Source organism: Passer domesticus, chromosome 4 (assembly GCF_036417665.1).
Source record: "Passer domesticus isolate bPasDom1 chromosome 4, bPasDom1.hap1, whole genome shotgun sequence".
NCBI lineage: Eukaryota > Metazoa > Chordata > Aves > Passeriformes > Passeridae > Passer > Passer domesticus.
The window spans coordinates 41,871,393-41,988,603 of NC_087477.1; the positions used below are offsets into that span (position 1 = coordinate 41,871,393).

Here is a 117,211-nt window from a genome sequence, read left to right on the forward strand (position 1 = left end):
TCTTTCTTCAAATGCAAGTGTGTGTGAAACACTCTTAATTGAGAAGTGTTCAATACTTCTTTCTGGTTTGTTCTTCTGAAGGAAGAACATGAAGAACCTCCAACATTATTTATGGCTAGTAAGCATGGTCCAGTCCATTAGGAAGTGAAAGAATGGTGATGTTATGGTCACATAACAGGATGAACGTGGCTGAGTCAGAAGCTGGGGTATTTTGCATACAACAATCAAATAAAAATTGACTGCAAATACTTCAGGTCTACAAAAGTAAAGTTGCAATTATTTTCAGTATTTAAGAGTACTGGAATAACAACTGAATTAAATATATTTCAAGGTGTTGAAAATGTAGGTTCTGATGACAGCCACAAAAATTTTTCAAGGACTAGAGAAAATGGCATATGGCATGACAGTAGAAAAGGTTAAAGAGATTAAAATAGATGCAGTTACAATGAGCAATCATATCAGGTTCTCCTTAGCCTAAAGAAGAAAAAGATATTATACAATCCAATAGTTGGTGGATGAAATTTGGCCAATTCACATATGAAATTATTCCAAATTCCCTTTTTTAAACTGACCAAGCTCTGTTTCAATCAGGCTTGTTTCTGTTGCTGACTCTATTGGAAAATATTAAGCAGTCCAGAAAAATCTATCTGTCTCTACCAATGACCTTGTTCCAAATTTATTTTTCCCTGCCAATATACTCTGCAATAAATGTATCATGTTGCAGTTCTAGAATTAACTCTTACTTGGCACTGTGTCAAATGTCTTTCTGAAACTCAAAATACATGAATTCCATTGAATTTATGCATTTAGCTATCTTCTCAAAGAGTGCGGTGTTTGGGCACATGACCTACCCTGAAATTCATGCACAATACTGTTGCATCTGTGTGTCCTGATTTTTCCCCAAAGCCGATTCCATTGCAGTGGAGGTAACTGCTGGGGAGCTGGGTGAATCCTTTTATTTTCCTCTTGTTTGCTGGGGGGAGTCCATCCCGACTTCCAGCGGCATACTTTTATCCTTTTCTTGGTTGAAAGCTACACCATTTTGTGCCTTACCATACCATGCTGTTGGGCAAGCCAGCTCTGCACCCACATACTCTATTTCAGCCTTAGGACAAGAGCTATTATTTCCCCTCTATTTGAGTACATTGTCCTCACCTTAGGGGTTGTCTCTTTTCCTTCCCTGTTATTACCTTTGTCCTGTCATTAATCCCATGGTCGTCATTATCAGTAGCTTCACTGCACATTAAGGTTAAAAATGCCTTCACTTTAGCTAGAAGAGATTATTTTTAACCTTTACCTTGATTTTCAGGGTTCCTACTTATTTTCTTTCTCTTTATGAGCAAAAAGACTTTGGCAGTTTGCAGTAATATTCTCAAGTCCATTCACTAACTTTCTGCAATCCTTACACTTTGTCCCCTTTTAAACATAAGCACTTCTTACTGGACAGTCCATACCCCGTGGGGCTTTTTTTCCCTGAATAATCTTTGCTATCCAGACAGTTCCAGCTAATGTTCACATCTTTGGCTTGATACAATTCTAAACCTCTCGAGTCTCCAGACTGCTGTGTCCCAATGCCTTCACCTCTATATTTATGAAAGTTTGTTCTTTGAAGTCAGTAATCCTAGAATTTAGATTATACAACACAGTGGGGAATGTGATCAAAGCCTTTGTGGGTAGTGTAGCTATGTCAGTGTGATGTTCCACTTGAGCTAGTGAACTTTGAGTCTGTTAGCTGGAGCAAAGAATGTGGCAGAACAGCTTCAGATATTCAAATCAGCCCATTCAGAAGTAATTTGGTTCTCTTGCTAGGTAGGTAATGTTGTGTAGACATAATTCCTAGGTACAGACCTATTTCTTCCTTTCTTTGAAATAGGTTTTTTATTTTTTTATTTTAACCAAAGTAACTTTTGGTTACAGACACAAGCTGGTTTTCTCCAGTAAAGTTTCCTATACCATGCGATTTTTAAATGAAAATAAAAATTAATACAGATCAACTTTTGCCAATAACTTTGTGAATAATTGTTAGCTCTATATAATTAGCCATATATATATATTATTAAGCACCCCAGCAGTACAGTTACAGAAAGTCCTGTGTGTACATATATACCTGTGCCTAAGCCAACCTTAGAGGCTACAGCAGACTCTGTAACCAACCGAAACCTGCTCTACCTGGACACTGCGAATTTTTTTTAACTGGAATAATTAGAACTGGAACTCATCTCACCTCCTCACCTGATTTTTCTTTTCTACATAACTCAACCAGGCTTGAGAAATCATATGTGTCCTCCCTGACCTTCTCCATCCACATGGTCTTCCCTATTCTTTCCCTCTTCTTGGCTGACCAGCAGAACTCCTCTGAAGGTCATTGTCATGCTTTAGGAATGGTGTTCTCCAATTTAGTGCTCCCACACTGCTGCTCGCTCCCCCTCTCCACCTGACTCACTCCTATGTTGGGATGGAAAGGAGAATTGGAGGAACTAAAGGCAAAAAACACAGATTGAGACAAGAACAATTTACTGGAAAGAGAAATAAGACAAGAAAATGAACAGTAACAATAGTAACAATAGAGGGTATAAGAAAAGAAACTACTCACATGGAAAATACAAAAAACTGACAATCGAAAATAATGGATTGCTCTCCTCGAAGAGAGTTCCCTTTCCCTGCCCCCAGCAATAACATCAGGTGGTATAGAATAGGCCATGGCCCCTCCTGGCTACTGCCAAAGTTAACCTTGTCCTGGCTGGAACCTGGACAGTCATCTAGACTGCAAGGTCCTGACACCCCAGCTTTTCATCACTATCCTTGACAGACTCCAGCAGATAGGTTTTTTGTCAGGAGACTGCAGATGAGCAAAGAAGCTTTTTTGTTTCTCAGAGATTATTTCTGTGTCAGGTTTTTAACATGTAATTCTCTCCCTGGCAGGCAGCACAACATCATTTTCTGAAATAGCTGATCTGCCGAGTACTCAGTTTTTTCTAACAGGAAGTCCTCACTAACAGAGATCTACGCTATGTCTGTTACATATCTTTGCTCTTCCATTCAGCTCCAGTTTATCCCATCTTATCTTCTCTATTATAAACCTTCATCTCTCCATTACTGAGACTCACATCTCTGCTTAGGAGAGTCACCCAGCAAACAAATATATAAACATTTCAAAAGAATGCAATCAGCAGTCACTTGAAAGATTTTGCTCAGATCCATAATTAATTTCTCTCTTAAGGAAAATACCCCAAAATCTGTCTTTTTATTATTTATTTTAGGTAAGTTTTTTGTAAACTAAGAAGCTTGGTGAGTGATGGGTTTGATGGTGTTGTTTCAGTTGCCATTATTGCCATAAGGCATCACAAATTCTGCCATGGGATACAGTATCAGGCACTTTTGTTTATACCTGTGAGAATCATCATTGCTACAAAACAAAACAACTGTACAGAGGACTAGCAGGCCTGCACTCCCCAAAGTATTACCTTGCAGTATTGACACAAGATCTTCCTAAGGAGTCAAGGTCTCAAGCATGCGGGTGAACTGGATGGGCCTTTTACTCACTGTCATATTTTAAAATTTGGTTATCAAGATGTCCTCCTGCTTCATCATTTCATCTTTGCACTAGTAATCAAATCTCCTTGTTGCTTTTTATCTTTGTGCTGTAACCTTCCCTATTTAACTCTTCAAATCTCAGAAGACCTCATTAAAACCCCCACAAAAACTATTGGTAAGAGAAGGCTTGTGTTACTAAACCTGCATTTATCTCTAATTATAATGATAGAACACACTACAATCTTTTAACAGGAAATATTCACAACTTGGCTCCACACCTTAAGTGCTTAGGGATCAGAATGCCCAATTTTCAGTTATTAAAACTAAGTTAAAAGATGTATGTAAGGGATAAAAATGGTGAACAGTGAAACATTTTAGCTACATATGGAAAAAATCTGAAGGAAAAGTGGGGAGTTCAAACATATCAGCGATCAAGCCTAGAGTTTATGACATTCAGCAACAAAATTAAATACAGTTTACTGGAATTCTATTGCCAGAGAAAAGAGCAGGCTTCTGAAATTTACCAATCTCTACCCAGTGAATATATGATCAGCCAATGGCACAAGATGCTCCATTAGTGTGACAGAAGACAGATTTTAAACTCCAAAAGCTACATGACTGTGGATTTCAGCCTAAAACTGAAAAAACACATGCATCTGTCAAAAAACACAATCAAAAACCAACACCACAAAATCCCCCAAAACCCAAATAAATCCCCAAACCCCAATAACCACTCAACAATTCCCAAATCCTTCCTGTTTACCTTAACAGTTACTAGGATAATTTTAAAGACTAATTCAACTCTGCACTTGATCTCAGGTAGACCAGTAGAGAAGAAAAGTAGAGAAATCCTTTTCTGAAGGTGCAATTATTTTGTGCATTCAGTAAAAGTAGTAGCAAATCAGGCAGCCAACTGTAGTTTACATAAAAGAATAAGGAAACAGTAAATGACCTTTCCCTTACAGACCTTCCCAGATTTCTCTAAAAGACGCTCCAAAATAAGCATATAAAGCAAGGTTTGCATCAATCACCTGGAAGCACAGAGGAATCTCCACTTCAAATCCCAGCCCCCTGACCCATGGCTGGTTCTGCTATTTTCTAGGCTCTTGATTTGTTCTCTCTTAAAACTCCCTCCTGCTGGTTTACCGCCCTGCACTCTGGGGAGCCAGCTCTCCACTGCCACTGACTCTTGCAGGAGCATCAGCAAGACATATGTTGCCCATTTCTTCTAAGTGCATTTTTTATTCAAGTCCCACTTAAATCAGTGGAAGAAGTCTTGGGATGTTGGATCAGAACCCAGTATTAAAAAAAAAAAAACAACAAACCTTTGAAATTAAATAGAACCTACAGTTTGTTAAAAGGGAGATGCTGGAAAGTAGTCTGCAGCCAGCAAGATGGGGCTTGAGACAGAACTTTCAGAGGTCAATGCAAACAAGTTTAACTTGCTACTCTCTTCTTTTGGTTATGGCACCAGTAACAACATTTTGGAAACTCTATTGAGTTTCCCATTTGAAAGTTTCCCAAAAAATGGTGGAGGTGGATACAGCCAGGTATTCCCCCAGGCTGAGCTAGTGAGTAGGCATCATCTAGCCACAGCCACTCTGAAATGCCACTTCTATGCAACAGCTACTGGCAGCTGAACAGATCTCACAATCAACAGCTTAACTTAGATTTTCTAAGTTTTCTGAGAGCTTTTCATAGGCAATGAACATGCAGTTTTAGGGAAGGTGACCAGCATTATGTAAATACTAACTTTCAAAAAAAGTGTAAAATATAAGACTATTTTCAAGAGGATAAGGCTTCACTGATGTGACTGACAGTTTTCAGTGTGGTTTGTAGGGCAGAAATACCTTGTTTTAAACACGATAGTCAAGAAATCTCAGTTTTCTAATTGTAATGAGATTTTCATTTGGAGTTTTGAAAACCATGATAGATTCCTTCAGTCCTTTACTATGACATCTGCATTTTCAGGCATATGGTTTGGCTCCTAATGCTTCACCCAGCACAGGACTTATTAGGGTCAGTTAAACATTTATATAGCAACAAGGCAGCAATTGTGATTTTTCTGACTATCATGAGCTAAAGGATTTGGTAGTTAATTACTGAAGTAACTCATACACGTCAAGAAACAGAATAATTTTGTAATTCTAGCCTACCCTGTTGCCTCTCGGTATTCCTTACAGATGCTTTTCTATTACTTTTTACACATTACAGAAGAAAAGCATCTGATATTTTATGAGGAATAGCCCTAGCAGCAATGTAAAGTGCAAGTCTTAACCAGAAAGCTTTAGATCTTCATTTTTTCCCTTCTATAAGGCCCCTTTTCTTTTGCTTAGGCATCCACATTTTTTCCAGTGTTTTTTAAATGTTGTATGTATTTATGAAGGAATTTTCAAAGCCACCAAGAGGATTTTGATGTCAGACTGCAGCTTTTTGAATGAGTTCTGAACTTACATATCCATGCACAGACTGAATATACATTAGGCTTTCCATACGTGCTAGCAAACAGCTAACAGAACTAGCAACTATGAGGCACCCAAAACTATACTCAATTTGATTCTGCAACACTTTATTTATTGCAACCAGATCATCTACAGGCAACTGAGCCACATATTGCCATGGTGAGTCGGTTCTGTTGTGACAGACATTAAGAGCAAGAAGCTGAAAAGCGATTTCACTTGCCAAGCAAGTCAAATCCTAAATATAAACCTCCCACCACAGTATATTCAATTACAAAGTCACAACTGCCTCCTATTCCAATTAGTCTTTTTACAGGATTTTAGGGAACACCTCCTTCCATTTGCGGCCAACCAGTGCAATTCCCTTCCTTCAAGGATTCAATTTCTCTGTGTACTTCACCCCCAGAGGGCTGTTTTTCAGATAGTAATGTAGGCATTGCCTTTGAGAGGAGGTCTAATCCCAATGGCCTCACACATGCCTATGGTGGCCAACTGGATTACCAACTGGTCTTTGTGCTGGAAAAATATAAAGCCATATGGGCACAATTGTCAGTCTGGTGTTAGCTCATGTTCCAGTAACTTTTTTTTTTTTCAGGGGGGCATGTTTGCAGTTTATAGATGTCCCAAAGAGAACAGTTAAATAAAGTTTTCAGGAAGCTACATGTCAGTTATAGAAAACAAGTGACATGCAGCACAGAGGATGGATTGCTACCAAATGTAAATGATACTAGGAATTGTCAGTGCAATAGACTTAGCAACAAGGGGTCATTTTTATCACAACTATTTTTATCTAAAACTGTTTTAGGAATAATATTTGTTGTCAGATAGAAGATAAAGTACAAAATAAATATGGACTTTAGTAGGTAACTGGTGTTTTTAGTATCATTTTAGAAAACAGGCATACAATGTTATAATCTGTAAATAATGGGTTCCCCGAAAATATGGAGGTTTTTTCCTTTGCACAGAATTCTGCTTGAATGTCAATATAACAATTACTACCGGTAGATGGAATTTTTATATCCATTTGGTAGTGATTTACACCAGTGTTTTCAAGGCTGCCAACAAGCAAATCCAGAAGGCAGGCAGCCAAAATTCCAGAAGAGACAACTGTCTTTTATTTTATAGCTTATGCTTTTTGAGCTTAATATGATTTTCCACTAACAAGTTCTGTACCTTCTCCAAAGTGCTAAAACTGGTGTGCAGAATTGCAAAGTAACACAGCCTCTTCAAGGCAAGCTAATATTAAAGTCATGGCAAATTATAAAAGTTATACTGTTTACTTAGGGAAAAAAACTAGTAAGGTTAAAAGAACTGTGCATGATTTATTGCAGGCACTTGTTTCAACATTTAAGTTTTTCAGCTTGACTATATATAACACAACAATATTTCAGCTAAGTATTTTTCCCACTGCATAAAAAAATCAATACTTAAGAAACAAGGAAAAGATTGCTGTAACACTTAATAGGAGCACAAAGTATTCATTGGCTATATCATGTGTTTGATAAGTAGGATGCAAATCATATCTAATCTTCTTAGAAAGGCATTAAAAACAAGCTGAATTTGAAGGAGCCAAAAATGCACAAACAGAAACAATTTTCTTGTTTTTTCAAGAACTCTATGAGGTGGGCACCCATTAGCAAGGTGAGGTGCAAATATTGCCCTCAATATGATTAGTGATGCTTTCTAATGCTAATAGCATTAGAACATTTGTAAGAGCCATATTAGCAAAGAAAAAGCTACTCATCCATTAGCCTAGACTCTATACATGAAATGAAGGCCTTGTTATCTGTTTCATAACCATCAATGTGAAGGATGAAACAATTTTGCTGTGCAAAGCATTCATTCTTCCACTGATCCCATGCTGAAAAGGTGACCTCTCTAAGGATGGCATGTGCTCATTGCTCACCAGAGCAATAGCTGCCACTTGTCCATGACTATCTGAAACTAAAATCAAATTAGTAAAGTTGCTGACTTCACAGAAAAGGTAGCTCTGTGTGCCTTCTGGTATTATAACTGCACAGAAGTGAACACCCAAAGAACACCTTCCAGTGTATTAGAAATTACTTTACAACTTCAGACATAAGTTAAAGCCAATCAGGCTGTATACATAACATAATGCCAACATGCAGAGAATGACATTAATTCTGAAATTATGTCCTTACCTGAATCTCGGTGTTTAGATATGAATTGGGAATGAATCCCTTTTTTTGCTTTCTTCTTCCTGGCACAGTTTTTTGTCTGACTACAAAACTTACCATCCCATCTTCTTTCTTAGTAAAATTTGTCTGTCCCAATGAGTTCCTAAGCTAAGTCTCGTTTGTGACTCCATGGCAGTACAAAGAACAAATAAATGCCAGCTTTAGAAGACACATAGCCTCATGGATCCTGTTGCATGTGCAGGATATACTGTGTCAGTGTAGCCTCAGAAATAGGATCTTATTCAAAGACTGGTTATGAGACCACAGGCTGCAATTGTTTACATGCATGCTTGAGGAAAAGCAGCCACTGCACACATGCTACTGATCCCACAACCTCCCACAGCCTAACCACACTGTATGCTTTCCCTCCACCTGTTAAGACCTGTACAATATATATGTCTGCACACATCCACTTGTAGTAGCAGACTCCTAGGTACCAATTAGACACTTCCTTATAGCCCAGTTTTAATACATGTGATGCAAAGGACTTTGAAACATGCATTGAAGAAAAACCAGAGTTATTCTAGATGTATTGTCTGTGTATTTTATTGATCAATATACAAGCAGATACAGCATGTGTATGTGTCTGGATAAACATAGGTACACAAAATGTGTATGATACATACAACAAACAAGGCCAGATTATCTGGTCTTGCAGAGATCTTTGGTCCAGCACAGAACCTAAGACCAGGGTGGAGGCATACACAACCTTCAGAACTGTAACACTCTGTACTTACAGCTGCCTGAGCCCCAGGGCACCCTCTGTAATGCCAACAGGCATCTACTTGAGAGCTAGTAATAGAGAAGATGGTTGCTTTTATCTTCCCACTGATTATTCTGTTTTGATGAAACCACACCAGGTCAAACAAATCTTTGGGACCCAGAGGCTGAGATTTGCAAAACCTGGGTAAAGACTAAAGAAAGAGCTCAGTAGGAGTCCTTGTTTTATCCTTTGCCCACCCCCACACCTGCTGTACTTACACATCCCTCCAGTATCCTCCTCTAACACCACCACCGAATCAGTCAGAACCCACCAGTATGCTAACAAATGTTTTCCACAATAAAAAAATTACTTCCATTTATTTGTTATTAATGTATTTTATAAGAGAAATGGTAAAATTGGCCAAATTGGTTATCAAGCACTTGGCTGTGTGTTTTACATAGGAAAGCACACGTGTGAGCTGAAAGAGAAGTGTATTCCCACAGTGTATTCTGGGAAAAACAAGAGGTATAGTTACCAAATTTCTGACTACATTGTATTTTAACTTTTCAGGCTCATGAAAACAGAAAAAACACTGGTGATGCAGCTCTGACAGGCATATTTTGCTGTTAAAAAGTAACAAAATACATTTTAAGCCATATTTTTTACCATAAAATACTGTCAGTTAATAACCTAGACCTGAATTTCTTCCTCTGTTGCAAGTTCGTAGCTTGGATCAATAAGACATGTTCCTATCATTTTCCCATCAGACACTACTGGAGAAGCAGAAGGTGTCTGTATGGTAAGTAAAGAGAGAGTAGGAGAAAATCTGGGGGTCATAGTTGTTGGAGGGTATCCATGATTATGGATAATAGGAGGATAAGGGTATTTATTAAAAGCTTTCCCTGATATTATATTTGGCATTCTTGGGGGCACTGTCCTTATGCCAGGCTGTGCTACTGAAGTTATCAAGGGAGGAGGGAAAACAAGAGATATCTTCTCCTGAGAGAAGCTGTGAATGTGAATATTTTCATCTTTCAGTTCAGCAATATCATTAAACACTGAGGCAAGAGGTTGAAATCTGGGTTCGCAGCTCAGCACATAATCCCAGTTATAACCACCTCTGAGATCCTCATCTGAGGTGCCAACAGTTGCAAGCAAATCATACCCAGAGTCTTTCCTATCTGGCATCAAGACATAGTCTCTTGTGAGATCTGTCATTATGCCTTCCTCTTTTATTCCAGTTTTCATAAGTGTTTGAGACAAGATTTTGTGTGCATAGGCTGTGTCACAGGTTTCTTCCCTGCTTTCTCCTCTAATGGTCTGCACATTCTCCATGCTTTGCATGGTAGCTGTGACATCTGTTTCTCCAGAATGATAGGAGAACTGATCAGACTCTCTTGGGATCCCTGAATCTGGCATCTGCAAGCCATGCTCGCTCAGTGCTGAGCCAATGCTTTTTCTGCAAGGACACTCATAGATCCGTTTGATTTCCTCGTCCTCTGCAGTCTCTCCTTCAGCAGAACCATGGCCACTGGAGTCTGAATGCCTGCAGGAGACATCATCATCCTTCCCCTCTCCGAGTCCTGCTAGGCTCAGCCATTTTGCGATAGCACCCATGGGAAGCATACTGCTGTCAGTACTTTGGATTTTCTGGCAGTCCTCGTCTTCTTTTACTGAGTTCACATCAGCAGCTGAGGAGGATACTGGGTTTTTTTTCACACAAGCATTCATCCGATCTTTCTGCCTAAGTCTCAGAGTAAGTGTGATAAGACTGATGGCAAGCAGCAAAAACAACATCAGTGAGATGGAAACACTCACTGTCAGGCTGTGTGCTGACACTGTGGGATCACTCTCAGGAGAACTGGAAATATTTACAAAAACAGTGCACGCTGTGAACCTTGACATTATTTTGGGGCTATGAGCTCTTACCAACAATTTCAGAATATCATCATTCCTTTTGATGCCGTTTTTCCTTCTGTGAACACTCTGAGTCAAATAAATATTGCCACTGGTTTGATTCACAGAAAAGAATGGAGAAGGTTTTAGAAGGGAGTAATGAACAACTCCATCCAGTCCACCATCACTGTCTGATGCTGTCACTCTACCAATCAACTGGCCTGCTTCATTCTTGTCAGGGAGATTAAAGAAATAATGTTCTTGTGTAAACACTGGGTCAAATTCATCTCTCCCCTCAATATCTATCTGAACTGCAGTCGTAGCCAGTGAATCGCCTTTGTCTTTTGCTTGGATTATGAGACAGTACCTATTTTGACTTTCATAGTCAAACATTTGCTTTGTATGAATATCTCCTGTTAAAGGATCAATGAAGAACATGTCATGGTCTCTAGCAGCTTCACGATGAGCCAAACATGAAGACTGAATGGAGTAGGTAAGGTGCCCATAGGAGCCTTTATCAAGATCCAATGCACAAACAGCACACACAAAAGAAAACGTAGGCAGATTTTCACTGACAGTGCAGCTCAGACTGGGAAACAAAAAAAGCGGGGCATAATCATTGTCATCTAGGACACTAACAAGAATAACAGCAAAAGCCATATTTTTTACATCAGTTCCTCCATCTGTGGCTTGGATAACCAAAATGAATTTCATGCTATCCTCATAATCCAGCGTTTTTGTCAAATTTACAGATCCTGTTCTACCATCCAAGCAAAAATGCCCTCTGTCATTTCCAGAGATGATAGCATAAGTGATCTCTGCATTAGTGCCTGCATCACAGTCTTTTGCTGAAACTTCAGTGATGTGACTGCCTATGGGGATGCTTTCTTTGACATGAACATGATACTCTGGACTGCTAAATACTGGAGGGTTATCATTAACATCCAGCACAGTTATTAGCACTGTGGCAGTGGAGTTCAAGGAAGGTGTTCCACGATCAGAGGCAAGGAGAACCAACTGGTGAGAAGCAGCTGTTTCCCTGTCAAGGGCACTGCTCAAAACAAGACTGCCGACAAGTTTGTAGGATGTTTCCGACCCCATGACACTTGTTTGTACAGAGAATAAATTCTCAGCATTGCCACCAATAATAGAGTATTCAACAAACGTGTTGTCATGTGTCCAATCGCAGTCAACGGCTGAGAACAGGAGGACACTTTCTCCAACTGAGGCATCCTCACTCACGCTGAGATTGTACAGAACCTTTGTGAAGCGAGGGGCGCAGTTATTGACATCTTCTACATGTACCTCTAAGGAGGTAACAGCACTCAGAGGGGGACTGCCACCATCTGTGGCCTCTATCAGGAGATGAATAATGGAAATATTTTTCAGCTGCATAACTGGTTCTGTGGCAAAGAGTGAACCTGAAAATAAAACAGAATTAACAAAAGCTCACACTTCACAGGCAAGTAAATGTGATTCTAAACAGCCATATTTGAAAATGACCCAGCTGTAATGGCTGTACACAACAAAATAACTCTCTTGCATATGGAAAGTAGTGGGTCAATGTCTGGATGGACATCAGTGACAAGTGACATCCCCCAGGGGTCTATACTGGGACCAGTACTGTTTAATTCCTTCTTCAGTGATATAGACAGTGGGATAGAGTGCACTCTCAGCAAGTTTGCAGATGACACCAAGCTGAGTGCGGCAGCTGACATGCCTGAGGGATGGGATGCCATCCAGGTGGACCTGGACAAGCCTAAGAAGTGGCTCCATGAACCTCATGAAGTTTAACAAAGAGGGGTGCAAGGTCCTGCACATGAATGAGGGCAACTTTTGATATCGACAGAGGGTGGGGAGGAAGGGATAGAGAGCAGCCATGTGGACAAGGACTTGGGGGTATCAGTAGATGAAAATCTGGACATGACCCATCAATGGGCACTTACAGCCCAGAAAGCCAATTGTATCCTGGGTTGCACCAAAAGCAGCGTGGGCAGCAGAGAGGAGGACATTATTCACTCCATCTGCTCTTGTTAGAGCCCAGCTGGGGTGCTGCATCCAGCTCTGGAATTCTCAGCAAAGAAAACACATGAACCTGTTGGAGCAAGTCTAGAGGAGAGCCATAAAAATGACCACAGGACTTGAGCCCCTCTCCTGTGAGAAAAGGCTGAGATAGTTCAGCCCAGAGAAAGCTCCAGGGATATCTTATTTTGGCCCTAAAGAGGGTTTATAAGAATGGGAACAGACATTTTAGTAAGGCCTTTCATGATAGGACAAGGGGTAATAGTTTTCAACAAAAAGAGGGTAAATTCAGATCTGAGGAAAAAAATTTCCAATGAGGGTGATGAAACACTGGAACACATTACCCAGAAAGATGGTAGATGCCCCATTCCCAGAAACATTCAAGGTCAGGTTGGACAGGACACTGAGCAACCTGACCTATTTGAAGATGTCTCTGCTCATTGCAGAGGGTTTGAACTAGAGGACCATTAAATATCATGTACAAACTATTCCATGATGCTAAGAAATCATAGCTAATGCTGTGAAGGCAATACCTCCCCTCAATGATGTAGTATCAAATACACATGCTGCATTTAGACCAGAAAAAATACACATGGTTTGAGGACAAACTGAGAACTCCAGTTTTTGATGCGATAGTTCCCCACTGATAATGGCAGGTTTAGCAAAAACACAATGGACTTTGGCCACCACAAATTTCCAGAACTCAAGTCATCACTGGTAACAGGTGAGAAAGCAATAGGACTTTGATTTATACTTAAAAAGTTGAAGTAAGAAACCATGCAGACTCACCATTCTTGTGATCAATGGAAAATCCCTCACAGGAAGAGAGGATTTTGTAGGAAATCATTCCATTATGTTCAGAATCTCTGTCTATGGCAGAGAGTGTCAGAACAGTGGCATCCATAGAAATGAGCTCTGGCAAGTTCACCTGACATATAAAATAAAAACAGAGCTTAATAAAAGATTTTAGAAATTAAAAAATTTGCTTTTATTTGATCTTATCAGTAAAACCCACACAATTCCCAGCTTTGGAAGAAGTTTTAGCTTTTTCTTCTGGGACAAAAACCAGAAAGAGCTGAGATATTGAAAACTATGCCTTCAATGTGGCCAAAATTCACAATAAGCTTTAAACAGTAGTAAAATCCATCTAGTGCATTATGACAGCAAGTTCAGAAAATAAATGAATCACTTTTTTCAAGAATACAGTTATGGACTGCAACTAAAGGCTTTTCCCCTTTCTTTCAAAATCCCCATCATTTCCATACATGGAATACAGTCTGTAGTCTCTGTCTGGAGTACATGACTGAATGCTAAAAAAGCCAATATGTGAACCCTGAAAACTCCAGCACTAGGGCACTTAATCACCACTGGATTATTCCTAGAATTTAACTTTTCAAACTGCTTCCTTTTTTTTCTTCTAAGAAACCAAGAAAGTCCATTCCCTTTTTAAGAATTTTCATTGTTTCAAGTTTCATACAGACTTTTGTGACCAAAGTTTCCTTCCACTTTATAAAACCAATTTCAAATGAACAGTATGATATAGCAGCTACCTCGTCATAACTTGAAGTGTTAGTTTAAGTAATTTAAACAGAGAGATTATATGTATATAATAACCACATACATATATTAAACTATATATGAGGAGCATAAATATGAAAACACTTGAAGGAACAATAAAAGGGTAAAAATCCAGGATGATGAATAGGGAATTATACATATTGTCAACCAAAAAGAAGCAGTGCATCTTACTTGCCAAGCAACACATCAAAACATGAGGACTGTGGAAAGAGAAGCTCAGTAGTTTACATTAAAATAGTAAATAAAGCTACACTGTTTTGAATCAATAATAATGCTCCCTATAATGTCTGCTCCAATCTACAAAAAAAATTTCTAGCACTGGCACAAGCAAGTACTTGCTTAAACTACTCTCCAAAATCAGACACATATAAGGATTGAGGAAAATAAAGGTCTAAAAATCACTTAGAGTATTAATAATGAATTTTTTCCAGAATGTAGATTTACTACTTTAAGTGGGAAATTTACACAAATTCTGTTCACTCAGGCACCCAATAGTTTCACAAGTGCGTACAGTTTGTCCCAGAGGTATCTAAGTGACAAAACTACTGTGCCTGCACATGCTCAGAGGTAGAAAATTCTTTACTAGGCCAAATGTTTAGACTTCTTTCTTTACTAAAACTGTCTGAGACTTACAAATGGAACATTATTAAAACCAAGTCTTCGGTGGTGTCCCATATTTTTGGCTCTGAGGACATCTACCACACACAAAAAGCATCAAGTCAAACAGCTCAGTTCACAGGATTGCCGAATGGCTGGGGCTGTTGGGTACCTCCAAGGTGCAATCTTTGGTCAGAGTAGGATCACCTAAAATAGGGTGCCCATGACTACATACACCTGAGTTTTAAATACGTCCAGAGATAGAGATTCCCCAACCTCTCTGGAAGACCTGTGCCAATACTTAGTCACTGTTAGTATTTGAAGGGGAAAAAAAAAGGTGTTTCCTGATGTTTAAACAGAACTTCTTGTACATCCATTTATGCCTATTGTCTCCTGTCCTGTCACTGGACAGAACAGAGAAGACTTTGGTTTGTCCATCTTTACTTGCCCAGGCTAGTATTTACACAGATTGGTAAGGCTGAGCCTCCTCTTCCTGAGGCTGAAACGTTTCTTTATGTAGAAGGTGGTCAAGCACAGGAACAGGTTTCCTCAAGAGGTGGTCAATGCCTCAAGCCTGTCTGTGTTTAAGAGGCATTTGGCCAATGCCCTTAACAATATGCTTTAGCTTTTGGTCAGCCCTAAAGTGGTCAGGCACTTGGACTAGATGGTGTTTGTAGATGCCATGAATCCCAAACTATTCTATGATTCAATGATTCTATTTTATGTATGCTTCACTTTCCTTAATCTCCACTTTTCTTTATGGCCCACAGCTGTCCATAGTGACTAAAAGATTTGTTTTCACTGTTGGACAACTTCATTTCTACAACAGTACCAGTTCAAATGCTTGTCCAGGAGTCCAAAAACTGAGCTCTGTACCCTCCTCAGTCTCAAGGGATGTTAGGAAGGTCAAAACTCATATCCTTCACTCCCTCGGTGAGTGCTATTGCCATAAGGCAGCATTACACATTGCAATCTTTATGTGCATCATCTACCACAAGGGCATTTGCTACACCTCTGTGGAGTTGTGTAACTGAAAATGAGGAAATTCATGCCAAAGTAACTGGGCCAGTATAAGGTACTGACTTGTTTAGCATTTTCTCTCAGAAGAAAGAAGTTCTCAACACTGGACCCTACTCCCCAGACTGGACTGGATTGCATCCAGTATTGTATCCTAGTAATGATTGCATGCTTTATGAGCTAGCATTCACACCACTTGCTGTCTGAAGACAGAAACCACAAACATTGAAACTGAATAGTTTCCTCAGCCCTTTTAGCAGAATTCTTAGGAAGGGGCTGGAGGTCCCTAGAAGGGCTCTGCTCTGTTTCTGCTCAGTAATAGTTGGCAGAGACCTTTCTTCTCAGTTTTCACATACATTCAAAGACAAATACGAACAAGCACTCCTACTATTTATCATCCTATATAGAAAGATACCACATGCTGATTATTCATTTGCCGTGTTCCTACCTGATAAAAATCTTGAGTAAACATTGGAGGGTTATCATTGATATCCAAAACAAGGATGGTGAGCTCTGCTTCTGTTTGATGCACAGAATCTGAAACTATGATATGCAGCGTATACACAGCAGTTTCTTCAAAATCTAATGGTTCCACCACTGTGATGACACCAGTGTGTTGATCGATGGCAAATTTCATTTCAGGACTATTATCATAAATAAAACCAAACTGAAGTGCTGGCCTGGAGTCTGCATCACTTGCTGACACTTGCGTCACTATAAAACCAGGCAGGGCATCTGAAACAATAATTTTGAGAATAAATCAGAGTTAAAAGATAATGTTACAATTTCTAAAGATTTTGCGCATTTTGTAATATTGGCCCTTGGATATATGTAACCTTTCTGTATAGCTTTTGATGTATTTAAACTTTGTGTTTTACAATAATCACAATATCCAGAAAAGCTATGGAAAGAGTAGTGTATTTCTTCAAAGGTATGTGCTGTATCCCAGTTTTAATTTGGGTTTTCTTTAGACTTTTCCAGATCCAGTGTAGTCATAACAGTTTCTTCACCAGCAGCAGGAACCTACATGGTTTTCCACAAGCATTTACTGAACAATGCCACAAGAAAAGTCAAATTATTTTGAAAAAGTCAATTATTTAACTGAGGCATTAGAGACCCTGATCTGTGTAGAACAAGCAAATGCAATTCCAGAGCTTTTCCAAATGAGGAGCAGGCCACTAGAGAGAAACAAGGCCTTCAGACAGACCTACATGGCGCAAAAATATGAAGAGATGAAGGTATAATCCTACAAGACTGAGAAACTGGATACAGACAGCTTTTGTCATGGGCCAATTTGATAGTACCAGAGATTGCAAACTGAGCCTATTAGTGATCACTTCACAAAGCCTGGTGCTAACAGAAGCTAAACCATTTCTCATTTGCATGCCTTGGGCATGAAGCCTCAAAAATACTGTGCCATGTCCTAAAGCAAGTGCTCTTAAAAGAATACAAAATACTAATTAAATAACCTGTAGTTTACAGTCACTGTGCATCCATGAATTCTTACTTGTCATTACCAGTGGCATGTAAATGTAGGAAAGACTAAAATATACCAGAAAAGACAAACTTGATATCTTGTGTTAACAGGAGTACTGATGTTTATAAGTTTTTTGCTGTGTATCTTAATGCATTAACATATAAGATGCCTGTATTTGAAAATTACAGGCCCAGGAGTCAAGTTGTGCAGATGTGGAGCTAATGTCACACAACACACAAGATGCATGCTGGGATGAGAACTCAGGAGGTCGAGTCCTTCTCTTAATGATCATCAACTGGATTTAGCTACAGAGTTTGAGTAACAGTTCATTCAAATGTATAGGAAGTATTTCTTTCATCACTATGACGTTCAAAATGTCTCATTTCTAGCAATACTGGTTTAAACACCAAACATTTTTATTGGAGAAGAGCAGAAATCAAAGACATATGAAGAGTACAATACTGAAAATGAGCAGATTAAAGTTGTATTTCTGCAGATTTTTCCCTCCTCCTAAATAGCCTATGGTTTTATTTCAAACTATTCACAATGTATAAAGATTAAAAATAATGACTCTGAGAATAAAAGCAGATCAAAATTTGCTTTGATATTTCATCTTTAATACTATCCATTATGATTTTTACTACAGTTGTTTGGTTACACAAATCACCAAAAGCACTAAATCATTATCTGAGGATTCCTAGGCTTAGGAATTAGGAAGGAAACTTAGCCGTACTTTCACACTTACTTTCTGGGACCTCCACTTCACCTAGTGGTTGGACAACTGGGGCGTTGTCATTAACATCTAACACTTGTATCCTCACAATAGTTGTAGCAGAGAGTCTGGGGTTTCCTTTATCAGCAGCTTGTACAACCAACCTACAATTAAAGGAGGCACTAATTGTCACTTTTGATCAGAAATCACTGAATTATCCAAAACTATTATAAGCAGGGGAAGTTTTAAAACCCCCAAAAAATAGTCATTTCTGCTCCTCACTGCAACTCTTAAATTCCATCTTTCTTTCTGTAAGGTTGACTGTGTACTGTTTTTCATTTTGCAGGAAGAATGTCCAGGAGATTCTACGTGGCAAAAGAATGGTAAAATCATACAAAGAAAGGGAAGTGTTCATCTGTACTCATTGAATCCAGTTTCATACCAAATGTAAGTGGTTAAACAACTCTTTCAAATAAGACACAGTTCTCTCGTTGGTAATTCAGAGCAGGAATAAAAACCTTAGTACTAAATTATCATTTGCAGGAACTAGACTCTCCTCATTGTTTATAAAGGGACAAAAGGGATGTGGAAATTGGAAAATACAAAAACATCCAAAATAGTATTCAGCCAGAATGCCTGCAGACACAGAGTAGCCCTTCCATTACATTATAAATGCAAGTGATAAAGTGAAAACCCCGAATACATGTGCCATTTGACAATAGCAAATTCCCACTGATTTTAGTGGGATCAGAACCTTGCTGACAGATTAGAAGAGTTTTGACTTTAAACTTCCATTTCACATCTGCATAAGGATGGGTTGTAAATTCTGTCAACAACATTTCATTTCCACAAACAATGTAGCAAAGAAAATAGTGAGCAGCAACATGATAAACATGGATAAAAGGTTTACTCTTTGTGGGAATCAGTTTCCAAACAATAAAAAGCAAATGTGAGCTGAGATTATTTGGAAGACTTTAACACTTCCCAGCACGGAAGATCCCAGAAACTAATTCAAAGTTAAATCTAACTCAACAGGTGATCTTAAAAAAAAAAAGGGAAAAAAGTAAACAATAAATGAGGCTAAAGGATATACAGGCTAAAGCTGAGCATCTCAATCAAATGTTTTATGTACTAACAACTGTTTTCATGTTGCTCCACATTTTTTTGCCTCCTCAAAGATCTCTTAAACACTTCATTTCTCCATTTTTCTTCTAAGTAACAGTTAAAAAGTGTCAAATACATATTTTACTTCCTAAATGTTCACTTGACAATATGGATTACCAAGGCTGTAACTCAAGCTGTGGCTTACAGCATTTCCATTCCTTAACCACACCAGCTCTACTCTGGATATCCTTGTGGTTTCTGATCCAACAGAAGATAACTTAAATTGCAGGCTAGTATTCAATCAGTGACCATGAATAATTCCATATAGAAAGTGTATTTTTTCTAGAATGAATATTGGTAAGGTATACATATGGAAATATTTTACTAAAAATAATCACTTTCTAAGGTTTCAAGAAAAAAACCCTCTCATAAAAACACTTTAGCCAAGGCATTAAAATTAAGGTTCTGTCAACACTTTCATTATAAGCCCTGTTGTAAGGGATTTAGAACTCCTGGGGATGAAAATGTTCAATTCAGATATATAAACTCCCTGCAAATTAGAAAAAAACAACAGTAACATTTTGACATCAAACAGGAAATAATTTTGAAAGCTTCTTTTGCTATTCACTTTTCACCTAACAATGTACCGATTAATAACTTGCTTTAGAGAGAAGGAATATGAAGCCACAGATTCCCTGAACAAACTGTCAAAGTCCAGAATTCTAACATAGGTACTGAAATAAATCACTCTCCCATTTAAAGAGCTATTTGAGAATTATTATGCTCCCATGTTCAACATTTCACCAACAGTAAACATCCTTCCTTTGAAGGACTTATTCCAGGTGTTCTTCTAAAGTATTAGTTACAAATAAAATGTATTATTTAAATTTCTGAAAATCAGAATTTATGTTTTTGATTCAGTGAAAGACTGAAAAAACCCCTCCAAATTAAGTGTCACATGTATTAAGTTAAAACAAAGTATTTTGGGGACATTATTATCACATCAGCCTGGTATTACAAAAACCCCACATACTCTGTCAATATTCTTGGATGTGGTTTTCTACAAGTTATTCTCATTCATAAGAATTCTTATTGGATATTTAAAACTTTCACATCCCACAGGACAGTAAAACATGCAAATATTTTAACTGATACCACAATCAGGTGGGGAAAAAAAAAGTAACTTCTACTGGCACATACACAGAAATAATACTTTCTGTGGAGATTGCAGTACTTAAAATGGGTCTATTAATGAATCTCGATAGTAATATTTTCTCTTCAAGGTGCTATTTATTTGTTTTCTAATTCCAACTATGGAATGACCCATAAAGAAAAACTGTCATGTCCACTTGACCATATATATTCAGAGGTTCAGAAAAACTGGGAAAAGATACTTAGTACAAGAGAGGTTATAGATAGAAATGGTTTTACAAGAGTCTTTATCACAATATTTAGTAGAAACTTTGAACTATCTACCAAATAAAAATGGGAACATATCCCTATTTCTTGGACTTGATTTGAGTGTTTTAACTGTGTCTTTATAAAGTAGATTTCCAGAGAAGGAATGGCTGTACAGTTATTTAGAAACTAAAATCCAGGAACTGTCATTGTTGCTATAGTGAATAATTGCACTTATATCAATAAGTGTTGTCATTGATTAGACTAGACTATATTTCTTTCTCTAAATTTGGTAACTACACAAGAATCTATAGGACAAATGGGCAGCTTTAGAGCTGTTCTCAGTGCTGTCTGGCTTGCACCTAGGTTCTGTGGGTAACAGATATCAACAGGAAACGATAAAATATGTAACATTAATATTCTCAAATTAGACTAGACAAAAAGAATACATTTGTATGAGAACCTAAAATACAAACCTGTAAGATGAAGTGTTTTCATAATCTAAGCCTGTATTAGTTGCTAGAATTCCTCGTGCTGAATCAATCAGAAATGTTGCATTTTCATTACCAGATACAATTGAGTATTCAGTTTCTCCATTCAGCCCACTGTCAAGGTCAGTTGCAAATACCTGTTTGTGAGCAAACCTGAGGCTTAATTAAAAACAGTAGAACATGATTTCAGAAGGAAAACCCTTATACTACACTCAGATATTTCTGATTACTTTCCTTTCAACTGCACATATTTAAATAAATCCTCATCTTTGTCCCCAGCTTGAGTATTGTGTAAGGTCACAAAATCTGCTCATGAACTGCAAGGGGCTGCACATGAATGAGTAATTTTAAATTCAGCTACATAAAGTATTAGGGCTGAATGCAATCATTTTACTATTAGGTTGCTGTTAGAATGCTCTCCCTGTTGAGCACATAAAAATGCACTTTCTCAGTGGTACAGGACTGACCTTTAAAGTATTGCTGCTATACTAACAGATAAAGGATAAAATAATTAAACTACTATGTTTTCAGAGCTTTCATGGAATAGTTCATTAATTACCTTTTAAAAATACCAACCAGAAAATGTAAAAAGGGCAGAGGCAATCTGTAAAGATTTGCCAACAAAATAAGGAACATTCAGCAGGAGTGAACAGGTTTCCCAAAGAGTCCTCTTACTCTTTGAAGAGTCATCTTTGTATTTTTTTGTTGCTGAACAAGCATTATAATGAGTCTGGGATCCAAAACATAGCAGAGGCAACCAGTCAAGTTGAATAAAGGAAACATAATAGAATGTATTCTGTCATAAAATTTTGATTACACATCTGGCTTGACTGCCTTTTGATTTTTCTCCATTCCTGGACATATGTTTCTCTAAATAGAATGTCCATCAGTTTCTAATCACTTTGCCCTGGAGGCATCTGTAGCTTTTCATTTATTTATTCTCTAGAGAGGGAATATCTTTAGTACCTAACATGACCCTCACCGTGACCTGACTTGCAATGCAAGAACATGTACTGAGGAAATTATGTGCTCTTCTAGTCCAACTGATGTCTTCTTTTGCTCTAACACAGCCAGCTGGAAACATTTTGGGAGAATAGACCCATTCAGAGGAAGAAGTGTTTGCACATTTAAATTAAGACAAGCTGCTCTTTAGGCATCAGATTTTAAATTGAACACTTGGGTTTGACTCTACTAGTCTGATGAGTAGAAAGTATTCTTTTAATTGCTATAGTCCTTTCAGTAGATGCACTAATACAAGACCCAGCCTATATTGTAACCAGAACCACAGATTTGAATGGTATTTTTCAATTGCTTGAAGATAGAAACAGATCTCTTTTAAAAAGAGAATTTAAATTCCAGGTGCAGAGTTATCCAGAAGATATAGAATTCTCTTTCAGATCAACAGACCTGAATGAATGATCTGATCTGAAATAAGGTCTAGAAAAAAGAATCATGTAATATTTTAGATATCCAAGCAGACTAGTAGCAACACCAAGAACCCTACCTCCAGTTTTTAAGACAGAGTGGTCCAGAACAGAGCTAACAGGATTGTAGTGATGAACAGATCAGCCAAACTTCTTTTGAACTGCAGCACTGTGCTTGGGAAGATACATTTCCACTTACCTGTATGATGTCTGTTTTAGGACTCTGGCCTTCCCATATTGATGCTTTGTAATAGCTTTGCTCAAATTTAGGTGTATTGTCATTCACATCTTGAATCAAAACTGTCACTCCACAGAACACTGAATTGAAGCTATTTTCAGCCACAACTGTGAGATATATTTTACACTTATCTTCATAATCAAGGTATTTTGGCTCTTTTACTGTGATTGTGCCTGGTTTATTACAAGAAAAAAAGAAATCTCAAGATGTGACATACTCATTCAGGAAAAAACATGTACAAATGCAGTTATGAAATTCCGAACATATATGGTCACCTCCACTGAACGCAGGACAGAATTCCAGCAAGCTTGCCATTGTGTCTTTTTTTCACCTACCATCGCTGCAATATGCTAGCTACTGAATAAATCTTGGATAGCTAAGTTTTCACCAACCACCACTACACTGGCAATTTCCAAATACTAAGCCAATTTACTAGCAGAGAAATAGAGACAAAGTGTCTGCATGATGTTTCCTCCTTAGTGCCCGACAGTGAGACAGGCATGTGAGAAGAGACCCTTGTCCCTCATCTGGAAGTGGCTACATCTATTCCTCCATCAAAATCCACATCAGGAAACAGCTGTAGCCATTTCTGTACCTGACTGACACAGAGCAAAGCACTCACTCCTTGTGATGCAGAGAGCCCCCTTCCCCTGAGCTGTTATTCCATCAAAAATAAACAAAGAATGAGACTTATTGAGATGACAAACTGGTCACCCCCACATTAAACATGAAATGTCCTTGGAAATCCATAGACATTGTTTCAGTGTTCTAGGAACATACTCATAATTCTGCATTACATCTAAGCATAAAACATACTTGATTTGTATATTAATTTTCATTAGAATTGAAACTCAGTTTTGCATGAACTTTTCAGTAATCATGTCATGAATCATATCCCAAACTTGGGTTATCATAAGAATGCATCAACTGTGGCTCCCCAAACTAGTGTTTTTTATTTTTTTTTTCTAGGATAAGCAAACATTAACTACTTTTTATGGACCTACGACTTGAATATAAAGATTTCAAAGGTGTTTTATTTTCAGCACAACACTTTAAAATATCACATTCTGTTTACAGAGAAAAGAAAACAGACAGTGGCAGAAGAAATACATTTCCAGATGACAGAGAGCAAACTGAAAGGCTCTAGAGCAGACTGAAACAAATAATCAAGTTTGAGGTACACCACCTAGGAGGAACATGTGAAAGAACCAGAGCTGCTCATTCTTCAGAAGTGCACTTGAAGAAAAAACAGGGTAACAATCTTCAAATATGCAAATAATAGGGGGGTTGCCTTTGTCTCATGTCTACTCTTACTAGATTAAGAAGTAATAAAATATTTCAGCAAACATTCAGATAAATATGAAGAAAAACTTGCCAACTGCCAAAACTTTCAGACTTTTAAGATGGTTTGCAGAATCACTGTCCCAGATGGTTTTGAAGGACAGTACAAATTTCTGTCATATTTTGGCACAATTGATTCCCCTCCTGAATCAGCGGGACAGACTAATTCATGCCTTTGAGTCAACCTCCTACTCTTTCTACAATTCTACAGCATAAAAAAAAAATTTAAATGGTATAAAGTCTTCTCCAAAATGTGGCTAATTAACATCAGTGCTTGAACAGGCAAGTAGAGCAGACCTTTGGCTGTTCAGAACATGAATTACAGATGGGGCATTGATATAGCTCAAAAGAAGCAAGGGGTAGAGAATTACTGGTGTCAAAATTATGCTAATGTAAGCAGTGCTCTTCAAAAGTCTTGAAAGGTTGAACTTCAATTAATTTTTTCTAAGAAACACAAGAGAGGCTTCAGAAGAAAGGAAACAGAAGAAACCACAATGGATCAAATGTCTGAAAAGAAGACTTGTGACATTCACTGCTATAGAAATTCCACTCCTGTTTGGGAAGACAGTGCTTATGAGATCCTTCAAATCATCATGTAACCATTTTTCAGCCTAGCTTGAAAAAAAAAGAAAATACCATTTGAATTTTCTTTTTTTAAGGTGATATTGGAGAAGATTCATTTCCTCAGTAAAAAACCTGTAAGATGTTCTTTAAGGCTAATCTCTCTAGTTTTATTTCAGTGAAATAAGAAGGACTTGAAAATCAAAAGTCTGCACTTCAAGCACCCCTCATCTAAAAAAATTATTCAAGTTGTAGGCCATTTGTTGTCTGGAGACATCAGGATAATCAGAGGTTAAAGTCTTCAGAAACTCAGGGATAAAGCTATTTATTAAGGGTACAAATATTTACACTGTTTCTGAGGAAAACTGCTTACACTGTCTATATGTCATCCCAAAAAGAGAGACTGCAGCTATTCAGAAGGCAAACTTATTGCAGATGTTTAGGAGCTGAGAGGTAACCAGAGTAGCTGTGCTCTCTTACGAGCCTTAGAGGAGAAAATGTAAATGTACATGGGGAACAGCTCACCCTCCTGCACCTGAAATTCCTGACAGAAGAGCAGGTGAAAGCAGAACTGATGCAGAACACAAATACAATCATAAAAAAATAAACAGACTTTAAAACATGCTGATGTTTGCCTGGAACAAAGAGCATTAAAATCAACAAGAGTCTAATACTTCTACTTTAAAAGTGTTTTGAAGGATTTTGTTTATTGAGTTTTTGGGAAACTGTACAATGAGAAACAAGCTGGAATCTCAGCTTGAATCACAAAGCAGTAGTTTATCAACTCTCAGCACCTGGTGATAAGTAGTAAATCAGAACTGAGTGTTTTAAACAGGTATACTGGTGCTCAATTTCTTTTTACATCAAGTTTACAAAAGTATATGGATTTACTAATGACCTGCTCAATGTAACAAATTATTACTAGGGAGTACTCTTAGGATACCTAGCCCTTGTTCTTGTGGTAAGAACTTGCTAATGCTCCAAAATACACACAGACACCTGAAAAAATTATAAAATATACCTGTAACAGGGTGTATGGAGAATATTTCCTGGTCACTGAAGATGCTGTATTTTATGTTTTCTCCTCTAAATTTGTGTTCATAGGCTTCTACTGTTAGAAGTGATGTACCTATAGAAGCAATAAGACATTTTCATCATGTTTACCCTAGAAGGTTTTGTTCTAATTTTATAGCATTGATATTAATAGTAGATACACAACTACATACTAGGTTAGGTGCTCAGTCATTAGTTTAGTAGACAATAAGAATAACTCTCTGTGATTTTTCCTGTAAGACAAAGCATTGTCTATCCCTCCTTCCTCAGTAAATTACACATCTGATAACAACTTTACATGCCTAAATAAAATTATGAGATGTAACCTTTCCTAATTGCAAACTCACAGCGATCATTGGACTTCTCTCCTACCTGAAGTCTTTTTTTTTTTTTTTTTTGGTGCATCATGTCACCCACAAATGACCAGAAAGAGTTTAATTTTTTTTCATCTGTTTATCAGGATTCAATATGGGTTTTTGAACAGTACCTTAAATTAAATATCCTTCAGAATTTTAATAAGTCACCTTTTGACAAAGAGAAAGAAAAGATGAAACTATGGGTGTAGCTGTGTGTCAATTCACATGGACTCCAAATTCTATGAAAAGACCAATAACTTAATATAGAAAGCAGGAGACATGAAATAGAAATCCTGTTTGGAATAAAATAAAAGATAAAATGTGTAACTCAATAAATTATCCAGCTCAGAACCATCAAATTTAACAAAAATATAGTAAGTTCAAAAGGCATTATCACAACCTCCAAATAATTATTCTTTTCAAGTGACTTACGAAATTGTCTAGCATATATGGCCATTGATTTTAATGTTTTTAATTATTTAATTAAATTGTAATTGTTTCCATGCAGCTGTGATGGAATGAGGCAACCTGAGCTCTTTCAAACAGCATTAGAGGCAACTAGTTATTTTATTGTATCACAAAGCACAAAGGTCATAGTCAGTGTCCTGGATATCACAGGAAAAGCCTTTACTATAAAAAATGAGAGGAAACATTGTTATTACAATGATCCAATACCATTTTTCTTTCAGCAGTTACATATTATATTTTAGAAACCAGAATTTTTCAATTAAGGGTTTACTATTTGGTCTCAAAATCTGTCTGCCAAAAGAAAAAGTATGCCAATTTTGACATGTGATTTTCTGTACTTGTCAATATACTTGTAAGATATTTACTAGAAAAGCTCTGGAATCAACATCTATCTGTTCAATATGTATGGAAAGATATAAGAATGCTGACCTAGATTTTTTTAGGAACTAAAATAAGGGGCTGTAGGTTGAATTTTCATTGCCAAGCAAACTTGATTTACTACAGAAAACTGCAAGGACAATCATTCACACCATCCTCAGAGCAGAGTTAGAGATAAAAAACTCCACGGTCTGAAGGATATTGCTCTTTATCTTTTAACACTCTCTGCATCTTTTTGTTTTTTTAAGAAGAAATACTACCAGAAATAAAGGAAGCAGCAGCATTTCTACTTGAATCCTTGTTTTTCAGAGGTTAATAAACACTTTTCTGAGTCCTCTAATCCTAAAGCTCAACATTTTTCATGCAGATAGAATTGTTTACAACTTCTTTTTTAGCAGAGTACAACTCTCTTGTTCTGATACCCTCCACAGAAAACGATTCCTCCAAATAGTGAATTTTTACAGTTCATTGTCAAAAAAATATGACCAAAGTGTGAGGTCAGCTGTGACATAAGCTGGCCCTATACAGATAAAGAGCAATAGAAAGTATCCATCTGCTGGAACTCGCCATTCCAATCACATGCAATTCAGATATTGCCTCAAGCAGCGGTCACATAATGTAGCCCTTAACAGAGAAAAATCAGGGAAAGGGAGCTTTGTCCCTGCAAAACACATCGAGGCTGAGATCAGCACTGAACAGATAGAGCAACGGAGCAGGGAGATCAGGTTCAAAGCAAAAGCAGTCAGATTGGCTTGAAATGCTAGGCAATTGACCTCTGAATTAGTAAAAAATATTGAAACACATGAAGAGTGTTGCAAAATATGTAAATCTAGGATTTTTTTTCTGTTTAATCACATACAGTCTGACAGCATATGGAAGTATCTCAAACTGTTTTATACCTCCCAACATTATGGCTGCAGACTCAAAACCAAAACACAGCAGAGTGAACAGCATTTGCCTACCTGGCCAAATCAGCTCCAAAACACTTGCTGAATTCTTTGTTAGGGCATATATGTTTTATATATATGGGACTTTTTTCATATGTATGTCCTAACACCAGCATCACACAGAGCTGCTATATCACTGTAGCATTTTCTTCTTTCTTCAGTCCTCATTATAGTAGTCACTTTTCACTGTCCTCTGCTATGTAACTTGTGTTCATCCTTGCCGTTATTAATTCAGACCTCTTAATTGCCATAAAATGAAAAGCTGAGCATGGAGATAATAATTCAAGAACCATCTGGACACAATCCTGTGCCATGTGCTCTGTGATGATCTTGCCTGAACAATGAAGTGGGACCCAATGACCCTTTTGGTCCCTAACACTAATCCATCCTCACCCACTCTGTGATTCTTTGACTTAAAGAATGAGAGGATACATATTTGATATCTAACAGAAAAAGAAAATAGAGGAGTCAAGAAGTTTTACTGGTGAATTTGTCTCCAAGTGTTAGGCAAACAACCATTCAACTAAAAGCTGGGTAAATAATAAAGGTTTCTTACCCTCTGAAGAGCACAGTCACTTGATTATTTACTGATTAGTTTCTAAGTGCCTGCTGTAGTACAGTTTATAATATTTAAAGACATTAAATATTCAATATTAAACAAGAAAAAATTATAAAAGTGGGGTTTTCTAAAGGTCATCAAACTTGGAGGTTAAACACTTAAAGAAAATGTGACCACAAGGACCAGTTCCTGAGGCACTTGCTCTTTTGATGGGTTTAGACTAAATTAAAACTAAGGATCCCTGGCTTTGGTTTTTTGTCGTTTATATTATTCACATTTTTTATTCTTTTTAAAATAAACTTAGCATTTTTTCCCTCCATCAGTTAAGGCAGAAATAAAATTATGAAAAGAAGCCACATTTATTAATACCAGTTCTACAAATAATCAGTATGTAATGTAAATCTTCCCTGGACTGAATACACTGGTACCATTCACATTTGTAGGGGTCCCAGGATCACATCTATCCTATAAGCTAACTTCTATGAGAGTTTTAATTACAATCATGCTTTTCTTCCCCACTGAAATGTAAAATATTTGATATTTATTTATGTTTATGAAAAAAGGAAAATAGTATAAACAGAGACAAACAGTACTAGCATTTGGTAAAATCTCTTATATTCTTAGAAGAATTTGATCTTCTTAGCAAATAGAAGTATTATTAAACAAAACCTAACATTTTGTGATCAAACCCGCCTGTTTACCCTGAAGCTTTGCTAAATTTCCTTTAATCAAAACAACTTAAATTGAATCTTAATTATATTTCTATAGATTGAATGGGAGAGCACAATGGCGTTCTGATTCCACAGTTCCTTGGGGCATTTCTGTAGTTTCAGGCTGGCATTTCAGCCTGACCTGGGAACACATCTACACTTGAAAAAATCTAGGATCACAGCAGTTTATCTATTGCCATAAAGCTCTGATCTTTATTTTCTTTCATTAAATGTAACTATTCAAAAATTTGGCTTGTAGTTCCAAACAAGCACAGAGGAAGGAATGGCTGAATAACCACAGCAGTAATTACTGCAACAACCATCTTCACCCTTCAGTCCTCTTCTGTTTGCAATCATCCAAGAATATTGATTGGTTTTCCAAAATTACTAACACATTTCTTATTTACTGAATCATAATCCAATATACAGGCTGTTACTCAAGATCTAGGAATCCACTAGTCTCACCCTTAGGATATAAGGGAATACTGCTTTTGTTTTACTAAGGATAGTTTGAATTATAAAAGAGAAATTACTTGTTCAAGGTGGAATTTCATGAGCTGTTTTAATTGAGAATATAGTGCAAGTCAGATCTTGAAATACATCTGGCCAATTAAATCTTGAGATTTGTGGACAGAAACATGTGAAAGCCATTTCTTTCTGCCCCTCATCAGGACAGAACCAATCCCTGATGCAGGAGAAGATACCACATCCAATTGGCTGGAGGGATAACTATTAATGTTCTTTGAATGATAAAAAGTAGAGCAGTAATTCTCATCAATATCCAGAACAAACCCAAATAAATCTGTAAGCACCTTGTAACTGAAGCTGGTTGGTCTATAGGTGGCATTCCATAGTGCAGTCTCACCTACAGAGAAACTGTAGAAGCATGTCCAAGTGACCATGTACCAATAGCTTCTAACCTTCTCTACCCCATCCTACTCACCTTTCTTCTTCTGCAAAGTCCAAAACTTCAGTAAGGTATTTGTGAAAGCTACTACAGTTTGTGAAAAGAAGAAATGCCAGGTTGCAACTGGTTCCCAACACTCAACTCATCTGAGCTGGTGTGCACTGCCCAGTAAAACAACAAGTAAATTCTGTCCATCCATCAGTAAAGTAATTTTGCTAAATGAATAAACCCACTGATGATTAGACAATGCCTCCTCCATTGCATCTTCTTCATGCTGGTGCATTTGAAAGGGGCAAATTTGTATTGGCTACATCCACATTAACTTTTCCCTGCTGCTGCACAGAAAAAAAAAGGTTTTCCTATATTATTCATTACAATTTCCATTCTAAAAGGAGGAGACATTGGCGACTACAAGAAGAGGGATTTCACACCCACCTGCTGCACTGTTCTCAGGCACACTTGCTTCGTAGAGGCTGTGGCTGAATGAGATCACCTCCTCTTGCTCTTCTGTAAAGATAATGACCACAGCTGTGGCCGTTCGAGGTGTGATGCCTTGATCTGAAGCTGTCACTACCAGCTGGGTACTGAAGTCCTTGGAAGCCAAGGGCTCCCGAAGAATGATGTCACCTGTCTTCATATCAACCTGAAATACAGTTTCTGCCACCAGCAAATTAAAAACAACAGCTCCATTTGATCCCAGATCCACATCCTCTGCTCTCACAGTGGCTACTGTCTCATTCACAGCAGTTTCAGCAGGCACAAAGACCCTGATAGGATTCTGCATAAAAACAGGATCGTTGTCATTGACATCATTAACGTGCACCACAACACTGACAGTGGTGCTCCTTGGAAAATGGGTACTGCAGTCACTTGCCACAGCCCTAAAAGTGTACTGGGACTTGGTCTCCCTGTCCAGTGCCTTTGTAGTAATGATGGATCCTGTGACACTATCGATGGCAAATGCTCCATAGGTATCATCAATAAGGGAGTACATAACTTCACCATTCAAGCCAGCATCTTCGTCAGAAGCAGAGAGCTCCAGGATGGCTGAGCCTTCCTCCAGGTCTTCTGTCACAGAGATTTGATACTGGGTCTTCGCAAACAACGGGCTGTGGTCATTTTCATCCAAGACTGTTAGATAGAGCTGTGCAGTGGAGCTTCTTGAGGGACTGCCTAGGTCATGGCACTCAATTACAAGAGTGAAATTGCTGATGTCTTCTCTGTCTAAGCTACGAGTGACCAGCAGCTTGCCCGATGTATTATTTAGTGTGAAGTATTCTCCAACATTTCCACCTTTCAAACACATAAAAAATGAAATGATCACAACTACTTTTAAAAAAGAACTCCTTGTGAATGCTCTATGCTAATTGCAATAACGAGGTCCAATTGCTCATACAGCGGGTGTGCTCATGTGCCTTTCACATATTTTATTTCTCATACAAATTAAAACCTGTATTTCATTTAAATGAGTGAGTGGCAATGATAGCAAATGCAGAATGTCATAACAATTTACAGACTGGCCTTTTGGCCAGATGCGTGTCTTTTTTTCTCAAACCAGCCCACCTATGCTGCTCCATGAAGTGACCTCTTCCCAACCTTAGTTACAAAATCCACAAATCTATAAAGCATTGCTGACAATTGTAATTGCTTGTTCCTAGTTCTCTTCTGCAAACCTATCTCTTGGAATTCAAGGTCATGATTCGGGAGCACTGGGAATAAAAATGAAGCAGTCAACTGAAAAGTCAGCATTTTTAGTAACAGTGAATGGCTTACATACTTGATAACATGCAGAAAGACCAAAGGTAACTAAATTAAATGTCATAAAGATCACAACATTAAAACCAAGAAAACAAAGGAATTCACAACATTCTTTGTTTCTTCAAAGAAAAATGTGTTGGTTTTTACCACAGTAGCTCTCTGCCTACATTTGAGCTATTGCTGAGAGCCACAAACCAAAGTAAGCACAGCAAACTTGTACTTGTCCAAAGATACTACAGGAGGATTTGAACAGTTGTGGAGCTTACATTGGCATAGTGGACACAGGGAGAGTTTGGCAAGATGGAAGCCAAGTACGACATTACTAATTGCTGGGTGAAAGAAGCTCTCATGAAATAAAATTTAATAAATAGTGTTAAATAAATAAATTTCAATTAATTCTTGGGTATATTTTCAAGGGAATATTTATATTCAGACTTCTACAACTATAACAGAAAGGACAAAAATTATGCCTTCATGATTAATGTCTCGTTCCAGCATTTGGTATTTTTTTTTTGTTTCTCTGTTCTGCACTATTTCAAATCCAGAACGCAGAATGAAAGTATGCCTGGAAAGTGCTTATTATTGCTGACAAAAGGGTGATAGATCTCTTTTCTTTTGCACATAAAAGAAGCATGTGGACAAGATGGGAGCTTAGGAGGCCTGGTAAAGTCAAGACTAGCCTAAAACTTGCATGCTGCTGTTTAAATATTTCCCTGATTTATAATAACAAAATGATGGAATATAACTTACCAGTTATTTTGTATCTAAGAGCTCCATTATTGCCAGCATCCATATCTAGAGCCCGGATAACGTAAACAACAGAAAGCTGTTGGTTCTCTGGAATAAAGATCTCAGAGGGAGGAAGAAGAAATGTGGGAGAGTGATCATTTTCATCCAGCACTGTGCAGATCACTGTCACTGTGCTTGACAGCGACGGAGTTCCACTGTCCTGAACCAAAACTAAGATCAATAAAAAGAAAGAAAATTTCATTTGGTGGTTGTGGTTGCAACAATAGATGTTCTTTAATAATATCAGAGTAGGAGAGTTATTTGTGCTATGCAAAAAGCATATGCTCTTCTGTACTGGAAAAATCTTACCACTTGCATCTAATTCAGAAGGCATGAAAAAAGTAATGCTGATAGTAACACCTCACTCTCACTTCCCACTCTAGAGGCGTTCATAGATATTTCACACTGCTACCTTTAATGCTGAAAACCTCCTGCGTTTCCCTGTCCAGTGATGCAGCTGTTACGAGTTCTCCACTGTCTGAGTTCATCTTGAATTTCTCATAACCAGTTCCTGGTAAGATTTCATAGTGAAGCAAGGAATTCAGCCCTTTAAAACAGAATGGAAATCTTAGTAAAACAGCAATTCTCCTCACATTCAGGTCTACTTATTTGTCACTTTCTTTTCCCTCCAGGCTCTTCTGAATGACAATTCCATACGGTTCCTGATCAGACCTACCAGTTGCAGGGATATTAGCTTTCCCATCTTTCTCTAGGAAATAGGCTAAATCTTTTAAAGGTTTTAGAAACCATTCTTTCAAAGTTGCCTGCCTTAGTTGAACAGGAAATCAGACTCAACATTCTTACCTATTATGGTTGTGAGATAATTCCTTTCATATTTCTTCTAATTTCAACATCCTCCCAAGGAAAGCATAATGCCATCTCCATCACACTTATATTATTACCTTTAATGAGTTTTATCCTATTTTATACGTGAAGGGTTTGACTATTGTGCCCTTATTTTTTTGAAAATTTTCTTACATTCCAGTCAACCATTCTGTGTTTTTCCCACCCAGAATTAATCCTTGAGTAGGGCAGGGAGAGTTGGTACACCTGAAAAATTACAAGATACTTGTCATATGCAAACACTGCCTGCCTGTTCTCATCTGCTGCAGTCAAGCACAAGACAATCTGCACTGGAGTTGATGGAGAAACACCCATGTAAGAGAAGAAACAGAGTCTACAGTTTTTAACACAGTCAATTTCATTTGCCTTTGAATAGATTTGTTAAGTGGTTGACAGTGCTACTGAAATTCGATTAAGAGAATTACTACCATGAATGCATTCACACCTAAACTAAGTCAAGGGAGGGATGTATACAATACACACCAGGAGGAAAATGACTTACAGAAATCCTTTCAGCTTTACAGAAGAAGGAAGAAAAATCACATCAGTGAGGACAGTCAAGGTGAATGTCTTCAAAGTTTTAGGTTATATTTATCTGATCTGCCCATATCAGATAACATTCAACTAAATTTTAAAAGCCATTCACAGTTCTGCCTGCATTCATCTATCCCTTTTCACCAATATGCTACCGATAAAAAAAAAAAGAGATACAAAGCTGCAGGTCTGATAGTATTAGCTTCTTGCCTCCTGCAATTGAGCTGCTTCAATCCAGTTCCTTCTCCAGCAGATTCCACAATGGACACTATTCACAACCAGGGCTGAAAAAACATGAGTGCCATCCAAGTTGATAATTCACACAATGCTGAAGTTAAAACTTTTAATCCTTAAAAAACACAGATATTAACATCTTAATTACATTTATTTACCAAACATTTACTGACTCCTTTCCCATATCCAACTGCTAGGAGTGTAAAGGAGCATTTGGAAATAGCTGCACACCCTGCCCAGGAGTGGAGCATGCTGACTCTACACATGCACACACCACAGCACAGCAGCTAGCACATATGCACTCAATCCAACCTGCTGGTTAATTATTCAGTAGCACTGGTCACACTTTAGGACCTGAAATTACAAACTGAAATAAAATATGTTCCCCCTGCCCCAAATCCAGATTCAAGTCTCATCTTTATAAGACTTTACAATAATGTCTAATGGATGGCAGTAAGCCCTGTCTCATAACTCAAAGTCAATGGTTCCTATTAACCTTTAAAATTTTTTTCCTAAGGCTCCAGACAGAACTATTGAACCACAGAAGTACACAGCTTAAAAGGAGACCTTGCCAAATACTAGTTTGGTTTGCTAGTTTAGTCTTCTGCAAAGACCTACCTCAAGCAAAAACCCTGACCTATCTTAAATATGCTGCTGGTATCTTTGCTTTGCCGTGTGTATTTTTCCAACATGCATATTTTTCCAAAGTTAACGTCTTTTACACTTGCATTTACTGATGTTGAGCTGTCAGATGTCAGCTGGGTAGGGGTGAGGGTACGGAGGGCTCCCTAAAGGCTCCCAAAGTCAGGCAACATAGAGATGCAGTAAGCACAGATGTTGTAATGTCCAGGAGATGGGTAGCTGAACAAAAGTTTTCAAGGATATTCATGTGAAAGAAAACCATTCAAATGTCAGAAGTTTTACTTGTGATTTCCCCCCAAAAAGACCCCCTACTAGTCACAGAGAATGAAGAAGAAAGGAAAAAATAAAACAAAAGGTTGCTAATGACTGGTTCCTCCCAGTGGTCACTCAGTGAATATACAAAGCGAACAAAAAAGTGTGATGGGACAAAGTCCTCCACTGAGAGTATGCAAATATTAATGGGAAGTGAACTGCAATTTAAAGAGTGTGTAAAAAATATATATATGATGGGAAAATAAAAAAAAAAAAAGACACCATGACAGGAGTAATTTTATTCCAAAACTGTGTTCCAAAAACATAAGAAAAGTGAGTAGCATTATATTTATATGACTCCTACACAAATCAAATTTTCTTACATTATGAATATCACTTCGATATTAATTGAAATAATGACACACCCACGTCATGGGCCCAAATCATGCAAATGTAAGAAAAAGACCCAACAGAAGGACTGTGGTTACTGGAAAATGTACTTTAAAAAACCAGCAGGAAGGAACCATCAGCCACAACAGTGCTCCAGCCCAAAGTGTCTGCACAGGCAGGCACACACTGTGCCACCCAGTACACTTGGAATGTCCTTCCTCTTCACCCTGCCAAGCCACCCCAACTCCTTCCCACTAACTGCCCTGGAAAGTTCCTTTCTTCTGTATTTCCCACAAAATGTGAGAAAAAAAAAACCAATAAGGGATGGCAAAGGAGGGAGCAGAATTCAAGCAAATTCTCAGTTGTCTCCTTTATCTTCCAAACCTTTCTTCAAGTATCACTTTTTTTGTGATCCACAAAAGAAATAAAATATTTGTAAGAGTGAGATACAGAGGCAGACTGCAGTACAGCTCAGCTGTTATGGAGATCATAACAGACAGGGATACCTACACATTCCTACTTTCTAAATACTTCACATACTTATGGGGAAATGTCTTTTCTACATAATACCTCTACTGAGCCCACATCAGCCTTTTGTAATCTATATGTGCTCTACATTAAAATTACAAGTCTTACTGAATACATAAGATTATTTTGCTTACAAGTTCAATTATCTGTTTTTAACATAGCACACTCTTACACAATTCTAAAGAAAGTACAGGAAGTGAACCCACAGTAAAAATGAAGTCATTCACAGAGCTGAGACTACCTTTGGGCCAAAGATGGCAGTATTGTAATATTTAACTCTCTTTCCAGATTTTATTATTTATCATGCAGACTTGTATAAGTGCTGCAGCACATGGACTAGCTGTAACATCATATGCTATGCATTTTAGACAGTTCAAAAGAGCAGGCAGTTGAAGAACTGGAGGGAATTTTTTAGCAGACTCTCTCAAGTTTAGTCCTTACATGTGATTCACTGAGGAGATGAACCATCCCCACATCTTATTCATCCATTCTGTGTATTGTCAAAAAGCAATGTATTAACACACTTTAGCATGCAAAGGCCTCTTTAAAACCCGGAGCAGCTTCCACTATCCCTCACAGTTCAACCAGCTTGAAAAACTTGGATGATAGTGCCCCTCTCTGGTCAGAAAAGATAAGTGCACATTTGTCGGCTCTTACAAAACCAGGCTAGTGAACTGCTTTAAAACTATTCAAAATGCTCTGATTAAGATCGAAAAAATGTTCAGATATTAACTTTGAGTTGAATATTGTTTGCTGATTTATAACCAAAAAACGTTGGCTTTCTTCACGTGAAACCTACAATATGCTGTGTCACACAAGAACAGCTTTTACTTTTAATATAACCATCAGAGCTGAAGCCACCCCAAAGTGGGTGTAAGTCAGAATAGCTGCAAGCTCTAATTAAAGATCGAGAGTCTGACCCAAAACGCACATTTGGAAACTCAAAAGACATACATTACCTTGGGAAAAGCACAACATCTGTACACACAAGACATCAAGATTGGCCTACTATGATCCACAAGTAAATTACAAGCAAAGGACATATCTTACCTGCATCTCGGTCCACAGCCTCCACTCGTATGACAAACTCCCCTGGATCTCGGTTCTCATGAACTGCAGCCTCATAAAGTTGCTCCAGGAATCCTGGGGCCTCATCATTCACATCAAGAACAATGATGGTTAGAACTTGTGTGGCAGAGAGAGCTGGGCTGCCGTCATCAAGAGCTATGACTGTCAAACTGTAGCGCTCCTGAACCTCACGGTCTAGAAACTGGGCTGTAGTCAAGAGTCCTAGTTTAAAGAAAAAAGGTTTTTAAAAAGGAACCCAGCTGATCCAGCACACACAGCTTCAATGTAGCATCACCAAGTCACTGCTGCAAGGCGTCTGGACTTTGCAGTCAGTCATTACCTTTGATTCCCTCTACAGTGCTAACTGGCTCAGAAATACTGCCTTTGGCATCCAGGGAAATTTGAATTCATGGAAAATTAAAGTGAATTTCAGAGATTGCTTTTTATTTAACTTTGGGCTTAACTTTTTAGCTATATTTAACTTAAATATTTGTCTTCTTCTGCAAGTAAGTTATGCAGTTAGGAGCTCTACAAATCAGTGTCAGCTGCATCACCTAATGGATTCAAAATCAGAGTAAGAACCAGAAAATATTACAACAATTAAGGTTATACTTGTATTTGTGAGAACATAGTATAATAGTTAGGAAGCAGAGAATTTCAGAGGGCTGAAGAATGAAATTCATCAGCACTTTGAGCTTCCACTGAACACACTCCACCCACAGTGTAATGCAGACTCCCTGATCTCAACTTTGCCTTTCCTCATAGGTACATACCATAACATACATGTGTGCACATGCTTTAAGTATGCATTGTGCCAAAATCAGAATGAAGTATTTCACTGCCTGCTTTTTCTTCCCACCTTCCTCAATACACTATTGGAGGATGCCCCAGTACAGCTACATAACACAGTAACAGTGTTATGCCAAAATTTTTGAGCTGAGTCTCACAGCGCTTGACTACTGTGCTGTGCACTGCCCTGCTTGTGTGGTGCTCTGCCCAAGGCAATCACCCCCGAGGACATTAAGTCACCTGGGCAGAGTGCCACACTAGTGTGGTATTTCACTATTGTATGGTAGGCTCTCCCAAATGTTACTGTGAGAATCATAACACAAGAAACCACAGAGAAGATACAGTACCTGTGATTTTATCCAGTACAAATGCTTTGTTTTCATTGCCTGAAAGAATGTGATATGTAACTTGTCCATTTCTTCCCTCATCAGGATCCTTTGCAATTATATGATGTACAAGGAAGCCCACCTCCACATCCTCCATGACATAGGAAAGAGGCGAAGACATAAAACTGGGACTGTTGTCATTGATATCTAAAATAACAATTTTGACAGCCAGGGAATCCAGACGACGATCAGTCAGATTTATTGCCTGGTCTTCTGCAAACACTGTCAAGATCACAGAACGTGTAATCTCCCTGTCCAGAGGAGAAGCTGTGGTCAAAGTGCCATACAAAGGGTGAATAAGAAATGGATTTTCACCTGTGTTACTTATTTCTAAGGAATACTCTATTTTGCTGTTCAGAAAACCGCCATCTCCATCCTTTGCATTGAATGTGTAAACCAGAGTGCCAATGGGTACATTTTCTTCTATGCCAATCACTACAAAGTCGTCTTGAAAATGTGGAGAATGATCATTCTTATCTTCTACATCAATACTTAGGAAGACAGTGCTATTTTTGGGGGGATTATTATAATCCTTTATAATAACTTGCAAAAGAAAGTGCGAATCTGTTTCATAATCAAGCTCCTTGGAAAGATAAAGGTCTCCTGTTAAGCTGTCTATTTCAAAATGAACATTATCATCTTTAGCAATACTGAAATGCAGTTTCCTGTTAGGTGCTAGATGGTTACTCAATGCCTTCAGAGAATCCAACACTTGTGCAGGTTTAAAATTTTCAGGTACAACAAAGTGCTTGAAGTCCTGAAAGAAGCCAGATCTCCCGCTGGAAAGTGGGATTACCTGCAACCAAAACACAAAGACTGCAGTATTTTCCCACTGTTATTATGAATATTGTAATGTGTAGTGGCCTGACCCTGGCTGAATGCCAGGTACCAGCAAAGCTTCTTTCTCACTCCCCTCTGCCACTGGACAGGGGACAGGAAACAAAATGAAAGTTCATGAGCTAAGATAAGGACCAGGAGAGATCACTCAGCAAATACCATCATGGCCAAAACAGACTAGAAATAGAGATATTAATTGAAGTTATTACAAACAAAATTAGAGCAGGATACTGAGAAGTACAATAAGAGCTTGAAAACACACCTTCCCGCCACCCCTCCCTCCTCCTCCAGGGGTGCAGGGAGAGAGGGAATGGGAGTCACAGTCAGTTCATCACCCAGTGTTTCTCCCATTGCTCAGGGAGAGGAGTCCTTTAGGTCTCTTTAACCTGGGAACAGCATTTGCCTTGCCTGGACTGAAGCTACAAGCTATCCAAAATTAACCATCTTTAGGGTGACTTGAAAATGGCAGCTTCAATAACATTCAGCCTCTGACAGAGGAGTGCACAGGTGGCCTGGACAAAGCAGCCCCACTGCGGCTCGATGAACAGCAGGTGGCTGGCTATGGAATGAGCACATGCTGCATTTCATACTCCCATGAAGAGCAGCCCTGTATAAACCAGCACAAAGAAGATATCCTTATACAAGGTTATAGAGACAGAATTTAGAAAAGAGAGCAACTTAGTGGAGAAAACAAGTAAGTCTACTCTCTTCCCCACCTTCAATCCCACTTGATACTTTTCTCTCTGCCTGCCTGGATATTTTCCTCCTATTTCCCAGTGTTTCCAATGATCTCCTAAAGCACAAGCATCATCTATTTGCAAGATGATCCAGAATGCTGCTGTGCATTCTTAACAAATCAAAATGAATCTGCCCTCTGACTTCCTCCCTCAACAGAAAAACAGCTAAGGAAAATTACCACTAGACAAGGTGCCTAAAATTTTGAACTTCTTCCTTTTTTCAGTTTATTTCCCAACCTTCCTCCAAAGTTGTTTTTTCTTCAAAGAAACTAAGCATTTAACATAATTAAATCTATCTGTACAAGGTAAATAAGTACCTGGATGTAAACAGCAGCATGCCCTTGAAGCGAAGGCATCCCCTGGTCCTTGGCTATCACCATCATTCTGTAGTCAGATCTCTCAGCATGTGACAGAGGCCGGGTTGTTCTTAACTCTCCAGTGACACCATCAATCTGGAAGTAGCCTATATCCTCTTCTGTGGGGTAAAAATGTATATGTGTTATTGCAAATCAGTAACAGATTGCCTCCATAGTACCGAACATTGTAATGAACAGTGAAAAGGAGCAGGACCCACAGGAAAGGAACCTGCTGCACTCATTTGGATCTCTCTGGCTTGTTTGGTTCACCTCCTCTTCCTTCATTGAGTACTTACTTATTATAAACCACTTAATGTCGACTTAGAAAAATATGTGAGAAACTGCATTGAGTACTAAAGCAACAGCCCAGTTTTGTACCAACTTTACTCACACCAATGATGTGTGCATCAGGAGGGTGACAGCCCAGGACTGGTTCTCCTATTTCTAACCCTGGCAGACAGGGCCAGAGAAAGAATTAAGTCTTAGTCTCCAAAGTGGCATGAAGGGTCGAGTATCTCCTGTGACTTTTAGATTACGGGGCCAGCAAAGAGCACTGCTGGCCCCTATGATACACTGTGACTGCAGCCATGCCACCTGCCCTTCCCGTGCTCTGTACCAGCAGCCAGTTGGGGGCAGCTACAATCTTACAGTAAGCTGTTGCAAGTGAATATTGGAAATTATGCTTGTATCTTTCATTGAGGACTGGTGGCACTCTAAAAATAAGTGGCTTTAATTAAAGTTATTATTTGCAGCCACATCATTTATTCAACAGCTGCAAAGAATTATTTAAACACATGTGAATAAATATCTCTTCATGACTTAGAATTAGAGAATCATATAAGTTGAAGAAAAGAACCTTAAGATCATCAAGTGGAACCTTTAACCCCACACTGCCAAATTCCCAAAACCATGTGCCTAAGTACCGTGTCTACATGTATTTTAAATAACTCTGGGGATGATGACTCCACCACCTCCCTGGGCAGCCTGTTCCAATGCTTGACAAACCCTTAAGTAAAGAAATTTTTCCTAATATCCAATCTAAACCTCCCCTGGGAAAAGAGACTGATACATAACTGCCCCATGTTCAAGAAATAGAATACAAATTACTTTCAAATTTTTGTAAAATGGAATAGTATCTATTACTCTGTATACATCACCAGAAACTGAGAAAATCACAATTGTTACGAGTACTTCTCTCTTAGAATACTATCCAAACAGCTTTCTTTTATGTGAATTTTTAATAAGGTGTGCTAGCGGGTTAAATAAAGTCATGCAGCATAAGAACCACTATTACAGTAAGCAACTGTGGTAAAAATAAATTCAGTGCAGATGTAGCACACAAAACACGCATAAACAACTATATTTCCATAGGCACCTAAGTGAGCATGAAGCTGTTTACGTTCTCCAAATCTGCACATTCAAATTAGTTAACAGCACATATAGATGTTCACTTTTGTATCCAATTATATCATCTGCAACTGTAAAATATTTGCACCTGTAACATTTGAAGAAAAAAACATTTAGCAAGCTAATTATAAAACTGGATTTTCACAAACAACAAATAGGAGTTTTTTCAAAATTGTTCTGCTATTTTTTGCGTGAATATATCTTTCTAATTCTCCATCAGTCCCTTCTGAGTTGAGTCTTGCTGTCTGTAACATTAACAAGGAAATTGCCAAAAAAAGGAAACAATATATAAAGACAATTGAATGAGACAGTCTTGCATTTTTCACGGTAGTTTCAAAATATTAATGCTGCCATATTACTGCTTTCATAAATAGCTTTTGGTTTACTTTCCTGCTGTAGGTCCCAAAAATATGTCTACAGCCACAGATCTGCTATTTTGTTCCATAGAATGTTTAATGACACAAAATCCCAGGTAAGCAAAAGTCACAGGAGATATGTGAAACAGAACACAATGTGAATTGCAAGTGTATATTTTCAGTATTTTGCTAAAATCTATACTTACAGTTAAAACAAAATTCAAATATTGCATGAAATAGTTTTGTACATATTTTGATGGCAATAAAAGTAACAAAAAAATCTGAAAATGCTGGAAGGAGATATTGTATAGAAGAAAGCCCCCTTGGGACTTCAATTTTGTAATTGTTTCACATTTTTATTTTTTTTATCTGATACCACATTATAAAAACAGTCAAAACTGAAATGCCCCATGTCTGGTTTTAGTATTATTAGCGATCTCTTTTTAAAATGTATTCCAAGTGTAGCCATTTGATTGAAATTCAGAAACAACTTTTACACTGAGAAAAAAGTTTAACACCTATACAGCATCTAAGTCATTGGTCTAAAAGCTCATGCTCACTGCATTTCCAGAAACATTTCTTTAGCTCTCATCTCCACAAGTCACCTCAATTAGACAACTGCAGCTTATATCATACACCCTAAATATGTCCTTTTCTACCTGAGGAGAAAAGGAAGAAAGAAAGTATAGGAGAAATGGTTAAGAAATAAGGAAACTGGTAAGAGCAGATGAAGCATGGAACAGAAAAAAAATTGGATCTCTCAAAACTAGACTCCAATGGCCACAGTCTATCCTTGAGTTTGCAAAAGTAACCTGCCAATAAATACATATGTTTTTACAATTAAATTTTTAATTTTTCACCTCTGTCTTGTCCAACTGTTGGCCAGACTTTCATTTACATGAGGTTCTCCAAAACTCAGACATTCTTTCAGCTCTGTGCTCTCAAAGATGATCAGAGAAATTGTAGTTTAGGACCAAAAAGAAAAAAAAATGGCGCCCTGAGAAACATCAAGCAATGTCTTACTGTGAACTTTGGCCAGCTGAACATTCAGGCCTTACAGAAACTGGCATTTAGGCGGACTGGCCATGTCCTTCTCCTTTGAAATGATGGAAAAGTCATTTCCTTTAACAGAAAAGAGAAAGGCAAGGCCATGGCTCCCAAAGAACCTGAACATTATGGGAGCTTGTGCAGAAATGTAGCCCTCTACAAGTCTATGAATGCTCCCTGCATGCTGCTTCCAAGTCATTCTGGAGAACAAGGACTTCTTCACAGACACATGGACAGCACGTGCCAATTTGTGCATGTTAGCAGTGTAACTAGGCTTCTCTTGGCACTTGTGTAGTCAAGGGCTGATGTTGCATTCACATAATTGCTCCAAATATAACTGTAAAAGCCTCTGTCAATGCTAGACTTAACACAGAAAGCAGTAGTTCCAGATGCCCTATAAATACACACTAATTTCTGTTATAAATGCTATACTATATCCTATTGACACTCATAAAGAAGAACAGGCAAATCACTTTCTGACTGCCAGCATCACTAAGGAATAAATAGTACACACAGCTGGGATTAACTCCCTCTGAATTGGTGATAACACAGAAGTGGGAGTAGGGTCATGTGACCTAAGTGACCACCCACTTCCATACATACACATTTTTAAAGGATGGTTTGCTTTGATTTTCTAGGAAGAGGAAGGGGCATTTTGAAGGAAACACTTCCCTGTAACTTAAAATTCATCTGGTGTGTAAACCACATAGTTCTTTTACAGATTTGCCCTCATATATTTTGTTGGCATTTGTCATTAACATTCCTGCACAGCTTAATAGATTGCTCCTATCTTGAAATTTTTTAAGACCTCAAAAACATTAAAAATTACCCAGCAACATTTACATGCTTAACAGATGACACTGACACAGCTCTCCATCTTGTGGCAGCCCCATGACTGAAGAATAGAGCACTGGTCTGCATGGAGTTCTCCAATTAACCTGCTGTCTCTCTGTTTAACAAATATGGCTGTAAATCAGATCATGTTTCTTCTTCATATTTAAGTACTGAACAGTGTCCCAGAACAAGAAAATACTATTTCAAATATAAACCAGGCAAAAACTTCACCATGAAACAGAAGACCAGATGTTAAAGGCTGTGAGCCAACTAACAACAAAAATTAGTATCAGAGAAGCTCAGCTGTTTCTGGATTTGTTTATCAGGAAAATATCTAGTTCCAAGGCTGGGAGTGATTTTTTAGTGGGTTTTTTGCATTTGAAATGGGGGAAATGGGGGTGTGTTTGCTGCTGGTTTTATGCTTTTGTTCTTTCCAAAGACAGCTTTTGCAACACCAGTCATATTTTTTTGTGCTAGTCATTTTTATAATTTGAACTCTTACTTACTCCCCTCTGGGGACTCTACAGTGAAGCCAGTAAGAAAGTCCTATGTGCTGTTTGAAGGAAGGGGATATAGTTAGATACATGAACAGGCAGAGACCCCTGAAAAACACTTCCAGTATTGCCTGGCCATCACTCTTCAAACAAAGGGTTGCACACTATTCATTCCCTTTTTTACAAGGAGGAACTTATTTGTGCAAAATAGTCTTACTCAAAATGCAGAAGTCTAAGATACCATCCAATTCCCTCTGGAATAGGCAGCCATTTATATCCAAATTAAGGGAATTATGCTTTCTTGCTCTGCTAAAACGGTAAGATCTGTATGCAAATTGCCATAGATTACAAACCCCAAGCTTAAAAAGTACTGATTACATTAAACTGGTAAAATAGAACAGAAATCAAGCAAAAAAGAAATAGTCCTGTTCCTGGGAACTCTCACTGTTTTGAAGCAATAGTGAAGGAAAGCAGGAGGAACAGACCTGTTTTCCTTCCTGGTTATAGATGGAGCTCTCACTCTTATGAAAGCATAGCAAGCTGTATGCAGCAAATCCAGACATCACATCTATGTCTCCTACGAGTATTAATGCCCCAGTCCCACTCATGTTCTAACTTAGGACTGCTCTGTTATTAATTTCACTTCAAACAAAACTGGATCCTACCACTTATCCCAGAAGTGAACTACTACATGTAGGAATTATGGGGAAAACTAAAGAGAAGTGTTTTTAAGCAGCCACACTATGTCAGGTTAGCACACTGCTAAACAAAGGGTGAAACCTGAACTAAAAACCACAAACCTCATTGTTTGCCCAGATTATCTGCTGATCCCTCTGATCCCTGTCTCAGACTGTCACAAACTGTTATTTTAGCAGGAAAATTTTCAACTGGTCATGGGAAAAGGGGAATAATTTTTTCTTTAAGATGCAAACTGACTGAAATACTAAACTGTACAGTACAAGATCATGGTCCTAGTCTTTTCTGAGAGCTGTTTGAACACTCTCTGGCCAGCCACAGAAGAAACCAAACCACATGAAAGATGGGGCAGAGAGCAAAGGGAGGAAAGGCAGCTGCTTGCACTTCCTTAAATATTTCATAAGACACATGGTGGTGCTGATTCCTATTTACAAAGGCAGCTTTATTTTATCTGACACAAAATAAACATAAAATCTTGTATGATACATGGTTTTTCTAAAATGCTACTTATTTTAATGTAGCATTTATCTTTTTATATTAATTAACCCTTGAAATTCTTACCTGATTCTAGTGAATATAATACAGCACCATTGTTTCCAGAATCAAAGTCTTTTGCAAAGACGGTGGCAACAAGTGTTCCTGATGGCTGCCCTTCCAAAACCTGCAGGTCATAAATGATTTGCAATTATACACAGATACTGCCAGTCTTAAAACAAATCCCTTGCCATAACACAAGAGTTTAGTTGCTGCACTATTTTCCATTTCACTAATATTTAGAGTGTGCAATGAGCATTTCAGGAGATGGTTAAACAACAGAGTTCTAGCAACCCTCTGTCGCAGTCTGCATAGAGCACTAACTCGAACATCTTTACTCTGGCAAGCTCGGAGGTAGGGAACCAAAAGGGAAGCCACTGCACACACGAGCAGAACTGCGCTCGTGTTATCCTTTAGCGCTGCGTGCAGTGCCCCAGTTTGGAAGGGCCTGCAGCGCATGGTGCAGCCGTGGGGCGGCGCTGCGCGGCTCCCCGCCCCACCTGTCGGCGCAGCGCCCCCTGCGGGAAACACGGCGCGTGGTCGTTGCGGTCGCGGATGGTGATGTGCACGGTGGCCGTGGCGCTGCGCCGTGGCTGCCCCGCGTCCGTCGCCAGCACCCGCAGCTCGTGGTGCGCCCGCTCCTCGCGGTCCAGTGCCGCCCAGTTTATGATTTCACCTGATGGCCAAGGAAAAGGGGGGAGAAATGGAGTTAGGCATTTACTGTGTGCTAGCACTCAGTGCGTGCAATTATGCATTTAATTTAATGTGAAATAATGATATGTGCCCTCTGATACCCCTGATCACCGACATGAAAACCTCAGCTTTCCAAACCCCATCCTGCAGAAACGTTCTGTCAATCACAGTTTCGCACATTTAGTGCCCTATGACATGTTTTACTGTACACTGGGTGCCCCAGAGCAAAGGTATAAAACAGCATGAACCAAAGTGCTGACCTTCCAAAGAAATCCATCTGGCCTTCACCACATTCCAGAACAGATAACACATGAGCACAGGGGTTTAACTGCTGACAAGGGGTCTTTATTAATTATGTACATTAATCATAAACCATTATGTCTGCCATACATTCTGGTAAACCCAGCAAATAAATCTGACCAATATTCTCCCTGTCTGCTTAGCCATACCCAATATAGCCAGAGATTTGTGGTTGACCAAAGCTCATCACACAGGTAACCGCATGGTTTTTAAAAACCTTCTTGGTTAACTTCTAGTATTCTGTTTGCCTTTAAAGTTCTATAAGTGTGCTCAAAAGGAACCTGCTTTTATTTTGAGATTCACACAGAGAAATTCTGGGAAGGCCTATTCACTCCCCATGGGGACTGGACATCTGGAAATAGGAATTTTAAACAGCAGATCATTGCTTCCTACATATCATTTTGCTAAACTGGATTATTTACGATGCCTGTATCCCTTGAAGGATTCCCTTCCTTTAAGCTCTCTGTGCTCTGGTCTCTGGTGTTATATTGTGTAGACATAACCCCTATTACTTGAAGCATTTGGGATTCACTGCAGAGTACGTCCTGTGCTGTGAAAAATCTCTCTCAGCCAATTTGACTTCTCTGATGCCATATACAACATTAACTCAGTTTTGATGTCAGTTACAGAAGCATTCACAAGTATTTTAAATCACTTTGTCTAACTTCATAAGTACCTTTATAGTTACTTATGTCTGATCTGTACTTTTCAACTCTACTTGATTACAGGCAAAAAAATTTCTCATGTGAACTACTGAAGCTATAACTTAAAACTTCTTTTAATTTGTTTCAGACAAACTCTGAAACTTATGACCAAGTGACCTGAACAAAGTAATGAAAAAAAAAATTCTAAGGGCTAGTCCATTCTTCACGAAAATATATTGGGCCCATCCCAAAAATAAATTGTGACACTGAGCTAAAATATTCATATATCAACCCAAAAGATTCACAGAAGTTCCTGGAAGCTTTATACTTTGCTTTTATACTCTTAGGGAAGGCTGCTTTCCAAAAGCAATATTAGGCAGATTACAAATCATAAAATGCTACCTGTGTTGGAATTCATCTTGAAATACTTTCCATCAGACAAGAGGAAATAGGAAAGCTGTCCATTTCTTCCTGAGTCTTTGTCAACAGCTGTAATGGTGCCAACCACTCCACTGGGAATCGGATTTTCCTCAATTTCAAAGAAGTAGGTCTCAGGCATAAACATGGGAGAATGATCATTTTCATCCAGGACATTAACTATTATAGATGTACTTGCATTTTGCCTAAAGTTTTCATCCTCAGATGTGCTGACTAATGCTCTAAAACTCAGCATCTGTGCGCATTCATAGTTCAAATGTTTCCGAAGATAAATCCAGCCAGTATCAGAGCTGATTCCAAACACAACAGAATCAGTGCTAGGCTCTAAGGAATATGTCAGATTGGAGGTAACGCTGTGTGGATCAAGTGAGTGGGCTTGAACCTGAAGGATTTGAGCACCTGGAGAGGTAGCTTCACTGACTTCTATTTGATACACCAAGCTTTGGAAAACCAAAGTAGGGCCCATCTTTTGCTCTTCAATAACCACTGTCAGCATCAGCAAAGAAGTCAGAGGAGGGCTTCCACAGTCTTCAGCTGCTATGTGTAGAGTGTATTCCTGCTGCTTTTCTGCAAACACTGTCCTAGTAAGGTTTACTACTCCAAGACTTGGATCAATGCTAAATGCATCTGACTGCTTGCTTGCAATACTGTATTTGATTACCCCATTTAGGCCACTGTCTTTGTCTTCTGCATGAGCAATGTAGACAGCAGTGCCGGGAGGCTGGGTATGTGAGATGGTTACCTTATCAGATTTGGTAAGAAACACTGGGGGGTTGTCATTGATGTCTGTCACAGATATGTTGACTTGAGTGCTGCTGTAGACAGGGGAGTCACCCAGCTGTGACTGAACAGTGAGCACCACAACAGACTGAGCTTCATGGTCAAGTTGTTTCTTGGTGCGGATAATGCCAAACTGGGGGTCGATAGAGAACTTCCCATGTGGATCACCAGAACAAATTCTGTAAGAAACCACTTCTAGCGAATCTAGAAATGGAAACAACAACAAGAAGTATAACAAAAAAAAAAAATAATAGAAGTGATAACAAACATTGGCAAGAACATCTGGGGAGAATGCATGCTGTTAAATTCAATGGAATAACTGTAAGCTACACAGATGTTTGACATTCTTGGGCTTTTTATGCTTCTTTCTTCCCATCCCTGGAGCCTTTCAGTAAAATATGAATTTATACAGTTTGTCCACTTCTCTACTCTTTGATTTTCATCACCCTGGTATTATAAAACTCTATAGAGAAAATCACATAATAGCCTTTTGTTTCTCCCCGATCTAAAATACAGAAAAAACACGCCTATAAATTAGTCTTGTGGGAGTAATTTCACTACACACAGGCATTCACTATAGCAAGGAATGAAACAGGTGGCAGTTCCCTGAAAAAATATGTATTTTAAGAAACTTACTGTTCACAGATGACCATTGCTGTAATATTTATAGATCAGATGCTACCTTAAGAACAAGCTGTTTAAAGATTCAGGCTTACTACCAAGGCCACATAGTGGGTGCTATCTCCACCCTGAGAACAGTTCTTCCCAAAAGAAGGAAATGGAAGGACCTGACTAATCAAGCTTGTATGAAACCTTGCCATCTACCACTTTACATTTACAGATGCATCATCAGGCTGTTATATGGACTCACAGATCCCACTGCTTATTAGGTTCTGTTTTGTCGGGCCAGGGTTTTATGAGCCCTTAAAAGGGAACCTAATACACCAAGGATAGCTTAGCTATTACCTTTGGAGGCAAATAATGAGCAGGATGGCTTCTGCTGCAGTGTTAGAAACAGAAAGGTTTAATAAAAGGAAAAACAATAAACAGAAAATCCGATCCAGGTACAGAGGTCTGATCCTGGTAGAAACACGTTCACAAAAGCCTCGTGGTTCCTTTGTTCTCTCTTTTTCTACCTTATGTCCCAGGTGGGACCTTTTGGCTTCCATCCAATTAGGTGACCCCAAGGTTTTAGTAACGTCTCTGGGGCCCTATAAGGTGTCTTTTCACCTGATCGTTGGGAGAAACTTCTGGGCTTCCTTCCTTTTTTGGGGGACAAAGGCTAGTTTGCCCCTCTCTCATTGGGGGCATCCCCCTACACTCCTTCAACTGCTCTGCATAGGAACCAAATATGTATGGCTCTCAGGACAGGGCTCTTTATGACCAAGGACTGTTGGGAGCTAATGTATTTCCATTTACAAATGATAACAAAACCAGATGGATTAAATATATTTTCAAGAGGTCCCGCAAATATTCATCTGGATTTCTCCACTTAATTTGAGACAATATGGGGTTTTGTTTGGTTGGTTGGTTTTGGTTTCATTTTTTGAGGAGTGGCCAGGAGCACTTCCTGCAGATCCTCTGAAACTTCTGAATACTCTCTGATTTTAAGTATTGCTCTGAGATTTGCCTTGCATGGCTAATGCTTTAACTTGAGCCAGACCATCACACTTACTTAAACTTTCACAACATGCTTCCTATCTCCTCATTTACAATTATAGAAATCCATCAGGAAAAAAATGGAGGCCATTCCCAATCTCTGTGGACCACCAAGGAGAGTACCATGAATCTCCAACTGTTCTAAAGAGCATCCCGATAAACCAGCCATTACACCAGTTGCTGTAAATACCAAAGTTAAATTCTATTTAATGCTTGACAGACTGAACGAATAACACAGAGATTTATGGGAAAAAAATAATCCACAGCTATTTCCAACTAATGGTCACAACAAAAATACAACATAATCTCTGACTGAGAACGTGACTTACTTGAAGGCTCTCTGGCCTTTACAGTGCCAATCATGCTGTCTTCAGGTGCATCTTCTGGAACAGAAAAGCTATACCGGGATCTCTCAAATATGGCAGGGACCAAAACAGTCTGAAGGATGTTTACTGTGACAGCTGCATTGCTGGCAGAGGGAAGGCCACCCCCATCCCGTGCAGAAACAGTCAGGAAGAGTGCAGAACGTGCCAGGCGGCCAAGAGCTGAGGTCAGGTAAATAATTCCTGAAAGTACACAGAAATAAAATAGCACTTAAGAGACATGTAAGATACAATTCAGCAGGCTGTCAAAATAGTTTCAACATGTATTGCTACTCTAAGAGAAGGTCAGACCATGTGGAAAAAAATCAGCACTCCCAATTCAATTTTTGAGAGCCAAGTTCTTTTCGAACTATATGATCTTTACCATTCATCGAGCCACTGAAAGACAGCAAGTTGTGTTTCAAAACACAGTGTCCATGATTCTAATTTAGAAACATTTTAGAAAATCTAATTTTAGATTCATTTAAATATTTGACAATGCTAAATTTTACTGCTAGTACTAGTCTATACCAATTTGGAAATGCATCAGGGTGGAAAACAAGAATTGTTTCAAAAGATTAATCTATCTCTGCAAATGGTAAAGTTAATATTATTTCAAACAGGCTGTAGAGACATTCTGCTTAAGTAACTCATGAAATAAAACATACACACAAAAGGAGTCAAGGCCCCAAAATGTAAATCTTAGGAGCAGGGGGCGCTGTGGAAAGTATCTGGGAAGAAATCACCTGCAGTCTGATCACAAATTTCTGTCAAAATACCCCTTAATAGTGAATTCTAAGGTCCATTGAATTTGCAAGCTGCTAACAATTACATTTTATATAAACTTTATGAAGTAATTACTTGAAAAGAAAATACAATGCTCAGTCCCAAAACATAGCACTTTGGAAGCACATTCCTCAAGATAATCTATTTGTACAGTAAATTTTTCAACATGAAAATGAAGATGAAAGGTGACCAAATGCAGGAAATTTTATCTTAGCAACGAGTGCATTTAACTAAATATACACTAAATGCTAGAATCACAGTGTGTTAAGCAGTAAAATTGCAGTAAACTCAAGTAATTCAACTAACCTTTTACATACCTACAGATATTTTTAAGAAATCGCCTAGTTTTTTATAGAAGCTGGTGAAGACACAGAACCTCTGTCAATTCAGTAAAACCAAACCTTTAAACTTTGGGTTACCTTTATAATTTCCTGGGTGTCAAGACAAGTTTAGTAGGGATGATGTCTGCCATTCAAGTTGGACATTTAATGGTTAGACAGGGTAAAACTAGAGTTAGCTCAACGTGCCTTAGGAGAATCAACGGATGATTCAAATAAGTCTACATCTTCTCAGAATTTCGGGTGAATTTTCTACAATCCATTTTTAAGCAGAATAATAGAAAACACATAAAATTTTTATAAATATTCAAATGTGCATGCAGTAGACTTCCCAAATATACTGTGAAGACACTATAATAAACTGTGTCTTGACATGCTTAAAATGCAGCAAAAGGGTCTTCAGGATCAAGGGAAAACACTTTCCACTAACGAAAAGGGAAGCTTATCCCAGTGTGACAAACCACAGTAAAAGCTCAACACTGATACATACAGATAGATTCAGGGTTCAGTACTGATCCAGCTCCTTTGCTAACAACTGATGCAATTCTAAGAAACAACCTTATTTTGGCTTTTGCAATTTTTTTTTCTTCTGATGGTTGAGTTTTATGATTACTTCAGCAGTTCAATGAAGTAGTTCTTCAAGGACATAAACTTTTGGTATTTCCTGAGGTAATCTGAGCAATTATAGCTTGAAGGAAAAAGGAGTTTAACTATTTTTCTCCAGAGGATAAACATATACACATCAATTTTTAACATAATATCTGTCCAATTAATTTAAACCAATCAAATGGACTGTATGTTACTAATTTTCCAACCGGATATTTTTCTATTGACAAGGATATAAATACGTCCTTGTCATTTAAGACACTTCAAGAGGTATGTGGGAACTGGCAAACCTCTACAGAAAAGCATCAAACTGAAAATCTTACTCTCAGAGCAGTAAGTAAAGACTTCAGAACATCCTTTAGCAAAGGGTGGAGCAAACAGCGCTCCACTCCAGGAGCTCTGAAGACCTGTTGAACAGAAATATTTCAGAACCAAAAGCTCCTTCTCTGCTGACCTAGACACACTGCAGCACACCCCATGCCAGTTCAGTTACAGAAAGCAAAAAGAAAATTAATAAAAGATTTTGTTTTCTTTCTTCGTTCTTTTGCTGTGTCATAGGAAAAACGGGAATAGGCAAGTACATCTCGCCAGCTCAGCTCTCTTTTGCAGGACCAATGACACCATAAGAACAAGCAGAATCCAAGTAAAAAGTATGTGTTTTCCATATGGCTCCCTCCAACCTCAAAAACTGCAGTATGCAGAAATTTAATAACCCATTTTGACTTTTAACTGTGTACATTCTGTTTCTTTCAGCATTTGTAGGACGGGGCATTAGCTTTGCATCTGGTGATACATAATCCATAGAGACATTTGAGATAGCTCAGCCATATGTTGGTGAACATGCCTCATTAGGCTCTATTATGGCACCACATGACGGGAAAGAAGCCGTAGAAGAAAGCAGCATCTGGGATTTCACTTTCTCTATGATTAGGTAAAACAGCAGACTGTGACTAAAATGGACAGTCAGGACCACTTGGGCCAAAAGCAGCTGCCAGCACACCTGAGAGCAGGCTGGCTGGGTGCATTCCCTCTGCTGCAGCTCGGTGCAGGAGGTGCCTGAGTACTACTGCAAAGGCAGAAACACAGAGGAAATTTCAAGGAGCAGGAACTGTCAAAGTCACAGGTTCCGTGTGTGAAACTCAGAGGCACGTCTCACTAAGTCACTGGCTGAAGATGAACCATGGTTTTAATTTCTTCCCCATTTTGTAATTAAGATTGGAGTAGTACAGAATATGTTCTTCCATTATGAAAAACAGTTTATATAAACATTGACAATGAAAAGGGAATAATGAGACAGCTCCTCTGCAATGAATGTTTTGCCAAAGCTGCCAACAGGGGACCATAAAGACCACAAAGTGTGGATCAACTTCAAGAAAAGTGATACATTTCTTATAGCCTGGCTCACCATATAAATGGTCTTATCTGCTGCCTTTAAAGACACTTAATTTCCATTTTTCAAATTAATATTTATATCACTGCAGTGTTTTGAAGATTTTATCCCTGGTTAATTCCTTATTCTGCATGAGAGAGAGCTGGAATAAATTCTGCTTCACAGGTGAACAATCCTATAATTACACACCAGAAGAAGCATTAACACCCAACTTCATCCACCCCTTGGCAATCTCATTTTCCTGACTAGCTCCGCATAAGTGTAACTGATTGCGGATCCCAGTCCTTATAAATCAAAAGTATGACATACAGACTGCCTGCTGACTGGATATGATCTGGATACAGATTTCAGGCAGAACCTGCAATGCTGGAGGCATGTTAGCAACTGCCACTGCAGACTGTACTCTGGGAACAGCTCTGCTCCAAGGCAGGTCAGCACAGCCATGCTGGAATTCACAGATGTTTCGCTGCAGAACAATCTGTGCTCAAGGGCTAGCAGAAATCATTACCATGGTTTGGAGGACTGAATGGATGGGGAGAACTAGTACTATTGAAGGAAAAATCATGACTGACAGCTCTTTCATCTGCTTCATACTTCCTCACTCACTGTACATGGTAACGCAGGAACTTCCAAGAAGTCTTGACCTTCACTTTGTTCCTATTCAACCAGAAAGTGCAAATACACTAATAAAGGACAGGACTCTCTCCCACCCACCATCCTCTAGCAATGGCAAAATTTCTCATGGGCTTTTGTTGTTCATATTTTCGCGGAGGTGCACCCTAGTCCATGAGGGGGTTAACTGCTGTTTCTCAACATTTGAGGGCAGAAGACAGGAATCCACATGTAATGATTGTTTTAAAATACATTTTATTATCTTCATCATCCTGTGTTCAGTCCTAATCTTACAACAGCATCCAGCACTGAAGTAGGTTCACTCACCAAACAAACTTTTTGTATGGGAAAAAAATCATACTTGTAAACCCCATAGGATTTCCACACACATCTCCATCTGAGCATTATAAAAATTTGCTTTGCACAGGGTTCTCCCATAAGCAAAACAAAAATCAGCCCTACATTTATAGGCATTTGTAGGTAAACCAAATGTTTTCCACATTTGGTCAAGTGCTGCAAAGACAAAAATCAGAATGCACTAACTTCAGTAACAAAGTCTGGATTACATAGGTATGCATACTTAAATGGCTTCTAATTTCATTGTTCGTGAATTAAAAAAAAAAAAACCAAACATTTTCAAACATGCCAAGAGGAATCAAATCAACAGTTACCAGTGGTCTTACCTAAGCCCTTGAAACCAAACAACCAAACAAACTTTAAATGATGGCACTATTTCTTCAGTAAATAACCTAGGATGAGCCAGCTGGCATTAGCTGACAGAGCTCAGACAACAAGCAGATGGCCAAAGGGTCCATATGGTTCCTCACCCCAGTTCACCTTCAAAGCTGGCCACTGGACCTGCTGTTCACTACTGTACAGGTCAGAGCTGACCCACAGATCTGCCCAGAGCACCCACCCTAACTCAGTAGCTTCCCAGTGCAGGGGTGCCTGCACAACTTTGCTTTTTATGTGTCAGAAAAAGCTTCAATATGAGCACAGACAGGGTGATCCTCCAGAAGATCAATGCAGTTAGGAGGTGCGCATTTTGGATCAACATTAAAATTAGCATTATTTTAAGAAAAATAGAAATGTCAAGCAGAAACACTTTCATTCTAAGTTTATCCAACTCATTGCCTATACTGTAATCTTGGCACTGCATACAGGTTCCAGCTTTAGCATTTCACCTGTACTTAAAATACCCCTTTTTTAATGAAGCTGAATTCTTGATGGTAACCATAGCAACACTGCCAAATACACTGAACAGCTGGTTTAATAACAGCCAGGGGAAGGAAAGAATTAAATTGTTATTTACAATCTGCCTACTGCAATACACACAGCTTCACTTGCATGAAAAGTCTTTAAAAAGCTTATATTAAATGGCACAAATGCTGGTTTCCATTTCAGCAAAGAAGAGGACTTCTTCAGTTTGAAAATATTCAGTGTTTAAATGGTTTTGTAGTAAATAACTGATCGAACCCATCTAGCTACATTTGTACTTCAACTGATTGAACCCATCTAGCTACATTTGTACTTCACAGGTCTCACACCCCTGCATTGGAGATGCTTTCAACACTGGCCCCTCTGTAGCAAATTCTTGTCCTCAATTCATAGTTTTCTTCTTAGAAAGAGAAACAGCTGTAAAAGGACATAGTGTCCACAACCAATGCTATACAAACAAACTGTGTTTAATCACAAGAATTTGCTTAGCACATGAAAGTTTGGTCAGGGAATCTGCACAAAACAAACCAGCACCTGGATCTATAAAGTAACATAAGCAGTTTTAACACTGCAGCTCCCCCAGCTGCATGGCACTATTTCAAATATTATAGGTTACAGAGAGTTTTAGTGAGCTTAGAAGTATTCATCAACACATAAAATACAAATTTCTAATTACAGCAGTTCCATTAGTCACAAAAAGAATACCCACCTGAGCATCAGCCTCTAATATCAAGCAAAAGAAGGCATAAGTTTAGTACTAGAATGGTTTTGTATCACCTAGGTGGTTTTCTTTTACATAAGAGCTTTTTAAACAAAGTCTTGTAATTTGGGATGCAAAATTTTATGTCCCTAGAGACTACAGTTTGCCAGTTTAGATCAGGTTCCTCCTAACTCTATTTTGTTTTATTACATATTTAAATAATTATTCCCTTAAAAAAACCACAAACAAATAAGCAACAACATGAAAACCTCTTCTGAAAGTTCTACTTTTTCAGTAGAACAGATAACTGAAGAGATATAATTTGCTGTTACAAGATTTCCTTTGTTTCTGCCCTGGTTTATTTCCTTTAATCTGACCTATTAGTAACTCAGAGTGTGTTTGCTGTCTGATTGTGTACAAAGCAAACACTCTCACACAAACACAAGTCCATCCAGAAATCAAAGCTTACACTAGTAAGCAGGCAGGACTTTGGCCTTGTGAACTGCTGTATTTTCAAAAACAAAGAGAGATCTTCCTCCACAATCTGCACAGCTGCAGCTGTGCCACACCTTCTCAACAGGTCACCTTTCCTTGCTTAGCTTATCAAAGTTTTTCAAGCACGTCTATTTAATCAAGGATCTTTTCAATCAAGCTGCCAGCCTCTAGATCCAAAAACAGCTCAGTGCACAACCTGCTAACACAATTCAACTGTCATGTAACCAGGAATGGTATTTCATTGAAGGTACTGTAGAAAAAGATATCAGGACAGATACAGAATGAAGCCTGCTATAAGCTAAAGAAGATATATTTACTGTTCTTATATTAAGAGCATTACAAAACATTCCAGACGCTGCCCTTCATTTGCATGGACTGATTTTCTGCTGCACACACTTCCCTGCTACATTCATTCTAACATTGTACCACAGCTGTCTGCTCCCTTGGTGTGACCTGCCACCTTCTTCTTTTCTTTAGGTTAACTGAGAACACAAAGTAGAGTAAATATATCCTGTACTCTGAGACCCATGCAGTCTCTAGCAAAGAAGAGGGTTGCTTGTCTGAATTTCACTGCATAAATATCACACTACTCACCTCCTCTAAAATGGGAGGTTTGGGCATAACTTTTTCCTTTTCACCATTTTTTTTTAATCAGTCCACTTCATCTGTGCAATGCCATGGAAGTTCACTCTTTGCTTCTTCTGGTGGGTTCTTCTGTTTCTGAGGTCTGACACTGGCTTAACTAGGACAAAGGAGGGTGGGCTAGAGTATTATTTTTGCTAATACTTCGCATTCTTTCCTGCAGAATAATCTCACACACACTCCACTATTTCATGGTTAAGTTTTTGGTGCATAGCTTGTAGGAATATTTCTTTGTAGATAGTTGATTCTATTGGATTTTATACATAAAAGAAAAAAAGAGATACATTAGGAGCTAGCAGTATGGATGTTTTTTCATGCTCTTCTAGAACTTTCTTTCAGGGCCAAAATCTGCAACCTTACACTTACTACAGCAAGTTTTGTGTGCTTCTAGGACAACATACTATTTTCTGCATTATTTATGGTAAATTTCTCATTAGGTGAGATCTCAGTGAAGGCAAATGCCCACAAATAATTCAGCTGAGACCACTAATTTTTCCTTTTTGATTTAACTCAAAGTTCTTCAAAAGTAAAAACTTACTCTGCTAAACCAATGTCTCAGACATATTCCACTGATTTGCAGCATTCCAAAAACACTGTCAATATCATATGACAGATCAGAAAGACAGTAATTGAAGAAACTGCAGTTTAAAAAAAGAAGTGGCCCCAAAATGTTCCAAAATAAAGCACTCCTAATTTTAAATGTTATTTATGTGAAGCTCTTCATATGTTTAGCAAATGTACTACATGCTGTAGGAAAATGCCAAAAGTAGTTTAAAAATAAAGTATTTTTTCCTACAATACTACACGAAAACATCATCAATCATCATAAATATGGGCCTTGTTTTCTTTCGAAAGGGTGCATCCCCATTTTACTTTGATGCCTAGTACAATCTGCTATATATTAAACACTGTATAGTACACGGAGTTAAGCAAAGTTTTGGGTTTTTTTCCCCCCATAAAAAGAAATGTTGGTATTTCAACATTACTTTTCAACCTGCATTGCAACAAAAATAAAGCTATTAGAATTTCCAAAGATGCAGCTGTTAAAAAACAGTTCTATTTTTTTGTTAAAACTAAATTTTTCAGCATCCCTAACTGGAATGAATCTATTCTGAACCAAATCAAAGTTTTTTGTAATTTAGTTTGTCATTAAATTGCATTTACATATGGTTCCATAGTGCAGTAATTAAAGTAGTACAGCACTAAAATACTGCCACAAGAAACATACACCAGTGAGGTACTGTTCTGTACAAACTCTACACAATTCCTCTTTTTGTATCCATTACTAGGCACTGCTAAAGTGACAAAATGCTGGAGTTGATTTTGGCTTTTGGATAAGGTGCTTATATTCTTAAATTTGCATGATTTTAAGGTGTATTCATCCTTTTATTCTTTGCCAACACTAAGCTCCTAGACTGCTCTACGTCTTTTACAGGCCATTTTAGTCACATGATACCTGTTGCTAAAAAGAAATGAGAGTGCATCTTAAAAGGAGCAGGTTTTTAGCAAGTCAAAATTTCCACAAAAGAATGTTCATTTTGCAGGAGCTGTACTTCTGTGCTGAATTTTTCTTTTATGTTATGTTTTTATGCTTTTAAATGTTCAACTACTAACCAGCTCTTGCAACAAGGCTTGGCTGTTCTCCTCAAAATGTGTTTTTTGGTGTAAATAAGTAACAGAAAGTATTATAACAAAAGGGTGATCCAAGTATCTTCAAGTCAATGGAGAGATCTCCAAATACCTCAGTGTACTGCGTTTATGTGGCAAGGGTTTGGCCGTGTGGGGGCTACAGGAGTGGCTTCTGTGGTGCAGACCATGGTGAGGCAGCTGTCCCCCTGCAGCCCTTGGAGGGCCCCAGGGGAGCAGAGACCCACCCTCAGCCCATGGAAGCCCCCTCGCTGGAGCAGATGGATGCTCAAAGAAGGCTGCGACCCCATGGGAAGCTCATACTGGTGCGGTTTTGCTGGCAGGACTTGTGACCCCACAGGAAACCCACACTGAATCAATCTGTTCCTGAAGGACTGGACCCTGCTCAAATGACCTGAGCTGGAACAGAAGAAGAGTATGAGGAAGAAGGAGCAGCAGAGACAACGTGTGATGAACTGCACAGCTCCCATTCCCCATCCTCCTGTGCTGCCAGGGCCAGAGGACATAGAGAAAATTGGGAGTGAAGTTAAGTGCAGGAAAAGGGAGGGGGGGGGGAATGTCTTTTATGATGTAGTTTTTATTTCTCATTACCCTCCTCTGATTTGATTGGCAATAAATTGAAGTCATTTCCTCAAATTGAGTCTCTTTTGCCCATGACAGTAATTGCTGAGAGATTTCTCCCTGCACTTTTCTTGACCCACAAGCCTTTTGTCACAATTTTCTTCCCCTGCACAATTGAGAAGGGGAGTAATAGAATGACTTTGGTGGGCATCCAGCCCAGGTCTATCTGCCACATTCTCAATAAAATACACCAAAGGAAGGTCATAGCCTTTTGTTCTAGGCATCTAATTTAGGTAGGAATCACAGAAACATGAACCTAAATATCTTATAGAATTGAAAGAAACAGAAGCTAAATTAAATGCTTATACTGCTGTGACATGCAATGATACTTTCTCTACGTGGTTTTCATGCTAGGTTTAAATAACAAATACGTTCACATGAAGACAAACCACGGCTGCTGCCTTTTGCTTAGCCTTCATGGAAGTTTTCTCTGCACACAAGGACTAGCTAGGGGATTTAAGACTATGAACAGACCATTTACCTGAAGACTGACACATGAAGTCACACTGGTCCAGAATAATTTTCAAGGACTAAAATTTTGTTGTTTTGAAACAACTTCTCTGAACCAGAGCAATGGTGATGATGATGATAACCATCTTTTTACCAGTCTCTTGAAAAGAGCATCACTAAGATCAATGGAAAAATTAATTACATGCCCTTGAGTGAAGAAAAGTATTAATGCTGTTATTGTAATGGAAGTTTACTAATTCAAGTTGTTAATCCTAAAGTGTTAAAGTCAAGCACTGCATAGGTTTTCTGCCACACTTATGATTGCATCCTGTGACTTACATTTTTAATTACCAGCTCAGCCATAGCTATAAATACACCGTCTTTCAGATAGCTTGTTAGGTAACAATGGGAAAATAAACAAAACTCAGTTTCTTAGCCAGAAGAGCTCTTCAACTTGCCCTGTTCTAATCAGTTCACGAGTACTGTTCATAGATGATGCATGGATCAGATATCCACAAAAGGCAACATAATGAAGCCAAGATGTTGTTTACACCAACACTAGAAACAAACGATAGCAAGAGTCACGAACCAGCAGAGGAGCTGGTTTACAGTTTCCTATCCATACATTTTTCTAGTTACACAGTTCTTAAAGTGGTTTTTCTTGTGGAGAGTGTATCATCAATCAAATGAAAAACACTTCAACTTTTTCAAAAATGGAAACATAATAAATGTTATTTATGAGGACAAGAGCATATCACAAACAATAAATGCAGTGTCTAAAAGCTATAATAGCAAACAAATATAACTAATAAAATCTTGTTTAAAATTGAGAAAGAATTCAGTGGAATGTCTGTCTGGTCAATGAAAGGATGTTCCTTCCCACTCCCACTGACTTTATCTATTTACAACATCCACATGTCCCAGTGCTGAAAACAAAAGATGGAACCCCTTCAAAGAGCCTGGATGTGCCTCAATATCTATGTATCAAAAGCAGTATTGTTATAGTCTATATAGTGAGGAGTTGGCCAGCTGGTAAGACATTTTGAACACAGCTCATAGAAAATCGAAAAGCTTCAACAAACAAGAGCCAGAAGCAAGACATAAGCAGTGAAGATTTGGGGTTTCAATCGTTATTTTACTGTTTTATCTATTTATCTTCCAAAAATTCAAAAGTCAATTTTTAGTGATTATTCTAAATGCAGCAGTCAACAAACATCCTTGAAGAAAATTACAGTCAGAAATTTTCATGCCAAGAAAAAAGGCAAAAAAAGAAAAATTACATACGTCATGGACAACAGCATCATCTTGCATATTATTTAATGTATCATAGTGTAATGTGACACACCATTTGCCACTAGTTATTCTAAATCTCATAATACTGAAAATATCTCTGTCCACATAAAATATTAAAGGCTATAATGAAGTAGTCAAAGAGCTAAAAAAGTAAGTCAAAACTACTAATTCACTCATTTTCATTTCTCCTTTCTAAATTCTCCATCAGTGAGAAAAAAATTATTTAAAAAATAAAACTTATCATGCAGCCAAATCCACAGAGTTCTCCAACACCATCATTGTCCTTCTGTTTAGGTCCTCCAATAATGAGAGGAGCAGATAAAACAGAATATGCCGTACTGTGAATTGGAAAAAATGCAGAACACAACAGAAACAGAGTGCACATCCATAAGATCAGAAAAACAGAGACCAAACTGTAATATCGCCTCATTTGACTTTCTGGTTTGAGCATCCATCTCCTGGAGAATGCCTATTCCTTCACATACTTATCTGTTGCTCTCTGTCCACAAATGCTGTCTAGCTAACTAGATGAAGTCCCTCACATAACCTTCAGAGAGGCACAGCTAAATTAGGCCATATATCAGAGCATATGAAGACAGCTTTAGCACAATGAACACTGGAAAATGTCTCTGTTGTAACAAGAAGTAAGGAGGAAGAGCTCAAAACCTCTGTGACCTTACACTTGTTTCATCTCTCTGAATACTAAACTGATTTTCAAGCTCAAAGATTGCAAAACCTCTGTGTGATATATTGGCAATTTTAATGTTTTGGTTTTTTGGGGTGGGGCGGCGGGAGGGGGTGTGGTTTTTTTTGGGACTTTTTTTGTTTAAAATGTTTCATTTTTTCTTATAATTTAAAATAATTCACCTCACTAGTGACTGAGCATAAGGCCTATTTTCAATAGATGTGGAAGAATATAAATGGAAAAAATGTATTCAGAAAAAAAAAGCCCATAGCATAAATATTAATAAGTTAAAATTAGACACAGTCTGACCTTGTGAATTACTCAGGAGATCTGATTAAGTGCAATCAGATTCCAAGCACTATAATGCTGGGAATAGTGTCTGACCTAAGAGCTTTTCTCATCATGAAATGTCAGCAATAATGACCTCAAGCAACTTCACCCTGAATTTGGTCTGCCTTTGATAAAATACCATGATAGATCCATAAGGTAATAGTAACTTACAAGCTTATAGAGTCTTCATCATTAAGCATGACATTTTTCCTATACAAAGTGCCAAACTGGAAAGAGAGGCCAAAAGGTCACAATCCGAGGAAGAAACCTTTCAAAAGGCTTTCTTTCAGCAGAGGGTTGCTGCAAAGCCAGTGCTGCTAATGTGATCCACAGGGGCTCTCTTCAACAAGCCTGATGGGACAGTTTTAAAACAACCAGTTAAATGCCTGTGGAGATCCAGCTCCCTAATTATTGACTGACCTACGTATTTTTGACATCAGTTATGCCCCTGAGAACCTGACTTGACAGGTAGTTAAAAGACCACAGTTAAATAAATTCTGAAATAGCCAAGACAAGCAGCCTAACTTCCTAAGAAGATTAGTTTCTTCTGTTCATCAGAATGTTTTGGGAACTGTGTAAAAACAGACACCATTTTGAAAGAATAGAACCTTGCAAGATTTTGAATGCCAAAGAGCTAACACATACACACATGTATCACAGTCTAAAATATATAAAATAATCTGTGCCATGACCATCTGTTGATCAGGATACATTCACATGCAAGGGCTGGCCCTCAAGAAAAATGGAAATTTCAGTTTAGTCAATCACTATTGAAAAGCAAGTTAGAAAGCTAAACATTGAGTCAAACAGGGAGGCAAATATGCATTGTAAAACTGAGCAGAATGAGGGCTTAGCACAGTACAGAGAAAAATTAGAACAGAAACAGAAAATAAATGAAAGGAGCAAATGAAGGATGATTTATCGCTCTTCAAGAGTAAGCCCTAAGAATTTCAGAAATGCAGCTATTTTTGTAAAAAAAGTAATGTTTTATTATTTCTTACATTGATCAATAGATTTAGAGCTGAAAATAGTGGATAAATGGCATGCTGCTTGTACCTTCATTGTGCTGGCATGTACTGTTTTCCATTTTTCTGCTTACTCCAGTGAACACAAAGGTTTCACATGAAACCTAAATCCTCCATCTACCTCTAGAATTAAAATTCCATCAGAATCTAAGCTTCACCTGTCTGACATGACTCTAAATAGAAAAAGCATAATCAACGAGAATATGGATCTTGTATAATTATCACCTTTCTGAATCATAGACATGTACAGTACCTGTGGATGTATCTACTGTGAAAAAAGAAGAAAATTCTCCTGGGACCAATTCATATGTGACAATTCCAAACATTCCTGAATCTCTGTCTATGGCAGCAACATTGATGATTTCTGTTCCTGGCTGCGTGTGACTGCTGATACTTGTCACATAGGTGTCTTGCTCAAAAACAGGTTGATTGTCATTAATATCTTCTATCTCGATGCGAACAAAAGCTTGGGCACTTAGACCACCCTGTTGGATAAATAACAAAAAAAAAAAAACAACAAAACAAAAACAAGATTATTTTTTAAATAGGACCGTACACAGCTGGCTTCAGTTCACCATTAGGAAATAGAGCATGCTGCAACAATATTGATCAATGAAAATGTCCATTAAAAGCAAATTACAGTACCTGCAATACCCCAAAACACTGCATAGAAGTAAGCTATGTGCTCAACACAACACCAAGGGCTGATGGAGTCCATAAAGAAGTTTAACTTCTCTACAATGGCGAGGCCTGAACACAAAGTCAATTTTGTTAATGCTAATGAGCACCACACATCAAAAACCTTGCTAGTCTAACTTTACATGCTTCTGCTGACGTCTTCAACACTCCACTTATTCCTTCACAGATAAAAGTCAGGGCTTTATGCTCCAGGAAGACATGCCCCTCACATGACTGTGGTGCTTCAGTAGAGAGAAGTTATTCCTGCTTTATGAGACTTTCAGATGTAAAAGCATGACCATCATAATGGTGAATATGAGTCTTTTTCAACCAGGGACACAAACTAAAAGCAGTGCAGGACAGCCAAAAGCTGACCTGTCAGGCTGCTGCCTACAATGCCTGTGCTCAATTCACTGACAGATGCCCTACAAAAGCCCATTAAAATACCACATGAGACCACATTTAGCCTTGCTCTGGAGTGAAACTGGAGAAGAAAGGAGCAACTACAAGCTGGCTTATCACACCATGCTCCACAAAAATACTGATTTGCTATGACAAAGCACTGAATTTTCTGACAACCTGCAAAAAAGACCGTTCTCTGGGTACTGAAGTGTAGACTCCACAGGCACCTGAGTGAAACTAATGGCAATTTACTTCTCAGAGGACTCCTTCCATGAGTTTGGAGGAGTTTATGTTTCCAAGACTATTTTGTAGCCATAGGAAGTACAAGCATTTTTAAAAGAAAACAGGTCCACTGTGGCAGAGATAACAGTGAATTTGGGAGCACTGATGTGCTAAGAGGCACGAGGCAGCACAGGCATATACAGTCTGCTTGTGCTTTATGTGGTACATTAAAATACAGATGGAGGAAGAATTCTGAGCTCTTCAAAGTCCACTGAGCATGCTGTGCTTGTAGCAGTCACTTTGAGAAACTGCTGACACAGATCTGATGTTCATGCATACAAATAAACTATGCTGAGCTAGTACAAACTTCATTTTGCAGTCACAGTAGCTGTGATACAGAGAAAACCACACCAACCCAAAACCAACTAGGTTGTATAATTCTGCAGTCCAATTGTACACGTCAATAATGCTGACCTTCATTAAACTATCCAAGGATTCAGACTGGATATGACTCCTTTAGACTTACCCTGCCAAATAACAATCTCCCACAAAACTATTTTTGAGTGTTTGCTTAGTGTGTCCATAGGTTACGACTAATTAAAAAAAAAAATACTATCAGCATTTACTTTCACATTTTCATAGTGATTTTTTGCTTTATCCTGTTGTTTGTTTTTTTTTTCTTCTGTGTTGTAAATGTTACCACTGTTGGGTGAAGTGATATAAAGGCTCAAGCAAATGGAAAATTAAGATGATCGTATGCATCATGTGTCTGTGTTTCACCCACAAACAAGATCTATCCCACATCCTCCTGGTGTGCTTCTGAAGAAAATAAGGCATGGCATGCTTCCAGGGTTCATGCTGCTGCACAGGCAGCCAGGACTCTTGCCTGGAGACCAGGACTCTAAAGAACAGTAATCAGCCTACAAATTACTGGGACTGCCATGAATACCCATGCCAATATTAAGAAATGTGGATGGCAGTAAGTCCAACGCCAACATCCCCACTTCAGGGCAAGCCCCTTCCGCAGTACCTTGATTTCCATGATAAGGAAATCCCTGCACAGGAACTAAAAAGGGAACGCATGGGAAGGGGAGGGAATGTGCTCTGCTCACGTTCAGAATATGCTCTGTATGTCCACGGCTTTCAGGTACTTTAGAACAGAAATCAGAAGTATTTTTAAGGAAAGAGGACCAGGAAAGTGGGGTCAAGAATAAAAAGCATGTAAAAAGATGGTTGGAAGAGCATGAAACCAAACTCACAAGAGCTTGTGTTAAGCTGTTTCTTTCAAGCTTCATTATTGCCAAAAAGACATGAAAAATCCCCAAACCCCATTCTTCAGCCAATTTGTATTCATGCTACAGAGTTATATAAAGACTGAAAAGTCTTTTGAAATTGATTAACTCTAAGTATATAGGGAAACCTATTGTCTAAGAAAATTGACCAAATTTTATGATGGAAACAGAACCTTCCTTCCCTGAAGAAGCAGTGTATACCTTCACATGCCAAGTATGACATTTACTTAATAACTTAATGATATTAACTGGTTGTGGCCAATTCTCACTCTGACAACTGAAAAAAAGTATCATTCCAGTTGAGAAGGAACTAAAGCTCCTTCAATTTCTAATGATGTGGATATACTTCATCTACTCAGAAGCAAGCAAAACTTTTATCTTCCAAAACATGAAGGCTGACTTACATATATATATTGCTGACATAAAATTACATTTGGCAAAACATGTTAACAAGCAACAGAGAGCTACAGCTGTTCATTTTAAAATCCCTTATCTCAAATGTTCAAGTATTTTTAACTACTGTTGTACTCTCTGGTACAGCAAAGTCACAATTGCAATGATTTCTCTGTCAGAGTCCTGACGGTTGTGTCCCTCATGGAAGAAAAAAGGAACATAAGCTACCATCAAGTCAAAATAACAACAACTAATGTTTTCATTACTTCAGAAGGATCAAATTTGTGTGAATAGCTAAAGTTATTAGTAGACCTCTTTATCAAGTCTTAAAAAAAAAAAATTATCCTGCCTTTGGCAGGGGAAAGTCTTTGTCATAATAAGTTGAAATTATGCTATTTTGAACAGCTGTATTTCTTTATTTCAGTGCTGTAAAGTGCTTAAAACTCTATCAAGATTTTCATCGCAGCCTCCAAAGTTTTTGTCTGTGAACTATGCTGTCAAATTTTTGTTCCAAATTGAACTGTTAGATACAGAGTCACTGACATAAAGACTTCTTTTTTGTAAACCTAAAGCATATGTCATCTTGAAGTAACGCTGTCAAAGTGGAGAGATGTCTCCAATTATTTCAAAAGCCTTAAGTTCTTCAGAAGCTTTGCCTTTGATTTATATCTAGGTTTCAATTGCTCCAATGTAAAAGAAAAAAAATTAGATAGGCAGGGTGGATTACCAAAAAGCAAGAGACAAAGTGTCTCTATGCGGAAAGGCAGTAAGAGAGTCACTAACACACCTGCTGATGCTGTATTGAACCTTTTGCAGTGATGCTGAGTCAACCATAAAACTGAAGACTGACCATTTCATACAGGAGATACAAGGATACTTTTCATTTTTGCTTAATCAGTGAGAGTGCTCCCACAAGCTCTCACAGGATGTTTATTTAAAAGCAATTTAACAGAAGCTGTTTTCCACCTGCCTCTCCATGGGCTCTTGTGTGTAATTCAAGTTCACTCCTTACATTTTCTACACAATGCATTAAAGGCATGACAGACAATTTCTAAAGACATGTAATGGAGTAGCCAGGAACAGGTGGAGGAAACTGATAGTTTTGCTGTAAGATAAACTGCACACCACCTGGAAAATACTTTAGTTTCCTCCTCATTTCTAATTAGCTGTGTTATTTTCTTTCCTTTTCATCTTTCTACCCTTCTTTGTCACAAATGACCTTTCATCCTTCCTCTCTCTCTTCTGTGCACATTTCTTCCTTGATCACAGCCTCTACTTTGAGCCCCATACCTAACATCTTTAATCCATCAAAATCAGCAGCAGAATGTCAGGAAATAAGATAAATATCCTGCTACAATTCTGCTTTAAAGGTAGAGAGTTGGTCAACACAAGTTCAGGTGCACTAAAAACTTTGAAAAGCTGATATTGAATTTAGATGCTTTAGTATTTAGGTGTCAGTGAGCAAATGTCTACAAAGTGCTGACTTCCAGTAAAAATTCAAGCCTTACCTGCCACAAACAAGGCAATAAAAACTGAGCCTTTCTCCCCATTTTTGAACTTCTGAAAACACGAGGTCCATAAATAGAGATAAATGACAGAGCAATTTAAAAATTAAATACCCTGTAGTTTCAAATAATTACTTATTTTCCTTTAACCTTAAAGTAAGATTGATCAATAGAGCAGTAATTTAACTTAAAAAAATAAGGCATCAAGTTTTATTTCATGCAAACATATTTGCTTTCAGATTTTCAAAATTATTTTCTGTACTTGACTGAATATCTTAGAAACTTTTCAGAATTTCACGGCTATTGTCCAGCTCTGACATACCCTTTATTAATGATTAATCTTGATATTTCAGACATGTGTATGTGTCCTTTACATTTATACAGCTTCAAAACATGTGAATGAGAGGAAAAATGAAATTATGAAGCATAGCAGAATGCCTAATTTTCAGCTGTTATACATTTCAATACAGACTGCTTTACTCTTCAAAGTTTTTTTGGATATATGTATTAAAGTATAAATTTTGAAGGCAGAAATCGCATACAAGTGAAATTCCAAAATGTCAAATAGAACTACCTTTGCTATAGACATTACAGACAGTGTCCTGGAAAAACCCTCTCTTATAGCCTTATATTAACATCATGGAATGGTTTGAGTAGGAAGAGACCTTTCAAAGGTTTTCCAGTCCAAACCCACTGTGATGAGCAGGGTGAAGTTATTAGACATTCAAATCAGAAGACTATGGAAGCAAACATACAAATATATTTATGTATTTTTTTCTGCTCTAAAGAAATCTATAAGGAAGAAAAAGCACACTGCTAAAAGCAATATTAATTAAAGAATATTTCTGTTGCCTCTGAAATGAACACTGAATTGGGACAGCTAAAGAAAAAGCATTGTTTAACTATTACATAAATATCTGAATTCAACAAAACAGATAGTCCCTCAATGGCTACATTCTCAAAATGAAATAATTAATACAACCAACAACTGCAGCTATTTAAGTTAATCTACTCATTAATACAGAAATCATAGTTCACTAAGTTTCTTCAGTGTACAATAAAAAACACCTACAGGCATTTTAATGTAAAATACAACATTTCTAGCAAAACTATATTTTTAAAAAGTTATATTAGATACAATTAGGACATTAACTTAGATGCAATTTTCATATTCAAAGTAAGAAATAAAAACTGTATAGCCTGAAATAATTGAATTTCAATGTTTTTCAGGACAAATTGTATTGCAAAATGTGACACGAATAACATTTCAAAAAGTGTCCTTATATTAATTTTAACGTTTGAAGGCAACCAATAATCTTTTCTTCAGCTTCTTCACAATTCACTATTAAGCTGAAGAAGGTAAAGGCAAGTACGAACTGGGCCTTACAAAGCAAACAACCTCAGACTGCAAATCACAAAATGAATATTTTGTAATGAAAATACAATGAATAGTTTTCTTCCATTATTTTTCTGGAGCTTACCAGCAAAATTTTTTGTTACATGGCATCAGCTGGGCAAGGTGTCTATTCCCAGACATCTTAATATGCTCCCACCACAGCAAATGTCTCCTCACCCTCCTTGCCAGGATCTGCAATGGACTATTTCAGGCAGATACAACTACCCTGTCCTTGTTGTACCAGGAATGCTCATTTCCAAACACCAGATCTTGAAAAGTGAGAAAACTTCCAGACATGCAGCTGCAGGGAGGCTGCATCCAGCCACAGCAGCAGCTATGGCATCAGCCAGCTAGAAAGGACAAGGAACTTACCCAGGAAAGTCACCGTCACCCACAGCAGCCATGCAGTTCTAGCCCATGGTACTGTCCTATTACTGCTGCAGTGGTCTTGAAAGCAGGGAGCAAAGTAACTTGGAGTCCATTGGTTCCAATCGGAGGAGGAAAAAGAGCAAGGACTAACATCCTAGAAACTCTTTTCCAAACCTTTTTAGGAGTCACTGGGTATTTCCCAGGCAATTTTATTAGTTTGTGTAAAAATTCACAGTTCATGAATATAATTTTCTGCTCTTTTTAAGGACAAGACATTTTATTCAAATTCATGCAATTTTAACATAGTTGTCATTTCACTCATAGTTCATTGAATGAAATTACATTCTCATTTAAAAGTATACCAGACATCCAAATTTGCAAGTACATTCACAAATCTGGCAGTGTAGAAAGGTGAAACTTACCCCATCTGTAGCTTTTACTAAGAGATCGTAAGTGGTTGGATCTCCTTCTCTGTCAATGTCTTGAGAAACAAAGATCTGACCAGTGTGTGCGTCAATCTGGAAAGCTTTCGATTTTTCATAAAAATTAAATCCATCATAAAGAGAATACTCAATTTCTCCAAACTGGTCAGCATCTGCATCTGTTGCTTTAACCTGCAGGGAGAAAACAGAGATAAAAATGAAGCCAGTGAAACTATTACTCATTAAAATAAAGTGTCTATGATTTTTGAGCCCACTTGTGTTGTAAAAGTAAATGTGTGCACACAGAATAAATACCAACATGTTCTGCTACCTAAGCTGGCTGCCAGGAGTTCATAAAATCTCAACTACTGACAATGTAAATATCAATCTTCTTGCTTTCCCATGACTGGAAAAGCCATGCTCTTAAGCCATACCTTAAACTATTTTCCCTTTATGTTTTTACCAGTGGAGGTAGCACTTACAAAAGATCAAAAAGCTCTTATGTCACATGTAGATCAGGAAAGTGCAGCAGGACATCCATACCTATATGTCTTGTATAAAAGATTCCCCAGATCTTAATTTAGCTTTAACTTGAGAGAGGTCTTGGTGGCATTCGTACTCTTTGACCCACAAGCGGGTTGATTTAAAATGTATTTGATAAACACAAAAGCTTTTGTACATTGCTCCTTCAATTTTATTCTCCTGAGATCTTGTATAACAAGTGTTTTGTGCTGAGTTTGGCTCTTCTCTGGTACCTTCCACTGTGATAGTTTTCACTGAAATTTAGAAACATTTTGGTAGAAAATATTTTATAAAAATATGTACGCATTAAGAAAGCCAGTAGTTTCAAGTTCTCTAATTTGCCATTACTGGAGATACATAAAGAATTTCTCCCTCACAACTGGATTCCTTTTCTACTTTTTCTTCGAAAATGGTAATTTCCGTGGGTTTTCCGTCAGCCTGTCTGTACAAGCACAATGCCCTGACAGAGGCATTAACAGAGAAGACCTTAACAGAGCTTTGGAAACATTAGTATAACAAAGCCCAAGAGTTACAATTGGTGGGAGCCCACAGAGAAGACCTGAGCCAGTCAGTGCCTGCACCTGACACAGGCAGGTAAGGTGAGATCCAGAGCCATCAACCACAGCCAGGGCAGAGGTGGAGGTCTGCACGTGCCTGCCTGTACAGAAAACCACCTGGCACAATTTAGGTAGAGTTTCAAAAGAAACAGTCTAGGCCAGGGAGTATTCCTAGAAATAAGTTTGGATTAGATCATCCTGTTTGGGTGATATAAATTAATTTAAGTTGCATGAGCACAAGCTGTGCCAGGTCATTTGGCCATGGGACCCAGAACAGCCTTTGGCTGCTCCTCCTACCAGAACCACTGAGGCCATAAAGACCAGTCAGTGCCTGCATCACAAGCTCCCTTCTTTGCCTTCTTGCCTTTGTCTTCATTGCACAGGAATTGTTTTGGCACTGAGATACTTAACTGGGACTGAATTAAAACCAAATGAACAAAACATGTCTTGGGAAGGCTGAAAAGCATGGAAGTGGGGAAAGGGAAACCACATAAAAAGTGCCAATTCAAACCATAAAGTTAAAACTTACTCTAGACAAGTTACATTAATCAGAATTTTTAAATGACAGCCCAAAAGATACACGTGTTATTTCAATTGTTATTTTTCGCTTGTTGTGGTTTGGTTTTTGCTTGTTTTTCAGACTTTTCTACTTCTTCGTGGAAACTCAAGATTTTTTGTATTTCTGAAGTATCACTGTGACTGCACCACATGCTCCATAACATTTTTCCTTTCATAAGAAGGTTTTTCACAATCATACCAGAGTTTCCACAAAAAAAAAGCTCCTTTAGGGAATCCGTATGCTTGCAGAGCCCATCATGCCCTTTTCACACCCTTGCAGTTTGCATCCCACAGCTGCAGCAGTTTGCAACGCGTGGCCACTCCTGACCTGGGTCCAACCACTCGTTCTGGGCAATTTAAAGACAAAACTCACAATCATGCACAGCTAAACAAAGATCTAGTCCTAAAAATGCTTTACAGCTGTATGTAAATCAAGTCTACAACATGCACGTTTCTCCAGCTTCATACTTTGTTATTTCTGTCATAAAAACCAGAACAGAACATTCGTCTAGTGTGCTCTTAGTAATCTACCACCCTAATGTTGTGGAACAATAATTCACTCGGCCCTTATAAGAAAAGTATTTCAATTTATTTATTTTGCCTGAAATCCAACAGGGGTGACAGTACTGAAAGGTTCCATCTGACTGTGCCTACATGCAGTTACATGTGTAAATGCTAACTTTTTGTCTGCAACTGAGCATGAGTGATTAATTGCAGGTGAAATTTGAAGGTATTGTTAGAAGTTTAGCTCATTACGTTCGGTGATTTATTTGCTTTGTTGTAAATTATGCAGTCCTCAGACTGAACAGTACATGTAAAAGCATAATGAGTGATGAATTTAAATAAAAATGCTTCAGTTCAAGGCTATGCAAATTTAAAGGTCTAATTGTGATCAACTTAAATTACTATAATCATCTTTCAGGCAGCAGAACTAAGTGGCATGCAATTTTTGAGAAAAATATAATCTTTCTCCCCGTTCAAGTTTCTCACATCCATTCAATTTCTACCCACTTAGTAGTCCTTTTTTTAATCACTCACCATGGAACCTTTGATCTGAAGAGGGAAGATCTGGAATTAAAAATGAATGAAAAATTTCCTGTCACAGACAGATCTGACACTGAATGGCACTACACTTGAGGTCAGGGAAGCTATTAACTATGATCATTAACTAATCATTGAGGCTGAAAAAATACCCTTAAGATTATCAACCAAATGCAAGCTGATTTAGAAGGAGGAATTCAGTGAAAACATGCTAATAAATTCAAGTTTTCTGACACAATTAAGTGACCACCTTATTGAAGATTTTAGGTATTAAAGCACACAGTAGTCACTGTCTGAAACACATTGGGTTGTGACAGCATGCCGTGAGTACCAATCCTACAGAGTATTGCAGCAGTTAACTGCCCAAAAGCTGTGAGTTACAGCAGCCCAAACAGGAGGAAATGAAGGCAGCAGCAGGAATTTTCACAGTAGACTGATCAAGAGTGTTGTATGCTAGCAACACCACAAAGGTGATAGAGTTGAGTGGATTTATGTGTCTTGAAGAAGTGGGAAGCAAGAGAGTACAAAATACATAACACCTCTGACAAGCCTAATACAAGATTGGAACCTCGGAGAAAAATAAAGGGGCAGAAAAGGAAGGGTTATTCCCCTAAGGTCTTTCTCCTTTCACTAAATAGGTTTTCAATGCAGTAAGTTGAACATCCACGTTTTTAAGGAGTATAAACTTGGGAATAAGTTAGGACAAAGTATTTCTCCAAGAAACATTTTTTTAAAGCTAACAAGAGTCATTGTATGGATAGCTCATGGCTGGACTTCTCCTGTAAGTCATGCTTTCCTGTAGCCTACATCCTTTGTCAACTTGTACAATGTTTAGACTAAAAAATCTGTCAGGGAAAAGAGTTTGTTCTGTCCTGTTGACACTACCAATAAAGTGGTTAGACTTCAGACATCGTTTCAGGAGGAGAAAAGAGGGGGACCTGGAGAAATGTTGTGCAGAAGAAGTAAAAAAATCTGACCCACCTGTGTGATGTTCAGAGACTAGTGCAAGAGGAAAATAAATAGTGTGAAGTGGTAGATACTAAAGGGTGTAAGAAGACAAACAAAATTCAACAGTGTTGGAAGTGCAGAAATAATCTTCTATTTGGATATGGAAAGAGGGGATGATCTCAAAGAATCTGTGATTTTAGGGGTAACTACCCTAATTTCCTCACTCTCATGTGCACTTCAACTGTAGCACATGAAGAGGTTTAAATGGGAAAAAAATATTGCTGGCAGTATACTTAAATAAGAAGGTACAAAACCTTTTTTAGCTCTATGCTGAGAAAGGAGAGACTTCAGAGCTTACACAAAGCAAACATTTGGCAGATCTTCAGCTGCTTCCCATTCACTTCAGTGGAACGATGACAACTCATAGCAATGGGCAATATGTCCCCTTATTTTACAGACACTGAATAGTGTAACCAATAAACTAATAGTAAACAAGATTATAGTAAATTCTAACTAAATTCTACATTGCTTTAAACAAAGTCATTTTAAGAGAAAAAAACCCCAAAAAATATCAGGGGAGTTAAGATTTCCACTCCTTTTTATCCTCAACAAATTAAAATTAAGTCCCTGTGGTTATACATACCTTTATTTTGCCTCCTCAATATTATTTCCTAACGAATGTATTTTGAAAAGCAGAGCAAATATTTTACATTATATGCAAAATGAGGAAAATGTCTTGTGCACACAAAACCACAAGAGAAGACAATCCTATTACTTGCAGATGAAAGATTCAGAACTTACATAAAAATAATTTTTAGGATTTAGAGTATGCAGCCTTAAAGATGACTGATTGGCAGCGCTGAATTTCACGTGTGAGAGGCCAGGTTTAATTTCACATCTTTCAGATAGACCAGAGCATTCAGTCAAGTAAGCCATCACCATTGGTCATCTGTGATAGCAATTAAATGAGACTAAGAAATGTTAAATCAATTCTTCACAGCATAAGAATTTTTCCCATACCACATATTCTTTCAAGTTTACTTCACTTGATTTCAGCTAACCAAGATACAGATTTCATAGCTGGTAAAATCTGCTTGGTGGACTCAATGTCAGAGCATAAGACATTTGGGGCATTTATTTTTTGCACAAGAAGTCTATTTCGTTGTTTTAGTTCTACTCATATAATGAAAAGCAAGTTAATTGCCACCTGCCAATTTTAAAGAAAATCAGAATATAGGGTAAATAAAAGCATACTACACTACTGAGGACAACTGGGGAATCAGGCCCAGCCAGGATAGGCTTAGGAGAGACAGGGTTCTGCTTGACTGACCTGATCTTTTTTCAGGGCAGGTGACCCACCAAGTGAATGAGGGTGAAAAAGCTGTGGATCTGTCTACCTCAACTTCATTAACGCCTTTGATACTGCCTTCCACAGCATTCTCCTGGACAAGCTGGCAGCCCATAACTTGGACAGGTGCACTCTTGACTGGGTTAAACACCTGCTGGATGGTCCAGACAGTGGTGGGAAATGTGCTGGGTGGGACCATTCCTGTTCTAGATCTTTATCAATAATTTGGTCAAGGGGACTGACAGCACCCTCAGTCAGTTTGCAGACAGCACCAAGTAGGCTGGGGAGGGTGGAGAAATCTGATGGAGGGCTGGAAGGCTCTGCAGAGGAATGTAGACAGACTGGATTCAGGGGCCAAGACCAATTGTATGAGGTTCAGTAATGAAAAGTGGCAGGTCCTACACTTGGGTCTCAAATCCCTGTGCAGGGTTAAAGGCTGGAAAGCTGCCTGGCAGAAAAGGACCTCGGGGTGCTGGTCAGCAACAGCTGAACATGAGCCAGCGTGTGCCCAGGTGGCCAAGGAGGCCAGTGGTGTCCTGGCCTGTATCAGGAACAGCATGGCCAGCAGGACCAGGGCAGTGACTCTCCCCTGTACTTGGCACTGGTGAGGCCACAGCTTGAGTGCTCTGTTCAGTTCTGGGCCCCTCACTACAGGAAGGACATGGAGCTGCTGGAGCATGTCCAGAGAAGGGCAAGAGAGCTGGTGAAGAGTCTAGAGAGTAAATTATATGATGAGCAACTGAGGGATCTGGGGGTGTTTAGCCTGAGAAAAGGAGGTTCGGGAGTGACCTTACTGCTCCCTACAACTGCCTGAAAGAAGGCTGTAGCCAGGTAGGGGTTTGCCTCTTCTCCCAGGTAACCAGTGACAGAAAAAGGGACAGAGCCTCAAGCTGCACCAGGTAAGGTTCAGGTTGAAAATCAATTTATTCACTGGAGGGGTGGTGGTTAAGGAAAGAAACAGGCTGCCCAGGGAAGCAGTGGAGTCACCATCCCTGAAATGTCTGAGAAATGACTGCATGTGGCACTTAGTGCTAGGGTTTATTTGATATGGTAGTGTTTGGTCAAAAGTTGAACATGATTTTAGAGGCCTTTTCCACTCCTAGTGATTCTATGACTGTGTACTGTACTCCACAATATTCATCACCCAACTGTAAGACAAGACTAAATAGACAAAATGGTGAAAACTACTCCTAAATTATAAAAAAAAGAAAAAAAAGAAAAAAAAAAGGTTCAGTGACAGAGGTCGGTTGCTGATCAATGGTGTAAGCTTGGTTCTATCCTGCAGTCATCAACAGCACAAAATCCAGCATCCTAACATTTGACATACTGAAGGACAGCAGGACTGTTCCAGGCAACACCTGACAGCAGACCCTCACCAGAGAAGTGTTTTAATTCCTCATGTAGGCAACCCAAGCACCACCGGAATGGTTAACTATTGTGGAAGCACCTGCTCTGCCAGACCTTCATGCCAGGTCCACGACCACAGGGAAGGAGAGGAACAGCCTGAGATGGCAGCATGCTGTCAGCAAAATGTGACTGTAGAAATATCAGCAGTGAAATTACTGGTAGCAGGCATTTTTCAGATCACTTGGGTTTATCTGTACAATAGATTAGTATGCATGCTGCCATAATCACACATCATCAAATGTTTTCAAGCCGGTGCTCTGACTTACAACCCTGGCTAGTGAGAAAATAGCATATCAAATACAAACCAATGATCTCTAACTCACAGCTGCCTGAGGCAGTGCAGACAATAATGCTGACACCAAACTAACAGAGTGCAATAAATACATTACTTGAGAATTTTATCTATCTGCCTCAGCACCCACGATTAACCTGCTCCCTAGTGCAGCAGGTTTAACATATGGAAAAGGGAATAAAGCTGCAGATCCACTTGAAGTCCCAAAAGCATGAACCTTGACTTCAAGAACAGGAACTGTTTGCCTGAGGCCTTAACAGCTGGTCCTTGACAATTGCACTGACAGCAGAAAAAGCCCCATTCTTCATTCTCAAACTGGGCTGCATCTGGAAAGTCACAAATCAAATTAACAACTGAAATTTAAGCTGCTAATTCAACTGGCATTGATGCTCACTTTGTCAACCATCACAGGTACCATATACTCAAAAAATCCCCAACAAGTAAGAAAATCCTTAGTCCTCATCCTTGCTCTGATGCAAAAAATCTTCACTGTGCTAGTCAGGTCAATAGACCTGACTAATGTCAATCTTTCTGTATTCTTTTGATCTGCTATAGGATGGAGACAACCACAGCTGAACAACTGACAATAAGCACTGCACAGACACAACCTTTACTGAAGCTGATGCTGATTCCCCCAGCTGATTTCTGATTCACTCCAGAAATTGCCATCAATTTATGAAGGTGCTAATAAGAAGCAAGTCCCATCAAAATATTTAATCACTTTCAACAGCCTTTCAAGTGAAGAGAGAAAAGTTTAAATGCAAGCAGAGAGAGGCCAGGCATCTTCTCTGCTCAAGGACAGCATGTGAAATGTGATATTCACTGTAACCTCAACTAAACATTACACTTCATAATTATGATGAGAGTTTTGGTTTTTCAAACAACTACTTCTGTTTGGTTCTTTTTTTTTTCCACTTGTGCCTCCATGAGTTGTACAGAAATTCCAATTAACTACACGGTTTTAAAATACAGTAAAACCAACCCCACTTCACATATGAATCTCTCATAAAAGATCGCATTGATTTTTACCTTTTTTATAATACACCAATTTTTACAACATTATCTTCCCTACAACAAACAAATGAAAAGAAACTTAATTTACATGATGAACGATTATGAGATCTTAGTTTTTTGCCTTCTCTGCTCTTCTGTGTGTCTAACTGATGACTGAACAAACCTGCCAATAAAAAATATTGACAGATCTTTGATTTACTGCTTTCAGTTAGTCTACAGAAAGCAAGAAAAATTAAAATCACTGGAGGAGAAAACAGCCTAAGTACATTACAGCATCACTCTTTCATCCTGAACACCAGACACTATTCAGCAAGTGAAGTCCAGATCCAGGAAGAATAAGGCATTTCAGTCTGTATTGTAATCTGCAAATCCTGCTCTGATGCTAGCCAGAGCTTGAATACACTCCAGTTTAATGCAGCTGTTCCTGTCATGCCTTAAGTTGTGCCACCGTGCCTTCTGCAAAACAGCACAAGCAGCTAGATCCTATTGAGGTGAGCCAGGATCCAGAGGTGTGGGAGGCAGGTCCAACCTGGAATGCCTGACCTTATCACTTTTATTACACTGATAGGATCTGGACCACTACAAAATACAATTGTCAATGTCTAAATTCATAAAAAGGAGCTGTACTGCTAAAGGCCTACTTATCACATGATAGAGTTGGGGTTAAAAAAAGTCATTATGGGAATACAGAGCTTGAGTTTCAGCACTGAAACTGTCTGCTAAAAGGACTATCCACTCCATCAGTCTGTTAGGTCTACATTGCTTTCCTTCTTACTGTGCAAATATAATCAAATAGAAAATAATTTAATTTTATCACCTATGTAAACTGAAAGAACAAATGAAAAGAGAATGTATTTCTGAGGAAAGCAAAAGGAATTAACAGCAACTAGCAAATATTTGCATGACTAAAGCCTTATTTAAATCATCCAAAGTCAAACCCCACTTTTCGGTGAAAGCAGCTCCATCCATTTGTTAATTCTGTTCACATACTCTGCTATAATTTTAGATTTTACGACATGCTAAAACCTCGCTATGAACAGTTAAGGGTTTAAGCACAAATCCATTTTTATTCATTAGTAAGCTGTAGAGCCCCAAGACTGAATACCTCTGCCAAGTAACAGCAGAGCACAAAAAATTCCCTATTCTGTGCTAATTGCATAATGCAAGGAGTGACTGGTTTTATAATTGAGAATATCTATCTCACAAACAATTATTCATACTGAATATGCTATTTTAATAATTGTACACTGGAGCATGTTTTAACTTTTAGTGGCAGGATTATTTTAGAGTTATATTTAGTAAGTTGTTTTCGAAAGCAAAACTCAAGGTACTAGCTATTTTGTTTAGGGCAACTTAGTACAAAATGTGAATCTATAGTGTAACTTATTATTAATACCATACATTATAGGCTGAATATATTGTCCTATAATAGAACAATTAATTTTTTTTTGCTTAGATCAATTAACATGATTTCTATACTTACAGTAACAAGTATATACTTATACAGCTGTAATGTGATATATTATTTAACTAAATGATTGAAGTATGTATCCTGAATTTAGCATACGTGTGTGATCTTAGAACACTAATGACAAAATCTTTCGATTGTACTCACATCTGTGATAGACAAATTGCAGAAGGATGCTTCAAAGGAGACAAAGAACTCTCTAAGTAGAAAAGCAACCTAGCACCCAGCTGCATTCCTTTTGGCACAGTTTTGTGCAAATGGATTTTGAGACAGATCAAGAATAGGATCCAATAAAAGCTCATCATAAAACTTTGTTATTAGTGCAACATTTGATTTCAGCCAAGTCAGTTCCTGGTGCAACTGACCTGAGGCAAATGGTAAGAAGGTGGTCGGAAAAGTTCAGTCCAGGTAGAGCCTAAACCCTCTTTAAGCAGTGGCCTGGTCTTAAGAGAGGCTAAATCTGAACACTTACATGTATTTGTGCAAACATTTTCCAAGTCCCAAAACCAGTCTGAGCTGCTAAATCCTGCCTGCAAACCACAGTGCGCCAACCAATATTCCTGACTGGACTGCTACAAAAATTTATGGAGCTTTGTTGCAAACAAGATCACTAAGAGGAGTGGTCCATTTAAAGAAAAAGAAGACAGAATGAAACCCAAGAAGCTTTATTTGTATATAGTCAGATTATTGAAGTCTTTTTTCCCTAGTTCTTTTCCAAGTCACATTAGCAAGTAACAGTGAGCAGCCAAGATGAAAAGCTCAAACGTACTTTGCTGTCAGCCTGAAAGGATTTGTTATTGCATCTTTACAGTAAATTGCCACTTACAGTTGTAAATTTCTGCACTCCTTGGGTAGATATGGTGGTTTAACACCAGGGAAAGGGGTAGCATGGCAGGCCAGCTGGAGGCCTGCTGTCCCTGGAGAAGAAACCTGTCCAAAAATCCCTACCAGAAGGTTAACTCAGAAAATGTACAGTTTTGCTTAAGTCCAAAGATGTCAGAGAGGGTCAACCCAGAGCCCAGTCCCACCCACATCTGTATTACAGCTGTGGGTATTCCATGAAATGTACACAGGTGTTTGCCAGAGCAGCAAGTTGACTGGTCACCACCTTTCCATAAATCAGGAAGGAGTCCTCATTTTTAAAAAAATCAAAAAAATCCTCAGAAAAAGCAAGTTAATCAAAGTTACACAAATTATTTTGCTTTCCTCATGGCATCAGCTGTTTCAGTTTATTTATTTCTTCAAACAGTGGTAGGCTTCCTACTGCCCATACTCTTTCTTTTGCAGATATTTATTTACCTTTCAGACTGCTACCTAAGTCAATGAGTTATATGACAATGGACTTGTTTAATTTACCTAGTCATCCACACACTCTTGAAAAACAGATATTTCTATTTCATCCATGAAAAATCAGGCTTTTAATGACTACAGCAAATGTACTAATGTAAGTTAGATAAACAACAATATCATTATTACCATCATATGTCCCATTTTCTTTTGATCTGCATGGTGAGGTTCAAGAACACTTCAAGACAGGTTTTGCAGAACACATAAGTAAATGAAGGCAAAGGCTTCTATCACTTTGCATGTCTAATGCTCAGAATCTGAATGCTTACTTAAACAGGCTGCCAAACATTAACAAATATGAAACATCTTCCAGACATTAACAAATATGAAACACCTTCCAGAATCCCTTCAGAAAGCTGGCCTCTTCTGTCCTGACTCCTTCTGAATATCTGTTAACATGCTTATGCCCAAAATCACAGTGTTAATAGCACCTTCTAGCTTGGGTTTCAGAAATATGGCCTGCACTACTTTCAGTTATTGCCTGCAAAATGTCGTGTTTCTAAGTGTTAAAAGAAGAATAAACTCTCTTCTAAGGAACGCATACATTTTGTGCAACTGGAGTCTTATAAATCATGTCCAATTTGTATTTGGAAGTAAGCAGATGAGAGCTCTCTTAGTTCATTTCTGCTTTTATGGAAAATTTAAAACATAGCCAAGCTCACAGCTTGAATATTGTATTCACAGCACTTGAGAAAAAATATTTTCATATTTTGTTCATTGTAGACTAAAAATTAGCGAGGGATCTTATATATCTCCTAATAATTGATGCAAAAATGAAGTCTGACACAAAGCATTGAGACATTTCCCTTCTCCTTCCTTCTAAATCAATTTCTTCATATACACCAATGTTGTTCTCTCTCCCTCCACAACACTGCCTGTCAACATTTCTAGCTATTTTTGCTCTACACAAGCCTCACACTCATAGAATTTAGGGGCTAGCAGAGAACAATGTGCAACAATAAACAATCTTCAGAAAGAACAAGTGACAGAACATGCAAATGTTAACCTCAATTGCATGACATGAAGCAAAATCTAGGATAACGTCTAGTAAAAAAAAAATCCTTTAGTAATTTATTTGGTTTGAAACACAAAACCCAATGAGTGCCCAATAAATGTGACTAAACCAGCAAGTTCTCAATTTAAGCTAGCTGTATATTTAACAAACACAATTCAGATGGCCCAGCTTTGAATATGTGGAGGCGGCAGAGCCACTCCCAAAGAGTTAAAGGGTATCACCTATGATCCATGATGTTTGAACAATGATATTCAGAAGCATGACAAACTCACCACCACTCTAAATTTTACACAAGACAGAGCTTCTAAACACTCTCAATACTTAAAACTGAGCTTACCTTAAAATAGTTCCAAACCCCAAACTAAAAGCCTTGATTAGTATTACGAGAATTACACTAATTCACACAACAAAATTTCTGTTTGGTGAAGGACTAGTAAAATTTATCTGAAACACATTATGCCAACTCAGAGTCATACACATCAATAATAAAAATAGTTGTGTGTACACTCTCTTTCACAAGCTACAGATCTTCAAATGAATGTAGTGACATCTACGCAATTCAGAATTATGGGGCCAGAAGTACTCTCTGCCTTGTTCAGACCAGCCTACACATCTGAACAAAACCATGAGATGTTCTTTCCTTCTACAATCAGTCCCTGCTCATACAGCCTCCACACAGAAACCCAGCTACATGGTGACCACAAGACCAGCATGTTATACATTCACAAGTCAGAATACACATCCAGACCGGGCACTGAGTGACAAATATTTCATTTGTCACTGTAAGGGATGCACCTCCATCAGATGGAAGCCCAGGAGCAGACCATCCCACTGAGCTGCACACACCACACATAAATGCAAAGTTACAAAAGCTTCCAGGCCAGAACAGTCCTGAGCCAACTAACAGGGCCAAAGAGAAAGGGTCATGAACCTGCAGCACAAGTAGACACCCTGCCACCATTATAGCGGATGCATTACCAACTCCAATTTCTACATTAATCCTTTGTTCATGAGATCAGAGTACTTAAATAGCATGTACAGTACCTGACAAACCTTAAGACCTTTACAAAATACACCCCATCTACTACAGGAACTTCATATGAGGGAATATTGCAAGCAAATACACAAGCACAGAAAGTGACTAAGTTCCATAGTGTACCATTTAAGGAAAGAACACTGTGTACTAGCAGTGATTTTTAATTTGTAAAAATAACAGATGTATTAAGTTCTGGGAAGGAAATGAGAGGGGCTGATGGTATAAATTGCCCACATCAGTGATACAGACACAAGCATCCCTTTCATTTGACTAGGAATTCTCCTCCAAACAGGACACTGAAATCCTATACTGTTCCTTGCACAGAAGTCAGCTGTTTTGAAGTGGAAGATTATGAAAATCAGATGGTTAAGGCCATTTGCTCAGCTCCAGAATTCTCCAAAGTCTTTTGTTGTCTCTTAGGAAAGGTAATACTTTCCTGGGAACTGGTTCTGAACATTTTGGAGTTAGCCCCTTCAGTTATCAAAAGGGTTAACTGGAATGAGTTTCAACTTCAGCAATCAGAAGAATGAGGTTGCGCTGGCAAGTAGAGAAATTCTTCAGTATTTACTCTTCAGAAACAAAAATTAGAAACATAGCAACTCCAAAAAGAAATGTATGTCCAACTTGGTATATACAGAATTTATACATCCATAATTTTTGGGAGGATTGAAGCCTCCCTGAATATTCAGACAGTATGTCTCTAATACTAAATCACTTTATCATATGTGCTGCTTTTAGACAACCAATTCCCTATTTCCTCATTGCTTTTTTCTCAAACTAATGGATGAGACTATTTGCACCATGGTATTTAAACCTTAAACAGACCAGATAGTCGATAGTCTGATTAAACCAGAAGGATCCCTGCAGTTTTGTCACATCTATGTGCTAAATTTGTAGCCCTTTAATTTCTATTCCTGTGTAATGTTCCCCCATTTTCTGGAGAAGTTAAAAAGGCACATTAGAATAGCAAACTGCTGAATAATGAGATTCTGCTCTCAAATGCTTCCATCTTTCATGCATATTATTGGTACCTGTCTATGATGTTAGTTATTCTCAGCTGCCTTTATTGGAACTTTCCATCATATGGCCAAAAAAGTGGCTTGTTTTTCCTGACCACTGCCATGTCATTTCATCCCTAGCCCTGGTCCTCTCCTTTCCCATACCTCCTCAGAGTGGCAGTTCTCCGTCACCAGCAGCTGTACAGCAGACACATAGCAACAGTCTCTTAACTTTTTTAACAGTTTTTTGCTGAGACCTGGCTCCTGCTAAACAACAGAAATGGGAATCACAGCAACTAAAGTTTCAAAACAGGACTATTGTATTTCATCCAAACGAGAGACCCTAGAGAGAACACAGAAGAGAGATGGGAATATCTGGGCTCTTTCTGTGTGCTCTTTCCACTTTGCACCACTGCTTTCCACTTTGCTTGTAAATACACCAGCATGTTTTATTCTCAAGATCTCATTCCACTACACAGAATCAAAGCTTGTTTCCTAGTTTGTCTCACCACATTAAGATCTCATTTTTTCTCCCCTTCCTTCCCAAGTGAAACTGTAGCTTTTGAAGGAACATTATAATGACGCAAAACTTCCAGACTGGAGTAGAACAACTGAACCTTTAGTGCAGGACCTGGTAACTGGACAATGGTCAGTGCCAGAGTCAGAAGATCTGAAGGGCAAGATGCAAGAACTGCACAGTCAACTAAAAAACTGTCTTCCCCTCTACCTTGAGGTGCTCAATGTAAGTATAAAAGTTAAACAGGCTAATAACCAAAGGTCAGGATTTTATTATTTCTTTAAACTCTTCTAAATGAACTGTCTTTACTTGTGTTAAATCCATAAATATACAACTTTTCTCAAAAAAAAACCCTTGCCAAGAAAAGTCATAGCTACAAATTTCTTCTCAGGAAGAATGTTCTCATAATTTTTTAATTTATGCCTCTTCAATGTAATGAAGTATTTTCTATTGTTAGACAAGGAGTGAAAATCTCCTAATATCCACACTGAAATATTAAATTATTTCATAATTCCTTTCCTTAATGTCCCCTTACTCATTTTCTGGCCAAGATAAACAATACCAGTCTCTCTCTTCTCTTTCCCATTTCTGAAATAGGAAACTCTTGACATCAGTCACAGCTTGTGTTGGGAAGCTGGGCTAATGTTTCTACAGAGTCCCATCAAAAAGCACTAAAAATTTCCATCTCTTTAACAAGTATGGAGCCAGCTTTATCCTAGAAAAATGATGGAGCAGTACCAGTAAAGATCCTTTGCCACAGATAATGATCTACTACGGATTGCAGTAAGGTCCCTTTTGTCTGTGGGAATGTTGGTAATGACTAATAATTAATTGCTGCTAATGATCACTTAGGCATGCAAGTTGAAAAGTCGCAAAGTGATCTCTTAAAGGAGCGACCTTAACCCATCACAGAATATTCCAAGTTGGGAGGAACCCTCAAAGAATTGAGTCCAACTCTTAAATGAATGGGATTATACCTGTGGCCTTGGTGTCATTGGCACCATGCTTTGATTAACTGAGATACTCTCAGCTGACTCTGAATAATGCACCAGAGTCCTCCATCAAGGAGGAGGATGGAATTGGTTGGTCTGCCTTTATCACTGTTGGATCTGGCATCAACAGGAACCACCATGGCACACCTCCGCAACAACTGCTGACATTTAGATTCACTTCACCACAAAGCATGCAGCTTGCTTAATTGGCAGCTGTTTCAAATTTGAAAATACACCATTTACTGTAGCACTTGAAGACTCCATTGTGCTAAGTGAAAGGTAGGATGCAATAATGGTGCATGGAGCAGGATGGAAATCAACTCATAGAAAGGCTAAAGAATAAAAACTGACATTATGAAATTACGGAACAACTAGTGTGGTCTAAAGTGAGCACAGCACCTCTTCAGCTCAAATTAACTCTAGCAGAAAAGTGATGGTAGGGAAAGGGTCATACAGTTAGAGGACATCCACTGTCTTAAATGAAAAAGTTAGGGAAAAAACCCAAAACCTTGACATATGAAAAAAGTCAGTTCCACAGAGGGGGAAAAAAAAAATCAAAACAAATCGTCATGAATATACATGTGCTACTAACAAAGAACTATTTTCCAAAGTGGTGAAACCTAAAAGTGAAAAAAAGTAGTCTTCACAGGAAAACTAAACGCAAGAGATTAATATTTTAAAATGTGATTCTTTCTACAAGATGTTACAAAATACAATTCAGAAGTTTGTGAAAGAATTAATTACAATGAGAGTGACAGGGTTTGGTGGGAAAGCAACTGCTCTATAACAAAATATACTCATCTGGCCCACCAGTTCTACACACTCACACTTGGAGAATTAAAGAAGCCTGCTCAGTTTAATAGGTACTGTAAATGAAGATGCAGTTTTTTGGGACAGGAAACAGAAACATGATCCCCACATAGCCACCATGCTCTGTGCTCCATTACAATTCACGGCTCCGTCACTTGAGCTGCTTTCACACCAGTAACCCAATGCCTCAGCCTGGACACACATCTGGCAATGTCATGCATGTCACGTGTACAGGGAGCACAGGTGGGCTGATATAAAATGAGTGTGTTTTGAAGCAAATGCAGAATCGATTGGAAGTACATCTAGAAATAATTAAATACAGTGACTATAACAGTAGCAGCCAAAGCTCATGAAGTGAGCTGCCTTAAATAATTCCTGGTAGAGCTACTTTTTCATTAACACACATAAATAGCCTACACCAAAGAAAGAAACTGCTTCTTCTTGACAGCATCAGAGCAGAGCTAAACAGAACTACAAAGTGTGGGATTCTCACCAACTACTAAATTATAATAATTGTCTGCTAGTCTGTGCAATATGCTCAGAAATAAGCAAGTAAAAGCAAGCAAGGGAAAGAGATTTCTAGAAAAAATAAACAGCAGAAATGATACTTTGTATTCTCATTAAGGGGCAAAACTTTCTTTGAATTTAAAATGCATTCTCTGTTGGCCAGAGAGGCAATTTCCAAAGGCACCAGAAGATGGAACAGTGAGATTTCCATTTGTTTTCCTTTCACTAGTGGCAATTGAAAATGGCTTTTCTGTCTCTGAAAACTGTCCATAAGTAGTGTAGTATTTTTTGCTCACAAAAGATTGTAATTACCAGGAGAAAATATCAGGCAAGTCAAAGCACTGGTTCAGAAATGCACTACTACTACTTCTCTATTATATGAAATCCAAGCCATTAAGGCAAGGAAGTGTCTTTTCCATGTTATTGTGCTAGGAACACACAATTACAGTGAATGGGAGTTAATTTTATATATATATCTATATATATTTCAGTGAAGTCAAAGGAGATAGATGTATGAGTTATGCATAATTTAAAATACCCTTCCCATCATCCTCTGATTCTATCACTTGTCCAATGCCAACATCAGCATGCCGTTTCCTGCAGCCTTCTCCACTGCAGGATTTGGTCTACTTCTGCTATAAATTCAAAAAGCTGGAACTACAATCTGATCCTCTACTAAATCCTGTGGCCATTCACGATTTTTTTTTTCTGTCAAAAACTACTTACTTAATTTCCACTTGGTTCTATAGGCATCTTCCATAGGCACAACTTAAAAAGCTACAGAATGTTTCAAAACCAGGAGCTGCTTAGTCATACGTTGCAGGACAGACCAAGATATGGATTACTACAATTAGGGATAATGAATACAAGCTATGGCAATATCAGCTCATGGGCTGAGTACTATGAAACAGTGCTGTGAAATTGAAGTACAGAAGTAGGAAAGGAGCAGAGGGAAAACTCAGAACAAAACTCCAGGAGAATGAGATGATGACAGAGATCTAGGTCTCCAGCTTTAAGAGAAAGGCAGGTACATGTTGTGAGTACCAGGTGGTACAGTCCTTTGTGCTAAAGCTGCCCTCAGTAATATCACCCTACTAGCTAGAGCATCTCACTTTTCACAGCCCTCAATGCAAAAGTCTCTTTTCTGGTTCCTTAAAGATCCACTTCCAGCAAATTAGAGTAATTCACCCATTCATAGCAAAGAATATAAATTTCCAAGATAATTTCAGAACCAAAACCCACTTTCTCTGAAGTCATTGTGGTTCCTCCACATCAGCCCACCAGCAGGCAAAAAAAAAAAAAAAATTCAAGAGAAAAAGTTTAGGAACCTAATCTAACTACACTAGAAAGATAACTTTAAATATTAGAGTAAATTAAACAAATAAGAGGACAAATTCCATTCAAATTTTGTTGGTGTGCAAATAAATGAAACAGCTAACAGGAAGAAGAATGAACTTTCGTGTAAAGACAGTGATACCAGCATTATGCATTGCTCTTGCTTGCCACAGCTTTTCCAAGATGTGCAGCTTCACACACAGTCAACTTAAAATCCCAAGAGCAAATTCAAGTTCATATATGTTTGGTAAATATACAGCCACAGGCCAATATCTCAAAGTATATAACATAAAAGAAGGTAAAGGAAGGATAGATGAGACCAACTAAAGAATAGAAAGAAAACTGTAGAAACTATCTGAACAAGAAAAAATAAAACACTTGGTAAAATCATAAGACAGAATAGGAGAAAACTGCAATTACTGGTGGGGCTTTTCCCCCTAATTTTAAGACAAGGCAGGAAAGTCGTTCTGAAATTCTACTATGAAATTAATATGAAGTTATACTAGACAAATAAAATTGGCAAAACAAAATTACAGATTCTATAACAAAGATTTTTTTTAAGTGGCAACATTGCTGTGAATTCCAACTGTTCTACAGCACAAGGAATTCAGGATTTTTATAACACTATCATATTAGCATGCAAAGACATTTGCAAAATGTGTGTCAAAATCAATTTCCCAGCACAGGCAGTATTCTCTATTACGGCACGAAATCCTGAGGGACAGGTTTGAACTGACCACAACAGCACTCAACACATTTTGAAACCAACCCCACTGTCAACACCTGTGGGTTCCAGACAAAAGAAAAGCCCTTTTTGCAGGCCAGCACACAGAAAAAGATCTCCTTCTCAGCATTATTTTCTACCCTGCAAGTATCTCCTTTCCATACTGCCATCTAATCTACAATCTGATGAAAAATAACTATTTGCTCCAGCTTCCCTCCAGTCTAAGTGACTCCTTTAATTACAGAAATACATTTTCAGTGCTTGATTTAAAATTCTTAAACTACAAATTTTCACAAATAAAAAAAAACCTTATGCAATTTCTTCTTCATTATGAAATTAATAAAACTAGATTTAATACAAAATTCAAACCAAATTGTGTCATGGCATATTTGCCCTCCTTTGATAATCTTTCCCCTTACAAAGAATTCCACTATTTTTTAACGTGATAGCCATGGACTGGCAAATTTCACAAATATTAGCTTTAGCCTTATAATGTCATCACTTTGACAATCAAAGGCAAATGAATGCAGACTTTGTGCCTTTATTAAGGCTCATTTTACACCTAGTATAGAAAATAATATCACTCTGTGGCAAGTAGTGCCAGTGATAAACTGTGAGCAAAGTCACACTGGCATATACTTGTCTGCCACTTGCACATTGAGATAGTGCACCCAAAGACAAGAAAAATAAATTACTGAAAAATATTGGCAATGTTCTGCTAAACAAATAACAGGACAAATTATAGGAAGCCTTAATTGATTGATCAGGTTTTTTGGACCGCAGCTTCATGACAGCCCATTACAACCAGCATGACTGCTCCTATTGATGATAACATTACAAAGAGCCCTGCCCACTGCTCAGGCTGCTAATGTCAAAATATTGAATGCCACAAGGAACAAAAGATACATTTCTGGAATGAAACAGACTGTACTGTTCATGCATTAAGTATAAAGTCTCCCACTTTGAAACTGAAATCAAAAGCAAAAACAGTATGTCAATAGTGAATGTGATAATTTCGTGACAGAAGTGAGAAATGTCTAGAAATGTCTCTTGCTGCAAAATACAGTGAAACAAAGTCTCTTCAAGCAAGTAATATTACAGCAGACCTTAACAAAATATTTAAATCCTTAATTAATACTTGCTTATCATATAAGCAGGTCTGTCAGAGAGATCTCACCATGAAATCAAACCATTAATGCAAAAATCAATAACTACATGACAGAAAATTACATTACTCAAAAGATCAACTGTAGAAAGCCACAACCTTTAGTTAACAAATACTGTGGGGTGAGCATGCATGTACTATGCCTGTCTGTTTTACTTTACATGCAGTTCCTCAGCATTCTTTGGGGAATTATGCAACTCCAAAGATCATTGGCTTCATCTGTGGGCCTACTGGTCATTGAGAGACACACTGACAATTTTTAAAAGCTTCTCATCTTCACATCTTTTACCAACAACAGTTGGGAAAGTAAGCAGTTTCTGCTGCTTTGCAGATAACAAGGATTTACAGTTTTGAACTTTGAATCAGTGGAAATCAGAAAAACCTGCTTGTTTAGTCCCAAGACAAAGTACTGAGGTGAAACAGGATTATTCTACACCACTTTCAAGTGTGAATAGTACTAGATCTCCTCTGGTGCATGCAAAACCAGCTCATTATGTGGACATTGTCTTTGTATGAAGCTGTAGCAGCTGTCTCACATTAACATGCTTAACAGCACAAATACAGTTAGAATATAGATACAAAATTACAAATGTTGCATTAATTTTAAGCTACTATATAGTTGATACTAGCCCCTTTTTTCAGTGAGCATCAGAATCCCATAAATCTGAGCTACCGTTGAGGTCTTGATCCTTATTTTCTTTGGCCGGCTTATAGCTAAACATATCTACTCTCCCTCTTTTTTGAGCTTTAATCACTCAGTAAAGTAACTATTATTATTTTGTCTATTGGGTTAACCTGTCCACAATCACATACTACTTTTATCAAATTTGAAAGGTCACATAGCAGTCATTTTGTGTGCAACCAGATAATGTCATGTGAACAACTGTATTTGGACATGTTAATGTCAACAAGTCTAATGAAACTTTATTAATTTCGTGGGAAACTCTCACATATTTCCTTAGCATACATTTGGTTCCCATAAAAGCCCCAAGTAGCCAGCCCTGGCAAAATGAAACCCCATCTCTACTCTGACAAGTTCCTGTTGGAGTGTATCAGCACCAACAACAAAGGAACCCACTTTTAGTACAGAGGTTTCACTGTCTGTACAGATTTGGGCTGTTTTGTTTTTTACTTGGCTGCCAATAGGACTAGTTTCTTTCATAGTGTGTTCTGTGACAAATGAAGCAGCAGTAACAAGTCCAAGATACCAGTCCCATTCATGAAGAATAAGACACTATAAAAGTAAGACTTGATTTGTTACATGCTACAAAGCTCTTCCTAAGAATCTGGGTTTGTAGATCAGGGTACATTTAAATTTTCCCTCTTGTTTTTCAGTTATGCCATAGTCCCTTTTAAAAATCTTTTGAAAAGGATCTCCTTTGAAGCTCACCATATTTGGCTATCCATTTATTCAACTCCCTTATTTACTTACTGTCTGTAAACTTCAGTTCCTGAGGAAGCCAAGTGAAACACTTGACAAGAATTGCCTCCAAGTCTATTCAGGAGCTGCCAAGAAGTGGGATTCCTCCCAGTTGAGGATGTTACTCCCATAAACACCTTGCAGGGGTCACTGGGCTTCTGATGAGCTGGTTTTAGAGCTCTTTTCAGAAAAATCAAAGTGTTCCTGCTCTTCCTCTCCCCAAAACCACTGGGGAAAAATGAAATATAATGGCTTATGTACTGCCAACATCCCTTTCTGCTGTGATATACAAGAGCATGATTTCACAAGTATCCAAGATGTAGGATATGCAGTGGACAGCTGATTGAATCCTGGCAATCCTAAGATTGTCCTAGTGGAAAAGAAGAGTTGTTATGAAACCCTAACACCTTTCAACTATCCTTTGTATCAAATGTAATCACCCTACAGAACATTAGGCTACCTGTTTTGGTATTCATCTGAATTTAACATCCTTCCCAAACTCTCAGAAAGCCAGAACAGCTGTGGGGGAGGAGATGGGGGGGATTTGGGGGGTGGGGGTCCATTCCTTCCACCTTAGGATGGATTTCACCACAATGATCACAAGTTCTTTCACCTTTAGGCCTCACAAGTTTGACTGCAATGGAGCAGACAACTGAACACACCAGCCTCAAATCCTGGAGGGGCTCCTACCAGACTGAAAGGCAGCACAGCCATTGCTTAGCAGTCACAGTTTCTCAGCACATCTCCTCTTGTTTATTTTCCTTTGACTAACTCCCCTCCTATTAAACAGCAGGTCAAATACCAGGCTTGCAAGAACCATGGCTAAAAGCACCACTAGATTCTGAATGGGTAAGATGTTTCCTTGAACAAAATGTAATTGTTCCAGATGATTACAGAACTCCCCTTCTCAAGAGGCAATGAACACTGAAACAGCTGTTCAGTGGGAAGAATGTTCAGCTGCTGTTCAGTCAGGTCCCACAGTGCAAGAATGAAAGTTTTCAGAAGCACTGGCAGATTCCAGAGAGTCAGAAGGCCGCTTGGTGATAACACAGTCATCACATAAACAAGGAGAGGGAAGGAAAAGAACAGAATCACTGGAGGGAAACTACAGCAAATGAATCACTATCATTTGGAGCTGAAAGAAAATATGTTGTTGACATCCATTACAGAAAGGAGATCTGACAAAATATTGAGGAGGTGGAAGAGCATTCTCACAATTTCAGCCCTATTTATACAATTCCTCCTGTTAAATTCAAGTATTCTTGTTGAAAAACATAAAAAACCCTTCACTTTCAAACCCATGTCCACATAGTTGAAGAGGAGACCTTAAAACTTATTAAGGTGATACTTCACCACACCTTTTCAATATGGCCATTTCAACAGGCTAAATTATGTAACTACTAAACAAAAATCACCCAAGGAGGGTTTATGAAAACAGTATTTTTCTAGCATCATTCAATTTGCTTTAGAAAAACAGAATTTTTTCCTCACACTAGCAAACATCAGTACATTAACAAGTTTTATAAATTAGACTTAATGTGCTCATTTTCCAGTCATTAATGTTACACAGCAGTGCCTCATTTTGCATGTTAATGACTTCTTTGCATATATCATCTGGCAGTGCCAAGCTTCCCATCCAAGGGTCTGAATAAGGAGGTAGCACCAGAGCTCTGTTCCATAAACTCTCAACTCCCAAGAAGCAGCAGCAGCTACGCTCCGTGCTTTTATCCCAGAACATAATGCATACAACTCCTTTACTGTAACTGTATCTGCCATGCTTATAGTGCCGGTGTGAAAAAATGTACTCTTTACTGTTTATTTCAAGTTCTGCCCAGTGGACTTTCCTTTGTGTTTGTTGTGCAGCCATCAGAACAAAGTTATTTGTGAGAACAAGTCTACTCACACCTACTTATCCACAGTCAAAGCTGAGGATAAACAGCCATGGAAAGAGTTATCACCCCAGCACAGAGAATAATATCCAGGCAAGTGGAAGGAATGAGGTATTTTCAAGTCGGGATTCTTGCTGCCTAAAGACAATGACCACAAGTCTCATGGAGGCATATGAGCCTCCTCAAGAGAAATTAAAAGCAGCTGTTAAATTTCTCACTCTCCTTTGAGCCCTGATTTCACCATGAGGAGTCAGTATCCTGTTTTACAAAGGAAAGTGGGTGGCTGGTTTCTTTTTCACAATAGGAGGTGACCTGTTGGTTCTGGAGCTCCTCAGATGAAGGCACTTGGACACACTACAGCTGCTCAGCTCCGGAAGAAAGCAAATTTCATTCTGTAATAAAATACTGCCCACAGTCATCCTGAAGGTATAAAATGTATGGCTTTAAATTTGTTTTTGGACAGTTGTTGATGAACTGTATCTGAAAGGTACATAGGCTATCTACACAGTTGGAGTGGAATTTTTCTGCAAAAAAGACACCTGGAAATTTGACAATTACTGTCAAATAAGTAATCTCAAAGTTTTTAATTCCTGCTGATACACTGCTATCAAAGAATTCAAGCCTTGATTCTTATCTTAAGCATCTCTGGACTCAGACAATGAAATCAAGCAGCTCTTCATTTACAGATGTATCTAAAGAGAGATTGTAGAGAATCAGAAAATTTGTTTAAAGTTGTGATACTCTTCACAGTATCACAGAGACATAGAGAAAAAACAATACAAAAAAATTATTATGTAGAAAACCTCAGAGATAAAGTTAAATCTTGTCTTCCTCTTTATATTTACCAGCCAGGTGACCACATAATTACAGGTACTTAATCTCAGTAAAGTCCTAGCTACTGGACATGTTCAAGGGCTTAAGACAGGAGTAGGCTGGAAGATAGATTTTTTTTTTTTTTAATCATGTCCAGAAACACAGGATAAAAATTAACTTTTTGATAAAAAAATAGTAACATTGACAGAACTAGAGAAGCTTGGCAGTTAATAGATTAATCTTTGAAGCTTGGAGAAGTTTGCTTACATGTGTGAGCAATTCTCCACAGGAATGAAACAGACTGACCGCTATCTTGGATAGGACTGTTTGAGATTTATGAACCACAACACAGAAAGGCAAGAAAGAAACCAAAAGTACATCTTTTGTTGACTTAATTAGAAAAAGAAAAACCCTGCCAAACACAAAAATGCATCATGACAGGACTATGCGATCTGCGTTTGTCACATCGATGTTACTAAAGTGTTCCCGCCTGCTAAAATATGGAAATGCAAATACTGCTGACAAACATAAAAGCCAGCTGTGTTACGAAAAGCATGTTTTTCTACAGGAGCAAGTTTTTTAGCACACAGAACAAGTTGCCATCCTGGTTCATGCTATGAAATTTTCTAATATCCTATTACATGGATGAATATTATAACACAAAAGCTTAACATGAGCAATTGGAAACCCCACATAATAAATAAAGTCTCTTTGTACACTTAGAATGGTTTTTCTATCACATTCAGTCTTCATGGTCTGTTATGTCCCAGTTTACTATGCTACAGCTCACAACATGAAGAGTTTCACAGAATAAAGCACAGTGCAGCAAACTCGTGTGTTTTATACAAGTGAATTTGGGAGGAAAGTACCTGTCCAGACAGACCACATAAGACACATGTAAGAAGTTGAAACAGTTTCAGTTACAAATCAAATAAGAAAAACAAACTAGTCACATGGTCTAGGGTAGACATACTAGACACCTTGATAAAAAATTTAAAACATACAGAAGAAACAAGACTAAGTTCTGTAGTTAAAGCAGAGGACTGGGAGAAAAGTACCCTCCCTCCCATTCTGATTTAACCACTATCACTCAAGCTGCCTATTAATATGGTCTTACCTGAAAGCACAACTGCAGAAAAGCCTCAGTAACCTGAGGCTTTAGAGGACAAAAGCTTTACACAAGTCTAAACATGTTTTAGAGCTGGACCAGAGAGGGAAAGGTAGCTAACTACTTTTAACTCCCCTTATTACAAACATCAGTGTCACCAAGAAAATTCAGTGCATTGCTTTGCACAATTCCTATGGAAAATTCTGATATCTAAAATTCACTGAAGAGTTTTAAGTACCTGCTGGACTTTTAAAAGACAAGATAGGTACAATGTCCATTAAGACATAAAAAAAACCCCTTAACTTCTGCTGTGGAGGCTCATCACAACCTGGGGTGGGGTGTGTGTGTGTATATAAATATATAGGAGCCTTTCCAATCAAATAATAAAGCTTGTTGGTGACAGAGTAGTTGATTACTTTCATCTGGTAGCAGGATAACTGTAACACATTGTCCTAATGATCTTCAGCCGGGGCAATTTTAAATTGGGCATGCCCTTACCACATCTCAGTATCTTAACACTACCTTTCAGATACTAGCAAAATGAATAAAGACAACATGCTAACAAAGACATCTACTGTTAACTTCTTAAACCCATCCACTTCTAATTGCAGGGAACAATAGCATAAACTCTACTTAAGCAGAATTCACAAAAAGGCTGTATTTGTCAAAGGAAAGCACAATCTGTGAGACTTTCAAACACCTAACATTAATAAAGATTTTTGACAATATACAACTACCAGAATGGAAAACTTTGTGATCAGTGGACATTCAGGATGCTATCTATGCTTACAGAGATTTTAATTGCAACACAGAGGTTTAGTGTGCTGCAATTACTGTGTCCAGTAATCCATTTTTCCTGTTCACAACCCATAACCAGGGACAGACTAGCACATAGTAAAGAGGTCAGTGATACAGTAGTCCACTAAGTGGCAAGTGAAAGCAAGGGGCACATTAAATGCTGAACAGGTGAAATTTCTAGGGAAGGGGAATGACTACATGAGTAATCTCTCCTGCAGAAATTAAATCTATTAGGCAATTAACTGCCTGAAGTGTTATATCCCTCTACAGGGATCACAGCTGAAACTGTCCCCCTTCAGATTGTTAACACCTGGACAAAGCCATTAGGCTTGGAAGTAAATCATCGCCTTTCTCTGCAGCTGATCTTGCAGAAACATTCCTGAACACTCACATTTTTATACCCATTTCTACAACTTCTCTGCAGATCCCTCAAAAGTCAATCATTGATATTCAGTGTTTTGCACTTAACACTGAACTAATTAATTCAAGATAATGAAGTCAGGCTTTCAGTATTAAAGAGGCCTCTGGGGGAAATAAACCAACAGTAATGGTAGGGCAAGAGCACAAAGAGAACTGAAATTTCACAGTAAATTCTCTTTAATGAGAGAGGACCTTACTTTACTGTCCAGGACTTTTCTTTCTCTTTCAGTTTTCCTCTCTTAAGTCTTATTTCCACAAGATGAATTTCATGTCCTGGATTTCTTATAATCAGTTTCCTGGGAAACATCCTGGCATGCTATATCATCTCACCAGATTAATATCACAATGATTAAGAACACCTTCAAGCACAGTTTTCCAAGCACAGGTCTACAGCTGTGATTGTGGAAAATATATATGGAATTTTTTCTGGTTTTAATATCCAAGAAAATCCTTCACCTACACATAACACACACCTCTTCTCAGAAAAAGGAAAATGGGAGCTTGATTTCTGCCTCTGTCCCTTCATGACTGAATTAAAAACTGAGCTATCAGGGGGAAAAAGGGGGGGAAAAAAGAGAGACCATTTATTTTATTAACTTCTTTGTTTCCTTAAGGATCAAAAATATGCTTTATTTCCAAAGGACGTCAACATTTTGTTCAGCCTGCAGCACCTTGTTAAATTCATGTTTTCATATTTAATAGGAAATAGAAAACAAAACAGTGAAACAAGTTTCAGGATCATTCTAAGTGAAACATTAATTTTTCAGCTCAGAAAAGGCAGGATAAGATCTAAAACACTGAACCAGAGTAAGTGTGATAAAAGAGCCAATAGAAGTCATATCTCTGGGGATTTGAACCAGAGAAGATAACAACGGCCAAATCCTGCTACTACTTATTTTTTGCTGCTGGTCTAAATGTCAAAATTATATTGACGATCAAAAAAAATACACTTAAAAGAACTTCTGACTAATGGTACTGGAAACTGACGAATTACTCCAGAACACACAGATTGAAAGAGCAAATTAAAGACGCCTCTACCAAATCAATGTTAGTATTTTAAGGTTTTGAATAATATATCACATAAAGATCATCCATATTCATTGATGCTGCAGCTAGATGTGATCAATATACTTACAGCTAAGTAACTCTCTGAAGGTATAAAATCCCCCTGCAATTGTCACAAATACACACAATGTTCGCAAAATCTAAATAATTACAGTTTCCAAGGCCTGCAATGACAGTACATATGAAGAGAATGTGAACTAGTTCAGTGAGATGAATTATTCTAGAGGAGTTCTATGCAAAAAAAAAGTGTTCTTAAAGATCACTTTTTAAATGAGAGTAGCCAAATAACTAGGATTCAACTTATGATTCTGTATCGTATTGAATCCGATTTTTATTATAATTTAAAGGATAAGAATTAACACTACCGCTTTTCTGCTGCAAAAGAATATGGCAAGAATATTGAATGGTCTTAGTACTGCATACTTGGTAAGAAGCATTCAGATATCTAAAGAGAAAAAATTATTCTAGATTTATATGGTATTAAAGGGTGCTATCCACCATGATAATGACACAATGCCTCTTTTTTTCCCAGCTGCTATGGATGGCAGCTCAATATTCCAGTCTCATCTCTGTATTTGTTAGTCTGCCTCCTTCCTATTATCTTAAAACTGTTTTTAAGATCTTCCATCAGGACTTTAACTACCTGTGTAATCTTTTCTCCCATTTCATACATGCAGCAGCAAAGCTATAAACAAAAGTAGGCTGAATTATAACCACAATTACATCATGCTTAATAACTTTACAGATTCAAGAGGAATACAACTGAGATTTTTATTCTTCCAAGTCAGAGATCCTATCTCTTCCTTATAGTGATGTATCTTATTTAATTCAATGAATATTAATTCAAAGAGGGATTACAGATATTCTAAATATTCAGAGGTCCTGAATTTTCTAGAGGATTTTTAAAAGCAGGGTGAGGAATGTGACAGGTGATTGTCTTTCTCTTGAGGCTCTGTGAAGGCTTCATTAACAATTCCAGTCAAGAAAAGCAGTTTTAGTACCACATGATGAGAATATCCACACTCACTCTGACAGTCCAGGAATCCTCCCTGTAAACAACTCATGAACTTTGTCTGACATTTAGAAATTTTTTAATAAATATTGTTTTTTTAAAATTGACTAATTCTCATACACACTGTTTCCAACCATACCACTCGAACCAGACAGAATGACTGGCCATTAAGAATAACAATTGTTTCATTAAGAGAGGTTGATTAAAGTCAGTAAAGAGTTTTCTCCTGCTTGTCCACAAGGAGGAAGTGGAGAGAGCAGAGAACACCCAGGCAAGATTCACTGAGCAGATAAAACATAAGCCTAAAAAGCTTTAAAAGAAAAGACTACATAGGGGGCAATCCCAGACATTTTCAGACAGCAGAAAGAAGGTGGTCTTATTTATTGGAGACACATAGGTTTACGTGAGAACAAAATGTCAGAAAAGCTTTGTTACCAAGAAAAGACGGAAAGTGCAGAAGCCAAGAGGAGCTGGGCTGAATCCCAACAGTCATTTGAAAGATTTATGGTATCTCCAGAAGGTGCTTAGAGACCCCACAGAGGTTCAGATTCCAGGGGCTTAAAGAATGAATGGCCTAATGAAATAAATCCCTAACACATAAGCCAGTGAAATGTCCCACCAGAGGAGGAACTCCACCAGCAACCCCAGTTAACCCATATGTTATTAAAAAGAAAAAAAAAACAGAATGAATTCATGTGCAAGTCCATGAGCCAAGAGAAACATAGATGGTTAGTCCTCAGAGCAAGAAGATGAGATTTTAACAGCTGCAAAGTGTTGAGCTAATGCTTCAGAGGATATTCTGCTGTTTGGTGGATTCTTTCCCTCAGCATCACATGGAAAAAAGCTAAGTATCTGCTCTTGGTCTCCTTGGCCCCAGGGATAGACTTGAAGATATACAGAAGGAATTACCATGTTCTTGGAGAAAGAATATCACCAGGAATCATTTCTGTGTAAGAAGTTTTGACTACCCAGAGACTCATAAACCAATGAAAATAGCAAAGCCATTGGAGTTGAATGTTTCAGACCATGTAATTATAATTTAAGTTTAAATTAAATGGATGAATGAACAACAGTTAGCCTGTATCTCAAAGTTTATGTGATAAATACATAATGCTCAAATGAGCAGTTAACAAAGACCAAAAAATTCCCAAAAAATGGAGGGCTGGATATGAGAAAAGCCTCGGATTTCAGTTAATCACTGAAGTGATATTTTTTAATACAAAAAATATAGGTATTCCTGGACAGAAGAAAACAAAGAGAAATGTGTGTACTAAGATGAAATGAGAGCATGCTGTTAAAATTGGCCATTTTAATTGGCCATTGGGGAAGGAGCACCTTCCCCACTTCTGTTATCAGCAGTGGTTGTGGCCAGTGTAACTACAGTGAGGACACAAGTCCTCACAAAATTCAAACAGTATTCCAAGTAGGAGGACCCAATATAGAATTATTATAAAGCGGACAAATCAAACTGCAAGTTTGCAGCCTTAACCATTCTAGATCTTGACAAATTAATCTCTCTTAAAAATATCAAATGGAGGGACTACAGAAAAGGAGAAAAACTGAATGTGGCAACTACAATCCTATTGGCCTGACATAAATAGACTATTAGAACAACTTTCAAAAATAAAGACAGAAAGGAAGACAAAACACTTGCTGAATACTTCAGTATCTTTCCAATAACAGATTTTTTTGAGGCACAGAAGAAAGCAGATCTGTATTTAATAAAGCAACCAACAGAAATCACATTTCTTTACCTACGACTTAGTACAGACAGCACAGCTTTTAGTTAAATAACTATATTTTATAAAACTAGGTAAAAAGGAATCAAAACAAGTTGTCTTGAAAAAAGAAATTAACAAATGTGTTGGTTGTACTGATAACTAGCTTGTTAAATCTATTAATTAACAAGAAAAAAAACAGAACATAAGCAACTGAATAACATTCACTAATTCCTGAAACTAGAAAGCACTATCAGTATAGGAGATTGAGAGGTTCTTTATACAGAAGAACAAGAAGACTGAAGTAATAAATACAGAATGGCAAAATATTAAATTAAATGCCAACAAACTAGTATCTCTCGTGACCTGGAAATTTATTTATTGGAAACTGAAGAAAATAACCACAAACATGGATCACTATAAGTTAAAGTGATCCAGCCTAAAAAAAAAAGGATAAATGCACACTGATTTAGGTGAGATGGTAGCACTTAAGTACTAACATTCCTCTGCAAATAACTTGTCCACTTGGAAAACACTAAATATAGATGATGGAGCAGAGAGGCCCAATGGTCTGGCTAGAGCCAGATGAAAACACCTGCCTGACCATGCATTTCAGAAGGCACTGCAGTTCTGATATGTTTCCCAGAAATGTGGGGTAGGCAAGGGGAGGTGTAGTCACTGGGAGCCTCTGGGGATGGTGGGTACTGAGATTTACACCTGATAATCCCTACCAATGTTTCTAATTTTCATCCATACTTTCTAGGAAAAATTACCATGATTAGTGCATGCTCGTAGGCCTAAAACATTATTTCCATTAGAAGCAATTAGCAAGAATGTTGGCATAGCATAAAATCAAAGTCTCAAAAAGTGCACTATAAATGGCCTCCAGTAAGATGCAATAGCCACGGAAAACATTTGTGCTTCCTGGCGATTTCTGAACAGGGCATTTCAACAACTGAGTTTTAGAAACTGAGGGATAACTTGTGTCCCACAACCAAAGGGTTCTGGAAATGTAACACATGATCTAGTCTAACTCCCAATTATTGGCTAGGGTCCTCTCTTCAGACAAACATTTCTGAAAATTAAAAGCAGTTAGCCTTTCAAAAAGGCTGTTTCAGCTGTCAGGTCTTTCCCCCATCCTCAGATGCAGGCACAAATGGATATTAAAATAAAATAAAACCAACCAAAATTTTGATTAGTTTTGAGAAAATGTAAACATTACTTCTTTAATTGAATATTACAAACCTAAGAGACCTAGGGTTTGTTTTTTATCAATGGAAAGAGAACACAAAAGCAGTCTGGTATCATAGCAAAATCATTATAAAACTGTATCCCTGCCAAAATTATTGCTAAAGACACCAACTTCAAAGACAGCTAAAAAAAGAAAAGAAACAAATTCCGGGATATAGAATTTTGCTTTCATAGTAACAAAAGGGAGCAAACAAACAAACAAGGTCCAAATACATAAAAGGTTGCCATTCTTCTTTCTTTTGAAAACCAGAATGAAATGCTCTCTCTTAGATATTTTAAAAGTTATACAAATAAAAAACTAAAGGAAAAAGAATTTTCTAACTTGTGACTTCATTTTCAAATTAATCTTTTGGGGAAAATAATTATTCTATATTACTAGTGACAGCAACACATTGTTTTGAAATGTGTTACATTAAGAAGGGGTTCTGGGCTCTGGGAAAGCAGGCCATATTTAGTTTGTTTAGGATTAGTTTGTTTCCTCCCCTTGCTCCTACAGGGCATGCACATAGCCCTCTGTTCCCCCCAGAAACCCACAGACACACATTAAATTAACTGGGATTTTCAAAATGCAGAGAACCTGAAAATCCCCCCAAAGAACAAGCTGTGGCTGATTTTATTGCAGCATGTGTTCTGAGCTCCCTGTATGTTTGAACAACAGAAGTTTTTTGAAAACATGCTGCCAGTTCTCCCCACTGTCTCTCAACTTGTCCAGCCACCAACTAAGTGATGTTGTTGTGTAGTATTACTATACACCTACACAAGCACAAGGCAGAGGCAGGAAACAGCAGGTTTTTTCTATTTTAAAACCCATCATTACCAAATATTGTGATCTGATTCAATAGACAGTGTTCAATTTGAGAAATGTTTGCCCCACCCTACTTTTGCACCATGAGCTGGAGGCTAGATCCTGATAGGGCTCCAAACACCAGTAGACCCTTGGTACTACTGGCATTGAACAGCTACCCCAAAGCCTCATTAGAATAACCACAAGTGTAAGCAGAGCATGGTCCAAAACATCCAAAGAGTTTTCAGTGATTTAATTTCTCAGAATGCCATAAATCAGGTTCTGTTGCATGTCTTCATTAGCAGCAGTAGCAGTACAGTACACAAAACATGTTTTGAGTGTTTTGTCTACTGTACTGAGCAAGTGCTGAGTTTGTGCTTTAAGGTTACTGCTCTCCTTCCCCTGAATGTAACTGCAAATTCTAAAGTTTAAACTCTGAGTTGATACATGTATGTAGATGAATGCATTTTCTAGTAGTACACCAAAAACCCTACCTATACAACACATATTTACAGTCGCATGGATGGCTTAAATATTAACAGAGGGATAATCCCTCTCTCCAAGAGATTATTCTCCTCCATTTGGGAACATCTTAAGACAGTCTTTTCAGAAGAGAATAACAGACATGCTATTTTGAGTCCATGTCAATGTAAACACACATTAATCCTACAAAATGTCAATTAAGTATCATAGTGATCAAAGTACCAAACTGAAATGTATCTATAAAATTACCTAATTAATAAAAATGCAATAGCCTATCCAATGATTAATGAAATAACCTTAAGCAAAAATAATTAGGTGTCTATGTATCTATGCAGAGTGTTTAATATGTGACCTTACAGGTGTAAAGAAGCAGAGATGAAGATATCAATGTATCTGTGACAGCCTATGAGAAAACAGTTTCATGCAAATGATAGGTTTAATATTAATGCCGCAATACAGAAGGACACATGGAAGAAAAGGCTTGAGTAAATCATTATTCTGGTATGTCTGGACATGAGCTCAAAATTCAAAGGAGGAAAAACTGAATGTGTAGAATAAAATTCTATTCATTGGAGTTTCATGAAACTGAAAACAAAAGATCATATAGAAGGTAATGCACCAGAAGCAGAGTGCCATCATCTCCAGCAGTTTCTTTGATTGGTAAGATACATCCAGTTCCTTGGACACTGCATTAAACCATATGTGTTTGTTTATAACTGTTAAAAAATAGCATACACAAGTTGTTTGTCTCACATATGTTTAGCCAGACATTAGCTAAAAACTGCCCTTCCTGTTGCCCCTTTCCCAGTACCAGATGTAGGCACAAGTCAGTGGAAGTGGAGCAGACATAGGCATGACAACCTAATTCCCTGCATGAAGGAAGTAGCTGGGGACAAGGAGGGGGAAGGGGAGACATAAACACTTTACACAAGGTCAATGCACAAGATTGAGACATCTGTCAGGGCTGGGACTTAGTACATTTGCTTTTATTACAGCAAATAATGTTAGTACTGCAATAGTTTATGCTGAAAGCAGTGCAGCCTGTGAGCACAACTAAATAGGCACAACTATCCTGATTTTTATTTTAAGTCATATCCCACAGGAAATGGAACTAGTAAAATCTGGCATAAATGTAATGCTTGTTTTCATTTAGTACAGAGAAAGGAAGAGAGAGAACCTAGAGCTGCCTCTCTAACGTACTTTCAGTTATAGAATGAAAACCCACTCCTAAACAAAACACTTCAAAGCATTTCAAAGTCCATAGATTTGACCCATCTAGAGTAAGCCAAGTTACCAATGGGAAGCTTGTGGAAGTGAGGAAATAGGCACAAAAAAGGACTGCAACATAAGCAACATAAAACAATGTTCTGCTAACTCTCCCTGTCAGATGCTATAATGAAGGTTGGGTTGTACCGTCAAGTTCACCCACTTAAAGAAAGCCCAGTTAAAACTATTTCATTTAAATGGGATTAACTGAGGAATATGATTTGACTCCATACACAACACAACCAGTAATCCACCTACTTTGGTACATATTTCCTGTCTCTACCCTGAAAACACTTAACAAGTAGTTATTCAGAAGAGTCAGCAGAGATTTTATATCCGAGCATTTCCAGCCAGCACTCAGGTCCTTACAAACATCCCATCTGCATTAGAGTGCACTAGTAGTTACTGTAAATCCTTACAGTTACAACATTTGGTCAAGCATGTGTTAGAAAGGATACAGATATTTAGAAAGGATACAGATATTTAGAAAGGATACAGATATTTAATCACCTGCAATATAAATAATAATATAACTTGTGTATATAATTTTATATTATATATAAATAAATATATATTATTTATATATAATATAAAATTATATACACAAGTTCATATAGGAGAGTAGTTCAGTACAAAGAGGTGAGAAGTAGTTGCACATCTTCTGTTGCAATGCTAAATACACCACTACTCTTCAGGCATGACAGAAATCCCTTGCAATTCAATATTCTGAAAAGAATTATTTCATCTAAGTGCCAATGAAATTAATGATTTTGTACAGCTTCTTATATACATGTCTCAAAGAGCTTAGAACTGATTGAATGAACTGTGATTTATGAGCATCATTTTAAAAATCTATTACTCCTCCTGAAAGAAGTGCCTTTTTACACAAATTAGTATGCTTTTCTCATAGACTGAGAGCAAGGGCACTATCTTCTATTAATTCTATAACATGTGAACTTTCTTCTGCTACATTTCCTTTGTAAACAAGGCTTAATTTTATATTTTCACCAGTGGCACATTTCAGCATTTGGTGTTAAAGAGTGGCTGCTGGCCAAATGCCCTTTTTTTTTTCAGCGAACAAGAATGGAAATGAATGGAGAGGTGATACAGCAGATGTGTGAAATTATAAGGATTTGGACCAACATTCTCTTTGTCTCTAGGCTGAGAGCAAAAGTTGCTTTCTCCTGGAGTAGGCAGCCGATTGACACACCCAGCACCACAACATATTAGGGCCAGTGATACTTGGGAAATGCTGAGGTGAAGGCTAGGTAATTTTTACAGGAAAAAAAATCCATTCAGGGTTACAAATGTGCAGAAACTACCTTGTCTGGGGTATCCTCCAGCTAAAAATGGTCAAACACCATGAATCCATAAGAGAAAATGTCACATTTGCCCTGCTTTTGCACTCATCCAGGGTGTATACTTTCAGCTTCTATGAGAAGAAGGCTGTGGGGCTAGATGGGATACTGGTCTGATACAAAACATATACTGACTCCTGCATATAACACCTGTCCCAAAAGAGCTGTGTGATATTTTTCCCTCAGGAGTTTTGTTAGTTGATATCTCTGTTTCCATGCTGTTCACACCTGCAGCAGGATTTGAACAATCAATTCCACAGAGAGCCTCATTCCTCACTACAGAAATGTTCACAATAGTTTGACACTCAATGCAGAGTACAGATTGCTCAGACAAATTTAAAAGAAAAATGCAGACTCTAGAAATCATTGATTTTTTTTTCCAGCATGCAACTAGAAGTTTGTTATCAAGAATGAACTGAGCCATGAAGTAAAATTAAAAGGCTCATCCAGCTGTGTGTCAATCTGCTTGCATAGTAAGGTGGAATTTAAGGGATTCCTAACTCATCTGTTGCCCAATGCTTTAAAGCCTTCCAGGAAGGACTAAGCATTCTGCTGACCCAGCAATTCATAAAAATCTGTAAGGATGATAAAATCCATTAATATTTGATAAATTGACAGAACCAACCATATCCATGCACTTACAGCTTATTAATAATTTGCTCTAGTGTACTATAAGACAGTTGCTGATGCCAATTCTTTGTATAAAAGTGGACACCAGCAAAACCCATCCATTTCTGAATTGGGATGACTTCCATCTAAAAAAAGTATTTCATGACCATTACTCCAGAAGGTCAGTGGCTATAAATGAACTCTTGTTAGACACTTAACAAAAATGTTATTCATTATGCTGCATAAAAATCTAAAAATTGAGCAGCCAAAGGTATTCAAGAACTCTATATTTGTCACTGGTGCTCTGAGCAGACTATTAGCTGATATTGTAATACACAGCTTTCTGCAATAGAAAGTTTATGATTAAGACTTTTTAATATCATTACTCCTCTTCCATAGTTAGAGACACATCTAATTTCTCCGACAAGAATAACTTTATCACATATGCTTGTTTTCCTATCACAGCTGTAGACTGAAGTATGCAGAAAATTTTGCATTTATCCACACATAAGTTTTCAAAACTTCCCTCTTTCCAGACCCAGTTTGCTAACATCAATTAAAAGATTTTCCTGAGAACTGGGAAAAATAGGTAATTTACTGCAATACCTTTTTAAATGTTTTTATTCTTAATCTTTAGCATAATTTTTAATTCTCAAAAGCCAAATGTTTCCATGTCAATATGTTTTGGATGTTTCAATATTTCATATGTTCTCAAAATCATGGATTAAGGTAGCAAACAGCTGTAGATTTATTACACAGATGGGGGGCAATTACCTTTGGAGATCTGGTATTTTGTGACTAAAATATAAAACAAATGTTTATGGTTTTTTGGTGTTAGACACTGAAAATGTAACACTTGCCACATTTAAGAGTAACCACAAAGTAAGAGAAGCAAAGTGAAAGGCTTACAATTCCAATTTCCCAGGATCAGAGCTTCTTATATCTACAAAGCACCTATTTGGTTCCAGATAAGGATTGCATCAAGGAACATAGTCTCATTCTTACAAACGTTTTAATTATTAAATGGAACTGTTTTTCTATTTTTAAAATGCTAAAAGGCCACCATAACAGTATTCTTAGGCAAAAGTGTCTGGAGAGTTCCAATTCACCTGAAGTTACCTAATGGTTAAAATTATATATTTTGGGGGTTGATTTTTTTTTCTTCCCTCCTGCAATCCACTCAGCATGGCCATCTACTACTGCTGCACAGATTCAAAGAAACATCTATTTATCTTTGAGCCCAGACCACCCACACTTCCTAAAGCTACATATTAATAAATCACAAAAAGCTGTGCATAGGCACAAAAACCGATTTTATATCCACAAAGCTATGATAATAAACTGAGAATCTACTGAATGGCTTCTGGAGTGTGAAGGGATACTTGTTGTGAATTTAGAAAGAAGTAATTGCTACAAAATTACACATCTAACAGATAAATGATGACATGTTAACTGCTTTCAGACTCAGTATAAGAATAGAAATTGGATGAACAAATAAATAGTTTTGTATTGTAGTTACAGATTAGATGACAAATTTCTTTGCTGTTACTGTAGTTTGGTCTGGGGTTTGGTCTCTGTTGTCAGCTGTATTAGTTTTAAAACACAGTAGCATTTCAAGACAACAAAAAAAATCTGTCTTTTCTGCAGCTGACTTTAAATTGAATACAGTGAAAATAAGACCCGGAGAACACAAGATGTAGAGGAATGCATGGCATGACAGCTTTAGCTTCTTTCTGGTTTACCTCTAACAGGGATGAATTGGATTTCATAACTCTTTAGAATTTACATGAACCTTCTTTGCTGGCTTGCTTGCTGCTTTTGGTAATTGCAGTGTGGCTTAAATGATCCAGAACCAAAACCATGAGGGAAAGGACTGTCCTTTTAGCTCCTTGTTTCAACATTCAGGGAAAGGAAGAAAAATGTGGTCTGCATCCAATGCTGGTGCTACCTGCTTAGTGTCTCAATGACAGATTACAGTCTCTAAATCTCCATTCCTCAGAGCAGGGATGTATCCTCCATTCTTTTTTGTCCTCTTAGTTTTCTTTTTAATTTTGCAGAAGGCAGAGAAAAAATAGACAAGATGCATGTTAAAATGTCTTTTTAGAATTCTCTCTTTCTTCAAGTAGCTCTTGGAAAAGTGTATTTCAAGAAAGTACAAATAATAACTTTCAAATATACTAAGCACTTAAAAAAAATCTTCAAACCACATGCATCCTTCTTACATATATTATACCTTTAAATAATATTTTCTAAAGTCTTGCTGATTTATTATTCCATAATTCCTGGCATACCTAGATTAGCTTTAAGACATTTAAACAAAATCTTTCTTTGATGTCATTGTATTTACAAACCTCCCGCAATCTCAGCATCAGAAAGTCTGTTATTTTTAAATAAAATGAAACAGCCTTCTTTAATGGACCAGAAAAGTACAAGTTGTCATAACACTGGAATGCATGTGAGTCTCTATCATTTGCCAGATAACATATGTTTTTTCTCTCCCTCTGCTCTTTCAGAGGGAGAGAAAAACCTCTAAAGCCAATAAACGTGAATTTTCTAATACACCATAAAAGAAAATAAATTTACTAAAACGCTACTGACATGGGCTGTTTCTAATACATGACAATGCTCTCTTCAATATGCAATTACAGGTACATAACTTGTTAGACTTTTCATAAGAATGCATGTGCACTGTAAGAGAATGACCATCACACATTTATACACTACAAGCTACAGCACACTGGCACTGGAAGCAAGTTTAACCTACAAGCCCCAAACATATACAGAATGTACTGTGCTGTATAACACAAAACAAACACCTTCACCAAGTTCAAAATTTGAGTTGAACTGACAGCTGTCACCATCACCAAATCGTTAAGCTTTGCAGAAGCCAGCAAGGGAAATAGTCTTTTATGTAGGAGTCCCTGGAGGATAAGAAAGAGAATGTGGTCTACCCTATCCATCCAGGTAAAAAAACACCAGGCAAACTGGTGCCAACATGATGCTCTGATTTATCATAATTCAGATATAGTTGTAGCTGCTCAGATAGAGAGAGAAAGAATATTGCCTTTCAATACTCAACTTCAGCTAGAAGACAGGAAATCCTGCAAATCTGGCAATACAATACTATAATTCAGAGATATATTGTGCTAAAGAGAACCATAGCAATGAGAATTGAGAAGCATTACAACCACCAAAAAAGCTTGAAAATAAAATTTGCAATCAGAATTAAACCTCTGTTATCAAGGCAGGTCTATGTCAAAGCTTTATTTCTTAATTCATTCATAGGATAAGTGAATGGCTCTGAAGAGAGACACTTTGTCACACCCCCATACCCTAAGGCCTCAGAAGTGCAGTTATCAAGAGTTACACATCGTCAGATGCTAAATCTACCTAAAATTGTCAAACTCACACCAAAGAGTGCTGAAATAGGATATAATCACCACCATCACTCAACAGTCTATGGACATTTGTAATCACATTGGTCCTTCAGAAAGTATAGTAAGAAAGACAGGAGAGTGCCCAATGCATTCTCAGTCATTCCTCCATCTTATTCCATTTCTAGGCCACGCTGAAGATCTTCAGGAAAATAGATTCTTATTATGCTGAAAGATCATCATAATAACTGATTAAGGCCAGTGGCCACTCAAAGTTAACATGCAGTACCTCTACATGAAGAAACCAGGATGTTGATACATCTGCAAAAATCAAAGCACTACTAAAATGTCTGCAGATATCACATCACACCAAGAGTGCTTCTGCTGCTCCCTTTTAGTTACTGCAAATTGCCTTGATCTACAATGTATTTCTGGTTGTGTTCACTTTTACCTTCCTGTGCCTTTTTTCTTTTTAGGCATGCCACCAGTAATGCTTACATTTTAATAAAGGTGTGTCTACAACAACTGGTAACAAACCAGAAGTTCAGTATCAAAAAATAGGCCAAAGTTAAACAAATGCTTTTAATGACTTCAAAATTCTACTTACATCTTTCACTGCATACATCTGCTATACTTGCAAAGTCTGATAACCCTCTACTTTTCTACTTATTTTCCCTTTTCTTTATTCAACTTTCTCCCATTTGTCTGCTCAGATTTCTGATCTCCACCTGCGTTATCCATCCTGAGGATACAATCATTATGACACCACATTTCTTTCTTATATTAATTAATGCAAACAAATTCCATTTATTTTTCATTATTCAGATTATTCCTTACTGGTCAATCTGCACTGGAAAGTAGAGTCTTTTGTCCACAAGGAAAAGCCCAGACATATGCCTGGAAAGCAGTATTTCCAGAAGTGGTTGAAAAAATATGTATTTTAAGTACATGGCTAATTCTTCTAATTGAATTCCTCCAGACTAGGAGGAACCACTAATACAGACTTACAGGCAAGTTGATCCATTTCACAAGACTAGCCCCTGTTATGGGCTACATCTGTGGAGAGCAGGGGGGAAATGGAGATAACTTGAATGATCACAGTAGGAGTTCAAGAAGGAAAGAAATCCCCCATTATCCACATGCAGTAAGGAGCATATGGGAACAAGTTGTGCACTTATTTAGTGGCTGGGCAGAGGCACAGCAAAGCACTAAGGTGGAAGGCTCTAGACAAACAGTGTACGAGGTAATGGTTTGTCACCAGCTGGTCCCCAAGCAAAGGTTACTGATGAACATGACTACTTCAGTAATGCCCTACTGCAAGAGCCCCTCTGCTCGCAGAGGGAAAAGACTGGAGGGTTTAGAAGACTTCCAGGTATCATGACTGTGACTCAAATACAAAACAAACGTTTTTCACCACCTCCCAGGATGTAGAGCCGAGGAAGATGTGACATGAGTAGCCTCCTCCAATATCCTGGTTTGTTTCCTATTGTCCAGGAGCAGCAATAACAGTAACATTGTTACCTCCTTCTCAAGCTAGCTCTGAAGTTCATGAGGCCACCTGGACTCCTACATAAAAGACTACAGACCCTGAAAACCAGCTTGGCCAAACCAAAACCCATTTTCTACATTCTCATCACTCACTGCAACTCCTGTATAAACACAGCTGCCTGCTTCATGATAGCCCTTCCTGCTCACAATCTTTGAATACAAGGTTTCTTTCCTGGGGGAAAAGATACAAGGATAATTTTAAAAGGCGGACATGTTAAAGTTTAAGCCTGCTACACAGTGTTGTACGAAACTGGGACATCACTGCAATGGTCCTGGATTAAGCTGCAGGTAGAACCAGCTTCCTCCCCTGACAGGCCACTTGCTATTCCTCTTGTGCATGTCTCTCATGCCTCCTTCTCCTTCATGTTTGGCTTTATTATCCCTGGTTCAACCATCACCAAGACATGACTATTTCTTTCTACTCTCTAAACAGGATTATGGCAGCACGGTGACACTTCCAAAATTCAGTGCACCGCGGGCAATATCCATGCCCACAACATCACAGCGCACAACACATGTGGCCCTAGAAAATCTGCGCTATTAATGCACCAAAACATTCAATTAAAAAAAAAACCAAAAAAAAAAAAACAGTAAAACCACGATGACAGGTTATTCGCTTTGAAACGCTCAGGAGCCCTTCGGGAGGCTTCTCCCCGCTTCAATCAAAGGCAAGCAGTCGCTATCCGGCAGCCCCGCCGCGGTGTCCGGCCCCGCTGCCTTTCAGCACCACGGACGCTGCCGCACCGCCCTCGCCCCGCCCGGGACACGGACAACTCCCAAAATTACCTTCCTACTCTTCTTCTGGGCTTTCCCGGGGCCACCGGTGCACGATGCTCCGGGGGTTTTTGGGGGGTTTGTTTTGTTTTCTTTTTCCCCGTGGTGTTGACGGAAAAAGAAAGGGCAGTAATGGATCGGGATACCAAATGAAAAGCTCCATGAGCTCAACCTTCCCGAGGTTTTATCAATTAAATTGTATTAGGGCTGTAAAAGTGGTGTACTTTTTGAGCTCAGAGAACAATTGGAAAAAAAAAAAGAGAGAAGGAAGTGCTTTTTATTCCAATCAGCTATTGTCAGACCCAAAATATCACCAATTGCTCCTGATTTGTAAAGAAAAAAATAATTCAGTAGGCCACCTGAAGGCAAAGACAGATTGATTTTTTTATCAAAAGTACTGAGGAAACACACTGCAGTTCTCCCTAGGTCTCCTCTTTAAGAAATGTTTTTTCCCACATTCACGTAAGTTCTGCACAAACTCAGAAGCATTCACAGGCCTAACTGCTATGAATTTTCTTCTGATGGAAAAGGCTTTGTTCAGTTCAAAGGTGTACATTCTGCAGTGCTTTTCCAAGCTAAAAGCAAAAGGGCTCTCGGTCAACTTCTGGCCCTCCAAAGCCTCCATTCAACCTCACCTGCAAAGAATAAAAAGGTGTTTTTATGGACAAGTAGAACATTTTTCTCTATTAGGACTAATCAGTTTCTGCAAAGGCAGGGTGAGTTGATTCACATCGTTAGCAGAAAGCTCGGGCACCATCACAAGGACCCTGAAGTGCATTTTAATTGTGTGTTACACTGTCTGCCCTTCTCTCTGGCTCAGTTTGGGCCATGCTGCCCCCGGGGACAGCTCTCTGAAGACCATCTCAAGCCCTCAAAGTATCACAGCTGGTTTAATTCCCTCTGAGGTTTAACCAGAGCTGATACTTGACTCCCTCTGAAGACCTGAGCTCCTGTGCTCGTTACCCACGCTACAAGTGTTACGGGACAAGGAACGCATTGCTCAGGGCGCTTGTGCGGATGGCCGTACGAGGGCCGCGCTGCTTGACTGCGCTCCACCTGCCGCGCTCCCTGCTGCCCGGCCGTGCCATGGAGCGCAGGCGTTCCAGGGCAGCGGCCGCGGAGGCCGGGCCGAGCGGGGCCGAGCGGGGCCATGAGGGGCCGTGCCATGAGGGGCCGAGCGGGGCCGTGCCATGAGGGGCCGTGCCGTGAGGGGCTCACCTGGAGGAGGCGGCGGCCGCGCGCGGCGTGCTCGGGCATGCGCGCGCGGTACACGGCGCGCTCGAAGCGCGGCTCGTTGTCGTTGGCGTCCTCCACGCGCACGCTGAGGCGGCACGCGGCGGCGCGCGGCGGGACGCCGCCGTCCCGCGCCACCACGCGCAGCTCCAGCGCCGCCTGCCGCTCCCGGTCCAGGCGCGCGCGGGTGCTGACGGCGCCGCTCCGCGCGTCGATGCGCAGCAGCGCCAGGGCGGCCGCGTCGCCCTCCAGCGCGTACCGCACCTCGGCGTTGGGCGAGCCCGGCTCGTCGGCGTCGGAGGCGCTGAGGCGGAGCACGGCGGTGCCGGGGGAGGCGGCCTCCGAGACGGCGGCGCGGTAGTGGGGCTGCGGGAACGCGGGCGTCTCGTCGTTGAGGTCGGCGACGCGCAGCAGCAGCGGCTCCTCGGCGGAGAGCGGCGGCGTGCCGCCGTCCGTGGCCACCAGCCGCAGCTCGTACAGGTCGCGGCTCTCGCGGTCCAGCGGCCCCGCCACGCAGAGGAAGAAGACGCCGGCCCCGGCCTCCCGCAAGGCGAAGGCGCCGTCGCCGCCCAGCAGGGCCAGCGAGATGCTGCCCCCGTCGCCCTCCGCGTCGCCGCCGTCGTCGGCGTCCGAGACGGAGACTCGGGCCACGTAGTCGCCGGGCCGCGCCCCTTCGGAGACCCGCGGGCCGCCGGTCTCGGTGAGGTAGAGCAGACGGATGGAGGGCCGGTTGTCGTTCACGTCCAGCACGGCCACGGAGACGAGGACGCTGGAGACCTCGGGCTGGGCGCCGCCGTCCCGCGCCTCCACGACCAGGCGGTGCAGGGCCCGCGCCTCGCGGTCCAGCGGACGGCGGAGACGCAGGACGCCGCTGCGCTCCTCCACCGCGAAGTAGCCGTCGGGGTCGCTCTGCCGGCGATTGATGGCGTACCGCACCTCGCCGTTGGCGCCCAGGTCGGGGTCGGTGGCCCGCAGGCGGCAGACGGCGGTGCCCGGCGGCGCGTCCTCCCGCAGCCGCGCCCGGTACTCGCCGCGGCTGAATGCGGGCGCGTTGTCGTTCTCGTCCAGCACCCGCACCGACACCCGCAGGCGGCCGCGTCGCCGCGGGCTGCCGCCGTCCCACGCCTCCACCACCAGCCGGTGCACGTCCGCCCGTTCGCGGTCCAGCCGCCGCAGCAGCACCAGCTCCAGCGGCTCCGGCCGCACATAGCGCAGCTGGAAGAGCGGCGGCTCCCCCGCCGCGCCGCCCTCCTCCAGCAGCGCGTAGCCCTGCGTGCCGAAGCCGCCGGCATCGGGGTCACGGGCAGCCGGCAGGCGGAAAGCGGTGCCGGGCGGGCTGAGCTCGGAGATGTTGAGCTGCAGACTGTCCTTCGGAAAGCGAGGCGGGTGGTCGTTCACGTCGGTGACAGCGATCTCCACCTGCACCACCTCGCCGCGCAGCGTGGCCGCCGCGAAGCTGTAGCGCGCCCGCCGCTCCCGGTCCAGCCGCCGCGCCGTGCGGATGATGCCCGTCTCCGGCTGGACGTGGAAGTCCGCCAGCACCGCCGACTCGCCGCTCCCCTCCGACAGCAGGAAGCCCCCGGGAGGGTCCGCGCCCGGTGGCAGCCCCGCGCGGATGTCGCCCACCAGCGTCTCGGCCGGCAGCCCCTCGTCCACTGCCAGGCTGAGGTTATACACCGGCGCCGCTCCGCCGCCCGCCGCGCACAGCCACAGCAGCAGCAGCGGCGGCAGCGCCCGTCCCGTCGGGGGAGCGTCGCCCTGCCCGGCCCGGCACCTGCCGGCCCGCAGCTCCATGCCCGGCCGCTAAGCCGGCATCGCGGGCAGCCCGCGCTCTGCCGCCCGCCACCGCCACGCAGGTGCCTCCGCCTCGCCGCCGCGGGAGCAACTCCGAACGCCGCCGCCGGTGATGGGAAGGACGAGCGTGTGCGAGGAGGCGGGAGAGCGGCTCCCGCCGCCGCAGCCCCCGCCCCGCCGCGCCCCCGCAGCCCGGGGGCCACCGCCCGCCCAGCGCCCGGGGGCGGCCGCGGCCCCCACGCACGGACGTGTCGGGATGGGTCGGGATGGTGCGGCGCTGCTCCGGTGCCGCCCAGGATCCGCCGAAATTGATTACTCGGGGAATCAGCTGGCTTCCTGCTGATGGGGCAAAGCGTGACTAGCGCACGGGCTGCCTCTAGATGCAGAGGCATGGCTCGTGAAGGAGAAGAATTTAAATGAAACAGAAATCTGCGAGGATAAACGAGTAGCACAATTCAGCAAGGATTTGTTTCACCTTAATATTCTGGTCCTCATTTTCCATTAAAAGGCTTGCTTGTTATCCTAGTATTAGGTCAGTAAATAGCAACTCAGCATGGCAGGAAAGCATTTACCAGAAGTAAGCTTTAAGCAGAAACTTCAATCAGTTTCAGCAAGACTGGAACTTTCCTTTACCACTATTCCTGACTCCCATATTTATCTCAGAATGGTCTAAGAAAGAATAAGGGTTTTTCAATGACACTGAGAATACACAGTGTCCATATAAATGCTAAGTACCAACCATCCATCTATCCACGAAAGCCAAATACAATACTTTGGTGGTTACTAGTCTCTTGCTGTTCCCACTGATCCTTTACAAATTTAACTTCATCTTTCAGGCAAGAATCTAACAGCTGCTCATAGAAAAGTAAATTCATCCTAGGACAGACAAGTAAAATCAGGGCAAAGACAGTAAATAGCGGGAGGAGTTACTATAGCTTAGTCTTCTCCTATGAAGGGGCACTTGAGAGGGCAGCTGTTTTACTATTTGCCTCTTTCCCAAGTCATGGAAGATCTACCCAAGTGCACTGCCAGAGCACTCTAAGGAGGGAGCAAACTCACTGCAAGTGAGGAGACGGTGAAGAGGATTTTTTTCCCAACATTTTTGAGAGCCTACACAACTCCACATATCCTGACTAAGAGAGAGAACTAGGTTCTAAAGTAAGTTTAGAAGTCCTACTGTATGGGTGTAGTTGCATGGACAGGAGGGGGTACACATGTGATCACATCCACTGTATCTGATTTGCCTCTTTACACAGAGAAACCGGGCAGAGCAAAGCTTAGATCTTGTCAGATCTTCTTAGGCACATTCTGAGAAAGTCTCTGTATATTTATACACTGTGATAATTACAAGCATAGAAGCAAGAAGGAAATGCAGAGACCCTTGCCAGCTTCATTCATATTCATTGAGAAAACACATGGATCTTCCCCAAGTCACAGATGTTCAATATGAAAATGCCTGAATTCCACTGAATCACAGCAAGTTTGGAAAAACAGCCATGTCCCTTACAGCCCATGCTGTCACTAAGAAAACATGTGAATCATGTTCAATCAGGCACATTCACCAAAAAACTAAACAAAACCTGCTGTTGACATGGTCAGGCAGTGCCTAAAGAGCAAAATTCTGTCTTCAGATACAGCATGCATAAAGATAGCAGGGGAAAAATAAGACTGACGTAGTTATCTGTGGTTCTGGCAATATTCAAGTATTTTGTGAAACTAGGACACTTTAACAGTTTTATATGAAATAAAGTTATATGAAAGCACTGCCCAACTACAGCATGTTTCCAGAAATACTACATCTTTGGGACACTATAGATGTTTTGCCTACTGTGAGCATGAACTTTACCTCTTAAGTGTTCCTCTACCTTCTTTGTGTTTCTGCCTTCTCTTTCTTCTGTTCCTTTCTTAAACATTTTCCCTTCCTCTTTTTTGCCGTGTTCATGACTTCATTCTTTTCTTCCACAAATCACAAACAGAAGTTTCTAAGTCTTGAGGAGATGTTTGTCATCTCCTGGATATATTTAGCTGCCCCTGCTGTTCCCCATCTTCTCAGTGACATGCTGACCCACAAAAAAAAGAGACAGTTCTAAGACATGGCGGGAAGCTGCCAAAATGACATTACTCCAGGGGAAGCAGGGTGTCAAAGTTTTAGTGCACTAGCCACCTCCTACATCCTCGACAGATCATTCTCATAGTCAGCTCCTCAGATCTACAAAGTATAACACTGTAAAAAGTGGACAGGAGGATAAGCATGTTATTTGAAGATGAGGGATGCTGGTTAGAGTATACAGAACGCCGAAGCATTCCAGTTTAGAAGGGATTGCCTGTTGGTGAGCTCAGTTAGGTAGAAGAGTGTTACTTCTCCTGCTGTTCTCCAATTCCATTCCTGGAGGCAGCCATCTCTGACTTTGTAGGCAGGTGAACAGCATAGGAATTCATTTTTAAGCCTGTGTCTTCAGGCAACCCTATATGAGCATCCCTCTAATCCACTATGCAAGGCAGTGAACTCTGGTGCTCCCAAGCAGTTCCACATGCCAAATTCAGCTGTCCTGTGGCAGGGACCCAACCTCCAGGAAAGCAGCAAGGAAGGAAGCTGGAAGGTGATAGCTGTATCAGCTGCTCAAATTTAATCAGCCTATATTTGCAAATCACAATTTACTGTAGCTTAATCCTCCTTGGATTAATTGGAAATTCTTTTTCATTCAAGGAGAATTAAACTATAGCAAACTAAAGCCGGGTATGACACTAGAGTGCAAAAGATCACTTGAAACAGAGATAGTGTTGTTACAACCACCAAGGTCTATCAATAACAGAGTTAATTCTACCTACAAACATTGGCTCGCCCACGCAACAGCTGCGGC

The 117,211-nt window shown here is 39.0% G+C and overlaps 1 protein-coding gene across 5 annotated transcripts; it reads right to left on the reverse strand.

Annotated features, from left to right (window-relative positions):
* Positions 1-8,709: 8,709 nt before the first annotated feature.
* DCHS2 (dachsous cadherin-related 2) lies at positions 8,710-114,685 on the reverse strand. Of its 5 annotated transcripts, none has more exons than XM_064417430.1 (20): positions 112,542-114,677; positions 70,033-70,224; positions 63,607-63,838; positions 50,483-50,719; positions 47,679-48,698; positions 46,140-46,315; positions 45,667-45,766; positions 40,233-40,390; positions 38,303-39,137; positions 37,149-37,388; positions 33,088-33,222; positions 32,637-32,846; positions 30,564-31,421; positions 25,772-25,879; positions 22,810-23,021; positions 21,172-21,323; positions 18,227-18,357; positions 16,453-16,739; positions 13,602-13,740; positions 8,710-12,211 (listed from the first exon to the last, which is right to left on the reverse strand). In XM_064417430.1, exons 1-20 carry the CDS (start codon positions 114,348-114,350, stop codon positions 9,585-9,587), a joined length of 9,858 nt encoding a protein of 3,285 aa, XP_064273500.1. In that variant the 5' UTR covers positions 114,351-114,677; the 3' UTR covers positions 8,710-9,584. The 5 variants fall into 5 exon arrangements, with proteins under 5 accessions (XP_064273500.1, XP_064273499.1, XP_064273501.1 ...); XM_064417429.1 differs by having other exon boundaries at positions 18,215-18,357; XM_064417431.1 differs by lacking the exon at positions 112,542-114,677 and adding an exon at positions 107,370-107,604 and having other exon boundaries at positions 18,215-18,357.
* Positions 114,686-117,211: the final 2,526 nt, after the last annotated feature.

Excerpts from the sequence above, each read along its gene's own strand:
- DCHS2 (XM_064417429.1), bottom strand. The coding sequence starts at position 114,350 with ATGGAGCTGCGGGCCGGCAGGTGCCGGGCCGGGCAGGGCGACGCTCCC. Across the intron at positions 45,767-46,139 it reads AGGGGGCGCTGCGCCGACAG|GTTTTGGAAGGGCAGCCATC; the intron begins GTGGGGCGGGGA and ends TATGACCTGCAG. Across the intron at positions 37,389-38,302 it reads TGTACTGGATAAAATCACAG|GACTCTTGACTACAGCCCAG; the intron begins GTACTGTATCTT and ends TCTTTAAACTAG.